The 144,179-nt window shown below is 49.6% G+C and overlaps 1 protein-coding gene across 1 annotated transcript; it reads left to right on the top strand.

The window, feature by feature from the left end:
- Window positions 1–23,215: 23,215 nt before the first annotated feature.
- Window positions 23,216–112,927, top strand: LOC140395981 (TBC1 domain family member 10B-like). Its single transcript, XM_072484012.1, has 9 exons — window positions 23,216–25,634; window positions 49,562–49,661; window positions 51,811–51,918; window positions 56,513–56,619; window positions 57,465–57,579; window positions 89,994–90,059; window positions 91,743–91,932; window positions 107,405–107,559; window positions 110,624–112,927. Exons 1-9 carry the CDS (start codon window positions 24,547–24,549, stop codon window positions 111,395–111,397), a joined length of 2,703 nt encoding a protein of 900 aa, XP_072340113.1. The 5' UTR covers window positions 23,216–24,546; the 3' UTR covers window positions 111,398–112,927.
- Window positions 112,928–144,179: the final 31,252 nt, after the last annotated feature.

Genomic DNA, 144,179 nt, shown 5'->3' with positions numbered 1-144,179 from the left:
GAAAAGGGGAGAGAGAAATGGAGGGTCCTACAGAGAGAGAGGGATCGTAACAGAGATGGATAGAGAAGTGGAGCGTCCTACAGAGAGAGAGGGATCGTAACAGAAATGGATAGAGGAAGAGAAATGGAGGATCGTACAGAGATAGAGGGATCGTAACACAGACGGATAGAGAGAGAGAGAAGTGGAGAGTCCTACAGAGAGAGAGGGATCGTAACACAGACGGATGGAGAGAGAGAGAAGTGGAGCGTCCTACAGAGAGAGATGGATCGTAACACAGACGGATAGGGAGAGAAAAATGGCGGGTCCTACAGCGAGAGAGAGGGATCATAGCACAGACAGAGAGATAGAGAGAAATGGAGGGTCTGACAGAGAGAGAGGGATCGTAACACAATCGGAGAGAGAGGAAAATGGAGTCTTACAGTGAGGGATTGTAACAGAGATGGAGAGAGAGAGAGAGAGAAGTGGAGAGTCCGACAGAGAGGGAGGGATTGCAACACAGATGGAGAGAGAGCGAGAGAGGGGAGAACTGGGAAAGTTACTGATCAGAGAAAGGGGGGGGAGGTTGTAAGAACAAAGGGAGAGGTGGGAGAAAGTGAAGGAATAGAGAGAGTGAGAGATTGATGTAAGAGGAGATAGAAAGTGAGAGACCCTGTCGATATATACAGAAAGTCAAAGAAGGAGAGACAGATAGAGAGAGAGAAAGAGAGAGCTGGAGAGAACGATCCAGAGAGAGGTGTAAAGAGGGATCTACAGAGAGAGAGAGGGAGAGAGAAAAACAGAAAATAGAGGAATGCACAGAAATAGCGAGGGCACAGAGAGAAAATGGACAGGGCCGAGAGAGCCTGTGAGAGTTCAGAGAGGGAACAATAGCGAGAGTCGTGAGGGAGAAAGTGGACCTGTGCAGAGAGAGGGTATTCACAGAGAGTGGAGAGCAGAAAGAGCAAGGGAGATGGGGTGAGTGTGAGAGCATTCACAGACAGATAGGGGGCGTGATTCTGTGGCAGCCTCCGCTGGAATCGCGGGAATGGGCGGCAAATCGATTTCGGGGGCAGCACGGTGGCGCAGGGGTTAGCACTGGGCCGCTGAGGTCCCGGGTTCGAATCCCGGCCCTGTGTCACCCCGTGTGGAGTCTGCACATTCTCCCCGTGTCTGCGTGGGTCACCCGTAACCCAAAGAGATGCGCAGGCGCGAGTTGGCGCATGCGCGGGAGCGCCAGCGAGTGCTGACGTCATCTCCGCGGAGGACCACAGCGGCCGACACGGAAGAATAGAGTGCCCCCGCGGCACAGGCCCGCCCGCGGATCGGCGGGCCCCGATCGCGGGCCAGGCCACCGTGGGGGCACCCCCCGGGGCCAGATACCCTTGCGCCCCCACCCCCCCCCTCCCCGAGGACCCCAGAGGCTGCCCACTCGACCCATCGCGGGCCGAAGAATCCCCCCCGCTCCCCCCGCCAGATCCCCGGCGCGGAGAATTCGGCAGCCGGCAGGGGCGGGATTCACGCCGCCCCCCCGGCGATTGTCCGGCCCGGCGGGGGGGGGGGGTTCGGAGAATCCCGCCCTCTAAATTTATAAATGAAAGTGAATCGGTTTTGACGCGGTCGGTTTCACGTCAAATCGCGATTCTCCGTCGCTCCGACAGCGGCGTCAATGCGTCCACTCCGCACGGACAGTAAACGGCGTTTGCATATCGTTAGCGGGCCCGACCCGGTATTCTCCGGGGCCTCCGCCATTCTCCGCCTCCGCTGGGCGAGTTCCCGCCGGCGCGGTTCAACCTGTGCGTTTGAACATCGTGAAACCGGCTTCTGCCAGGGGTGGGGGGAGTAGCGGGGGAGGGGGGGGATGGACAGGAGGTGGGCTGTGGGGTTAGGGTGGGCGGGCACGGACCACCTTTGCCGCAGCCGGCAAGGTGACTGACTGCTCGCTGTGAACATAGGGCCAGAGTTGTATGGGTGTTTCCCCCCCCCCCCCCGCCCCCCCATGGGTGCCCTCTGACACCAGCCGACCCAACAGCAGTATGGGCGTGCTCCAGCACAACTTGTGCCATCCTGTTGTCTTGGATGGTGTGTGTGTGTGTGTGTGTGTGTGTGTGTGTGTGTGTGGGAGGGGGGGGTGATGTGTATCTGCGGCTGCAGCTTGTCAGCCTCCCGAGTGTCGGTCCCGACCCCGGCGAATCCGGCGCCGCTTCTCATTGGGATCGATTGTGTTCCACGTGGTGTCGGGGTGAGACGCTCAACGGAATCGGTCCGGGACACCGCCGGTTTTGCTGTCCTGGAACTCCACGAATCTCGTCCCGGCGTCAACACTTAGTCTCAGGAACGGACAATCCTGCTGAAGGTGTACGGAGAGAGAGACAGTGAGGAAGCGAGAGAGGCACAAAGAGAGAAAGACAAGGAGAGAGGGAGGGAGGCAGAGGGAGAGAGACAGACAGACAGGCAGAAAGGGAGAAAGAGAGACAGAAAGATAGAGGAAGGGACAGAGAAAAAGAGACAGAGCGAGACAGAGAGATAAGGGGCGAAATTCTCCCCCAACGGCGCGATGTCCGCCGACTGGCGCCAAAAACGGCGCCAATCAGACGGGCATCGCGCCGGCCCAAAGGTGCGGAATGCTCCGCATCTTTGGGGGCCGAGCCCCAACATTGAGGGGCTAGGCCGACGCCGGAGGGATTTCCGCCCCGCCAGCTGGCGGAAATGGCGTTTGTTGCCCCGCCAGCTGGCGCGGAAATGCGGCGCATGCGCGGGAGCGTCAGCGGCCGCCGACAGTTTCCCGCGCATGCGCAGTGGAGGGAGTCTCTTCCGCCTCCGCCATGGTGGAGGCCGTGGCGGAGGCGGAAGGGAAAGAGTGCTTCCACGGCACAGGCCCGCCCGCGGATCGGTGGGCCCCGATCGCGGGCCAGGCCACCGTGGGGGCACCCCCCGGGGTCAGATCGCCCCGCCCCCCCCCCAGGACCCCGGAGCCCGCCCGCGCCGCCTGGTCCCGCCGGTAAATACCAGCTTTGATTTACGCAGGCGGGGCAGGCAATTTCTGGGCGGGACTTCGGCCCATTCGGGCCGGAGAATCCAGCGGGGGGTCCCGCCAACCGGCGCGGCCCGATTCCCGCCCCCGCCCAATCTCCGGTACCGGAGACTTCGGCGGGGGCAGGGGCGGGATTCACGGCGGCCAACGACCATTCTCCGACCCGGCGGGGGGGGGGGTCGGAGAATGACGCCCAAGAATTGCAAAGCGAGAGAGAGGGGGACAGATGCCGAAGTTCTTTGAAGGAGTGAGAGAGATCATTCCCAGAGAGGGAGAGAGAGAAGCGTGTCGATGAGGGGATTGAAGAAAAGGTCTCAGTTACAGGAATTGAATAAAGGAGAGGTCAGAGAGAGAGGGAGGGAGATAGAGATAGAGAGAGAGAGACAGACAGACAGAGAAATAGAGAGCGAGACAGATAGAGACAGAGAGAGAGGCAGAGATAGACAAGAGAAAGAGAATGAGAGAGAGACAGAGCGAGAGAGAGAGAGAGACAGTGTGAGAGAGAGACAGACAGAGAGAGAGACAGAGAGAGCGAGAGAGATAGATACAGAGAGAGAGAGAGAGACAGATGTGGTAGTCACCACTGTTTGTACATAGTACACATATGAGATGTAATACGGTAAGGCTCCTCCTGTACTACAGGTACGGGGGTAGATCCCTGCCTGCTGGCTCCGCCCAGTAGGTGGAGTATAAATGTGTGTGCTCACTGAGCTGCAGCCATTTCGTCAGCAGCTGTAGGAGGCCACACGTCTCTGTAATAAAGCATCGATTACTCTCTACTCTCGTCTCGTCGTAATTGATAGTGCATCAACAGAGAGAGAGAGAGTGAGAGACAGAGAGAGAGAGAGACAGAGAGAGAGAGACAGAGAGAGAGAGAGTGAGAGACAGAGAGAGAGAGAGACAGAGAGAGAGAGACAGAGAGAGACAGAGAGAGAGAGAGAGACAGAGAGAGAGAGAGACAGAGACAGAGAGAGAGAGACACAGAGAGAGTGAGAGAGAGAGAGTGAGAGACAGAGACAGAGAGAGAGAGACAGAGAGAGAGAGACAGAGAGAGAGACAGAGAGAGAGACAGAGAGAGAGAGAGAGACAGAGAGACAGAGAGAGAGTGAGAGACAGTATAAGAATTGGCAAGTCATGTTGCAGCTGTATAGAACCTTAGTTAGGCCACACTTGGAGTATAGTGTTCAATTCTGGTCGCCACACTACCAGAAGGATGTGGAGGCTTTAGAGAGGGTGCATAAGAGAATTACCAGGATGTTGCCTGGTATGGAGGGCATTAGCTATGAGGAGCGGTTGAATAAACTCGGTTTGTTCTCACTGGAACGAAGGAGGTTGAGGGGCGACCTGATAGAGGTCTACAAAATTATGAGGGGCATAGAAAGAGTGGATAGTCAGAAGCTTTTCCCCAGGGTATAGGGGTCAATTACTAGGGGGCATAGGTTTAAGGTGCAAGGGGCAAGGTTTAGAGGAGATGTACGAGGCAAGTTTTTTACGCAGAGGGTAGTGGGTGCCTGGAACTCGCTGCCGGAGGAGGTGATGGAAGCAGGGACGATAGTGACGTTTCTGGGGCATCTTGTCAAATCCATGAATAGGATGGGAATAGAGGGATACGGACCCAGGAAGTGTAGACGATTGTAGTTTAGTCGGGCAGTATGGTCAGCACGGGCTTGGAGGGCCGAAGGGCCTGTTCCTGTGCTGTACATTTCTTTGTTCTTTGTTCTTTGCGTCTAGTGAAATAATGGATGCGATTCTCTGTCAGCCGATACCGGGGAATGGGAAAACCACGATATGGAGGAGAATTTGGCGTCAGCTGCAAATCGAGGTTGGCGTCGGGCGCCCGACCCGGTAGCAGCGTGAATGCGTTCCTCACCGTACGCCGCCGTGGGCACGCACGTGGCGCAGTAACGGCCGTTCCGGGCTGGCTCTGCCTCCACCAAGAGGAATTACCGAGGGCGAGGTTCACTTTGTGGCACCTCAAATCGGTAAGCAGTGACCGTGGCTGCTGAGGGTACAGGAGCGGGCAGAGAAAGCGCCCAACAGGGCGAGGGTGTGCTGACTGTTCTGCTGCTGGCTGGGGGGGGGGGGGGGGGGGGGGGGCGCGTCTGTCACCGGCGGGCATGCATTGGGATTGCGCGAGTGCTACGTGGCACCGGTAACGTGGCTAACCCAATAACGGGACCTGGATCGCTCCAGGACTGGCGCCGCTTTCATCCACGTGGCGTACCCGCAGTTCAGTCCCCAACTATCTTTCCTTAAATAGGGGGATCAAACTGCTCCCAGTGCCCCAGATGTGGTCTCACCAACCGCTCTCCGGGGTAAGACTTCCCGACTCTCACACTCCAGCCCCCTTCCTGAGTGCCTGCTGCTCCTGTGTGCCAGCTTTCTGTGTTTCGTGCACAAGTGCCCCCCAAGTCCCTTTCTGTTGCAGCTTTCTGCAGTTTCTCTCCATTTAAATAAGACTCTGGGCGGGATTCTCCGACCCCCCCGCACCAGGTCAGAGAATCGCCGGGGGCGGGGGGGGGGGGGGGGGGGGGGGGAGCGTGAATCACGCTCCGCCGCTCCGACGCAGGTCCGCCGATTCTCCGGCGACTGGAGAATTGACGCTAATGGCGCTGGCGCGGCCGCTTCGGCGACGGTTGGGGCCTCTCGAAGCGGCCCCTCCCCGGAGATTCTCTCTTTTTAAAAAATTTTAGTGTACCCAATTCATTTTTTCCATTGGGGGGGGTGGCCTCCACGGAGACCAGGCCCGCGATCGGGGCCTACCGATCGGCGGGCAGGCTCATCCCGTGGGGGGGGGGCCTATGTTCCGCCGCGCCAGGCCCCTGTCGGGCTCCGCCATGTTGCCCGGGGGCAAGCGCGGAGAAGGCAACGCACGTGCTGGCGCCCTTATCGGCAGCTGGTGCTGCGTAAAGTGCTGCAACGCACGTGCTGGCCCCCTGGGCGGCGCAGAGTCACTGCTCCCAGCGGCCCGCTGACGGCATCGTAAAACGCTCCGGCGTTTCATCGATCATAGAATTTACAGTGTAGAAGGAGGTCATTCGGCCCATCGAGTCTGCACCGGCTCTTGGAAAGAGCACCCTACCCAAGGTCAACACCTCCACCCTATCCCCATAACCCAGTAACCCCACCCAACACTCAGGGCAATTTTGGACACTAAGGGCAATTTATCACGGCCAATCCACCCAAACTGCACATCTTTGGGACTGTGGGAGGAAACCGGAGCACCCGGAGGAAACCCCACGCAGACACGGGGAGGACGTGCAGACTCCGCACAGACAGTGACCCAAGCCGGAATCGAACCTGGGACCCTGGAGCTACCCACAATGCTACCGTTGCCGCCGTGCTACGGCGTCAACACTCTGCCGCTGGATCGGAGAATCTCCCCCCCTGTTCTTTTATTCTCCCTTCCAAAATGGACAACTTCACACTTTCCCACACTGTACTCCATCTGCCAATTTTTTTCCCCACTTCCATCATCCGTTAATATCTCTTTGCAAACTGTTTTGTGTCCCTCTCACAACTTGCCTTCCATCTATTTCTGTGTGGTCTGTGAGTTTGGCTACAGTACATTCACTTCCTTCCTCTGAGCCATTAATATATGTTGTAGACAGTAGCAGTCCCAGCACTGATCCTCCTGGAACCCCACTGGTCACAGGCCACCAAAGAGAGAGAGAGAGAGCGAGACAGAGAGAGGGGGAGAGAGACAGCGAGAAGGAGAGAGACAGTGAGAGAGAGAGGCGAAAGATGGAGATAAAGAGCGCGGCAGAGAGAGAGAGGGAGATAGACAGAGAGGCAGAGACAGAGAATGAGATGAAATGAAAAATGAAAATGAAAATCGCTTATTGTCACAAGTAGGCTTCAAGTGAAGTTACTGTGAAAAGCCCCTAGTCGCCACATTCCGGCGCCTGTTCGGGGAGGCCGGTACGGGAGGTGGGGAGAGAGAGAGAAAGAGAGAGGGAGACAGAGAGGGGAAGAGACCGAAAGAGGGAAATAGCCAGAGAGAGAGAGCGAGACAGAGAGAGAGGCAAAGACAGAGAGAGGTAGAGAGAGAGCGGGGGGGGGGGGGGGGGGGGGGAGAGAGAAAGAGAGTGAGACCGAGACACAGAGGAAGAGACAGAGAGGGATAAAGACAGTGAGAGAGACAAAGAGAGAGAGAGTAAGAGAGAGAGAGAGAGAGACACAGAGACAGAGAGAGTCAGGGAGAGAGAGACAAAGAGACAGAGAGAGTCAGGGAGAGAGACAGAGACAGAGATAGAGAGAGAGGCAGAGAGAGGGGGAGAGAGATGGAGATAGAGAAAGCGGCAGAGAGAGGGGGAGATAAGCCAAAGAGTGAGGGAGAGAGACAGAGAGAGGGAGAAAGATAGAGAGAGGGGGAGCGAGTGTGGTAGTCACCACTAGTAGTATATTACATGTATTACGGCACTGCCTCAGCATGGATTTCAAAGGCCCCCCTCCCCTCCACCGGCCGCAACACGTACTTTCTGAACGTGATTGACGAGTACTCCCGGTTCCCCTTCGCCATCCCATACCCCGATATGACATCTGCCACAGCCATCAAAAGCCCTCCACAGCATCTTCATCCTGTTCGGTTTCCCCACCTACATCCACAGCGATCGGGGGTCCTTCTTCATGAGCGGTGAGCTGCGTCAGGTCCTGCTCAGCAAGGGCATCGCCTCGAGCAGGACGACCAGCTACAAACCCCCGGGGAAACGGGCAGGTGGAGAGGGAGAACGGGACGGTCTGGAGGGGCCGTCCTCCTGGCCCTGCCGTCTAAAAATCTCCCGGCCTCCCGCTGGCTGGAGGTCCTCCCCGACGCGCTCCACTCCATCCGATCGCTCCTCTCCACCGCGACCAACGAGACCCCCCTCACGAACGTGTGTTTGCCTTCCCCAGGAAGTCCACCTCCGGGGTCTCGCTCCCAACATGGCTGACAGTTCCTGGGACCCGTCCTCCTCCGGAAGCCTGTGCGGACCCATAAGTCGGACCCCTTGGTCGGAAAAGTCCACGTCCTACACGCGAACGCGCAGTACGCCTACGCGGCGCACCCCGACGGGCGCCAAGACACAGTCTCCCTCCGGGACCCGGCACCCGCTGGATCCCCCCGCACGGCCCCGACCCGACACCGCCCCCCCCCCCCCCCAAGTTGCATCATTCACCCCTGAGGACATCCACCCTCCCTCCAGCGAACCTCACCGCAGCCCCCACCCCAGCAGGATCCGTCCTCCCACCGGTTCCACTCAGGGGTGACGAAGACGAGGACAACACGCTCCCGGAGTCGCAGGTGACCAAGTCGGCGCCCACATCACCACCGGGACTGAGGCGATCGCAGAGGAGGGTCAAGGCCCCCGACAGACTGAACTTGTAATGTTTTCCACCGCCGGACTCTTTTTTAACAGGGGGTGAATGTGGTAGTCATCACTAGTAGTATTACATGTATTACGGACACTGCCCGTATAACAGAGGTAACATGGGTAAATCCCTGCCCGCTGGCTCCGCCCAGTAGGCGGAGTATAAATGTGTGTGCTCACCGTGCTGCAGCCACTCTGATTCCAGCTACAGGAGGCACAACATCTTTGCTCAATAAAGCCTCGATTATTCCACTACTCTCGTCTTTGTGGTAATTGATAGTACATCAGCGAGACAAAGAGAGAAAGGCAGAGAGGAAGAGAGAGGGACAGAGAGAGAGAGAGACAGAGAGAGAGAGAGAGACGGAGACAGAGAGAGAGAGAGAGACAGAGAGAGACAGAGAGAGAGAGAGACAGAGAGACAGAGAGAGAAAGAGAGAGAGAGGGAGACGGAGGACAGAAAGAGGCAGGGGAGGAAGAGAGATAGAGAGTGAGGCAGAAAGAGGGGGAGATAGAGAGAGGTCAAGAGAGAAAGCGAGAGAGAGAGAGCGAGAGACAGAGAGAGTGCGCTCAAGAGAGACAAAGAGAAAGAGAGAGAGAGAGGCACAGAGAGAGTGGGAGAGAGCACAAGAGATAGAGAGAGAGGAGGAGATAAGACAGAGAGAGAGGGAGAGTGAGACAGAGAGTGGGAGAAGATAGACAAAGATAGAGGGGGACAAAGAGAGGGGGGGGCGAGATGGAGGGAGCTGGAAAGATAGAGAGAGGGGAGAGAGACAAAGAGAGAAAGATAGCAAGGAAAAGAGAGGGACGAGTGAGAGAGAGAGAGAGACAGAGAGAGACGGAGACAGAAAGAGGCAGGGGAGGAGAGAGATAGAGAGCATGGCAGAGAGAGGGGGAGATAGACAAAGAGAGAGAGGGAGAGGGGGACAGAGAGAGGGAGAGAGACAGAGAGAGAGGGAGAGAGAGAGGGGGGGGAGAGAGACAAAGAGAGCGAGACAGCGAGAGAGAGGCAGAGAGAGAGAGAGACGGGAAGAGAGACAGAGAGAGACGGGGAGAGAGAGAGAGGTAGGAAGAAAGGGAGAGAGACCGAGAGAGAGGCAGAGAGACAGAGACATAGAGAGAGAGAGAGACAGTGATAGAGAGAGGCAGACATAGAAAGAGGGGGGGGAGAGATGGAGATAGGGCAGCAGAGAGAGAGTGAGAGAGAGAGAGACGGAGATAGAGAGAGAGAGACCGTGAAAGCGAGAAAGACAGAGGGTATACCCAGGGCACTGTTCAGGCAGGAGTTTGAGGTTTCTGACCTGGCGACGGTGAAGGAACGGCCAATATATTTCAAGTCAGGATGGTCATTGAAGTCAGAGAATCCCTACGGTACAAAACAAGGCCATTCAGCCCATCAAATCTGCACCAAACCTCCAAAAGAGCACCCTACCTAGGCCACTGCCCCGCCCTGATCCCGTAACCCCACCTAACCTGCACATCCCTGGACCTTACGGGGCAATTTTTATCATGGCCAATCCACCTAACCTGCACATCTTTGGACTGTGGGAGGAAACCGGAGCACCCGGAGGAAACCCACGCAGACACGGGGAGGACGTGCAGACTCCGCACAGACAGTGACCCAAGCCGGAATCGAACCTGGGACCATGACATTATGAGGCAGCAGTGCTGACCACTGTGCCGCCTTGCCGGCCCTACTCACATAGTGTCTCTGTGTGTGTGGGGGGGGGGGGCTCGGAGGGGGGAGCTTGCAGGCGGTGGGTGTTCCCGGGCCCCTGCTGCCCCTTGTCCCTCTGGGTGGGAGAGGTGGCGGGTTTGGAAGGTGCTGTCGAAGGAGCCTCGGCGAGCGGCTGCCGTGCATCTTGTAGACGGTACACACGGCTGCCGCGGTGCGTCGGTGGGGGGGGGGGCGGTGTGGAAGGTGGGGGTCAGCGTGTCGATCGAGCGGGAGCTGCTTTGTCCTGGATGGTGTCGAGCTTCTCCAGTGTTGTTGGGAGCCGCACTCATCCAGGCAACTGGAGAGGGTCCCATCGCACTCCTGACTTGTGTCCTTGTAGATGGTGGACAGGCTTTGGGGGGGTCAGGAGGTGAGTTACTCTCCGCAGGATTCCCAGCCTCTGACCTGCTCTGGGAGCCGCAGTGTTTATGTGGCTGGGTCCAGTTTCTGGTCAATGGGAACCCCCAGGATGTTGATTGTGGGAGATTCAGCGATGGGAATGCCATTGAATAAGGGGCGGGTGGTTAGATCCTCTCTTGGAGGAGATGGTCATTGCCGGGCACTTGTGTGGCGCGAATGTAACTTGCCCCTTGTCAGCCCCGAGCCTGGATATTGTCCGGGTCTTGCTGCATTTGGACAGGGACGGTTCATTATCTGAGGAGTCGCGAATGGTGAACACGGTGCAGTCACCCGCAAACCTCCCCACTTCTGACCTTATGATGGAGGGAAGGTCGCTGATGAAGCAGCTGAAGGTGGTTGGGGCTGAGGACACGACCCTGAGGAACCCCCGCAGTGATGTCCTGGAGATGAGATGATTGACCTCCGACCACCACAACCACCTTCCTCTGTGCCAGGTATTCAAGATGCAGCCGCTCGCCGAGGCTCCTTCGACAGCACCTTCCACAGTCGCTCCCCCCCCCCCCCACCGACGCACCGCGGCAGCCGTGTGTACCGAATACAAGATGCACGGCAGCCGCTCGCCGAGGCTCCTTCGACAGCACCTTCCAAACCCGCCACCTCTCCCACCCAGAGGGACAAGGGGCAGCAGAGGCCCGGGGAACACCCTCCGCCTGCAAGACCCCCCTCCGTCCAAGGGCGTTGGCTGGAATCGTTGCCCAATAAATGGCCGTGTGATATACTAACCCCTTCATCCGGTGCTAGCCGGCGATATTCTTCGATAGGCCCAGCCTTGTGTGTTTTGGAGTCAGCTACAACTGTCCCTTGCGCCTGTCGGTCACCTGTCAACGTGCGAGGGACTCTTTATGCCTGTCAGTTACCAGGCCCCAGCCTAAATTTAGCCCCCTCTTTCTTCAAAGATGCTGCCAGGTTCCCCTGCGCCTGTGTAACCTGAGCATCCTCAGGGCACAGCTGAGGCAGCTGAATCCTTAAGGAGCCAGGGATACATCTCCCGACCTGCAGGCCCATGACCAAAATAGGAAGAAAGTGAGAGTGTCGCGAGGGACTGAGTCTCAAGGCGCGGGGGAGGGCAGAGGCGAGCAGGAGGGAGAGAGAGAGAGAGAGAGGGAGGGGAGACAAGGAGAGGGAGGCAGGGAGAGAGAGAGAGGGGAGGTGGAGAGGGGGAGAAGGAGATGGAGAGAGAGAGGGGAAGACAAGGAGCAGAAGTGAGAGAGAGTGAGGTGGAGACAGGGAATGAGAAAGGGGGGGGGACAGAGAGAGAGAGACAGGCAGATGGAGGGGGGACAGGGGAAGACAGAGGGAGAGAGGGGGAGACAAAGAGGTGAGGGGGATTCAGAGAGATAGAGAGAGGGGGACACAGGGAGTGGAAGGGAGAGAGAGAGGGGGGGGGGAGAGACATGGAACAGGAGAGACAGCGAGAAAGGTAGACATATGAGAGAAAGAGAGAGACGGTGAGAGAGAGAGGGAGGGAGGCAGGGAGACGGAGAGGGAGAGAGACAGAGAGAGAAAGAGGCAGGGAGAGGGAGGGGGAGAGAGACAGAGAGAGAAAGAGGCAGGGAGGGGGAGAGAGACAGAGAGAGAAAGAGGCAGAGAGACGGAGAGGAGAGACGGACACAGACAGAGAGAGGCAGGGAGAGAGACAGAGAGAGAAAGAGGCAGGGAGAGGGAGGGGGGAGAGAGGGAGAGAGATAGAGAGAGAAAAAGAGGCAGGGAGAGGGAGGGGGAGAGAGGGAGAGAGACAGAGAGAGAGAGAGACAGAGAGGCAGAGAGACGGAGAGGAGAGACGGACACAGCCAGAGAGAGGGAGAGAGAGAGGTGAAGTGTTGGGTACTCTGACACACAGACGGACCAACACGGTTGCGTATGGTACAACGCAGTTTTATTTAATTGATCTATAAACATAGTAAACTCTGGTATTCAGCACATGGTGAACCTCTGAGTGGCTGGGCAATGAGGTCTGTGCCCTGAGCCCTCGCCTGCTCGAGTGCCCAGGAAGGGTCCTGTTCCCTGCTTTGTACTGTGTCTGCTCTTGTCCGTGATTGGCTGTCGTGTTGTGTGTGTTGATTGGTCCGTTGATCTGGCCATCATTATGTGTGTGTGTCTGTGCTGTGATGTTCACCTGAATATCATGACAAGAGGGAGAGAGACAGAGAGAGAGAGAGAGGGAGAGAGGCAGAGAGAGAGAGAGGCAGAGAGAGAGAGAGAGGCAGGGAGAGAGGGAGAGAGACAGAGAGAGAGAGAGGGAGAAAGGCAGAGAGAGAGAGAGGAAGAGAGAGAGAGAGCGGCAGGGAGAGAGGGAGAGAGACAGAGAGAGAGAGAGAGGGAGAGAGGCAGAGAGAGAGAGAGGCAGGGAGAGGGAGAGAGGCAGAGAGAGAGAGAGGCAGAGATAGAGAAAGGCAGGGAGAGAGGGAGAGAGACAGAGAGAGAGAGAGGCAGAGAGAAAGAGAGGCAGGGAGAGAGGGAGAGAGACAGAGAGAGGCAGGGAGAGGGAGGGGGAGAGAGGGAGAGCGACAGAGAGAGTGATGTTCACCTGAATATCATGACAAGAGGGAGAGAGACAGAGAGAGGGAGAGGCAGGGAGAGGGAGAGAGGCAGAGAGAGAGAGGCAGGGAGAGGAGCGAGACAGAGGGAGAAAGTGGCAGGGAGAGGGAGAGAGGCAGAGAGTGAAAGAGGCAGGGAGAGGGAGGGGGAGAGAGACAGAGAGAGGCAGGGAGAGGGAGAGAGGCAGAGAGTGAAAGAGGCAGGGAGAGGGAGGGGGAGAGAGACAGAGAGAGGCAGGGAGAGGGAGAGAGGCAGAGAGAGAAAGAGGCAGGGAGAGGGAGAGAGACAGAGAGAGGCAGGGAGAGGGAGGGGAGAGAGGGAGAGCGACAGAGAGAGGCAGGGAGAGAGGGAGAGCGACAGAGAGGCAGGGAGAGGGAGAGAGGCAGAGAGAGAGAGAGGCAGGAGAGGGAGAGAGACAGAGAGAGGCAGGTAGAGAGATAGTGGCAGAGAGAGAGGCAGGGAGAGAGACAGAGAGAGAGAGAGAGAGCGAGAGGGAGAGAGACAGAGAGAGGCAGGGAGAGGGAGGGGGAGAGAGGGAGAGTGACAGAGAGAGAGAGGCAGGGAGAGAGGGAGAGAGACAGAGAGAGAGAGAGGCAGAGAGAGAGAGGCAGGGAGAGGGAGAGAGGCAGGGAGAGGGAGAGAGGCAGAGAGAGAGAGAGAGAGGCAGGGAGAGAGGGAGAGAGGGAGAGAGACAGAGAGAGAGAGAGAGGCAGAGAGAGAGAGAGGCAGGGAGAGAGACAGAGAGAGAGAGAGAGGGAGAGAGGCAGAGAGAGAGAGAGGCAGAGAGAGAGAGAGAGGCAGGGAGAGAGGGAGAGAGACAGAGAGAGAGAGAGAGGGAGAGAGGCAGAGAGAGAGAGAGGCAGAGAGAGAGAGAGAGGCAGGGAGAGAGGGAGAGAGACAGAGAGAGAGAGAGAGGGAGAGAGGCAGAGAGAGAGAGAGAGGCAGAGAGAGGGAGAGAGGCAGAGAGAGAGAGAGGCAGAGATAGAGAAAGGCAGGGAGAGAGACAGAGAGAGAGAGAGGCAGAGAGAAAGAGAGGCAGGGAGAGAGGGAGAGAGACAGAGAGAGGCAGGGAGAGGGAGGGGGAGAGAGGGAGAGCGACAGAGAGAGTGATGTTCACCTGAATATCATGACAAGAGGGAGAGAGACAGAGAGAGGGAGAGGCAGGGAGAGGGAGAGAGGCAGAGAGAGAGAGGCAGAGAGAGAGAGAGGCAGGGAGAGGGAGAGAGACAGAGAGAGAGAGGCAGGGAGAGGGAGCGAGACAGAGGGAGAAAGTGGCAGGGAGAGGGAGAGAGGCAGAGAGTGAAAGAGGCAGGGAGAGGGAGGGGGAGAGACAGAGAGAGGCAGGGAGAGGGAGAGAGGCAGAGAGAGAAAGAGGCAGGGAGAGGGAGAGAGACAGAGAGAGGCAGGGAGAGGGAGCGAGACAGAGGGAGAAAGTGGCAGGGAGAGGGAGAGAGGCAGAGAGTGAAAGAGGCAGGGAGAGGGAGGGGGAGAGAGGGAGAGAGACAGAGAGAGGCAGGGAGAGGGAGAGAGGGAGAGAGAGAGAGAGGCAGGGAGAGGGAGAGAGACAGAGAGAGGCAGGGAGAGGGAGGGGGAGAGAGGGAGAGCGACAGAGAGAGGCAGGGAGAGGGAGAGAGGGAGAGCGACAGAGAGAGGCAGGGAGAGGGAGAGAGCAGAGAGAGAGAGAGGCAGGGAGAGGGAGAGAGACAGAGAGAGGCAGGTAGAGAGAGAGTGGCAGAGAGAGAGAGAGGCAGGGAGAGAGGGAGAGAGACAGAGAGAGAGAGAGAGGGAGAGAGACAGAGAGAGGCAGGGAGAGGGAGGGGGAGAGAGGGAGAGTGACAGAGAGAGAGAGGCAGGGAGAGGGAGGGGGAGAGAGGGAGAGCGACAGAGAGAGAAAAAGAGGCAGGGAGAGGGAGGGGGAGAGAGGCAGAGAGGCAGAGAGAGAGAGAGGCAGAGAGAGAGAGGCAGGGAGAGAGGGAGAGGGACAGAGAGAGAGAGAGGCAGGGAGAGGGAGGGGGAGAGACAGAGAGAGGCAGGGAGAGGGAGAGAGGCAGAGAGGCAGAGAGAGAGAGAGGCAGAGAGAGAGAGGCAGGGAGAGAGGGAGAGGGACAGAGAGAGAGAGAGGCAGGGAGAGGGAGGGGGAGAGACAGAGAGAGGCAGGGAGAGGGAGGGGGAGAGAGAGAGAGAGGCAGGGAGAGGGAGGGGGAGAGACAGAGAGAGGCAGGGAGAGGGAGGGGGAGAGACAGAGAGAGGCAGGGAGAGGGAGGGGGAGAGACAGACACAGACAGAGAGACGGAGGGAGAGAGAGAGAGGCAGAGAGAGAGAGTGGCAGAGAGAGAGAGACAGAGAGAGAGAGAGGCAGGGAGAGGGAGGGGAGAGACAGAGAGAGGCAGGGAGAGGGAGGGCGAGCGACAGAGAGAGGCAGGGAGAGGGAGGGGGAGAGACAGAGAGAGGCAGGGAGAGGGAGGGGGAGAGAGGGAGAGTGACAGAGAGAGAGAGGCAGGGAGAGGGAGGGGGAGAGAGGGAGAGCGACAGAGAGAGACAGAGAGAGAGGCAGGGAGAGGGAGGGGGAGAGAGGGAGAGCGACAGAGAGAGACAGAGAGAGAGAGGCAGAGAGAGAGAGAGGCAGAGAGAGAGAGGCAGGGAGAGGGAGGGGGAGAGACAGAGAGAGGCAGGGAGAGGGAGGGGGAGAGACAGAGAGAGGCAGGGAGAGGGAGGGGGAGAGACAGACACAGACAGAGAGAGGGAGGGAGAGAGAGAGAGACAGAGAGAGAGAGAGGCAGGGAGAGGGAGGGGGAGAGACAGAGAGAGGCAGGGAGAGGGAGGGGGAGAGACAGAGAGAGGCAGGGAGAGGGAGGGGGAGAGACAGAGAGAGGCAGGGAGAGGGAGGGGGAGAGACAGACACAGACAGAGAGAGGGAGGGAGAGAGAGAGAGACAGAGAGAGAGAGAGGCAGGGAGAGGGAGGGGGAGAGACAGAGAGAGGCAGGGAGAGGGAGGGGGAGAGACAGAGAGAGGCAGGGAGAGGGAGGGGGAGAGAGGGAGAGCGACAGATTGAGGGAGGGAGAGGGAGAGAGGGTGGAGATTGTGGGAGATAGGGGACGAGAGTATCTCAGCCCGGGGCCGGGCCGGAGAATCCCCGCGACCGCCGTGAATCGGGACACGCTGCCCCGACACCAGCACGCCGTCCTCCGCAGAGCGGGGAATCAGCGCCATTGCCGCCGGCGTGGTGCCGGTTGGGGGCCGCTCTACGCGGCCGGCCGGTGCCCAGCTCACGCCGGGATCGGCAGCGGAGCAGCGGGAACCGCTCCAGTGCCGTGCTGGCCCCCTGTAGGGGCCGGAATTGCCGATGCTGAGGCTGCGTTGCCGTTTCCGACGGCATCAACACTCAACCTCAGGATCACACAATCCCGCCCAGAGTGGGAGAGAGCAAGAGGGAGAGAGAGAGAGAGAAAGGTGTGGGAGAGGGAGACAGAAAGGAAGAGCAATAGGGGGATAGAGAAAGAGCGAGAGAAACGGAGCAAGGGGGGGGGTGGCGAGAGACGAAGATAGCGAGGGGCAGAGGGAGAGAGGGGTGGGTAAGAGGGAGGGACTGGGAAAGCGGGGGAAAGAAGGGGAAATACAGGGAAAGGGGGATAGGAGGCCCAGGGAGGAGGGTGGTTGCGGGGAGAATGAGAGACAGTGATGGAACAGAGAGGAGCGGGGGACCGAGGAAAGAGGCAGATAGCGAGGAGGGGAGGGAGAGTGGGGCAGTGAGAGAATGAGAAGGGGGAGAAAAATATTGAGGGAGCGAGATGGAGGGGAAAATACGTGAGGGGGAGAGGAAGAGGGGGGGTAGCGGGAGAGGGTAAAGGGAGGCGGCACGTTGGAGTGACGAGAGACAGAGAGAGGGGAGGAGGAATGGAGAAGGGAAGGGTGTTAGTAAGGGAGAGCAGATTGGGAGTGGATGAGGCAAAGCTCAAAGACACAGGAGTGGAGGATGGGGCCGAGCAAGAGGCGAGGGAGAGTTGAGACTGAGGTGGAGGGAAGAGGAGGGTGAGATCGAGAGCGGGAGGGAGGCAGGATGCACCATCGTCTAATCATGTCTAGCAGGCAGCACAGTAGCATTGTGGATAGCACAATTGCTTCACAGCTCCAGGGTCCCAGGTTCGATTCCCCGCTGGGTCACTGTCTGTGCGGAGTCTGCACGTTCTCCCCGTGTGTGCGTGGGTTGCCTCCGGGTGCTCCGGTTTCCTCCCACAATCCAAAGATGTGCAGTTTGGGTGGATTGGCCGTGCTAAATTGCCCTTAGTGTCCAAAGTTGCCCTTAGTGTTGGGTGGGGTTGCTGGGTTAGGGTGGAGGTGTTGACCTTGGGTAGGGTGCTCTTTCCAGGAGCCGGTGCAGACTCGATGGGCCGAATGGCCTCCTTCTGCACTGTAAATTCTATGATAATCGATGATAACCTCCACAGTCTCCTCCCCCACCCCCAACGCAAGCCTCAGGCCTGAAATAAAACCAGGGGGAATGTTCTCCGAACCAGTCCGCTCCCTTTCCCGAGGCTGACAGCCGAGATATCGGATTCCGAACAACCCACAGACACGCTGCAGGAGGTGACAGATCGGGGAGCCCGGGCGAGGGGCTGGCAAGGTGATTCAGTGCTGAGCCTGTCCTGCTAACATTTCAAGGGGTGAGAAACAGCCACCAGAGATAAACATACCTCTGTACGACAGGGGGAGCTGTGAATCAATCAACTCCGAGTGGGTTAAAGAGCATCAAACACTCCCAGGACAGGTACAGCACAGGGTTAGATACAGAGTAAAGCTCCCTCTACACTGTCCCCATCAATCACTCCCAGGACAGGTACAGCACGGGGTTAGAAACAGAGTAAAGCTCCCTCTACACTGTCCCCATCAAACACTCCCAGGACAGGTACAGCACGGGGTTAGATACAGAGTAAAGCTCCCTCTACACTGTCCCCATCAAACACTCCCAGGACAGGTGCAGCACGGGGTTAGATACAGAGTAAAGCTCCCTCTACACTGTCCCCATCAAACACTCCCAGGACAGGTACAGCACGGGGTTAGATACAGAGTAAAGCTCCCTCTACACTGTCCCCATCAAACACTCCCAGGGCAGGTACAGCACAGGGTTGGATACAGAGTAAAGCTCCCTCTACACTGTCCCCACCAAACACTCCCAGGACAGGTACAGCACAGGGTTAGATACAGAGTAAAGCTCCCTCTACACTGTCCCCATCAAACACTCCCAGGACAGGTACAGCACGGGGTTAGATACAGAGTAAAGCTCCCGCTACACTGTCCCCATCAAACACTCCCAGGACAGGTACAGCACGGGGTTAGATACAGAGTAAAGCTCCCTCTACACTGTCCCCATCAAACACTCCCAGGACAGGTACAGCACGGGGTTAGATACAGAATAAAGCTCCCTCTACACTGTCCCCATCAAACACTCCCAGGACAGGTACAGCACAGGGTTAGATACAGAGTAAAGCTCCCTCTGCACTGTCCCCATCAAACACTCCCAGGACAGGTACAGCACGGGATTAGACACAGAGTAAAGCTCCCTCTACACTGTCCCCATCAAACACTCCCAGGACAGGTACAGCATTGGGGTTAGATACAGAGTAAAGCTCCCTCTGCACTGTCCCCATCAAACACTCCCAGGACAGGTACAGCACAGGGTTGGATACAGAGTAAAGCACCCGCTACACTGTCCCCATCAAACACTCCCAGGACAGGTACAGCACGGGGTTAGATACAGAGTAAAGCTCCCACTACACTCTCCCCATCAAACACTCCCAGGACAGGTACAGCACGGGGTTAGATACAGAGTAAAGCTCCCTCTACACTGTCCCAATTAAACAGTCCCAGGACAGGTACAGCACAGGGTTGGATACAGAGTAAAGCTCCCTCTACACTGTCCCCATCAAACACTCCCAGGACAGGTACAGCACGGGTTAGATACAGAGTAAAGCTCCCGCTACACTGTCCCCATCAAACACTCCCAGGACAGGTACAGCACGGGGTTAGATACAGAGTAATGCTCCCTCTACACTGTCCCCATCAAACACTCCCAGGACAGGTACAGCACGGGGTTAGATACAGAGTAAAGCTCCCTCTACACTCTCCCCATCAAACACTCCCAGGACAGGTACAGCACGGGGTTAGATACAAAGTAAAGCTCCCTCTACACTGTCCCCATCAAACACTCCCAGGACAGGTACAGCACGGGGATAGATACAGAGTAAAGCTCCCTCTGCACTGTCCCCATCAAACACTCCCAGGACAGGTACAGCACGGGGTTAGATACAGAGTAAAGCTCCCTCTGCACTGTCCCCATCAAACACTCCCAGGACAGGTACAGCACGGGGTTAGATACAGAGTAAAGCTCCTTCTACACTCTCCCCATCAAACACTCCCAGGACAGGTACAGCACGGGGTTAGATACAGAGTAAAGCTCTCTCTACACTGTCCCCATCAATCACTCCCAGGACAGGTACAGCACGGGGTTAGATACAGAGTAAAGCTCTCTCTACACTGTCCCCATCAAACACTCCCAGGACAGGGACAGCACGGGGTTAGATACAGAGTAAAGCACTGCCCACAGTCACAGCTGAATTATCGCGTGACCATGTCCGGGCTCTGCAGTTTGGGAAGGAGGGTGTGAAGGGGGCGGATTTACCATCACCGCTCCAGGGGTGTGAGGACTTGTGTTAATGTACAGGGGCTGCACGCTCATCCGTGTCCCCATTGGCTCTCGTTCCGATCGCCCTTCAATTGTTGCCACTCCCAATTGTTGCCCGCCTCCAATGGGAACGGTTTCTCTCAGACCCCCACTCGTGATTTTGATCACCTCTCTCCAAATCTTCTCTCCACCTTCTCTTCCATAAGGGGAACTCTCGTGCAAGGGGCGGGGGAGTGGGACGGCTTGGGCTGCTCCTTTGGAGGGTCGGCGCATACACGATTGGCTGAATGGCCTCCCTTTTGCACTGAATGGAACCTATAATGTCTCCACATTATGTTATGTCATAATAGGGAGATATTAGGAACTTGGGTCCAGAAATGGGGTCCATAAGACCATAAGACAAAGGAGCAGAATTAGGCCACTCGGCCCATCGAGTCTGCTCCGCCATTCAATCATGGCTGATATTTTCTCATCCCCATTCTCCTGCCTTCTCCCCATAACCACTGATCCCCTTATTGATCAAGAACCTATCTATCTCTGTCTTAAAGACACTCAGTGAATTGGTCTCCACAGCCTTCTGCGGCAAAGAGTTCCACAGATTCACCACCCTCTGGCTGAAGAAATTCCTCCTCATCTCTGTTTTAAAGGATCGTCCCTTTAGTCTGAGATGGTGTCCTCTGGTTCTAGTTTTTCCTACAAGTGGAAACACCCTCTCCACGTCCACTCTATCCAGGCCTCGCAATATCCTGTAAGTTTCAATGAGATCCCCCCTCATCCTTCTAAACTCCGAGTACAGACCCAGAGTCCTCAACTGTTCCTCATACGACAAGTTCTTCATTCCAGGGATCATTCTTGTGAACCTCCTCTGGGCTCTTTCCAAGGCCAGCACATCCTTCCTTAGATATGGGGCCCAAAACTGCTCACAATACTCCAAATGGTGTCTGACCAGAGCCTTCTTCAGTCTCAAAAGTACATCCCTGGTCCTGTATTCTACCCTCTTGACATGAATGCTCACATTGCATTTGCCTTCCTAACTGCCGACTGAACCTGCACATTAACCTTAAGAGGGCCCATTATGTAGCAGGCAACCTAGGGGTTAAAAAGACTCGCAGCACACTCAGAGGGATACATCCACATTCTGAGTTACCTTGTCCTACTCAGACTTAACATCAGCCAGGAAGATCAACTCAAGTTCCATTGTCATTCGGGACAACATTTAATGACCAGCCATTACCACGTCACAGAGTCTGATGACCGATTTGTCCGTCAATGCAAGGGTGTTGCCCATGAATGCAACGCTCTGTTCTTTTGTGAAACCGGGAGTGGGCAATCAGCTAAGATAACAATAAGGGATTCAGGTCTGGCCACCTCAGGGGAGAACCTTTGTTTGAGGAGGTGGTTAGAGCTTAGAGAGTGGGGGGAAGGAATGCTTTTTTTGAACAGTTACAGGAGAAGGCTGTGGAATCCGACCAGGGAGGTCATGAAAGTTGCCATTGAGGTAGGCTTTGGAAAAAGGGTTCAGAACGAATGTCCCTCTCAGGTGGAAAATTGCTTCATAAATGCATGTATTGCCTTTATCTGCCAGTGAAAGTGGCACGAGAGCTGCATGCCATATGTTACAGATTGTTTAACGGGAACTAGTGTGTTAAGGTTAAGAAACTGTCTGTAATTTGTTAGTGTTAGAGCTGAAGTAAAAGTTTAAATATTATTTTCTTTTCTTTTAACAAACTTTGTTTTGTAGAATAACCAAGCCCTATTTCTTATATTGTCACTCCCGGAACGAATAGATCTTTTCGCACCGCATAAAAACTTGACAGTTACGACACCCTGGGCTAGTATGTGGTCAATTCCAGCCCCATTTGGACCGGAGTCACAACACAAATGAATTGTGTTGCCCAATAATTACAGTTACCACCTTTGTAAATGTAAACACAATTACTGCTTATTTATAACAAGAACTTTAATGAAATATGCAGCAAACACAAATGGTTAACTATTATCTAGTTTATTTCTTTTAATAAATTTTAGAGTACCCAATTATTTCTTTTTGCAATTAAGGGGCAATTTAGCGTGGCCAATCCACCGACCCTGCATATGCTTTTGGGTTGTGGGGGTTTGACCCAAGCAGACACGGGGAACTATTATCTAATTTCTAATGACTGTGTTAACTTGCTCCCACCCTCCACACACACACAAGACAGAGAGACACAGAGGGGAAGAAAAGTGTGTGTGTGGGGGGAGGGGGTACAAAATGTAAGAAAAGGACTCATTGTTTCACACGGGTATTTACATCTCTTTACTCCTGTTTAAACTTTACTTTCAGCTTGAGGCTTTTACTGTCGATTCATTCAGGCCTCTGTCGTGTCAGGAATACAGCACTCACAGCCTTTCTAAGAGAGCGAGAGTGAGAGAGTGCCGGTCTTTGTCTGCAGCCTGCAATGGTTTTCCTGTACATTCACCCAGAGTTCCTGCAGCCCCAGGCCCTCGCAGCCTTTCTGGGCAAGGAGAGTAGGGCCAGATGGCCGACTCCTTATGTTCTTATAGCTGCAACCGGACACGGGTCTCCACGCCGGGTCCCTCCGCAAGGGTGGATGGGGGCGTGTGGGGTCATGGGGAAGGGGGAAAGGAGCGGCGGTCCCCCCCCCCCCACCCCGTCCGGGACGTTTGCAGCCCAGAAAGAGGGCCACCGCCGTTCCTCGGCGTGGTGTCCTGCTCCACGCCGTGCCCACCCTGTCCCCCACACGAGGAGGAGGAGGGGGCAGTAAGTAGGTGGGGGGGGGGGGGAGCGGGATCACGTGGCGGGCCACTGGCGCACAGCAGGATCCCACGGTCTGGTGAGGGGGTGGGGGCGGTATGGTGTGTGGCACCCTCTTCCTTACCCTCCCTCCAGGGGGTGGGGTGGTTTGGTGAGGATGCCTTTACCCCCCCTCCTCCCTCCCCAATCAGGACCCTGAGGGTTGGCAATGGGGTGGAATAAGAGGGCCAGGTTTCCCCCTGGTGTTGGTGTGGTTGTGGCGCACTGCGCATGTCCGAGGGTGCCGGGGCGTGGACCCGCTGGGGAACGTCGTTACGTCATGACGTCGCCCTGCCACCTTGGCTCCGCCCTGACGGGGGGGGGGGCTGGCGGCGGCGGCGGCGTGGAGGGGCAGCGCGCTGGCGTCATGACGCCGCCCACGGTGGGCGCCCCACCCACGCTTCCTCTCTCTCTCTCTGTCACCGCCGCTCGGGCGCGGCGACGTCCCCCTGTCCCCGCCAATGGCGCGGCGACGTCATGACTTTGCGACGTCCGCTGTCCCCCCGAACGGCGAGGCGACGTCATGACGTCGCGCCGCCTGGCCTCTCAGGAAGGTCGGGTCGGATCGGAGACGTGTTTTGCCCGCCGTGTGCGCGCACGCACGCACGCACGCTGACCCCCCTCTCTCGGCTGCAGGCGGCTCTGTGTGCGCGCGCGCTCTGGCCAGCGGGGGCGCGCACGCAGGCGCGGCGGGGCGGGGCGGGGCGGGGCTGATCGCGAGCTGGGCCAGCGGCGCGAGCGGGCGAGGAGCCGGAGCGGCCGTTAGACGGAGGCTGGGCGGCGGCGGCGGGACGGCCAGAGGGGGGGGCTCCGACTGACCCCCTCCCCGGACAACAGACCGGCCAGACTGACCACCTGACAGGCCAGAGAGGCTCCGAGTGACCACCCCCCTGGCCCCAGACTGACCACCCCCCCCCCCCCGCCTCGAGTGACCACCCCCTCTGGCCTCAGAGTGACCACCCCCCTGGCCTCAGAGTGACCACCCCCCTGGCCTCAGAGTGACCCCCCCTCTGGCCTCAGAGTGACCACCCCTCTGGCCTCAGAGTGACCACCCCCCTGGCCTCAGAGTGACCCCCCCTCTGGCCTCAGAGTGACCACCCCCCTGGCCTCAGAGTGACCCCCCCTCTGGCCTCAGAGTGACCACCCCCCTGGCCTCAGAGTGACCACACCCTCTGGCCTCAGAGTGACCACCCCCTGGCCTCAGAGTGACCACCCCCTCTGGCCTCAGAGTGACCACCCCTCTGGCCTCAGAGTGACCACCCCTCTGGCCTCAGAGTGACCACCCCCCTGGCCTCAGAGTGACCACCCCCCTGGCCTCAGAGTGACCACCCCCCTGGCCTCAGAGTGACCACCCCCTGGCCTCAGAGTGACCACCCCTCTGGCCTCAGTGATCATCCCCCTGGCCAAAGAGGCTCAGACTGACCAGCCCCCTGGCCTCCAGGTCAGTGACCATCCCCTGGCCTCAGAGTGACCATTCTCCTGGTCACATGCTCAGGATGACCACCCTCCTGGTGACAGGCTCAGAGTGAACATTTGCCCGATCAACGAGGTACAGAACGATCATCTGCCTGACCAGAATAATCCTGTGTTCAGCCATAGGGAGCACAGTGACCAACATTCACACCAGGTTGGCCCTGGCACCAGCCAGAGAGAAAGGAGTGACCATCACTCCCTCCTCGAGTGACCCTGGGTCCAACTAGAGGGAGAGAAAGTGACCCTGCATCACGGCTCGAGTGACCCTCCTCCCCCCTCTGACCAGAGGGAGGGTGGGAGAGAACCGTTGCCCAGCCAGGTGTGACTGGAAAGAGTGACCAAGGAGGGACGGAGGGAGAGAGAGGTCATCTCTGGAGAGAGGCCTTGTCTGGACAGAGGCACCCTATGTCCGGCCAGAGGAAGGAAGGGAGAGAGCGAGTGACCATCTCTGGCTGGGGGGAGAGAGAGAGACTCTCTACGGCCAAGGAGATCCTGTGCTCAGCCAGAGAGTGACCCTCTCCAGCTAGAGTGACTCTCTCTCTCTCCCTCCTGCCCACACTCCCATCACCATGGCCCAGATACCACCGCATCCCAGCCTGGGAGACCAGATACCAGCTGACCGGTATCCTGGACTACCCACTGACCAGTCCGCAGGGGCCCCTGCTGACCAGCCTCAGGATGTGACTGCTGCTCGATCTGTGGGGAAGCCTGCTGAACAGCTACTGATCACGACGCCTGCTGACCAGTCTCAACCTTTGCCTGCTGCTGAGCCCCCGGCCGTGATGCCAGCTGACCGGAATCGACCATTGCCTGCTGCTGAGCCCCCGGCCGTGATGCCAGCTGACCGGAATCGACCATTGCCTGCTGCTGAGCCCCCGGCCGTGATGCCAGCTGACCAGCCTCGACCGGTGCCCACTGCCGAGTCTCCGGCCGTGATGCCAGCTGACCGGCCTCGACCAGTGCCCGCTGCTGAGCCCCTGACCACGATGCCTGCTGACCAGCCTCGACCAGTGCCCGCTGCTGAGCCCCCAGCCGCAATGCCAGCTGACCAGTCTCAGCCGGTGCTCGCTGGTGAGCCCCCAGCCGCGATGCCAGCTGACCAATCTAGGCTGGTGCTCGCTGGCGAGCCTCCGGCCATGATGCCAGCTGACCGGTCTCGGCCGGTGCTCGCTGCTAAGTCCCTGGCCGCGATGCCAGCTGACCGGTCTTTGCCGGTGCTCGCTGCTAAGCCCCCGGCTGCGATGCCAGCTGACCAGCCAGTGGGGCATGTACACCCGGCATCCGGTGCCGGTCCTCCGCCCCTGACCACTAACCCGTCTCCGGCCACGCCTTCCGCCTACGCCCGGCCTCCGGCCTCACCCACTGGGCTGGCCGACCGGCCCCGGCACCCGTCCGCCGAACACCCGCGGCCGGCCGCCCTACCAGCCTCCCCGCACGGCTCCTGTGGCCCGCCGCCTGCTGATGCGGTGTCGGTGGCCGACACGGTCTCGCTCTACGGCCATGTGGACTCGGTCTCCATGTACGGCACCGCCGAATCACTGCTGCAAGACGACGGCAGCTCGCTGGGGTCGGACTCCGAGCTCAACGGCAGCACCACCTCGTCACAACGCACGGACAAGTACGGCTTCCTGGGGGGGACGCAGTTCTGCGGCAGACAGTGAGTATGAGCCCGGATCGTGGTGCTGGAACGGGGTGCATTGTGTGTGGGGGAGAGGGGGGTGCGGTGTGTAGTGAGAGGAGTGGGGGAAGAATGTACCAGTTATGAGCAGGAGTAGGCCATTTGGCCCCCTGAGTCCCTGCTCTCCACCCAACCCCCCCGCCCCGGCTGGAAACATCCTCTCAGCATCTGCTCTGTCGAGCCCCCCCTCCCCTCTCCTCAAAATATAATACCTTTCAATGAGAACAGCTCTCATTCTTCCAAACTCCACCCTGCTGAAACCTCCCCTCTTGAGAGAAACCTCTTTCCGATCCCAGTCCGCCCACCCATTCATCTCAGGATTCAGCCCGGGGAACCTTCTCTGAACTGCCTCCAACGTGAGTCTCTCCCTCCGTGAGTACGGAGACTAAAACCGTACGCAGTACTCCAGCTGCGGAAAAGCCCCACAGAGTTGTGGTAAGACATTTCGACTTTTATACTCCATCCTCTTCCCTCGCGATAAAAGACAATATTCCACTTGCCTCTCTCATCACTTGCTGCATCTGCACACTAATGTTTTCCGATTGATGCACCAGGATGTCCAGATCCCTCTGTACCACAGCAACACCCAGATCCCTCTGTACCACAGCAACACCCAGATCCCTCTGTACCGCAGCAACACCCAGATCCCTCTGTACCGCAGCAACACCCAGATCCCTCTGTACCGCAGCGACACCCAGATCCCTCTGTACCGCAGCAACACCCAGATCCCTCTGTACCGCAGCAACACCCAGATCCCTCTGTACCGCAGCGACACCCAGATCCCTCTGTACCACAGCAACACCCAGATCCCTCTGTACCACAGCAATACCCAGATCCCTCTGTACCGCAGCAACACCCAGATCCCTCTGTACCACAGTAACACCCAGATCCCTCTGTACCGCAGCAACACCCAGATCCCTCTGTACCGCAGCAACACCCAGATCCCTCTGTACCGCAGCAACACCCAGATCCCTCTGGACCACAGCAACACCCAGATCCCTCTGTACCACAGCAACACCCAGGTCCCTCTGTACCACAGCAACACCCGGGTCCCTCTGTACCACAGCAACACCCAGATCCCTCTGTACCACAGCAACACCCAGATCCCTCTGTACCGCAGCAACGCTCAGACCCCTCTGTACCGCAGCAACACCCAGATCCCTCTGTACCGCAGTAACACCCAGATCCCTCTGTACCACAGCAACACCCAGATCCTTCTGTACCACAGCAACACCCAGATCCCTCTGTACCGCAGCAACACCCTGATCCCTCTGTACCACAGCAACACCCACATCCCTCTGTACCGCAGCGACACCCAGATCCCTCTGTCCCACGGCAACACCCAGATCCCTCTGTACCGCAGCAACGCCCAGATCCCTCTGTACCGCAGCAACACCCAAATCCCTCTGTACCGCAGCAACACCCAGATCCCTCTGTACCGCAGCAACACCCAGATCCCTCTGTACCGCAGCAACACCCAGATCCCTCTGTACCGCAGCAACACCCAGATCCCTCTGTACCACAGCAACACCCAAATCCCTCTGTACCTCAGCAACACCCAGATCCCTCTGTACCGCAGCAACACCCAGATCCCTCTGTACCGCAGCAACACCCAAATCCCTCTGTACCTCAGCAACGCCCAGACCCCTCTGTACCGCAGCAACACCCAGACCCCTCTGTACCACAGCAGCACCCAGACCCCTCTGTACCACAGCAACACCCAGATCCTTCTGTACCGCAGCAACACCCTGATCCCTCTGTACCACAGCAACACCCAGATTCTTCTGTACCACAGCAACACCCAGATCCCTCTGTACCGCAGCGACACCCAGATCCCTCTGTACCACAGCAACACCCAGATCCTTCTGTACCACAGCAACACCCAGATCCCTCTGTACCGCAGCGACACCCAGATCCCTCTGTACCACAGCAACACCCAGATCCCTCTGTACCGCAGCAACACCCAGATCCCTCTGTACCGCAGCAACACCCTGATCCCTCTGTACCGCAGCAACACCCAGATCCCTCTGTACAGCTGCAACACCCAGATCCCTCTGTACCGCAGCAACACCCAGATCCCTCTGTACAGCTGCAACACCCAGATCCCTCTGTACCACAGCGACACCCAGATCCCTCTGTACCACAGCAACACCCTGATCCCTCTGTACCACAGCAACACCCAGATCCTTCTGTACCACAGCAACACCCAGATCCCTCTGTACCGCAGCGACACCCAGATCCCTCTGTACCACAGCAACATCCAGATCCCTCTGTACCGCAGCAACACCCAGATCCCTCTGTACCGCAGCAACACCCAGATCCCTCTGTACCGCAGCAACACCCAGATCCCTCTGTACCGCAGCAACATCCTGATCCCTCTGTACAGCTGCAACACCCAGATCCCTCTGTACCGCAGCAACACCCTGATCCCTCTGTACCGCAGCAACACCCAGATCCCTCTGTACAGCTGCAACACCCAGATCCCTCTGTACCGCAGCAACACCCAGATCCCTCTGTACAGCTGCAACACCCAGATCCCTCTGTACCACAGCGACACCCAGATCCCTCTGTACCACAGCAACACCCTGATCCCTCTGTACCACAGCAACACCCAGATCCCTCTGTACCGCAGCGACACCCAGATCCCTCTGTACCACAGCAACACCCAGATCCCTCTGTACCGCAGCAACACCCAGATCCTTCTGTACCGCAGCGTCACCCAGATCCTTCTGTACCACAGCGACACCCAGATCCCTCTGTACCGCAGCGACACCCAGATCCCTCTGTACCGCAGCGACACACAGATCCCTCTGTACCGCAGCAACATCCAGATCCCTCTGTACCACAGCAACACCCAGCTCCCCCTGAACCACAGCAACACCCAAATCCCTCTGTACCGCAGCAACACCCAGATCCCTCTGTACCGCAGCAACACCCAGATCCCTCTGTACCGCAGCAACACCCAGATCCCTCTGTACCGCAGCAACACCCAGATCCCTCTGTACCGCAGCGACACCCAGATCCCTCTGTACCGCAGCAACACCCAGATCCCTCTGTACCACAGCAACACCCAGATCCCTCTGTACCGCAGCAACATCCTGATCCCTCTGTCCAGCTGCAGCACCCAGATCCCTCTGTACCGCAGCAACACCCTGATCCCTCTGTACCGCAGCAACACCCAGATCCCTTTGTACAGCTGCAACACCCAGATCCCTCTGTACCGCAGCAACACCCAGATCCCTCTGTACAGCTGCAACACCCAGATCCCTATGTAGCACAGCAACACCCTAATCCCTCTATCGTAGGGTTCTGCAAGCTCTCTCCGTTTACGTGCTACTTCTTTGTTCTTTCTACCAAAGTGGACAAGTACCTGCTGGGTCTGCATGCTGACTGTGCGAGCATTGTCGTAAGGCATTTATTTGTGATTGCCTTACTTTGGGAGCCCCCTAATTCTGGTCTCACCAACACCACTCTCACGAGGGGAAACAACTCCAGAATGTTCAAGCACATTATAGAGGATGTGATAGCTGAGCCTTTAGATATACACAATAGAATCAAGCAGAGTCAACATGACTTCATGATGGGGCAATCCTGCCCGGCCAATATATTAGAATTGCTTTGAGGTGGTAATGAAAATCAGGATAGATCAAGGGGAACTAGTAGATGTAATATACTTGGATTTCCAAAAAACGTTCGATATGGTACCACACAAAAGGTCATAAGATACGAGTCTATGGTATCGGGGGTAGTATATTAGCATGGATAGAGGATTGGCTAACTGATAGAAAACAGAGATTTGAAATAAGAGGGGCATTTGTGGGGTGGCAACTTATAACTAGTGGAGTGCCACAGGGATCAGTGCTGAGGCCACAATTATCCACTATATATTAATGAGGGAAGTCAATGTGCTTTGGCCAAGTTTGCAGATGACACAAAAATAGGTGGGAAGGTAAGTGCCAAGGGTGACACAGTCTACAGACGGACATACACAGGGTTAGGTGAGTGGGCAAAACGTAGATGGAATATAATTGAAGAAAATGTGAGGTGACCACTTTGGTAGGAAGGATAAAGGAGGTGATAGTATTTAAATGGAGAGAGATTGTAGAAAGCGGGAGCGCGGAGGGATTTGGGGATCCTCGAGCATGAAATGTTAGCGTGCAACTTCCGCAGGTCGTCGGGAAGGACAATTGGCCTTTATTTCCAAGGGAATGAAGCAGAGAAATAGGGAAGTCGTGCTCAAACTGTACCAGACATTAGTTAGACCACACCTGGAATAGTGTCAACAGTTTCGGTCCCCTTGCTGAAGGAAATTGGAGGCAGTCAGAGAAGGTTCACTCAGTTGATTCTGGGGAGGGAGGGATTTTCTCATGAGGGGAGGTTGAGTAGGTTGGACCAATAGTGGGGATAAAGGGGTCTTTTTCAGGATGGCAGCCGGTGTGCCTTTTTAAAAATAATCTTTATTGTCACAAGTAGGCTTGCATTAACATTGCAGTGACGTTACTGTGAAAATCCCCTGGTCGCCACATTCCGGCACCTGTTTGGGTACACAGGGAGAATTCAGAATGTCCAAACTACTTAGGGGGTCGGTGTTGGGACCACAACTTTTCACAATGTGCATTAATGATCTGGAAGAAGGAACTTAAGGCACTGTTGCTAAGTCTGCAGATGATACAAAGATCTGTAGAGGGGCAGGTAATACAAGACCAGGGATGGACTTCTGAGGCTGTCTAAGGCTCTGGTCAGACCCCGTTATGGAGTATTGTGAGCAGTTTGGGCCCTGTATCTAAGGAAGGATGTGCTGGCCTTGGAAAGAGCCCAGAGGAGGTTCACAAGAAAGATCCCTGGAATGAAGAGCTTGTCGTATGAGGAACGTTTGTGGACTCTGGGTCTGTACTCGTTGGAGTTTAGAAGGATGAGAGGGGATCTTATTGAAACTTACAGGATACTGTGTGGCCTGGGTAGAGTGGACGTGGAGAGGCTGTTTCCACTTGTAGGAAAAACTAGAACCCGAAGGCACAGCCTCCGAGTGAAGGGACAATCCTTTAAAACAGAGGCGAGGAGGAATTTCTTCAGCCGGAGGCTGGTGAATCTGTGGAACTCTTTGCCGCAGAAGGCTGTGGAGGCCAAATCACTGAGTGTCTTTGAGACAGAGATAGATAGGTTCTTGATTAATAAGGGGATCAGGAGTTATGGGGAGAAGGCAGGAGAATGGGGATGAGAAACATATCAGCCATGATTGAATGGCGGGACAGACTCGATGGGCCGAGTGGCCTAATTCTGCTCCTATGTCTTATGGGCCTGTACATTGGAGGGAGTCCAGAGAAGATTCACTCGGTTGACCTCAGGTAGGGAGGGAGTTCCTCATGAGGGGAGGTTTGAGTGGGCCGGGGCCTGTACATTGGAGGGAGTCCAGAGAAGGTTCACTCGGTGACCCCGGGTAGGGAGGGAGTTTCTCATGAGGGGAGGTTTGAGTAGGCCGGGGCCTGTACATTGGAGGGAGTCCAGAGAAGGTTCACTCGGTCGATCCCGGGTAGGGAGGGAGTTCCTCATGAGGGGAGGTTTGAGTAGGCCGGAGCCTGTACATTGGAGGGAGTCCAGAGAAGGTTCACTCAGTGACCCCGGGTAGGGAGGGAGTTCCTCATGAGGGGAGGTTTGAGTGGGCCGGGGCCTGTACATTGGAGGGAGTCCAGAGAAGATTCACTCGGTTGACCTCAGGTAGGGAGGGAGTTCCTCATGAGGGGAGGTTTGAGTGGGCCGGGGCCTGTACATTGGAGGGAGTCCAGAGAAGGTTCACTCGGTGACCCCGGGTAGGGAGGGAGTTTCTCATGAGGGGAGGTTTGAGTAGGCCGGGGCCTGTACATTGGAGGGAGTCCAGAGAAGGTTCACTCGGTCGATCCCGGGTAGGGAGGGAGTTCCTCATGAGGGGAGGTTTGAGTAGGCCGGAGCCTGTACATTGGAGGGAGTCCAGAGAAGGTTCACTCGGTGACCCCGGGTAGGGAGGGAGTTCCTCATGAGGGGAGGTTTGAGTGGGCCGGGGCCTGTACATTGGGAGTTTAGCAGAATGAGAGGTGACCTTATTGAGACCTATCGGATTCTCAGGGGGGCTTTGACAGGGTCGATGCTGAGAGGATGTTTCCTCCTGTGGGAGACTCGAGGACCAGAGGGCAGAGTCTCAGAGTCAGGGGGCCGCCCATTTCACACAGGGATGAGGAGGAATTTCTTCCCTCAGAGAGCAGTGAATCTGTGGAATTCGTCACCGCAGAGAGCTGTAGAGGCTGGGGTGTTAAGTATGTTCAAGGCTGAGAGAGAGAGAGAGACAGATTTATAATCAGTGCGGGGATCGAGGGTGATGGGGGCAAGGCGGGAACTGGGGAGGATGATCAAACATTTAAGGCAAATAAGGTGGATACTGAGGGATGTTTCCCCCCTTGTGGGGTGAGGGGGATCTCGAACCTGGGGGGGGGGGGGGGGCGGTGAGGAGCTGAGTTTCAGGATAAAGGCATCTCCCATTCGAGAAGAGATGAGGGATTTGTTCTCTCGAGGGGCGGGGTCAGTCTGTCGAATTTCCCCCCCCCCCATAAAGGGGGGAGTCGAGGGTGATGGGGAAAGCGAGAGGGAGAGAGAATGAGACAGGAGAGTGGAGTTTGAGGCTGCAATCAGATCAGACAGGATCTCCTGAAATGGGGGTAGCAGGGTTGGAGGGGCCGAACCCGCTGCTTGGATTTGTTGTGTGTGTGTTATCGTGTCTTTGTGCTCTTGGATGTGAGCTAGACAGCAGGATTGTACGCATTGTGGTTACAACAGGACAAAACAGACTGCGTGGTTTCCGCATCCTCCAGTTTTGGTCTGGCTCACGCCTTGCTTGCAGCAGCAGGAGGATGCGCAGGGGCTGGATGTGTGGTTGAACGTTCGAGTGCCTGTGTATTTAGTGCTAATGTTGAGTATCACTCAGGGTGTGGGCCGCTTATTTCCTTCACTGCATCTCTCTCACTCGGGGCTATGAGTCAGGCAGGGAAGGGGAGAGGTGCTTCAGGAATGTGTCGGGGCCTGGTTGCCTGGCAGTGAAGTTTGCAGCCCCAGACAGGCATCGGTGTGCTTCAAGACTGCCTGATTTAAACCGGTTGTGCAATTCTCTGTGCAACTCGAAAACAATAATTATCGGAGCTGTTGACTGCGATAGGGGCGGCATTTCGAGATGGGTTAGATTCCAGTCTGTAACTCACTCCCGGGTATCTGTTATTCTATATATCAACCACCCGGAACCCCTCGATTAGATTCCAGTCTGTAACTCACTCCCGGGTATCTGTTATTCCATATATAAACCACCCTGAACCCCTCGATTAGATTCCAGTCTGTAACTCACTCCCGGGTATCTGTTAATCTATATATAACCCACCCCGAACCCCTCGATTAGATTCCAGTCTGTAACTCACTCCCGGGTATCTGTTATTCTATATATGAACCACCCGAACCCCTCGATTAGATTCCAGTCTGTAACTCACTCCCGGGTATCTGTTATTCCATATATAAACCACCCTGAACCCCTCGATTAGATTCCAGTCTGTAACACACTCCAGGGTATCTGTTATTCTATATATAAATCACCCAAACCCCTCGATTAGATTCCAGGCTGTAACTCACTCCCGGGTATCTGTTATTCTATATATAAACCACCCTGAACCCCTCGATTAGATTCCAGTCTGTAACACACTCCAGGGTATCTGTTATTCTATATATAAATCACCCAAACCCCTCGATTAGATTCCAGGCTGTAACTCACTCCCGGGTATCTGTTATTCTATATATAAACCACCCTGAACCCCTCGATTAGATTCCAGTCTGTAACTCCCTCCCGGGTATCTGTTATTCTATATATAACCCACCCCGAACCCCTCGATTAGATTCCAGTCTGTAACTCACTCCCGGGTATCTGTTCTATGTATAAACCACCCCGAACCTCTCGATTAGATTCCAGTCTGTAACTCACTCCCGGGTATCTGTTATTCTATATATAAACCATCCCGAACCCCTCGATTAGATTCCAGTCTGTAATTCCCTCCCGGGTATCTGTTATTCTACATATAAACCACCCTGAACCCCTCGATTAGATTCCAGTCTGGAACTCACTCCCTGGTATCTGTTATTCTATATATAAACCATCCCGAACCCCTCGATTAGATTCCAGTCTGTAACTCACTCCCGGGTATCCGTTATTCTATATATAAACCACCCGAATCCCTCGATTAGATTCCAGTCTGTAACTCACTCCCGGGTATCTGTTATTCTATATATAAACCATCCCGAACCCCTCGATTAGATTCCAGAAATTCCCTCCCGGGTATCTGTTATTCTACATATAAACCACCCTGAACCCCTCGATTAGATTCCAGTCTGTAACTCACTCCCTGGTATCTGTTATTCTATATATAAACCATCCCGAACCCCTCGATTAGATTCCAGTCTGTAACTCACTCCCGGGTATCTGTTATTCTATATATAAACCATCCCGAACCCCTCGATTAGATTCCAGTCTGTAACTCACTCCCGGGTATCTGTTATTCTATATATAAACCACCCCAAACCCATCGATTAGATTCCAGTCTGTCTCTCACTCCCGGGTATCTGTTAATCTATATATAAACCACCCCAAACCCATCGATTAGATTCCAGTCTGTCTCTCACTCCCGGGTATCTGTCATTCTATATATAAACCACCCCGAACCCATCGATTAGATTCCAGTCTGTAACTCACTCCCGAGTATCTGTTATCCTATATCTAAATCACCTCAAACCCCTTGACAGGATTCCAGTCAATAACTCACTCCCGGGTATCTGTTATTCTATATATAAAACACCCCAAACCCATCGATTAGATTCCAGTCTGTAACTCACCCCCGGTTATCTGTAATTCTATATATAAAGTACTCCAAACCCCTCGATTAGATACCAGTCTGTCGCCTCCACTCGCTTCCACACCGACCCCTCCTCCACTATCCACTTCCTAACCATCGATATGTTAGCCGCCCAGTAATAATTAATAAAGTTCGGAGGGCCAACCCCTCCCCTCCCTGCGCCCCAACTCAAGTCGGGCCTTCTTCACCCGCGGGGCTTTCCCGGCCCAAATAAAACCCGAGATCGCCACATTCATCTTCCTACAAAAGGAATGAAAATTGGAAGACACTGATACACGAACAGCAGTCTTGGGAGGACTATCATTTTCACAGTCTGTACCCTCCCCGCCAATGACAGCGGGAGCACATTCCACCTGCGGAAGTCCCCTTTCATTTCCTCAATCAGCCTGCCCAAATTTAACTTGTGAAGCTGACCCCACTTGAATCCCCAGGTCCCTAAAACTCCCTCCCGCCACTTTGAACGGCATCTCCCTCAGTCTCCCCTCCTGCCCCCTTGCCTGGATCGCAGACACCTCACTCTTGGCCCTATTCAGTTTGTAACCTGAGAATCAGCCAAATTCCTCCAGTATCCCCATAATTCCGACAATTCCTCCCCCAACGGGTCTGTTATGTAAAGGAGCAGATCGTCCACATAGAGGAGACCCTATGTTCCACCCCCCCCCCACTATCCTCCGCCAAATGTTCGATGCTCTCAGCGCCTTTGCCAAATGCTCTATGGCCAGGGCAAACAGTAGTGGGGAGAGTGGACACCCCTGTCTCGTTCCCCCGACACCTTAGTGTTGGGTGGGGTTACTGGGTTATGGGGATAGGGTGGAGGTGTTGACCTTGGGTAGGGTGCTCTCTGCAAGAGCCGGTGCAGACTCGATGGGCCGAATGGCCTCCTTCTGCACTGTAAATTCTATGATAATCGATGACACAGGCTAAAATATTCCGATCAAACCCGGTTTGTCCTTACATATGCCACCGGTGCCGGATATAGCAACCGGACCTAATCCACAAATCCCTGCCCAAACCCAAACTTTCCCACGACCTCCCACATAAATTTCCACTCCACCCGATCAAAGACCTTTTCTGCATCCGTGGCCACCTCGAACTCGCGACCCTCCGCAGGCATCATTATTACGTTAAGGAGCCGCCTAATGTTGGATGTCAGGTGTCTTCCCTAACAAATCCTGACCGGTCCTCCCCTATTACCCCCGGAACGCAATCCTTTATGCGTGTGGCCAAGGTATTTGCCAGCCCCTGCTACAGAGACAGAGGCAGCAGAGGGGGTTGGCGTTGCCAAACATGCTTCATTATTATTGGGCGGCGAATTTGGACAAGGTGCGGCGGTGGTGGGAAGGAGAAGACGTCGCGTGGGTTAGGACGGAGGTGGAATCTTGTAAGGGGTCTAGTTTGATGACTATGATGACGGCAGCATTGCCAATGGCTGTGAGTAGGTATTCAGGGAGCCCAGTGGTGCAGTCCACGGTGAAGATATGGAATCAGTTGAGGAGGCATTTTAGGGTGGAAGGGATGTCGGTGCTAACGCCGCTGTGCGAGAATCATGGGTTTGAGCCGGGGGGGTGGATAGTGTGTACAGGAGGTGGAGGAAAGTGGGGCTGGTCAAGGTGAGGGATTTGTATTTGGAGGAAGGGTTCGCCAGTCTGGAGGAGCTAAGGGAGAGGGTAGAGCTGCCGAGGGGGAGTGAGTTCAGGTATCTACAGGTAGGGACTTTGTGTGTAAGGTCTGGAAGGGGTTCCCTAGATTACCTGGATACACCCTGCTGGGGCGACCACTGCTTCCGAATGGGGAAGAGGAGGGAAGAATTGGGGATATATATAAGTGGCTGGGGGAGCGGGGAGGCGAGCGGGTGGTGAAGATCAAGGAGAAATGGGAAGCGGAGTTGGGACTGGAGATCAATGGGGAGTATATAGTGAGGCACTGCGAAGGGTAAACGGGACCTCCTCTTGTGCAAGGATGAGCCTGATACAGTTTAAGGTGATGCACAGGGTGCATATGACTCGGGCGAGAATGAGTGGGTTCTTTCAGGGGGTAGCAGATGAGTGTGAGAGGTGTGGGCGGGTCCCAGCGAATCATGCGCACATGTCTTGGGGTTGTGAAAAATTGGGAAGATTCTGGGCGGGAGTGTTCGTGGTCTTAGCCAGGATAGTGGAGGAGGGAGTGGACCCGGACCCTTTGGTGGTGATATTTGGGGTTTCAGAGAAGATGGAGTTCATGGAGAAGAGAAAGGCCGATGTCTTGGCCTTCGCCCCTCTGATTGCACGGCGACGAATTTTGCTGGAGTGGCGGTCGGCATCGCCACCGGGGGTAGCGGCTTGGTTGGGTGACCTGTACGAGTTCCAGCGGTTAGAGAAGATAAAGTATGAGTTAAGGGGCTCAGCAGGGGAGTTTGAGAAAAGGTGGGGGATGTTTGTGACCGTGTTTGAGGAGCTGTTCGTCGCAGGGTGGTGTGGTGTGGGGGGGTGGGGGGCGGTGATGGGGAGGGGGGGGGGGGTGAAAAAGGAGAAAAATTTGTACAAACTGTATCGTTGATTGTTGGGAAGAATGTTTCCCGGGGTGTTGATTTGCTGTAACCTACTTTGATACAAGTTTGAATAAAATGCGTTTAAAAAGAAAAAAGATCTTTGCCAGCAACTTCACATCCACATTTAGAAAATACAGAACAGGCCCTTCGGCCCACGATGTTGTGCTGAACTTTTGTCCTAGACACCCCATCTACACCCCATCATTCTACCGTAATCCATGTACCTATCCAATAGCCGCTTGAAGGTCCCTCATGTTGCCGACTCAACTACTTCCACAGGCAGTGCATTCCATGCCCCCACTACTCTCTGGGTAAAGAACCTACCTCTGACTTCCCCTCTATATCTTCCACCATTCACCTTAAATTTATGTCCCCTTGTAATGAGTTGTTCTACCCGGGGGAAAAAGTCTCTGACTGTCTATCTATTCCCCTGATCATCTTATAAACATCTATCAAGTCTCCCCTCATCCTTCTCCGTTAGAACATAGAACATAGAACGATACAGCGCAGTACAGGCCCTTCGGCCCATGATGTTGCACCGAAACAAAAGTCATCTAACCTACACTATGCCATTATCATCCATATGTTTACCCGATAAACTTTTAAATGCCCTCAATGTTGGCGAATTCACTACTGTTGCAGGTAGGGCATTCCACGGCCTCACTACTCTTTGCGTAAAGAACCTACCTCTGACCTCTGTCCTATATCTATTACCCCTCAGTTTAAAGCTATGTCCCCTCGTGCCAGCCATTTCCACCCACGGGAGAAGGCTCTCACTGTCCACCCTATCTAACCCCCTGATCATTTTGTATGCCTCTATTAAGTCTCCTCTTAACCTTCTCTCCAACGAAAACAACCTCAAGTCCATCAGCCTTTCCTCATAAGATTTCCCTCCATACCAGGCAACATCCTGGTAAATCTCCTCTGCACCCGCTCCAAAGCCTCCACGTCCTTCCTATAATGCGGTGACCAGAACTGTACGCAATACTCCAAATGCGGCCGAACCAGAGTTTTGTACAGCTGCAACATGACCTCCTGACTCCGGAACTCAATCCCTCTGCCAATAAAGGCCAACACTCCATAGGCCTTCTTCACAACCCTATCGACCTGGGTGGCAACTTTCAGGGATCTATGTACATGGACACCTAGATCCCTCTGTTCATCCACACTTCCAAGAACTTTACCATTAGCCAAATATTCCGCATTCCTGTTATTCCTTCCAAAGTGAATCACCTCACACTTCTCTACATTAAACTCCATTTGCCACCTCTCAGCCCAGCTCTGCAGCTTATCTATATCCCTCTGTAACCTGCTACATCCTTCCACACTGTTGACACCACCACCGACTTTAGTGTCGTCTGCAAATTTACTCACCCACCCTTCTGCGCCTTCCTCTAGGTCATTGATAAAAATGACAAACAGCAACGGCCCCAGAACAGATCCTTGTGGTACTCCACTTGTGACAGAACTCCATTCTGAACATTTCCCATCAACCACCACCCTCTGTCTTCTTTCAGCTAGCCAATTTCTGATCCACATCTCTATATCACCCTCAATCCCCAGCCTCCGTATTTTCTGCAATAGCCTACCGTGGGGAACCTTATCAAACGCTTTGCTGAAATTCATATACACCACATCAACTGCTCTACCCTCATCTACCTGTTCAGTCACCTTCTCAAAGAACTCGATAAGGTTTGTGAGGCATGACCTACCCTTCACAAAGCCATGCTGACTATCCCTGATCATATTATTCCTATCTAGATGATTATAAATCTTGTCTCTTAAAATCCCCTCCAAGACATTACCCACTACAGACGTGAGGCTCACCGGTCTATAGTTGCCGGGGTTGTCTCTGCTCCCCTTTTTGAACAGAGGGACCACATTTGCTATCCTCCTGTCCTCTGGCACTATTCCTGTAGCCAATGATGACATAAAAATCAAAGCCAAAGGTCCAGCAATCTCTTCCCTGGCCTCCCAGAGAATCCTAGGATAAATCCCATCAGGCCCTGGGGACTTATCTATTTTCAGCCTGTCCAGAATTGCCAACACCTCTTCCCTACGTACCTCAATGCCATCTATTCTAATAGCCTGGGTCTCAGCATTCTCCTCCACAACATTATCTTTTTCCTGAGTGAATACTGACGAAAAATATTCATTTAGTATCTCGCCTATCTCTTCAGACTCCACACACAACTTCCCATCCCTGTCCTTGACTGGTCGTACTCTTTCCCTAGTCATTCGCTTATTCCTGACATACCTATAGAAAGCTTTTGGGTTTTCCTTGATCCTACCTGCCAAATACTTCTCATGTCCCTCTCACGTTCTAATGAGAAAAGGCCTAGCACCCTCAACCTTTCCTCGTAAAACCTACTCTCCATTCCAGGCAACATCCTGGTAAATCTCCTTTGCACCTTTTCCAAAGATTCCACATCTTCCGAAAATGAAGCAACCAGAACTGCACACAGTACTCCAAATGTGGCCGTACCAAGGTTTTGTACAGCTGCATCATCACCTTACTGCTCTTAAATTCAATCCCTCTGCTAATGAACGCTAGCACACCATAGGCCTTCTTCACAGCTCTATCCACTTGAGTGGCAACTTTCAAAGATCTATGAACATAGACCTCAAGATCTCTCTGCTCCTCTACATTGCCAAGAACTCTACTGTAACCCTGTATTCTGCATTCATATTTGTCCTTCCAAAATGGACAACCTCACACTTTTCAGAGTTAAACTCCATCTGCCACTTCTCAGCCCAGCTCTGCATCTATCTATGTCTCTTTATAGCCGACAACAGCCCTCCTCACTATCCACAACTCCACCAATCTTTGTATCGTCTGCAAATTTACTAATCCACCTTCAACGAAAGGATATCACGGACCATAGCAGAGTACACAGAGAACAACCAGAACGGGCAGGTCTCACCCTCCAGCTTCTGGGAAGCGCTAAAGGCCGTGCTAGAGGGGAAATCATCGCTTTCAAAGCGCAAAGGGATAGGGAGGAAATGGCGGCTAGGCAGCAGCTGGTCGACTCCATACTGGAGGTAGACCGTAAACACTCCAAGGCCCCGACCGTAGAGCTCCTAGCGGAGAGGAAAGCGCTACAAAGGAACTTTGACCTGCTCTCCACCAGGAAAGCAGTGCACCAACTCTGCCAGGCACGTGGGACCCTATACGAACACGGAGACAAAGCCAGCCACCTGTTGGCACACCAGCTGAGAAAGCAGGCAGCCACCAGAGAAATTGCACAAATCAGGGATGCCAGAGGCACGTTAGAATCAGAACCAGAAAAGATCAGCAAAACCTTCAAGGCCTTCTACCAAGGGCGGTACACCTCAGAACCCCCAATGGGAGAGTCCAGGATGAAACGGTTCCTTGATGGACTGGACATTCCAGTCGTGGGGGAGTGCAGAAAACGGGGCTTGGAAGCACCACTAGCACTGGCAGAGATCATGGACAGCATTAGCTCCATGCAGGCGGGGAAGGCGCCGGGACCGGACGGGTTCCCAGTGGACTACTACAAAACATTTGCGACAGCACTGGCCCCGCACCTGCGGGAGATGTTCACAGACTCGCTAGCTCGGGGCACACTGCCACCCATGCTAGCAACAGGCCACAATCTCGCTGATACCTAAGAAAGACAAAGACCCAACGGAATGTGGGTCCTATAGATCCATCTCACTGCTGAATGCAGGCGCAAAAATACTGGCCAGAATCCTAGCCAAAAGGCTAGAAGACTGTGTACCTGAGGTGGTCGCAGAGGGCCAGGCGGGCTTTGTCAAAGGTAGACAGCTTACCTCGAACATCAGGCGCCTTACTTCTGTTGTGGGCAAAATCTTGGAAAGGTTTATAAGAGATAGGATGTATAATCATCTGGAAAGGAATAATTTGATTAGAGATAGTCAACACGGTTTTGTGAAGGGTAGGTCGTGCCTCACAAACCTTATTGAGTTCTTTGAGAAGGTGACCAAACAGGTGGATGAGGGTAAAGCAGTTGATGTGGTGTATATGGATTTCAGTAAAGCGTTTGATAATGTTCCCCACGGTAGGCTGCTGCAGAAAATACAGAAGCATGGGATTCAGGGAGATTTAGCAGTTTGGATCAGAAATTGGCTAGCTGGAAGAAGACAAAGGGTGGTGGTTGATGGGAAATGTTCAGACTTGAGTCCAGTCCAGTGGTGTACCACAAGGATCTGTTTTGGGGCCGCTGCTGTTTGTCATTTTTATAAATGACCTGGAGGAGGGCGTAGAAGGATGGGTGAGTAAATTTGCAGATGACACTAAAGTCGGTGGAGTTGTGGACAGTGCGGAAGGATGTTACAAGTTACAGAGGGACATAAATAAGCTGCAGCGCTGGGCTGAGAGGTGGCAAATGGAGTTTAATGCAGAAACGTGCGAGGTGATTCATTTTGGAAGGAATAACAGGAAGACAGAGTACTGGGCTAATGGTAAGATTCTTGGCAGTGTGGATGAGCAGAGAGATCTCGGTGTCCATGTACACAGATCCCTGAAAGTTGCCACTCAGGTTGAGAGGGTTGTTAAGAAAGCGTACGGTGTGTTAGCTTTTATTGGTAGAGGGATTGAGTTTCGGAGCCGTGAGGTCATGTTGCAGCTGTACAAAACTCTGGTGCGGCCGCATTTGGAGTATTGCGTGCAATTCTGGTCGCCGCATTATAGGAAGGATGTGGAAGCATTGGAAAGGGTGCAGAGGAGATTTACCAGAATGTTGCCTGGTATGGAGGGAAGATCTTATGAGGAAAGGCTGAGGGACTTGAGGCTGTTTTCGTTAGAGAGAAGAAGGTTAAGAGGTGACTTAATTGAGGCATACAAGATGATCAGAGGATTGGATAGGGTGGACAGTGAGAGCCTTTTTCCTCGGATGGTGATGTCTCGCACGAGGGGACATAGCTTTAAATTGAGGGGAGATAGATATAAGACAGATGTCAGAGGTAGGTTCTTTACTCAGAGAGTAGTAAGGGCGTGGAATGCCCTGCCTGCAACAGTCGTGGACTCACCAACACTAAGGGCATTCAACTGGTCATTGGATAGACATATGGACGATAAGGGAATAGTGTAGATGGGCTTTAGAGTGGTTTCACAGGTCGGCACAACATCGAGGGCCGAAGGGCCTGTACTGCGCTGTAATGTTTTATGTTCTATGTTCTATACTGAACGTGATAATGACGCCCTCCGGGGAGAGAACACCAGAGGTGATTGTTTCCCTAGATGCAGAAAAGGCCTTCGACAGAGTCGAAAGGAAATACTTCATAGAGGTACTGGAGCGGTTTGGGCTTGGAACAGGGTTCACCTCCTGGGTAAAGCTCCTATACAACACTCCCATGGCGAGCGTACGGACCAACAACACCAACTCCCGATACTTCCAGCTGCACAGGGGCAGCAGACAAGGATGCCCACTGTCCCCGCTGCTGTTCGCTCCAGCGATCGAACCACTAGCAATCGCGCTCAGAGCAGCAAAAAGCTGGAAGGGGATCCGAAGGGGAGGCAGAGAGCACAGAGTCTCACTCTATGCAGATGACCGGCTCCTCTACATTTCGGACCCACAGAGCAGCATGGACGGAATCATCGCGCTCCTGAAAGAGCTTGGCGCCGTCTCGGGCTACAAACTCAACATGAGCAAAAGTGAGATCTTCCCGGTACACCCACAAGTAGGTGGGGCAGCCCTAACGGGACTGCCGTTTAAACAAGCACGACACAAATTCCGCTACCTGGGGATCCAAATAGCCCATGACTGGAAAGGGATCCACAAATGGAACCTCACCAGTCTGACAGAGGAAGTAAAAAAGGACCTGCAAAGATGGAACACACTCCCACTCTCCCTCGTGGGGAGAGTCCAGACGATCAAAATGAACGTACTGCCCAGGTACTTCTTCCTACTTCGATCCATTCCGATCTACATCCCCAAGGCCTTTTTCAAAGTGCTGGACAAACTAATCATGGTGTTCGTATGGGGGGGAAAAATGCTAGGATCCCAAACAAGGTCCTACAAAAAACAAAATCCAGGGGGGATCCAAACCGACAATTCTACCACTGGGCGGCGACGGCCGAGCGAATAAGGGGATGGATCAAGGAGCCAGAAGCCGAGTGGGTGCGCGCATGGGACTGTGGGACATTGTGTATTGTGAGGGGAATGAGACATAGAACATAGAAAAATACAGCTCAGAACAGGCCCTTTGGCCCACGATGTTGTGCCGAACCTTTGTCCTAGATTAATCACAGATTATCATTGAATTTACAGTGCAGAAGGAGTCCATTCGGCCCATTGAGTCTGCACCGGCTCCCGGAAAGAGCACCCCACCCAAAGCCAACACCTCCACCCAACACTAAGGGCAATTTTGGCACTAAGGGCAATTTATCATGGCCAATCCACCTAACCTGCACATCTTTGGACTGTGGGAGGAAAGCGGAGCACCCGGAGGAAACCCACGCAGACACGGGGAGGATGTGCAGACTCCGCACAGACAGTGACCCAAGCCGGAATCGAACCTGGGACCCTGGAGTTGTGAAGCAATTGTGCTATCCATAATGCTACCGCGCTGCCCTGAAGAACAAATAAATCTACACTATATCATTTTACCGTAATCCATGTACCTATCCAATAGCTGCTTGAAGGTCCCTAATGTTTCCGACTCAACTACTTCCACAGGCAGTGCATTCCATGCCCCCACTACTCTCTGGGTAAAGAACCTACCTCTGACATCCCCCCTATATCTTCCACCATTCACCTTAAATTTATGTCCCCTTGTAATGGTTTGTTCCACCCGGAGAAAAAGTCTCTGACTGTTTACTCTATCTATTCCCCTGATCATCTTATAAACCTCTATCAAGTCTCCCTTCATCCTTTTCCGTTCTAATGAGAAAAGGCCTAGCACCCTCAACCTTCCCTCGTAAGACCTACTCTCCATTCCAGGCAACATCCTGGTAAATCCCCTTTGCACCTTTTTCAAAGCTTCCACATCCTTCCTAAAATGAGGCAACCAGAACTGTACACAGTACTCCAAATGTGGCCTTACCAAAGTTTTGTACAGCTGCATCATTACCTCACGGCTCTTAAATTCAATCCCTCTGTTAATGAACGCTAGCACACCATAGGCCTTCTTCACAGCAACTTTCAAAGATGTATGAACATAGACCCCAAGATTTCTCTGCTCCTCCACATTGCCAAGAACTCTACCGTTAACCCTGTATTCCGCATTCATATTTGTCCTTCCAAAATGGACAACCTCACACTTTTCAGGGTTAGACTCCATCTGCCACTTCTCAGCCCAGCTCTGCATCCTATCTATGTCCCTTTGCAGCCGAGAACAGCCCTCCTCACTATCCACAACTCCACAGTAGAGGGTTCCATCTCTGCTACTCCACTACTGGGCCGATATCTGGGGTTTGAGTATCTGTGTGTGTCTCTCTCCAGCTGGCACTGAAACTTCAGAGGCCAGGGGATGCCGCACTGGGACACCACGGAAGAGAGCACTGAATCAAGCCTGCTGTTTATCCCTAATCGGAAGCCTGAGGCTTGTATCACACAGATATCCAAACCCCCACCAATGCCCAGGTGATTCTCTCTCTTGCCGGTGGTGCAACACCCACCCGGTTCCTACTTCGCTGGAGTAGCTTTCCCAAGAGAGAGAATAGGACACTGCTGTTTATTACCTAACCAGCAGCCTGTCCTGAGTGAATCGTTCAAGATGACCCTAGATTCTCGACCCCGGAATTAAGGTGAGGAATATCTTAACAATGACTTGGTCAGAGATCGCTGGTGAGAGATTGAAGAATTGAAATAACTCCAATTATCAGCAAATCGAGGTTTATTGCAAAACCCAGGTCAAAATCATCAAACAGAAGAAATTATAATAAAATCTTAAACTCTTAACACAAACTAAGTCTATTCAGGAAGTACTATAACGGACACAACGTAAAATCTTATTGTTACACAGTTTTAGCAAGGGCACAAAACACAAATCAAGTCCCCTTCCCCAAAGCCTCAACCACTATCAAAGTCAAGGGAGTTTCGCAAGCTGCTGCAGGGTACTTACAGTCACAGGCTGCGAGAGGTCAAGTCGAAGGCGGAGAGGTCAAGCCAAGAGACCCTCAATCGCAACACAGCCCCTTTTATATCCATTTTACCTGGCTTTTTCCTGTGTTCGGCCAGCCCCTTTTGCATTGAATCCATAAGGTTTAAAGTTCCCGCTGGTCCTGCCCCCTTTGAGCCGGTCAGACCTGTCAAGATGGGAGTACCTCCCCTAGGTCCGCCTCCAGTCTGCTTTTTGAGATAACGAGGTTGAGCTCCCTTGTGAAGATTTTCAAAGTCTTCCATCTGCTCCGGAGATCGCTGCTATGTTGATGGGGTGTTGATTGGATTCTGCTCTGGTGGAGGCCAAGTCATTTACATCTGCATGGGGCTATGACCATCCCATTGTCCTGCTTGCAGGCAGGCCCCTGACAGCATTACCATTCCCCTTTGTTTCTGTTTTTAATCCTATTTCGTTGTCTGGCTTCTTCTTCCTTGTAGCTCCGGGGGTGGGGGGGGGGTTTGTAAATACCTATGCCCCTACTCAGCTCAGCGGACCAAGCCTGCTGGGAAATTTGGTTACGTTCCTTTGGCTGAAAAGTGTCCAGTTTACAGTCTCTGGGTTTTATTCTTGGGCAGTCCAAAAAGGGCCAAATTGCCCGAAAACCTTACACCACCAATCTTCGTATCGTCTGCAAATTTACTGACCCACCCTTCAACTCCCTCATCCAAGTCATTAATGAAAATCGCAAACAGCAGAGGACCCGGAACTGATCCCTGTGGTACGCCACTGGTAACTGGGATCCAGGCTGAATATTTGCCATCCAACACCACACTCTGACTTCTATCGGTTAGCCAGTTCATTATCCAACTGGCCAAATTTCCCACTATCCCATGCCTCCTTACTTTCTGCAGAAGCCTACCATGGGGAACCTTTTCAAATGCCTTACTAAAATCCATGTACACTACATCCACTGCTTTACCTTCATCCACATGCTTGGTCACCTCCTCAAAGAATTCAATAAGACTTGTAAGGCAAGACCTACCCCTCACAAATCCGTGCTGACTATCCCTAATCAAGCAGTGTCTTTCCAGATGCTCAGAAATCCTATCCTTCAGTACCCTTTCCATGACTTTGCCTACCACTGAAGTAAGACTAACTGGCCTGTAATTCCCAGGGTTATCCCTAGTCCCTTTTTTGAACAGGGGCACAACAGTCGCCACTCTCCAATCCCCTGGTACCACCCCTGTTGACAGTGAGGACGAAAAGATCATTGCCAACGGCTCTGCAATTTCATCTCTTGCTTCCCATAGAATCCTTGGATATATCCCGTCAGGCCCGGGGGACTTGTCTATCCTCAAGTTTTTCAAAATGCACAACACATCTTCCTTCCTAACAAGTATTTCCTCGAGCTTACCAGTCTGTTTCACACTGTCCTCTCCAACAATATGGCCCCTCTCATTTGTAAATACAGAAGAAAAGTACTCGTTCAAGTCCTCTCCTATCTCTTCAGGCTCAATACACAATCTCCCGCTACTGTTCTTGATCGGACCTACCCTCGCTCTAGTCATTCTCATATTTCTCACATATGTGTAAAAGGCCTTGGGGTTTTCCTTGATCCTACCCGCCAAAGATTATTCATGCCCCCTCTTAGCTCTCCTAATCCCTTTCTTCAGTTCCCTCCTGGCTATCTTGTATCCCTCCAACGCCCTGTCTGAACCTTGTTTCCTCAGCCTTACACAAGTCTCCTTTTTCCTCTTAACAAGACATTCAACCTCTCTTGTCAACCATGGTTCCCTCACTCGACCATCTCTTCCCTGCCTGACAGGGACATAAATATCAAGGACATGTAGTACCTGTTCCTTGAACAAGTTCCACATTTCACTTGTGTCCTTCCCTGATAGCCTATGTTCCCAACTTATGCACTTCAATTCTTGTCTGACAAAAACGTATTTACCCTTGCCCCAATTGTAAACCTTGCCCTGTTGCACGCACCTATCTCTCTCCATTACTAAAGTGAAAGTCACAGAATTGTGGTCACTATCTCCAAAATGCTCCCCCACTAACAAATCTATCACTTGCCCTGGTTCATTACCCAGTACTAAATCCAATATGGCCTCCCCTCTGGTCGGACAATCTACATACTGTGTTAGAAAAGCTTCCTGGACACACTGCACAAACACCACCCCATCCAAACTATTTGATCTAAAAAGTTTCCACTCAATGTTTGGGAAGTTGAAGTCACCCATGACTACTACCCTGTGACTTCTGCACCTTTCCAAAATCTGTTTCCCAATCTGTTCCTCCACATCTCTGCTACTATTGGGGGGCCTATAGAAAACTCCTAACAAGGTGACTGCTCCTTTCCTATTTCTGACTTCAACCCATACTACCTCAGTAGGCTGATACTCCTCGAACTGCCTTTCTGCAGCTGTTATACTGTCTCTAATTAACAATGCCACCCCCCCCACCTCTTTTACCACCCTCCCTAATCTTATTGAAACATCTATAACCAGGGACCTCCAACAACCATTTCTGCCCCTCTTCTATCCAAGTTTCCGTGATGGCCACCACATCGTAGTCCCAAGTACCGATCCATGCCTTAAGTTCACCCACCTTATTCCTGATGCTTCTTGCGTTGAAGCATACACACTTCAACCCATCTCCGTGCCTGCAAATACTCTCCTTTGTCAGTGTTCCCTTCCCCATTGCCTCATTACACGCTTTGGCGTCCTGAATATCGGCTATATTAGTTGCTGGACTACAAATCCGGTTCCCATTCCCCTGCCAAATTAGTTTAAACCCTCCCGAAGAGTACTAGAAAACCTCTCTCCCAGGATATTGGTGCCCCTCTGGTTCAGATGCAACCCGTCCTGCTTGTACTGGTCCCACCTTCCCCAGAATGCGCTCCAATTATCCAGATACCTGAAGCCCTCCCTCCAACACCATTCCTGCAGCCACGTGTTCAGCTGCACTCTCTCCCTATTCCTAGCCTCGCTATCTCGTGGCACCGGCAACAAACCAGAGATGACAACTCTGTCTGTCCTGGCTTTTAACTTCCAGCCTAACTCCCTAAACTCATTTATTACCTCCACACCCCTTTTCCTACCTACGTCGTTGGTACCAATGTGCACCACAACTTCTGGCTGCTCCCCCTCCCCCTTAAGGATCCTGGAGACACGATCCGAGACATCCCTGGCCCTGGCACCCGGGAGGCAACATACCTTCCGGGAGTCTAGCTCGCGACCACAGAATCTCCTATCTATTCCCCTAACCATTGAATCTCCTACAACTATTGCTTTTCTATTCTCCCCTCTTCCTTTCTGAGCCCCAGAGCCAGACTCAGTGCCAGAGACCTGGCCGCTAGGGCCTTCCCCCGGTAGGTCATCCCCCCCAACAGCATCCAAAACGGTATACTTGTTTTGAAGGGGAACGTCCACGAGGGATCCCTGCACTGTCTGCCTGTTTGTTTTTTCCCTTGACTGTAACCCAGCTATTCTTGTCCTGTACCTTGGGTGTGGTTACCTCCCTGTAACTCTTCTCAATCACCCCCTCTGCCTCCCGGATGATCCTAAGTTCATTCAGCTTCAGCTCCGGTTCCCTAACACGGTCTTTGAGGAGCTGGAGTTGGGTGCACTTCCCGCAGTTATAGTCAGCGGGGACACCGGTGGTATCCCTCACCACCCACATCCTACAGGAGAAGCATGCAACTGGCCTAGCCTCCATCCCCTCTTACCTGACAGAATATAGCAGCCCTGTGGACCAACTGGATCTCCGCCCTCCGACTCTGCTCCCAGTCAGCTGCACTCTCTGTAAACTCCTGGCTCTCTTCTCACACTTTGCGGAAATGTAGGAAACAAAATGATAGGAACACCTTACTCCCTCCTCACCTAACTCCCTCAGTCACCACTCTCACTTTAGCAATCAAATGCACCAAATTCAGCACTCAGTGCAAACCTATCCGTATCTAAGTACATTGTCGAAATCAATCACTCCCAGGACAGGTACAGCACGGGGTTAGATACAGAGTAAAGCTCCCTCTACACTGTCCACATCAAACACTCCCAGGACAGGTACAGCACGGGGTTAGACACAGAGTAAAGCTCCCTCAACACTGTCCCCATCAAACACTCCCAGGACTGGTACAGCACGGGGTTAGATACAGAGTAAAGCTCCCGCTACACTGTCCCCATCAAACACTCCCAGGACAGATACAGCACGGGGTTAGATACAGAGTAAAGCCCCCTCTACACTGTCCCCATCAAACACTCCCAGGACAGGTACAGCACGGGGTTAGATACAGAGTAAAGCTCCCTCTACACTGTCCCCATCAAACACTCCCAGGACAGGTACAGCACGAGGTTAGATACAGAGTAAAGCTATCTGGATACTGGGATGTGTGTTACAGAGAGTGAATTGTTTGTTCTCCTTCTCTGGTGCAGGGAGAGTGGGATTACAGTGGATGTGGCGCGGCAGCGTGAGATGAAGTGGTTGGAAATGTTGCGCCGCTGGGACAAGTGGGTTGCCCGGCGTTTCGAGAAGGTGAGTGGTGACTCTAGCTATCTTGCTCGGTTCAGCTCCATCTCTTGATGTCTGCATCTCGCTGTGTCCCTCGCTGATGCCCAATGTGTCTCCTCCGCTCGCGCCCCGTCCCCTGTGCCCCCCTCCCCCGCCCGGGCCCCCCTGCTCCGCCCGGGCACCCTCCTCACGCTCCTCGGGGCTCCCCCTCCCCTGCTCGGGCCCCCTCCCTCGCATCTCGGGGCCACCCGTCCCAGCTCGGGGCCCCCCGTCCCAGCTCGGGGCCCCCCGTCCCAGCTCGGGGCCCCCCGTCCCAGCTCGGGGCCCCCCGTCCCAGCTCGGGGCCCCCCGTCCCAGCTCGGGGCCCCCCGTCCCAGCTCGGGGCCCCCCGTCCCAGCTCGGGGCCCCCCGTCCCAGCGCGGGGCCCCCCGTCCCAGCGCGGGGCCCCCCGTCCCAGCGCGGGGCCCCCCGTCCCAGCTCGGGGCCCCCCGTCCCAGCTCGGGGCCCCCCGTCCCAGCTCGGGGCCCCCCGTCCCAGCTCGGGGCCCCCCGTCCCAGCTCGGGGCCCCCCGTCCCAGCTCGGGGCCCCCCGTCCCAGCTCGGGGCCCCCCGTCCCAGCTCGGGGCCCCCCGTCCCAGCTCGGGGCCCCCCGTCCCAGCTCGGGGCCACCCGTCCCAGCTCGGGGCCACCCGTCCCAGCTCGGGGCCACCCGTCCCAGCTCGGGGCCACCCGTCCCAGCTCGGGGCCACCCGTCCCAGCTCGGGGCCACCCGTCCCAGCTCGGGGCCACCCGTCCCAGCTCGGGGCCACCCGTCCCAGCTCGGGGCCACCCGTCCCAGCTCGGGGCCACCCGTCCCAGCTCGGGGCCACCCGTCCCAGCTCGGGGCCACCCGTCCCAGCTCGGGGCCACCCGTCCCAGCTCGGGGCCACCCGTCCCAGCTCGGGGCCACCCGTCCCAGCTCGGGGCCACCCGTCCCAGCTCGGGCCCCCCCCCCCCCGTCCCAGCTCGGGGCCACCCGTCCCAGCTCGGGGCCCCCCGTCCCAGCTCGGGGCCCCCCCCCCCCGTCCCAGCTCGGGGCCCCCCCCCCCCCGTCCCAGCTCGGGGCCCCCCCCCCCCCGTCCCAGCTCGGGGCACCCCCCGTCCCAGCTCGGGGGCCCCCCGTCCCAGCTCGGGGGCCCCCCGTCCCAGCTCGGGGGCCCCCACCCCGCCCGGGCCACCCTCCCCGCCCGGGCTCCCCCGCCCCTGCCCGGGAACCCCTCCCCCGCCTCTCTGGCCTCCTCCACGCCCGACCCCCCGACCGGGACCCCCCTCCCCCGCCTCTCTGGCCTCCTCCACGCCCGACCCCTCGACCGGGACCCCCCTCCCCCGCCTCTCAGGCCTCCTCCCCGCCCGTCCCCCCTCCCCGCCCGGGCTCCCCCGCCCGGGCCCCCCCTCCCCCGCCCGGGACTCCCTCCCCCGCCTCTCTGGCCTCCTCCACGCCCGACCCCCCGACCGGGACCCCCCTCCCCCGCCTCTCAGGCCTCCTCCCCGCCCGGGCCCCCCTCCCCGCCCGGGCTCCCCCGCCCAGGCCCCCCCTCCCCCGCCCGGGACCCCCTCCCCCGCCTCTCTGGCCTCCTCCACGCCCGACCCCCCGACCGGGACCCCCCTCCCCGCCTCTCAGGCCTCCTCCCCGCCCGGCCCCCCTCCCCGCCCGCGACCCCCTCCCCCGCCCGCGACCCCCTCCCCCGCCCGCGACCCCCTCCCCCGCCCGCGACCCCCTCCCCCGCCCGCGACCCCCTCCCCCGCCCGCGACCCCCTCCCCCGCCCGCGACCCCCTCCCCCGCCCGCGACCCCCTCCCCCGCCCGCGACCCCCTCCCCCGCCCGCGACCCCCTCCCCCGCCCGCGACCCCCTCCCCCGCCCGCGACCCCCTCCCCCCGCCCGCGACCCCCTCCCCCGCCCGCGACCCCCCTCCCCCGCCCGCGACCCCCTCCCCCGCCCGCGACCCCCTCCCCCGCCCGCGACCCCCTCCCCCGCCCGCGACCCCCTGCCCCGCCCGCGACCCCCTGCCCCGCCCGCGACCCCCTGCCCCACCCAGCACCCCCTCCCCCTCTCAGGCCCTCCTCCCCCCGGAGCTCTGGATTCTTGATGTGCTTGTGCCTTGCTGATGGATGCTCCTCTCTCTCTGTCCATTAGGTGAAGCTGCGATGTCGGAAGGGGATTCCATCCTCACTGAGAGGTCAGGCTTGGCAGCAGCTTTCCCACAGCAAACAGCTCATGGAGCAGAATCCCGGCAAATTCCAGGTAGCAACACAGACTGAGTAATGGCAGCTGGTCATCTCCACATACACTCCCCTCTCCCTCCCTCTCCCTCCCTCTCCCTCCCTCTCCCTCCCTCTCCCTCCCTCTCCCTCCCTCTCCCTCCCTCTCCCTCCCTCTCCCTCCCTCTCCCTCCCTCTCCCTCCCTCTCCCTCCCTCTCCCTCCCTCCCCCTCCCTCTCCCTCACTCTCCCTCCCCTGCCCTCCCCCTCCCCCTCCCCCTCCCCCTGCCCTCCCCCTCCCTCCCTCCCACCCCCCTCTCACTCCCCTCCCTCCCCCTCCCTCCCCAACCCTCCCCCTCCCCCTCCCTCCCCCTCCCTCCCCTCCCCTCCCCCCTCCCTCCCCTCCCGTCCCCCCCACCCTCCCCACCCCCCCCTCCCTCCCCCACCCTCCCTCTCCCTCCCCCTCCCTCCCACCCCATCCCCCTCCCTCCCACCCCATCCCCCTCTCCCCCCTCTCCCCCTCCCCTCCCCATCCCCTTCCCCTCCTCCCTCCCCCTCCCTCCCCACCCTCCCCCTCCCCCCTCCCTCCCCCTCCCTCCCCCACCCTCCCACCCCCCTCCCTCCCACCCCCCTCCCTCCCCACCCTCCCCCCTCCCACCCCCTTCCCTCTCCCCCCTCTCCCCCTCCCCTCTCCCCCTCCCCTCCCCATCCCCTTCCCCTCCTCCCTCACCCCGTCCTCCCTCCCACCCCGTCCTCCCTGCTGCCTCCCACCTCATCCTCCCACCCACCTCCCTCTGCCTCCCCTACCCCTCCCCTCCCCCTCCACCCTTTCCATCCCCCCTCTCTCCCCCCCCCTCCCTTCCCCTCTCCAGTCCCCCCTCCCCATCCCCTTCCCCTCCTCCCTCACCCCGTCCTCCTACCCACCTCCTGCCTCCCTTCCCCCTCCCCTCCCTCACTCCCTCCTCCAACACACCCTCCCCCCTCACCCTCTCCTCCCTAGCTCCCACTTCACTCCTCCCCCTCCCCTACTCCCCCGTCCCCACTTCACCCCTCCCGTCCCCCTCCCTCCCCAACCTCTCCCCTCCCTCACTCTCCCTCCCCCTCCATCCTCTCCCGCCCCCTTCCCTCCCCCGCCCCCCTCCCTCCCCCGCCCCCCTCCCTCCTCCCTCCCTCCCTCCCTCCCTCCTCCCTCCGTCTCTCTCTCTGTCCGTCCCTCTCTCCGTCCGTCCCTCTCTCCGTCCGTCCCTCTCTCCGTCCGTCCCTCTCTCCGTCCGTCCCTCTCTCCGTCCGTCCCTCTCTCTGTCCGTCCCTCTCTCTGTCCGTCCCTCTCTCTGTCCGTCCCTCTCTCTGGCCGTCCCTCTCTGTGTCCGTCCCTCTCTGTGTCCGTCCCTCTCTGTGTCCGTCCCTCTCTGTGTCCGTCCCTCTCTGTGTCCGTCCCTCTCTGTGTCCGTCCCTCTCTGTGTCCGTCCCTCTCTGTGTCCGTCCCTCTCTGTGTCCGTCCCTCTCTGTGTCCGTCCCTCTCTCTGTCCGTCCCTCTCTCTGTCCGTCCCTCTCTCTGTCCGTCCCTCTCTCTGTCCGTCCCCCTCTCTGTCCGTCCCCCTCTCTGTCCGTCCCCTCTCTGTCCGTCCCTCTCTCTGTCCGTCCCTCTCTCTGTCCGTCCCTCTCTCTGTCCGTCCCTCTCTCTGTCCGTCCCTCTCTCTGTCCGTCCCTCTCTCTGTCCGTCCCTCTCTCTGTCCGTCCCTCTCTCTGTCCGTCCCTCTCTCTGTCCGTCCCTCTCTCTGTCCGTCCCTCTCTCTGTCCGTCCCTCTCTCTGTCCGTCCCTCTCTCTGTCCGTCCCTCTCTCTGTCCGTCCCTCTCTCTGTCCGTCCCTCTCTCTGTCCGTCCCTCTCTCTGTCCGTCCCTCTCTCTGTCCGTCCCTCTCTCTGTCCGTCCCTCTCTCTGTCCGTCCCTCTCTCTGTCCGTCCCTCTCTCTGTCCGTCCCTCTCTCTGTCCGTCCCTCTCTCTGTCCGTCCCTCTCTCTGTCCGTCCCTCTCTCTGTCCGTCCCTCTCTCTGTCCGTCCCTCTCTCTGTCCGTCCCTCTCTCTGTCCGTCCCTCTCTCTGTCCGTCCCTCTCTCTGTCCGTCCCTCTCTCTGTCCGTCCCTCTCTCTGTCCGTCCCTCTCTCTGTCCGTCCCTCTCTCTGTCCGTCCCTCTCTCTGTCCGTCCCTCTCTCTGTCCGTCCCTCTCTCTGTCCGTCCTCTCTCTGTCCGTCCCTCTCTCTGTCCGTCCCTCTCTCTGTCCGTCCCTCTCTCTGTCCGTCCCTCTCTCTGTCCGTCCCTCTCTCTGTCCGTCCCTCTCTCTGTCCGTCCCTCTCTCTGTCCGTCCCTCTCTCTGTCCGTCCCTCTCTCTGTCCGTCCCTCTCTCTGTCCGTCCCCCTCTCTGTCCGTCCCCCCTCTCTGTCCGTCCCCCTCTCTGTCCGTCCCCCTCTCTGTCCGTCCCCCTCTCTGTCCGTCCCCCTCTCTGTCCGTCCCCCTCTCTGTCCGTCCCCCTCTCTGTCCGTCCCCCTCTCTGTCCGTCCCCCTCTCTGTCCGTCCCCCTCTCTGTCCGTCCCCCTCTCTGTCCGTCCCCCTCTCTGTCCGTCCCCCTCTCTGTCCGTCCCCCTCTCTGTCCGTCCCCCTCTCTGTCCGTCCCCCTCTCTGTCCGTCCCCCTCTCTGTCCGTCCCCCTCTCTGTCCGTCCCCCTCTCTGTCCGTCCCCCTCTCTGTCCGTCCCCCTCTCTGTCCGTCCCCCTCTCTGTCCGTCCCCCTCTCTGTCCGTCCCCCTCTCTGTCCGTCCCCCTCTCTGTCCGTCCCCCTCTCTGTCCGTCCCCCTCTCTGTCCGTCCCCCTCTCTGTCCGTCCCCCTCTCTGTCCGTCCCCCTCTCTGTCCGTCCCCCTCTCTGTCCGTCCCCCTCTCTGTCCGTCCCCCTCTCTGTCCGTCCCCCTCTCTGTCCGTCCCCCTCTCTGTCCGTCCCCCTCTCTGTCCGTCCCCCTCTCTGTCCGTCCCCCTCTCTGTCCGTCCCCCTCTCTGTCCGTCCCCCTCTCTCTCTGTGCGTCTCTCTCTCTCTGTGCGTCTCTCTCTCTGTCCATCTCTCTCTCTCTGTCCGTCTCTCTCTGCGTCTCTCTCTCTCTCTCTCTCTCTGCGTCTCTCTCTCTCTCTCTCTCTCTGCGTCTCTCTCTCTCTCTCTCTCTCTGCGTCTCTCTCTCTCTCTCTGTGCGTCTCTCTCTCGCTCTCTGTCCGTCTCTCTATCTGTCTATCTCACTTTCTCTCTCTCTCTCTTTCTCTCTCTATCCGTCTCTCTCTCTGTCCATCTGTCTACCTGTCCGTCTCTCTCTCTCTTTCCTCTCTGTCCGTCTCTCTCTCTATCTGTCCGTCTTTCTCTCTCTCTCTCTTTCTCTCTCTGTCCGTCCCTCTCTCTGTCCGTCCCTCTCTCTGTCCGTCCCTCTCTCTGTCCGTCCCTCTCTCTGTCCGTCCCTCTCTCTGTCCGTCCCTCTCTCTGTCCGTCCCTCTCTCTGTCCGTCCCTCTCTCTGTCCGTCCCTCTCTCTGTCCGTCCCTCTCTCTGTCCGTCCCTCTCTCTGTCCGTCCCTCTCTCTGTCCGTCCCTCTCTCTGTCCGTCCCTCTCTCTGTCCGTCCCTCTCTCTGTCCGTCCCTCTCTCTGTCCGTCCCTCTCTCTGTCCGTCCCTCTCTCTGTCCGTCCTCTCTCTGTCCGTCCCTCTCTCTGTCCGTCCCTCTCTCTGTCCGTCCCTCTCTCTGTCCGTCCCTCTCTCTGTCCGTCCCTCTCTCTGTCCGTCCCTCTCTCTGTCCGTCCCTCTCTCTGTCCGTCCCTCTCTCTGTCCGTCCCTCTCTCTGTCCGTCCCTCTCTCTGTCCGTCCCTCTCTCTGTCCGTCCCTCTCTCTGTCCGTCCCTCTCTCTGTCCGTCCCTCTCTCTGTCCGTCCCTCTCTCTGTCCGTCCCTCTCTCTGTCCGTCTCTCTCTCTCTCTATCTGTCCGTCTCTCTCTCTCTCTCTCTTTGTTCGCCCCTCTCTCTGTCCGTCTCTGTGTTTCTCTATCTTTAGCTCCCCCTCTCCCATGCTTTTGTCTTTGGAGCCTGGCCATTGTGTTGAAATATCTGCTTGTCCTAGGGCTGGGTGTGTGTTTGTTTAGTGTGTGTATGGGCAGCCGCGAAAGCAGTGAGTGCCTTTGCTCTCTCTGTCCCATACACTCCTCCCTCCCTCTGAGGAAGCACTCTTACGCAGTTTCATTGCAACACGCTTGCTCTGGAACCTCCTGGGAAGTGAAACTGGCAAAGCCGTGGGTGTCTCCGCGTGCGATGACCATGCCGCCCATCCTGAACTGCTTCCTGTCTGCCTGAAGTTCCTCACGCCCTGTGCTCTGACAGCCTCTTGTACCCCATCACCTCGGTCAACACCCTCTCCTACCCCACCCCCATATCAGACGGACCCCTGCTCACGCTGTCGTCTTTCAGCACCTCCCGAAAAAACCCAGGTGTCTGACATGTCCACTCCCCCCGACTGTGCAGCTGGCCCCTCCTGCCTTTGCACACCCTCCTCGCCCCTCCCGTGATCCTCTCCACCTCTCCTGCGACCCTCCTAACCTCTGCTCTCTCGTCTTTCTCTTCTACAGGATTTGGATCGACAGCAGGGCGACCCCAAGTGGCTGGACATTATCGAGAAGGATTTGCACAGACAGTTTCCATTCCATGAAATGTTTGCCTCGCGCGGGGGTCATGGGTAGGTCAGCTATGGGATTCGGCCAAGCGGACAGGTTAAAGAGACCTGGCGCAGTGCCCTCAAAAGCCACTGCAACAACCTTTATTTAAGTGTAGCCCAGTTGATTCTGAACCAAGTTTCTCACTCTCAAATTGAATAGTCAATTCTACCTCCTGGGACACTCGCTCCCGCCGCCACCTTGGACAAGTAGCAAGATTCCACACAATGACCATCTTCAACAAGAGAGGATCAAACCATCTCTACCTTGACCTTCAATGGCATCACCATCGCTGAATCCTCCCCAGTATCACCACTCAATGGGGGTTACCATTGACCAGAAACTGAACTGGACCCAGCCATATAAATACTGTTGCTCCCAGAGCAGGTCAGAAGCTGGGAATCCTGCGGAGAGTCACTCACCTCCTGATTCTCTTCCCCGCCCCCCCAAAAAAAAGCCCATCCACCATCTACAAGGACACAAGTCAGGAGTGTGATGGGACCCTCTCCAGTTGCCTGGATGAGTGCAGCTCCCAACAACACTCGAGAAGCTCGACACCATCCAGGACAAAGCTGCTCCCGCTCGATCGATACGCTAACCCCGCCTTCCACATCCGCTCCCCCCGCCCCCCCCCCCCCCCCCCCACCGACGCACCACGGCAGCCATGTGTACCGTCTACAAGATGCACGGCAGCCACTCGCTGAGGCTCCTTCAACAGCACCTTCCAAACGCGCCACCTTTCCCACTGAGAAGGACAAGGGGCTTCGCGGGTTGGGGGTGGGAACTGGGGCCCCTCGCTGAGGGCTGATTCACGCCCCCGATACTGGAGCTAACGGTATCTCTCACCTTGCCCGTTTTCTCTTTGCAGGCAGCAGGATCTGTATCGCATCCTCAAGGCGTACACCATCTACAGACCCGAGGAGGGATACTGTCAAGCACAAGCCCCTGTTGCAGCTGTACTGCTCATGCATATGCCGGCAGAGGTGAGAGATGGCAACACATCCTGGATGTCATTCGCAATTATCCATTATCCTTACACTCTGAATACACTGCGCAGTTTGATTATTCTGCCTGAATACACTGCACAGTTTGATTATTACGGTCTGAATACACTGCACAGTTTGATTATTACTGTCTGAATACACTGCACAGTTTGATTATTACTGTCTGAATACACTGCACAGTTTGATTATTACGGTCTGAATACACTGCACAGTTTGATTATTACTGTCTGACTACACTGCACAGTTTGATTATTACGGTCTGAACAGTGCGCATTTTGATTATTACTGTCTGAATACACTGCACAGTTTGATTATTACTGTCTGAATACACTGCACAGTTTGATTATTACTGTCTGAATACACTGCACAGTTTGATTATTACTGTCTGAATACACTGCACAGTTTGATTATTACTGTCTGAACACACTGCACAGTTTGATTATTACTGTCTGAATACACTGCACAGTTTGATTTTTACTGTCTGAATACACTGCACAGTTTGATTATTTCTGTCTGAATACACTGCACAGTTTGATTATTACTGTCTGAATACTGCACAGTTTGATTATTACTGTCTGAATACACTGCACAGTTTGATTATTACTGTCTGAACACTGCACAGTTTCATTATTACGGTCTGAATACACTGCACAGTTTGATTATTACTGTCTGACTACACTGCACAGTTTGATTATTACGGTCTGAACAGTGCGCATTTTGATTATTACTGTCTGTATACACTGCACAATTTGATTATTACTGTCTGAATACACGGCACAGTTTGATTATTACTGTCTGAACACTGCACAGTTTGATTATTACTGTCTGAATACACTGCACAGTTTGATTATTACTGTCTGAATACACTGCACAGTTTGATTATTACTGTCTGAATACACTGCACAGTTTGATTATTACAATCTGAATACTGCACAGTTTGATTATTACTGTCTGAACACTGCACAGTTTGATTATTACTGTCTGACTACACTGCACAGTTTGATTATTACTGTCTGAATACACTGCACAGTTTGATTATTACTGTCTGAACACACTGCACAGTTTGATTATTACTGTCTGAACAGTGCGCATTTTGATTATTACTGTCTGAATACACTGCACAGTTTGATTATTACTGTCTGAATACACTGCACAGTTTGATTATTACTGTCTGAATACACTGCACAGTTTGATTATTACTGTCTGAATACACTGCACAGTTTGATTATTACTGTCTGAACACACTGCACAGTTTGATTATTACTGTCTGACTACACTGCACAGTTTGATTATTACTGTCTGAATACACTGCACAGTTTGATTATTACTGTCTGAATACACTGCACAGTTTGATTATTACTGTCTGAATACACTGCACAGTTTGATTATTACTGTCTGAACAGTGCGCATTTTGATTATTACTGTCTGAATACACTGCACAGTTTGATTATTACTGTCTGAATACACTGCACAGTTTGATTATAACTGTCTGAATACACTGCACAGTTTGATTATTACTGTCTGAACAGTGCACATTTTGATTATTACTGTCTGAATACACTGCACAGTTTGATTATTACTGTCTGAATACACTGCACAGTTTGATTATTACTGTCTGAATACACTGCACAGTTTGATTATTACTGTCTGAACACACTGCACAGTTTGATTATTACTCTCTGAATACACTGCACAGTTTGATTATTACACTCTGAATACACTGCACAGTTTGATTATTACTGTCTAAATACACTGCACAGTTTGATTATTGCTGTCTGAATACACTGCACAGTTTGATTATTACTGTCTGAATACACTGCACAGTTTGATTATTACTGTCTGAATACACTGCACAGTTTGATTATTACTGTCTGAATACACTGCACAGTTTGATTATTACTGTCTGAATACACTGCACAGTTTGATTATTACTGTTTGAATACACTGCACAGTTTGATTATTACTGTCTGAATACACTGCACAGTTTGATTATTACTGTCTGAATACACTGCACAGTTTGATTATTACTGTCTGAATACACTGCACAGTTTGATTATTACTGTCTGAATACACTGCACAGTTTGATTATTACTATCTGAATACACTGCACAGTTTGATTATTACGGTCTGAATACACTGCACAGTTTGATTATTACACTCTGAATACACTGCACAGTTTGATTATTACTGTCTGAATACACTGCACAGTTTGATTATTACTGTCTGAATACACTGCACAGTTTGATTATTACTGTCTGAATACACTGCACAGTTTGATTATTACACTCTGAATACACTGCGCAGTTTGATTATTACTGTCTGAATACACTGCACAGTTTGATTATTACTGTCTGAATACACTGCACAGTTTGATTATTACTGTCTGAATACACTGCACAGTTTGATTATTACTGTCTGAATACACTGCACAGTTTGATTATTACTGTCTGAATACACTGCACAGTTTGATTATTACTGTCTGAACACACTGCACAGTTTGATTATTACTCTCTGAATACACTGCACAGTTTGATTATTACACTCTGAATACACTGCACAGTTTGATTATTACTGTCTAAATACACTGCACAGTTTGATTATTGCTGTCTGAATACACTGCACAGTTTGATTATTACTGTCTGAATACACTGCACAGTTTGATTATTACTGTCTGAATACACTGCACAGTTTGATTATTACTGTCTGAATACACTGCACAGTTTGATTATTACTGTCTGAATACACTGCACAGTTTGATTATTACTGTTTGAATACACTGCACAGTTTGATTATTACTGTCTGAATACACTGCACAGTTTGATTATTACTGTCTGAATACACTGCACAGTTTGATTATTACTGTCTGAATACACTGCACAGTTTGATTATTACTGTCTGAATACACTGCACAGTTTGATTATTACTATCTGAATACACTGCACAGTTTGATTATTACGGTCTGAATACACTGCACAGTTTGATTATTACACTCTGAATACACTGCACAGTTTGATTATTACTGTCTGAATACACTGCACAGTTTGATTATTACTGTCTGAATACACTGCACAGTTTGATTATTACTGTCTGAATACACTGCACAGTTTGATTATTACACTCTGAATACACTGCGCAGTTTGATTATTACTGTCTGAATACACTGCACAGTTTGATTATTACTGTCTGAATACACTGCACAGTTTGATTATTACTGTCTGAATACACTGCACAGTTTGATTATTACTGTATGAATACACTGCACAGTTTGATTATTACGGGCTGAATACACTGCACAATTTGATTATTACTGTCTGAATACACTGCACAGTTTGATTATTACTGTCTGAATACACTGCACAGTTTGATTATTACTGTCTGAATACACTGCACAGTTTGATTATTACTGTCTGAATACACTGCACAGTTTGATTATTACGGTCTGAATACACTGCACAGTTTGATTATTACTGTCTGTATACACTGCACAGTTTGATTATTACTGTCTGAATACACTGCACAGTTTGATTATTACTGTCTGAATACACTGCACAGTTTGATTATTACTGTCTGAATACACTGCACAGTTTGATTATTACTGTCTGAACACACTGCACAGTTTGATTATTACTGTCTGACTACACTGCACAGTTTGATTATTACTGTCTGAATAAACTGCACAGTTTGATTATTACTGTCTGAATACACTGCACAGTTTGATTATAACTGTCTGAATACACTGCACAGTTTGATTATTACTGTCTGAACAGTGCGCATTTTGATTATTACTGTCTGAATACACTGCACAGTTTGATTATTACTGTCTGAATACACTGCACAGTTTGATTATTACTGTCTGAATACACTGCACAGTTTGATTATTACTGTCTGAACACACTGCACAGTTTGATTATTACTCTCTGAATACACTGCACAGTTTGATTATTACACTCTGAATACACTGCACAGTTTGATTATTACTGTCTAAATACACTGCACAGTTTGATTATTGCTGTCTGAATACACTGCACAGTTTGATTATTACTGTCTGAATACACTGCACAGTTTGATTATTACTGTCTGAATACACTGCACAGTTTGATTATTACTGTCTGAATACACTGCACAGTTTGATTATTACTGTCTGAATACACTGCACAGTTTGATTATTACTGTTTGAATACACTGCACAGTTTGATTATTACTGTCTGAATACACTGCACAGTTTGATTATTACTGTCTGAATACACTGCACAGTTTGATTATTACTGTCTGAATACACTGCACAGTTTGATTATTACTGTCTGAATACACTGCACAGTTTGATTATTACTATCTGAATACACTGCACAGTTTGATTATTACGGTCTGAATACACTGCACAGTTTGATTATTACACTCTGAATACACTGCACAGTTTGATTATTACTGTCTGAATACACTGCACAGTTTGATTATTACTGTCTGAATACACTGCACAGTTTGATTATTACTGTCTGAATACACTGCACAGTTTGATTATTACACTCTGAATACACTGCGCAGTTTGATTATTACTGTCTGAATACACTGCACAGTTTGATTATTACTGTCTGAATACACTGCACAGTTTGATTATTACTGTCTGAATACACTGCACAGTTTGATTATTACTGTATGAATACACTGCACAGTTTGATTATTACGGGCTGAATACACTGCACAATTTGATTATTACTGTCTGAATACACTGCACAGTTTGATTATTACTGTCTGAATACACTGCACAGTTTGATTATTACTGTCTGAATACACTGCACAGTTTGATTATTACTGTCTGAATACACTGCACAGTTTGATTATTACGGTCTGAATACACTGCACAGTTTGATTATTACTGTCTGTATACACTGCACAGTTTGATTATTACTGTCTGAATACACTGCACAGTTTGATTATTACTGTCTGAATACACTGCACAGTTTGATTATTACTGTCTGAATACACTGCACAGTTTGATTATTACTGTCTGAATACACTGCACAGTTTGATTATTACTGTCTGAATACACTGCACAGTTTGATTATTACTGTCTGAATACACTGCACAGTTTGATTATTACTGTCTGAATACACTGCACAGTTTGATTATTACTGTCTGAATACACTGCACAGTTTGATTATTACTGTCTGAATACACTGCACAGTTTGATTATTATTGTCTGAATACACTGCACAGTTTGATTATTACTGTCTGAATATACTGCACAGTTTGATTATTACACTCTGAATACACTGCACAGTTTGATTATTACTGTCTGAATACACTGCACAGTTTGATTATTACTGTCTGAATACACTGCACAGTTTGATTATTACTGTCTGAACACACTGCACAGTTTGATTATTACTCTCTGAATACACTGCACAGTTTGATTATTACACTCTGAATACACTGCACAGTTTGATTATTACTGTCTAAATACACTGCACAGTTTGATTATTGCTGTCTGAATACACTGCACAGTTTGATTATTACTGTCTGAATACACTGCACAGTTTGATTATTACTGTCTGAATACACTGCACAGTTTGATTATTACTGTCTGAATACACTGCACAGTTTGATTATTACTGTCTGAATACACTGCACAGTTTGATTATTACTGTTTGAATACACTGCACAGTTTGATTATTACTGTCTGAATACACTGCACAGTTTGATTATTACTGTCTGAATACACTGCACAGTTTGATTATTACTGTCTGAATACACTGCACAGTTTGCTTATTACTGTCTGAATACACTGCACAGTTTGATTATTACTATCTGAATACACTGCACAGTTTGATTATTACGGTCTGAATACACTGCACAGTTTGATTATTACACTCTGAATACACTGCACAGTTTGATTATTACACTCTGAATACACTGCGCAGTTTGATTATTACTGTCTGAATACACTGCACAGTTTGATTATTACTGTCTGAATACACTGCACAGTTTGATTATTACGGGCTGAATACACTGCACAATTTGATTATTACTGTCTGAATACACTGCACAGTTTGATTATTACACTCTGAATACACTGCGCAGTTTGATTATTACTGTCTGAATGCACTGCACAGTTTGATTATTACTGTCTGAATACACTGCACAGTTTGATTATTACTGTCTGAATACACTGCACAGTTTGATTATTACTGTCTGAATACACTGCACAGTTTGATTATTACGGTCTGAATACACTGCACAGTTTGATTATTACTGTCTGAATACACTGCACAGTTTGATTATTACTGTCTGAATACACTGCACAGTTTGATTATTACTGTCTGAATACACTGCACAGTTTGATTATTACTGTCTGAATACACTGCACAGTTTGATTATTACTGTCTGAATACACTGCACAGTTTGATTATTACTGTCTGAATACACTGCACAGTTTGATTATTACTGTCTGAATACACTGCACAGTTTGATTATTACTGTCTGAATACACTGCACAGTTTGATTATTACTGTCTGAATACACTGCACAGTTTGATTATTACTGTCTAAATACACTGCACAGTTTGATTATTATTGTCTGAATACACTGCACAGTTTGATTATTACTGTCTGAATATACTGCACAGTTTGATTATTACACTCTGAATACACTGCACAGTTTGATTATTACTGTCTGAATACACTGCACAATTTGATTATTACTGTCTGAATACGCTGCACAGTTTGATTATTACTGTCTGAATACACTGCACAGTTTGATTATTACTGTCTGAATACACTGCACAGTTTGATTATTACTGTCTGAATACACTGCACAGTTTGATTATTACTGTCTGAACACACTGCACAGTTTGATTATTATTGTCTGAATACACTGCACAGTTTGATTATTACTGTCTGAATACACTGCACAGTTTTATTATTACTGTCTGAATACACTGCACAGTTTGATTATTACTGTCTGAACACACTGCACAGTTTGATTATTACGGTCTGAATACACTGCACAGTTTGATTATTACTGTCTGAATACACTGCACAGTTTGATTATTACTGTCTGAATACACTGCACAGTTTGATTATTACTGTCCGAATACACTGCACAGTTTGATTATTACTGTCTGAATACACTGCACAGTTTGATTATTACGGTCTGTGTACACTGCACAGTTTGATTATTACGGTCTGAATACACTGCACAGTTTGATTATTACGGTCTGAATACACTGCACAGTTTGATTATTACTGTCTGAATACACTGCACAGTTTGATTATTACTGTCTGAATACACTGCACAGTATGATTATTACTGTCTGAAGACACTGCACAGTTTGATTATTACTGTCTGAAGACACTGCACAGTTTGATTATTACTGTCTGACTACACTGCACAGTTTGATTATTACTGTCTGAATACACTGCACAGTTTGATTATTATTGTCTGAATACACTGCACAGTTTGATTATTACTGTCTGAATATACTGCACAGTTTGATTATTACACTCTGAATACACTGCACAGTTTGATTATTACTGTCTGAATACACTGCACAATTTGATTATTACTGTCTGAATACGCTGCACAGTTTGATTATTACTGTCTGAATACACTGCACAGTTTGATTATTACTGTCTGAATACACTGCACAGTTTGATTATTACTGTCTGAATACACTGCACAGTTTGATTATTACTGTCTGAATACACTGCACAGTTCGATTATTACTGTTTGAATACACTGCACAGTTTGATTATTACTGTCTGAATACACTGCACAGTTTGATTATTACTGTCTGAATACACTGCACAGTTTGATTATTACTGTCTGAATACACTGCACAGTTTGATTATTTCTGTCTGAATACACTGCACAGTTTGATTATTACTGTCTGAATACACTGCACAGTTTGATTATTACTGTCTGAATACACTGCACAGTTTGATTATTACTGTCTGAATACACTGCACAGTTTGATTATTACTGTCTGAATACACTGCACAGTTTGATTATTACTGTCTGAATACACTGCACAGTTTGATTATTACGGTCTGAATACACTGCACAGTTTGATTATTACTGTCTGTATACACTGCACAGTTTGATTATTACTGTCTGAATACACTGCACAGTTTGATTATTACTGTCTGAATACACTGCACAGTTTGATTATTACTGTCTGAATACACTGCACAGTTTGATTATTTCTGTCTGAATACACTGCACAGTTTGATTATTACTGTCTGAATACACTGCACAGTTTGATTATTACTGTCTGAATACACTGCACAGTTTGATTATTACTGTCTGAATACACTGCACAGTTTGATTATTACTGTCTGAATACACTGCACAGTTTGATTATTACTGTCTGAATACACTGCACAGTTTGATTATTATTGTCTGAATACACTGCACAGTTTGATTATTACTGTCTGAATATACTGCACAGTTTGATTATTACACTCTGAATACACTGCACAGTTTGATTATTACTGTCTGAATACACTGCACAATTTGATTATTACTGTCTGAATACGCTGCACAGTTTGATTATTACTGTCTGAATACACTGCACAGTTTGATTATTACTGTCTGAACACACTGCACAGTTTGATTATTACTGTCTGACTACACTGCACAGTTTGATTATTACTGTCTGAATAAACTGCACAGTTTGATTATTACTGTCTGAATACACTGCACAGTTTGATTATAACTGTCTAAATACACTGCACAGTTTGATTATTACTGTCTGAACAGTGCGCATTTTGATTATTACTGTCTGAATACACTGCAAAGTTTGATTATTACTGTCTGAATACACTGCACAGTTTGATTATTACTGTCTGAATACACTGCACAGTTTGATTATTACTGTCTGAACACACTGCACAGTTTGATTATTACTCTCTGAATACACTGCACAGTTTGATTATTACACTCTGAATACACTGCACAGTTTGATTATTACTGTCTAAATACACTGCACAGTTTGATTATTGCTGTCTGAATACACTGCACAGTTTGATTATTACTGTCTGAATACACTGCACAGTTTGATTATTACTGTCTGAATACACTGCACAGTTTGATTATTACTGTCTGAATACACTGCACAGTTTGATTATTACTGTCTGAATACACTGCACAGTTTGATTATTACTGTCTGAATACACTGCACAGTTTGATTATTACTGTCTGAATACACTGCACAGTTTGCTTATTACTGTCTGAATACACTGCACAGTTTGATTATTACTATCTGAATACACTGCACAGTTTGATTATTACGGTCTGAATACACTGCACAGTTTGATTATTACACTCTGAATACACTGCACAGTTTGATTATTACTGTCTGAATACACTGCACAGTTTGATTATTACTGTCTGAATACACTGCACAGTTTGATTATTACTGTCTGAATACACTGCACAGTTTGATTATTACACTCTGAATACACTGCGCAGTTTGATTATTACTGTCTGAATACACTGCACAGTTTGATTATTACTGTCTGAATACACTGCACAGTTTGATTATTACTGTCTGAATACACTGCACAGTTTGATTATTACTGTATGAATACACTGCACAGTTTGATTATTACGGGCTGAATACACTGCACAATTTGATTATTACTGTCTGAATACACTGCACAGTTTGATTATTACACTCTGAATACACTGCGCAGTTTGATTATTACTGTCTGAATGCACTGCACAGTTTGATTATTACTGTCTGAATACACTGCACAGTTTGATTATTACTGTCTGAATACACTGCACAGTTTGATTATTACTGTCTGAATACACTGCACAGTTTGATTATTACGGTCTGAATACACTGCACAGTTTGATTATTACTGTCTGAATACACTGCACAGTTTGATTATTACTGTCTGAATACACTGCACAGTTTGATTATTACTGTCTGAATACACTGCACAGTTTGATTATTACTGTCTGAATACACTGCACAGTTTGATTATTACTGTCTGAATACACTGCACAGTTTGATTATTACTGTCTGAATACACTGCACAGTTTGATTATTACTGTCTGAATACACTGCACAGTTTGATTATTACTGTCTGAATACACTGCACAGTTTGATTATTACTGTCTTAATACACTGCACAGTTTGATTATTACTGTCTAAATACACTGCACAGTTTGATTATTATTGTCTGAATACACTGCACAGTTTGATTATTACTGTCTGAATATACTGCACAGTTTGATTATTACACTCTGAATACACTGCACAGTTTGATTATTACTGTCTGAATACACTGCACAATTTGATTATTACTGTCTGAATACGCTGCACAGTTTGATTATTACTGTCTGAATACACTGCACAGTTTGATTATTACTGTCTGAATACACTGCACAGTTTGATTATTACTGTCTGAATACACTGCACAGTTTGATTATTACTGTCTGAACACACTGCACAGTTTGATTATTATTGTCTGAATACACTGCACAGTTTGATTATTACTGTCTGAATACACTGCACAGTTTTATTATTACTGTCTGAATACACTGCACAGTTTGATTATTACTGTCTGAACACACTGCACAGTTTGATTATTACGGTCTGAATACACTGCACAGTTTGATTATTACTGTCTGAATACACTGCACAGTTTGATTATTACTGTCTGAATACACTGCACAGTTTGATTATTACTGTCTGAATACACTGCACAGTTTGATTATTACTGTCTGAATACACTGCACAGTTTGATTATTACGGTCTGTGTACACTGCACAGTTTGATTATTACTGTCTGAATACACTGCACAGTTTGATTATTACGGTCTGAATACACTGCACAGTTTGATTATTACTGTCTGAATACACTGCACAGTTTGATTATTACTGTCTGAACACACTGCACAGTTTGATTATTACTGTCTGAATACACTGCACAGTTTGATTATTACTGTCTGAATACACTGCACAGTTTGATTATTACGGTCTGAATACACTGCACAGTTTGATTATTACTGTCTGAATACACTGCACAGTTTGATTATTACTGTCTGAATACACTGCACAGTTTGATTATTACTGTCTGAATACACTGCACAGTTTGATTATTACTGTCTGAATACACTGCACAGTTTGATTATTACTGTCTGAATACACTGCACAGTTTGATTATTACTGTCTGAATACACTGCACAGTTTGATTATTACTGTCTGAATACACTGCACAGTTTGATTATTACTGTCTGAATACACTGCACAGTTTGATTATTACTGTCTGAATACACTGCACAGTTTGATTATTACTGTCTAAATACACTGCACAGTTTGATTATTATTGTCTGAATACACTGCACAGTTTGATTATTACTGTCTGAATATACTGCACAGTTTGATTATTACACTCTGAATACACTGCACAGTTTGATTATTACTGTCTGAATACACTGCACAATTTGATTATTACTGTCTGAATACGCTGCACAGTTTGATTATTACTGTCTGAATACACTGCACAGTTTGATTATTACTGTCTGAATACACTGCACAGTTTGATTATTACTGTCTGAATACACTGCACAGTTTGATTATTACTGTCTGAACACACTGCACAGTTTGATTATTATTGTCTGAATACACTGCACAGTTTGATTATTACTGTCTGAATACACTGCACAGTTTTATTATTACTGTCTGAATACACTGCACAGTTTGATTATTACTGTCTGAACACACTGCACAGTTTGATTATTACGGTCTGAATACACTGCACAGTTTGATTATTACTGTCTGAATACACTGCACAGTTTGATTATTACTGTCTGAATACACTGCACAGTTTGATTATTACTGTCCGAATACACTGCACAGTTTGATTATTACTGTCTGAATACACTGCACAGTTTGATTATTACGGTCTGTGTACACTGCACAGTTTGATTATTACTGTCTGAATACACTGCACAGTTTGATTATTACGGTCTGAATACACTGCACAGTTTGATTATTACTGTCTGAATACACTGCACAGTTTGATTATTACTGTCTGAATACACTGCACAGTTTGATTATTACTGTCTGAATACACTGCACAGTTTGATTATTACTGTCTGAAGACACTGCACAGTTTGATTATTACTGTCTGACTACACTGCACAGTTTGATTATTACTGTCTGAATACACTGCACAGTTTGATTATTATTGTCTGAATACACTGCACAGTTTGATTATTACTGTCTGAATATACTGCACAGTTTGATTATTACACTCTGAATACACTGCACAGTTTGATTATTACTGTCTGAATACACTGCACAATTTGATTATTACTGTCTGAATACGCTGCACAGTTTGATTATTACTGTCTGAATACACTGCACAGTTTGATTATTACTGTCTGAATACACTGCACAGTTTGATTATTACTGTCTGAATACACTGCACAGTTTGATTATTACTGTCTGAATACACTGCACAGTTCGATTATTACTGTTTGAATACACTGCACAGTTTGATTATTACTGTCTGAATACACTGCACAGTTTGATTATTACTGTCTGAATACACTGCACAGTTTGATTATTACTGTCTGAATACACTGCACAGTTTGATTATTACTGTCTGAATACACTGCACAGTTTGATTATTACTGTCTGAATACACTGCACAGTTTGATTATTACTGTCTGAATACACTGCACAGTTTGATTATTACTGTCTGAATACACTGCACAGTTTGATTATTACTGTCTGAATACACTGCACAGTTTGATTATTACTGTCTGAATACACTGCACAGTTTGATTATTACGGTCTGAATACACTGCACAGTTTGATTATTACTGTCTGTATACACTGCACAGTTTGATTATTACTGTCTGAATACACTGCACAGTTTGATTATTACTGTCTGAATACACTGCACAGTTTGATTATTACTGTCTGAATACACTGCACAGTTTGATTATTACTGTCTGAATACACTGCACAGTTTGATTATTACTGTCTGAATACACTGCACAGTTTGATTATTACTGTCTGAATACACTGCACAGTTTGATTATTACTGTCTGAATACACTGCACAGTTTGATTATTACTGTCTGAATACACTGCACAGTTTGATTATTACTGTCTGAATACACTGCACAGTTTGATTATTATTGTCTGAATACACTGCACAGTTTGATTATTACTGTCTGAATATACTGCACAGTTTGATTATTACACTCTGAATACACTGCACAGTTTGATTATTACTGTCTGAATACACTGCACAATTTGATTATTACTGTCTGAATACGCTGCACAGTTTGATTATTACTGTCTGAATACACTGCACAGTTTGATTATTACTGTCTGAACACTGCACAGTTTGATTATTACTGTCTGACTACACTGCACAGTTTGATTATTACTGTCTGAATAAACTGCACAGTTTGATTATTACTGTCTGAATACACTGCACAGTTTGATTATAACTGTCTGAATACACTGCACAGTTTGATTATTACTGTCTGAACAGTGCGCATTTTGATTATTACTGTCTGAATACACTGCAAAGTTTGATTATTACTGTCTGAATACACTGCACAGTTTGATTATTACTGTCTGAATACACTGCACAGTTTGATTATTACTGTCTGAACACACTGCACAGTTTGATTATTACTCTCTGAATACACTGCACAGTTTGATTATTACACTCTGAATACACTGCACAGTTTGATTATTACTGTCTAAATACACTGCACAGTTTGATTATTGCTGTCTGAATACACTGCACAGTTTGATTATTACTGTCTGAATACACTGCACAGTTTGATTATTACTGTCTGAATACACTGCACAGTTTGATTATTACTGTCTGAATACACTGCACAGTTTGATTATTACTGTCTGAATACACTGCACAGTTTGATTATTACTGTTTGAATACACTGCACAGTTTGATTATTACTGTCTGAATACACTGCACAGTTTGATTATTACTGTCTGAATACACTGCACAGTTTGATTATTACTGTCTGAATACACTGCACAGTTTGCTTATTACTGTCTGAATACACTGCACAGTTTGATTATTACTATCTGAATACACTGCACAGTTTGATTATTACGGTCTGAATACACTGCACAGTTTTATTATTACTGTCTGAATACACTGCACAGTTTGATTATTACTGTCTGAACACACTGCACAGTTTGATTATTACGGTCTGAATACACTGCACAGTTTGATTATTACTGTCTGAATACACTGCACAGTTTGATTATTACTGTCTGAATACACTGCACAGTTTGATTATTACTGTCTGAATACACTGCACAGTTTGATTATTACTGTCTGAATACACTGCACAGTTTGATTATTACGGTCTGTGTACACTGCACAGTTTGATTATTACTGTCTGAATACACTGCACAGTTTGATTATTACGGTCTGAATACACTGCACAGTTTGATTATTACTGTCTGAATACACTGCACAGTTTGATTATTACTGTCTGAACACACTGCACAGTTTGATTATTACTGTCTGAATACACTGCACAGTTTGATTATTACTGTCTGAATACACTGCACAGTTTGATTATTACGGTCTGAATACACTGCACAGTTTGATTATTACTGTCTGAATACACTGCACAGTTTGATTATTACTGTCTGAATACACTGCACAGTTTGATTATTACTGTCTGAATACACTGCACAGTTTGATTATTACTGTCTGAATACACTGCACAGTTTGATTATTACTGTCTGAATACACTGCACAGTTTGATTATTACTGTCTGAATACACTGCACAGTTTGATTATTACTGTCTGAATACACTGCACAGTTTGATTATTACTGTCTGAATACACTGCACAGTTTGATTATTACTGTCTGAATACACTGCACAGTTTGATTATTACTGTCTAAATACACTGCACAGTTTGATTATTATTGTCTGAATACACTGCACAGTTTGATTATTACTGTCTGAATATACTGCACAGTTTGATTATTACACTCTGAATACACTGCACAGTTTGATTATTACTGTCTGAATACACTGCACAATTTGATTATTACTGTCTGAATACGCTGCACAGTTTGATTATTACTGTCTGAATACACTGCACAGTTTGATTATTACTGTCTGAATACACTGCACAGTTTGATTATTACTGTCTGAATACACTGCACAGTTTGATTATTACTGTCTGAACACACTGCACAGTTTGATTATTATTGTCTGAATACACTGCACAGTTTGATTATTACTGTCTGAATACACTGCACAGTTTTATTATTACTGTCTGAATACACTGCACAGTTTGATTATTACTGTCTGAACACACTGCACAGTTTGATTATTACGGTCTGAATACACTGCACAGTTTGATTATTACTGTCTGAATACACTGCACAGTTTGATTATTACTGTCTGAATACACTGCACAGTTTGATTATTACTGTCCGAATACACTGCACAGTTTGATTATTACTGTCTGAATACACTGCACAGTTTGATTATTACGGTCTGTGTACACTGCACAGTTTGATTATTACTGTCTGAATACACTGCACAGTTTGATTATTACGGTCTGAATACACTGCACAGTTTGATTATTACTGTCTGAATACACTGCACAGTTTGATTATTACTGTCTGAATACACTGCACAGTTTGATTATTACTGTCTGAATACACTGCACAGTTTGATTATTACTGTCTGAAGACACTGCACAGTTTGATTATTACTGTCTGACTACACTGCACAGTTTGATTATTACTGTCTGAATACACTGCACAGTTTGATTATTATTGTCTGAATACACTGCACAGTTTGATTATTACTGTCTGAATATACTGCACAGTTTGATTATTACACTCTGAATACACTGCACAGTTTGATTATTACTGTCTGAATACACTGCACAATTTGATTATTACTGTCTGAATACGCTGCACAGTTTGATTATTACTGTCTGAATACACTGCACAGTTTGATTATTACTGTCTGAATACACTGCACAGTTTGATTATTACTGTCTGAATACACTGCACAGTTTGATTATTACTGTCTGAATACACTGCACAGTTCGATTATTACTGTTTGAATACACTGCACAGTTTGATTATTACTGTCTGAATACACTGCACAGTTTGATTATTACTGTCTGAATACACTGCACAGTTTGATTATTACTGTCTGAATACACTGCACAGTTTGATTATTACTGTCTGAATACACTGCACAGTTTGATTATTACTGTCTGAATACACTGCACAGTTTGATTATTACTGTCTGAATACACTGCACAGTTTGATTATTACTGTCTGAATACACTGCACAGTTTGATTATTACTGTCTGAATACACTGCACAGTTTGATTATTACTGTCTGAATACACTGCACAGTTTGATTATTACGGTCTGAATACACTGCACAGTTTGATTATTACTGTCTGTATACACTGCACAGTTTGATTATTACTGTCTGAATACACTGCACAGTTTGATTATTACTGTCTGAATACACTGCACAGTTTGATTATTACTGTCTGAATACACTGCACAGTTTGATTATTACTGTCTGAATACACTGCACAGTTTGATTATTACTGTCTGAATACACTGCACAGTTTGATTATTACTGTCTGAATACACTGCACAGTTTGATTATTACTGTCTGAATACACTGCACAGTTTGATTATTACTGTCTGAATACACTGCACAGTTTGATTATTACTGTCTGAATACACTGCACAGTTTGATTATTATTGTCTGAATACACTGCACAGTTTGATTATTACTGTCTGAATATACTGCACAGTTTGATTATTACACTCTGAATACACTGCACAGTTTGATTATTACTGTCTGAATACACTGCACAATTTGATTATTACTGTCTGAATACGCTGCACAGTTTGATTATTACTGTCTGAATACACTGCACAGTTTGATTATTACTGTCTGAACACTGCACAGTTTGATTATTACTGTCTGACTACACTGCACAGTTTGATTATTACTGTCTGAATAAACTGCACAGTTTGATTATTACTGTCTGAATACACTGCACAGTTTGATTATAACTGTCTGAATACACTGCACAGTTTGATTATTACTGTCTGAACAGTGCGCATTTTGATTATTACTGTCTGAATACACTGCAAAGTTTGATTATTACTGTCTGAATACACTGCACAGTTTGATTATTACTGTCTGAATACACTGCACAGTTTGATTATTACTGTCTGAACACACTGCACAGTTTGATTATTACTCTCTGAATACACTGCACAGTTTGATTATTACACTCTGAATACACTGCACAGTTTGATTATTACTGTCTAAATACACTGCACAGTTTGATTATTGCTGTCTGAATACACTGCACAGTTTGATTATTACTGTCTGAATACACTGCACAGTTTGATTATTACTGTCTGAATACACTGCACAGTTTGATTATTACTGTCTGAATACACTGCACAGTTTGATTATTACTGTCTGAATACACTGCACAGTTTGATTATTACTGTTTGAATACACTGCACAGTTTGATTATTACTGTCTGAATACACTGCACAGTTTGATTATTACTGTCTGAATACACTGCACAGTTTGATTATTACTGTCTGAATACACTGCACAGTTTGCTTATTACTGTCTGAATACACTGCACAGTTTGATTATTACTATCTGAATACACTGCACAGTTTGATTATTACGGTCTGAATACACTGCACAGTTTTATTATTACACTCTGAATACACTGCACAGTTTGATTATTACTGTCTGAATACACTGCACAGTTTGATTATTACTGTCTGAATACACTGCACAGTTTGATTATTACTGTCTGAATACACTGCACAGTTTGATTATTACACTCTGAATACACTGCGCAGTTTGATTATTACTGTCTGAATACACTGCACAGTTTGATTATTACTGTCTGAATACACTGCACAGTTTGATTATTACTGTCTGAATACACTGCACAGTTTGATTATTACTGTATGAATACACTGCACAGTTTGATTATTACGGGCTGAATACACTGCACAATTTGATTATTACTGTCTGAATACACTGCACAGTTTGATTATTACACTCTGAATACACTGCGCAGTTTGATTATTACTGTCTGAATGCACTGCACAGTTTGATTATTACTGTCTGAATACACTGCACAGTTTGATTATTACTGTCTGAATACACTGCACAGTTTGATTATTACTGTCTGAATACACTGCACAGTTTGATTATTACGGTCTGAATACACTGCACAGTTTGATTATTACTGTCTGAATACACTGCACAGTTTGATTATTACTGTCTGAATACACTGCACAGTTTGATTATTACTGTCTGAATACACTGCACAGTTTGATTATTACTGTCTGAATACACTGCACAGTTTGATTATTACTGTCTGAATACACTGCACAGTTTGATTATTACTGTCTGAATACACTGCACAGTTTGATTATTACTGTCTGAATACACTGCACAGTTTGATTATTACTGTCTGAATACACTGCACAGTTTGATTATTACTGTCTGAATACACTGCACAGTTTGATTATTACTGTCTAAATACACTGCACAGTTTGATTATTATTGTCTGAATACACTGCACAGTTTGATTATTACTGTCTGAATATACTGCACAGTTTGATTATTACACTCTGAATACACTGCACAGTTTGATTATTACTGTCTGAATACACTGCACAATTTGATTATTACTGTCTGAATACGCTGCACAGTTTGATTATTACTGTCTGAATACACTGCACAGTTTGATTATTACTGTCTGAATACACTGCACAGTTTGATTATTACTGTCTGAATACACTGCACAGTTTGATTATTACTGTCTGAACACACTGCACAGTTTGATTATTATTGTCTGAATACACTGCACAGTTTGATTATTACTGTCTGAATACACTGCACAGTTTTATTATTACTGTCTGAATACACTGCACAGTTTGATTATTACTGTCTGAACACACTGCACAGTTTGATTATTACGGTCTGAATACACTGCACAGTTTGATTATTACTGTCTGAATACACTGCACAGTTTGATTATTACTGTCTGAATACACTGCACAGTTTGATTATTACTGTCTGAATACACTGCACAGTTTGATTATTACTGTCTGAATACACTGCACAGTTTGATTATTACGGTCTGTGTACACTGCACAGTTTGATTATTACTGTCTGAATACACTGCACAGTTTGATTATTACGGTCTGAATACACTGCACAGTTTGATTATTACTGTCTGAATACACTGCACAGTTTGATTATTACTGTCTGAACACACTGCACAGTTTGATTATTACTGTCTGAATACACTGCACAGTTTGATTATTACTGTCTGAATACACTGCACAGTTTGATTATTACTGTCTGAATACACTGCACAGTTTGATTATTACTGTCTGAATACACTGCACAGTTTGATTATTACTGTCTGAAGACACTGCACAGTTTGATTATTACTGTCTGACTACACTGCACAGTTTGATTATTACTGTCTGAATACACTGCACAGTTTGATTATTATTGTCTGAATACACTGCACAGTTTGATTATTACTGTCTGAATATACTGCACAGTTTGATTATTACACTCTGAATACACTGCACAGTTTGATTATTACTGTCTGAATACACTGCACAATTTGATTATTACTGTCTGAATACGCTGCACAGTTTGATTATTACTGTCTGAATACACTGCACAGTTTGATTATTACTGTCTGAATACACTGCACAGTTTGATTATTACTGTCTGAATACACTGCACAGTTTGATTATTACTGTCTGAATACACTGCACAGTTCGATTATTACTGTTTGAATACACTGCACAGTTTGATTATTACTGTCTGAATACACTGCACAGTTTGATTATTACTGTCTGAATACACTGCACAGTTTGATTATTACTGTCTGAATACACTGCACAGTTTGATTATTACTGTCTGAATACACTGCACAGTTTGATTATTACTGTCTGAATACACTGCACAGTTTGATTATTACTGTCTGAACACACTGCACAGTTTGATTATTATTGTCTGAATACACTGCACAGTTTGATTATTACTGTCTGAATACACTGCACAGTTTTATTATTACTGTCTGAATACACTGCACAGTTTGATTATTACTGTCTGAACACACTGCACAGTTTGATTATTACTGTATGAATACACTGCACAGTTTGATTATTACGGGCTGAATACACTGCACAATTTGATTATTACTGTCTGAATACACTGCACAGTTTGATTATTACACTCTGAATACACTGCGCAGTTTGATTATTACTGTCTGAATACACTGCACAGTTTGATTATTACTGTCTGAATACACTGCACAGTTTGATTATTACTGTCTGAACACACTGCACAGTTTGATTATTATTGTCTGAATACACTGCACAGTTTGATTATTACTGTCTGAATACACTGCACAGTTTTATTATTACTGTCTGAATACACTGCACAGTTTGATTATTACTGTCTGAACACACTGCACAGTTTGATTATTACGGTCTGAATACACTGCACAGTTTGATTATTACTGTCTGAATACACTGCACAGTTTGATTATTACTGTCTGAATACACTGCACAGTTTGATTATTACTGTCTGAATACACTGCACAGTTTGATTATTACTGTCTGAATACACTGCACAGTTTGATTATTACGGTCTGTGTACACTGCACAGTTTGATTATTACTGTCTGAATACACTGCACAGTTTGATTATTACGGTCTGAATACACTGCACAGTTTGATTATTACTGTCTGAATACACTGCACAGTTTGATTATTACTGTCTGAACACACTGCACAGTTTGATTATTACTGTCTGAATACACTGCACAGTTTGATTATTACTGTCTGAATACACTGCACAGTTTGATTATTACTGTCTGAATACACTGCACAGTTTGATTATTACTGTCTGAATACACTGCACAGTTTGATTATTACTGTCTGAAGACACTGCACAGTTTGATTATTACTGTCTGACTACACTGCACAGTTTGATTATTACTGTCTGAATACACTGCACAGTTTGATTATTATTGTCTGAATACACTGCACAGTTTGATTATTACTGTCTGAATATACTGCACAGTTTGATTATTACACTCTGAATACACTGCACAGTTTGATTATTACTGTCTGAATACACTGCACAATTTGATTATTACTGTCTGAATACGCTGCACAGTTTGATTATTACTGTCTGAATACACTGCACAGTTTGATTATTACTGTCTGAATACACTGCACAGTTTGATTATTACTGTCTGAATACACTGCACAGTTTGATTATTACTGTCTGAATACACTGCACAGTTCGATTATTACTGTTTGAATACACTGCACAGTTTGATTATTACTGTCTGAATACACTGCACAGTTTGATTATTACTGTCTGAATACACTGCACAGTTTGATTATTACTGTCTGAATACACTGCACAGTTTGATTATTACTGTCTGAATACACTGCACAGTTTGATTATTACTGTCTGAATACACTGCACAGTTTGATTATTACTGTCTGAACACACTGCACAGTTTGATTATTATTGTCTGAATACACTGCACAGTTTGATTATTACTGTCTGAATACACTGCACAGTTTTATTATTACTGTCTGAATACACTGCACAGTTTGATTATTACTGTCTGAACACACTGCACAGTTTGATTATTACGGTCTGAATACACTGCACAGTTTGATTATTACTGTCTGAATACACTGCACAGTTTGATTATTACTGTCTGAATACACTGCACAGTTTGATTATTACTGTCTGAATACACTGCACAGTTTGATTATTACTGTCTGAATACACTGCACAGTTTGATTATTACGGTCTGTGTACACTGCACAGTTTGATTATTACTGTCTGAATACACTGCACAGTTTGATTATTACGGTCTGAATACACTGCACAGTTTGATTATTACTGTCTGAATACACTGCACAGTTTGATTATTACTGTCTGAACACACTGCACAGTTTGATTATTACTGTCTGAATACACTGCACAGTTTGATTTTTACTGTCTGAATACACTGCACAGTTTGATTATTACTGTCTGAATACACTGCACAGTTTGATTATTACTGTCTGAAGACACTGCACAGTTTGATTATTACTGTCTGACTACACTGCACAGTTTGATTATTATTGTCTGAATACACTGCACAGTTTGATTATTACTGTCTGAATACACTGCACAGTTTGATTATTACTGTCTGAATACTGCACAGTTTGATTATTACTGTCTGACTACACTGCACAATTTGATTATTACTGTCTGAATACGCTGCACAGTTTGATTATTACTGTCTGAATACACTGCACAGTTTGATTATTACTGTCTGAATACACTGCACAGTTTGATTATTACTGTCTGAATACACTGCACAGTTTGATTATTACTGTCTGAATACACTGCACAGTTCGATTATTACTGTTTGAATACACTGCACAGTTTGATTATTACTGTCTGAATACACTGCACAGTTTGATTATTACTGTCTGAATACACTGCACAGTTTGATTATTACTGTCTGAATACACTGCACAGTTTGATTATTACTGTCTGAATACACTGCACAGTTTGATTATTACTGTCTGAATACGCTGCACAGTTTGATTATTACTGTCTGAACACACTGCACAGTTTGATTATTATTGTCTGAATACACTGCACAGTTTGATTATTACTGTCTGAATACACTGCACAGTTTTATTATTACTGTCTGAATACACTGCACAGTTTGATTATTACTGTCTGAACACACTGCACAGTTTGATTATTACGGTCTGAATACACTGCACAGTTTGATTATTACTGTCTGAATACACTGCACAGTTTGATTATTACTGTCTGAATACACTGCACAGTTTGATTATTACTGTCTGAATACACTGCACAGTTTGATTATTACTGTCTGAATACACTGCACAGTTTGATTATTACGGTCTGTGTACACTGCACAGTTTGATTATTACTGTCTGAATACACTGCACAGTTTGATTATTACGGTCTGAATACACTGCACAGTTTGATTATTACTGTCTGAATACACTGCACAGTTTGATTATTACTGTCTGAACACACTGCACAGTTTGATTATTACTGTCTGAATACACTGCACAGTTTGATTATTACTGTCTGAATACACTGCACAGTTTGATTATTACTGTCTGAATACACTGCACAGTTTGATTATTACTGTCTGAAGACACTGCACAGTTTGATTATTACTGTCTGACTACACTGCACAGTTTGATTATTATTGTCTGAATACACTGCACAGTTTGATTATTACTGTCTGAATACACTGCACAGTTTGATTATTACTGTCTGAATACTGCACAGTTTGATTATTACTGTCTGACTACACTGCACAGTTTGATTATTACTGTCTGAATACACTGCACAGTTTGATTATTACTGTCTGAATACACTGCACAGTTTGATTATTACTGTCAATACACTGCACAGTTTGATTATTACTGTCTGAATACACTGCACAGTTTGATTATTACTGTCTGAATACACTGCACAGTTTGATTATTACTGTCTGAATACTGCACAGTTTGATTATTACTGTCTGAATACACTGCGCAGTTTGATTATTACTGTCTGAATACACTGCACAGTTTGATTATTACTGTCTGAATACACTGCACAGTTTGATTATTACTGTCTGAATACACTGCACAGTTTGATTATTACTGTCTGAATACACTGCACAGTTTGATTATTACTGTCTGAATACACTGCACAGTTTGATTATTACTGTCTGAATACACTGCACAGTTTGATTATTACGGTCTGAATACACTGCACAGTTTGATTATTACACTCTGAATACACTGCACAGTTTGATTATTACTGTCTGAATACACTGCACAGTTTGATTATTACTGTCTGAATACACTGCACAGTTTGATTATTACACTCTGAATACACTGCACAGTTTGATTATTACTGTCTGAATACACTGCACAGTTTGATTATTACTGTCTGAATACACTGCACAGTTTGATTATTACTGTCTGAATACACTGCACAGTTTGATTATTACTGTCTGAGCACTGCACAGTTTGATTATTACTGTCTGAATACACTGCACAGTTTGATTATTACTGTCTGAATACACTGCACAGTTTGATTATTACTGTCTGAATACACTGCACAGTTTGATTATTACTGTCTGAGCACTGCACAGTTTGATTATTACTGTCTGAATACACTGCACAGTTTGATTATTATTGTCTGAATACACTGCACAGTTTGATTATTACTGTCTGAATACACTGCACAGTTTTATTATTACGTTTTGAATACACTGCACAGTTTTATTATTACTGTCTGAATACACTGCACAGTTTGATTATTACTGTCTGAATACACTGCACAGTTTAATTATTACTGTCTGAATACACTGCACAGTTTGATTATTACTGTCTGAATACACTGCACAGTTTGATTATTACTGTCTGAATACACTGCACAGTTTGATTATTACTGTCTGAATACACTGCACAGTTTGATTATTACTGTCTGAATACACTGCACAGTTTGATTATTACTGTCTGAATACACTGCACAGTTTGATTATTACACTCTGAATACACTGCACAGTTTGATTATTACTGTCTGAATACACTGCACAGTTTGATTATTACTGTCTGAATACACTGCACAGTTTGATTATTACACTCTGAATACACTGCACAATTTGATTATTACTGTCTGAATACACTGCACAGTTTGATTATTACACTCTGAATACACTGCGCAGTTTGATTATTACTGTCTGAATACACTGCACAGTTTGATTATTACTGTCTGAATACACTGCACAGTTTGATTATTACTGTCTGAATACACTGCACAGTTTGATTATTACTGTCTGAATACACTGCACAGTTTGATTATTACTGTCTGAATACACTGCACAGTTTGATTATTACTGTCTGAATACACTGCACAGTTTGATTATTACTGTCTGAATACACTGCACAGTTTGATTATTACTGTCTGAATACACTGCACAGTTTGATTATTACTGTCTGAATACACTGCACAGTTTGATTATTACTGTCTGAATACACTGCACAGTTTGATTATTACTGTCTGAATACACTGCACAGTTTGATTATTACTGTCTGAATACACTGCACAGTTTGATTATTACTGTCTGAATACACTGCACAGTTTGATTATTACTGTCTGAATACACTGCACAGTTTGATTATTACTGTCTGAATACACTGCACAGTTTGATTATTACTGTCTGAATACACTGCACAGTTTGATTATTACTGCCTGAATACACTGCACAGTTTGATTATTACTGTCTGAATACACTGCACAGTTTGATTATTACTGTCTGAATATACTGCGCAGTTTGATTATTACTGTCTGAATACACTGCACAGTTTGATTATTACTGTCTGAATACACTGCACAGTTTGATTATTACTGTCTGAATACACTGCACAGTTTGATTATTACTGTCTGAATACACTGCACAGTTGATTATTACTGTCTGAATACACTGCACAGTTTGATTATTACTGTCTGAATACACTGCACAGTTTGATTATTACACTCTGAATACACTGCGCAGTTTGATTATTACTGTCTGAATACACTGCACAGTTTGATTATTACTGTCTGAATACACTGCACAGTTTGATTATTACTGTCTGAATACACTGCACAGTTTGATTATTACTGTCTGAATACACTGCACAGTTTGATTATTATGGTCTGAATACACTGCACAGTTTGATTATTACTGTCTGAATACACTGCACAGTTTGATTATTACTGTCTGAATACACTGCACAGTTTGATTATTATTGTCTGAATACACTGCACAGTTTGATTATTACTGTCTGAATATACTGCACAGTTTGATTATTACACTCTGAATACACTGCACAGTTTGATTATTACTGTCTGAATACACTGCACAGTTTGATTATTACTGTCTGAATACACTGCACAGTTTGATTATTACTGTCTGAATACACTGCACAGTTTGATTATTACTGTCTGAATACACTGCACAGATTGATTATTACTGTCTGAATACACTGCACAGTTTGATTATTACTGTCTGAATACACTGCACAGTTTGATTATTACTGTCTGAGCACTGCACAGTTTGATTATTACTGTCTGAATACACTGCACAGTTTGATTATTACTGTCTGAATACACTGCACAGTTTGATTATTACTGTCTGAATACACTGCACAGTTTGATTATTACTGTCTGAGCACTGCACAGTTTGATTATTACTGTCTGAATACACTGCACAGTTTGATTATTACTGTCTGAATACACTGCACAGTTTGATTATTACTGTCTGAATACACTGCACAGTTTGATTATTACTGTCTGAGCACTGCACAGTTTGATTATTACTGTCTGAATACACTGCACAGTTTGATTATTACTGTCTAAATACACTGCACAGTTTGATTATTACTGTCTGAATACACTGCACAGTTTGATTATTACTGTCTGAGCACTGCACAGTTTGATTATTACTGTCTGAATACACTGCACAGTTTGATTATTACTGTCTGAATACACTGCACAGTTTGATTATTACTGTCTGAATACACTGCACAGTTTGATTATTACTGTCTGAGCACTGCACAGTTTGATTATTACTGTCTGAATACACTGCACAGTTTGATTATTACTGTCTGAATACACTGCACAGTTTGATTATTACTGTCTGAATACACTGCACAGTTTGATTATTACTGTCTGAGCACTGCACAGTTTGATTATTACTGTCTGAACACACTGCACAGTTTGATTATTACTGTCTGAATACACTGCACAGTTTGATTATTACTGTCTGAATACACTGCACAGTTTGATTATTACTGTCTGAATACACTGCACAGTTTGATTATTACGTTTTGAATACACTGCACAGTTTGATTATTACTGTCTGAATACACTGCACAGTTTGATTATTACTGTCTGAATACACTGCACAGTTTGATTATTACTGTCTGAATACACTGCACAGTTTGATTATTACTGTCTGAATACACTGCACAGTTTGATTATTACTGTCTGAATACACTGCACAGTTTTATTATTACTGTCTGAATACACTGCACAGTTTGATTATTACTGTCTGAATACACTGCACAGTTTGATTATTACTGTCTGAATACACTGCACAGTTTGATTATTATGGTCTGAATACACTGCACAGTTTGATTATTACACTCTGAATACACTGCACAGTTTGATTATTACTGTCTGAATACACTGCACAGTTTGATTATTACACTCTGAATACACTGCACAGTTTGATTATTACACTCTGAATACACTGCACAGTTTGATTATTACTGTCTGAATACACGGCACAGTTTGATTATTTCACTCTGAATACACTGCACAGTTTGATTATTACTGTCTGAATACACTGCACAGTTTGATTATTACTGTCTGAGCACTGCACAGTTTGATTATTACTGTCTGAACACACTGCACAGTTTGATGATTACTGTCTGAATACACTGCACAGTTTGATTATTACTGTCTGAATACACTGCACAGTTTGATTATTACTGTCTGAATACACTGCACAGTTTGATTATTACTGTCTGAGCACTGCACAGTTTGATTATTACTGTCTGAGCACTGCACAGTTTGATTATTACTGTCTGAACACACTGCACAGTTTGATTATTACTGTCTTAATACACTGCACAGTTTGATTATTACTGTCTGAATACACTGCACAGTTTGATTATTACTGTCTGAATACACTGCACAGTTTGATTATTCAGCCCGAATACACTGCACAGTTTGATTATTACTGTCTGACTACACTGCACAGTTTGATTATTACTGTCTGAACACTGCACAGTTTGATTATTACTGTCTGAACACACTGCACAGTTTGATTATTACTGTCTGACTACACTGCACAGTTTGATTATTACGGTCTGAATACACTGCACAGTTTGATTATTACTGTCTGAATACTGCACAGTTTGATTATTACTGTCTGAATACACTGCACAGTTTGATTATTACTGTCTGAATACACTGCACAGTTTAATTATTACTGTCTGAATACACTGCACAGTTTGATTATTACTGTCTGAATGCACTGCACAGTTTGATTATTACTGTCTGAATACACTGCACAGTTTGATTTTTACTGTCTGAATACTGCACAGTTTGATTATTACTGTCTGAATACACTGCACAGTTTGATTATTACTGTCTGAATACACTGCACAGTTTGATTATTACTGTCTGACTACACTGCACAGTTTGATTATTACTGTCTGAACACTGCACAGTTTGATTATTACTGTCTGAACACACTGCACAGTTTGATTATTACTGTCTGAATACACTGCACAGTTTGATTATTACTGTCTGAATACACTGCACAGTTTGATTATTACTGTCTGAATACACTGCACAGTTTGATTATTACTGTCTGACTACACTGCACAGTTTGATTATTACTGTCTGAACACACTGCACAGTTTGAATATTACTGTCTGAATACACTGCACAGCTTGATTATTACTGTCTGAATACACTGCACAGTTTGATTATTACTGTCTGAATACACTGCACAGTTTGATTATTACTGTCTGAACACTGCACAGTTTGATTATTACTGTCTGAACACACTGCACAGTTTGATTATTGCTGTCTGAATACACTGCACAGTTTGATTATTACTGTCTGAATACACTGCACAGTTTGATTATTACTGTCTGAATACACTGCACAGTTTGATTATTACTGTCTGAATACACTGCACAGTTTGATTATTACTGTCTGAATACACTGCACAGTTTGATTATTACTGTCTGAATACACTGCACAGTTTGATTATTACTGTCTGAATACACTGCACAGTTTGATTATTACTGTCTGAATACACTGCACAGTTTGATTATTACTGTCTGAATACACTGCACAGTTTGATTATTACTGTCTGAATACACTGCACAGTTTGATTATTACTGTCTGAATACACTGCACAGTTTGATTATTACTGTCTGACTACACTGCACAGTTTGATTATTACTGTCTGAATACACTGCACAGTTTGATTATTACTGTCTGAATACACTGCACAATTTGATTATTACTGTCTGAATACACTGCACAGTTTGATTATTACTGTCTGAATACACTGCACAGTTTGATTATTACTGTCTGAATACACTGCACAGTTTGATTATTACTGTCTGAATACACGGCACAATTTGATTATTACTGTCTGAATACACTGCACAGTTTGATTATTACTGTCTGAATACACTGCACAGTTTGATTATTACTGTCTGAATACACTGCACAGTTTGATTATTACTGTCTGAATACTGCACAGTTTGATTATTACTGTCTGAATACACTGCACAGTTTGATTATTACTGTCTGAATACACTGCACAGTTTGATTATTACTCTCTGACTACACTGCACAGTTTGATTATTACTGTCTGAATACACTGCACAGTTTGATTATTACTGTCTGAATACACTGCACAGTTTGATTGTTACTGTCTGAATACACTGCACAGTTTGATTATTACTGTCTGAATACACTGCACAGTTTGATTATTACTGTCTGAATACACTGCACAGTTTGATTATTACTGTCTGAATACACTGCACAGTTTGATTATTACTGTCTGAATACACTGCACAGTTTGATTATTACGGTCTGAATACTGCACAGTTTGATTATTACTGTCTGAATACACTGCACAGTTTGATTATTACTGTCTGACTACACTGCACAGTTTGATTATTACTGTCTGAATACACTGCACAGTTTGATTATTACTGTCTGAATACACTGCACAGTTTGATTATTACTGTCTGAATACACTGCACAGTTTGATTATTACTGTCTGAATACACTGCACAGTTTGATTATTACTGTCTGAGCAGTGCGCAGTTTGATTATTACTGTCTGAACACACTGCACAGTTTGATTATTACTGTCTGAATACACTGCACAGTTTGATTATTACTGTCTGAACAGTGCACAGTTTGATTATTACTGTCTGAACACTGCACAGTTTGATTATTACTGTCTGAACACACTGCACAGTTTGATTATTACTGTCTGAATACACTGCACAGTTTGATTATTACTGTCTGAATACACTGCACAGTTTGATTATTACTGTCTGAGCACCGCACAGTTTGATTATTACTGTGAATAGAGAGCGCAGTTTGATTATTACTGTCTGAATACACTGCACAGTTTGATTATTACTGTCTGAATACACTGCACAGTTTGATTATTACTGTCTGAATACACTGCACAGTTTGATTATTACTGTCTGAATACACTGCACGCTTTAATTTTTACTGTCTGAATACACTGCACAGTTTGATTATTACTGCTTGATTACAGTGCGGTGTGATTATTACAGTCTGATGACAGTGCGGTGTGATTATTACAGTCTGATGACAGTGCGGTGTGATTATTACAGTCTGATGACAGTGCGGTGTGATTATTACAGTCTGATGACAGTGCGGTGTGATTATTACAGCCTGATCACAGTGCGGTGTGATTATTACAATCTGATGACAGTGCGGTGTGATTATTACAGTCTGATGACAGTGCGGTGTGATTATTACAGTCTGATCACAGTGCGGTGTGATTATTGCAGTCTGGTCACAGTGCGTTGTGATTATTACTGTCTTGAGTACAGTGTGCTGTTTGAATAATACAGGCTGATCACAATGCTGTGTGTTTGTTGCAGTCTGATCACTGCAGTGAGATTATTACGGTGAATACAGTGCTGTTTCATTATTACAGTCTGATCACAGTGCGGTGTAATTAATGTCTGAATACAGTGTGCTGTTTGTTTATTACTGTGTGGATACCATGCACTGTTTGATTTTTATACTCTGATCACAGTGCGGTGTGATTATTACAGTCTGATCACAGTGCGGTGTGATTATTACTGTCTGATGACAGTGCGGTGTGATTATTACAGTCTGATCACAGTGCGGTGTGATTATTACAGCCTGATCACAGTGCGGTGTGATTATTACAGTCTGATGACAGTGCGGTGTGATTATTACAGTCTGATCACAGTGCGGTGTGATTATTACAGTCTGATCACAGTGCAGTGTAATTAATGTCTGAATACAGTGTGCTGTTTGTTTATTACTGTGTGGATACCATGCACTGTTTGATTTTTACACTGATCACAGTGCGGTGTGATTATTACAGTCTGATCACAGTGCGGTGTGATTATTACTGTCTGATGACAGTGCGGTGTGATTATTACAGTCTGATCACAGTGCGGTGTGATTATTACAGTCTGATCACAGTGCGGTGTGATTATTACAGCCTGATCACAGTGCGGTTTGATTATTACAGTCTGATGACAGTGCTGTGTGATTATTACAGCCTGATCACAGTGCGGTGTGATTATTACAGTCTGATGACAGTGCGGTGTGATTATTACAGTCTAATGACAGTGCGGTGTGATTATTACAGTCTGATGACAGTGCGGTGTGATTATTACAGTCTAATGACAGTGCGGTGTGATTATTACAGTCTGATGACAGTGCGGTGTGATTATTACAGCCTGATCACAGTGCGGTGTGATTATTACAGCCTGATCACAGTGCGGTGTGATTATTACAGTCTGAGGACAGTGCGGTGTGATTATTACAGTCTAATGACAGTGCGGTGTGATTATTACAGCCTGATCACAGTGCGGTGTGATTATTACAGCCTGATCACAGTGCGGTGTGATTATTGCAGTCTGATCACAGTGCGGTGTGATTATTACAGTCTGATCACAGTGTGGTGTGATTATTACTGTCTTGAGTACAGTGTGCTGTTTGAATAATACAGGCTGATCACAATGCTGTGTGTTTGTTGCAGTCTGATCACTGCAGTGAGATTATTACGGTGAATACAGTGCTGTTTCATTATTACAGTCTGATCACAGTGCGGTGTAATTAATGTCTGAATACAGTGTGCTGTTTGTTTATTACTGTGTGGATACCATGCACTGTTTGATTTTTACACTCTGATCACAGTGCAGGTGTGATTATTATGGTCTGAATCCAGTGCACTGTTTCATTGCAGTGTGTTAAAGATGATTCCAATCTGAAGGTGGGACATTTCTGTTGTGATGGAATACATTGTGTCAGAATGTAGTCACGAGGCGAGCACAAGGATTGTGACAGAGATCTTTATTGGTCGAAATGGTGTAGAATTTACTATGAGTTAACACCTACTACCTCTCTCTCTCTCTCCCTTCTAGCAAGCCTTCTGGTGTCTTGTTCAGATCTGTGAGAAATATCTGCCTGGATACTACAGCGCCGGCCTGGTGAGTAGTGCCACCTACACTAATCGAGGTCCGACTGCGCGCACATGAGCTAGAACATGCGCACATGAGATAGAGCGTGCGCCCGATGGGGAGCGTGCACCCGAGAGGGTGTGTGTAATACGTCCTTCTAATTTCCAGTGAATAGAGGCCCAGTCAAACCAATACCTCCTCCGAGGACAGTTCGGCCAACCCTGGTATCAGCCTAGTGAACGTCTGCTGCAACAATATCCTTTCGTTAATAGGGAGACCAACACTGCACACAGCACGCTAGGTGTGGGCTCACCAAGTCCCTGTATAACTGCAGTAAGACGTCTATACAGAACTCAAATCTCTCTTGCAATGAAGTATTATGACCCCAGATTACAGCCCAGCAGTAGCCAATATACTGGACAGAAACCCCAATATTTTATTTTAATTCTGTAAGACTGAGGAAAGAATTCCTCATTCTGGGCGTGATTTCACTCGGAAATAGGGATATGGTCGATTGAACCAAACTTTATCCCTAACACAGTGTTAAAATATCTTGAACACCACACCAGAAAATAGCTTACAATTACCCCTTAAACAATGCTAATCAATGCAGTGACACAAAAAGCCTTAACTGCTATCTTTACTTCCACTCAAGCAAGAAGAGAAACCATCTCACCTCTCAATCCACCTTAAATACCACTGGAACATAGGAATACTAGCTTAACAGAGATGCTCTTTGATACTGCTTTATGGAAAAGATCTGACCCCCGTCAGACCCATGCAGAAACTCTGGCTGTATATCTTCAGAAGGGCGGCATGGTGGCACAGTGGTTAGCACTGCTCCCTCACAGCTCCAGGCTCCTGGTTTCAATTCCGGCCTCGGGTGACTGCCTGTGTGGAGTTTTCACTTTCTCCCTGTGTCTGCGTGGGTTTCCTCCGGGTGCTCTGGTTTCCTCCCACAGTCTAAAGTGCAAGTTAGGTGGATTGGCTATGCTAAATTTTCCTTTAGTGTCCAAAAGGTTAGTGGGGTTACGGGGATAGGGTGGCGGGGTGGGTTTGAGTCGGACGCCCTTTCCAAGGGCCGGTGCAGACTCGATGGGCCGAATGGCCTCCTTCTGCATTGCAAATTCTATGATGCTATGCTTCTCAGTGTGTTTCAGCTCCCCCTTGTTCTCAGACAAGTCTACACTGCTTTAAAGACTGTTAGTCTTTATTAACTAACTGCATTGAGAAAAAAAAACTGCTTGTCATCTGGACACAACTTCATTCGGCTCGTAACTGACCTGCAAAAGTGCCCGTCGCCTTAGCTCCACTCAGCAACGACATCATCTTACTGAGCTGAAATCTAATGAACTCCACAGGGAATTCCCTTAATCAAATTAAAAACATGACTACAGCAGTCAAACACACACACTAACCCAGGCTTTGAACCCTTCCTGCACCGAGTACCTACAGTGCAATACAGTGAAATCCCTACAGTCATCACAGGTGGCCAACCTGCCATCTCCTTGATGAGGCCAAAGAGTTGAACTTCAGGGTTGCTGGCGCTGTTGAAATTCAGGGGAGCGGTGCTCGGGGTGGATTCTGTATTAGGAGGAGGTCTGTACCATCTCCAGTGGATTGTGGGTGCTTCTGTTTGAAGGAACTATAACCTCCGCATCTCGCATTCCGCCATGACTTTGTGCTCTTTCTTCCCCCCCCCCCGATTAATAGGAGGCCATTCAACTAGACGGGGAGATCTTCTTCGCTTTGTTACGTCGAGTCTCACCCCTTGCCTATCGGCACCTTCAGAAGTTCAAGATCGACCCCATCCTGTATATGACGGAGTGGTTCATGTGCATCTACTCACGGACCCTGCCCTGGTCAACAGTGCTCCGCGTGTGGGACATGTTCTTCTGTGACGGTAGGTATGCCCGCACCTGGAGGACACCTGTGCCTTAGCGAACACATCCCGAAATACTACATCACCCCACCCCAAAATACTACATCACACATTATCCCGAAATACTACATCACCCATTATCCCGAAATACTACATCACCCAATATCCCGAGATACTACATCACCCAATATCCCAAAATACTGCATCACCCCACCCCAAAATACTACATCACACATTATCCCGAAATACTACATCACCCAATATCCCAAAATACTGCATCACCCATTATCCCGAAATACTACATCACCCAATATCCCGAGATACTACATCACCCAATATCCCAAAATACTGCATCACCCCACCCCAAAATACTACATCACACATTATCCCGAAATACTACATCACCCCACCCCAAAATACTACATCACACATTATCCCGAAATACTACATCATCCATTATCCCGAAATACTGCATCACCCCATCCCGAAATACTACATCACCCAATATCCCGAAATACTGCATCACCCCACCCCAAAATACTACATCACCCATTATCCCGAAATACTACATCACCCATTATCCTGAAACACTGCATCACCCCATCCCGAAATACTACATCACCCAATATCCCGAAATACTGCATCACCCCACCCCAAAATACTACATCACCCATTATCCTGAAATACTATATCACCCAATAACCTGAGATACTACATCACCCCATTCCGAAATACTACATCACCCCATCCCGAATTACTGCATCACCCAATATCCCGAGATACTCCATCACCCCATCCTGAAAAACTCCATCACCCATTATCCCGAAATACTACACCATCGATTATCCCGAAATACTACATCATCGATTATCCCGAAATACTACATCACCCATTATCCCGAAATACTACATCACCCCCGTCCCAAAATACTACACCACCCATTATCCCAAAATACTACACCATCGATTATCCCGAAATACTACATCACCCCATCCCGAAATACTGCATCACCCATTATCCCGAAATACTACACCATCGATTATCCCAAAATACTACATCACCCCATCCCGAAATACTACATCACCCCATCCCGAAATACTACATCACCCATTATCCCGAAATACTACACCATCGATTATCCCGAAATACTACACCATCGATTATCCCGAAATACTACATCACCCATTATCCCGAAATACTACATCACCCCCCATCCCGAAATACTGCATCACCCATTATCCCGAAATACTGCATCACCCATTATCCCAAAATACTACACCATCGATTATTCCGAAATACTACATCACCCCATCCCAAAATACTACATCACCCCATCCCGAAATACTGCATCACCCATTATCCCAAAATACTACATCACCCCATCCCGAAATACTACATCACCGATTATCCCGAAATACTACATCACCCCATCCCGAAATACTACATCATCGATTACCCCAAAATACTACATCACCCATTATCCCAAAAAAGTACACCATCGATTAAATAGATAAGTCACCTGGGCCAGATGGGATTTATCCTTGGATTCTCTGGGAAGCTAGGGAGGAGATTGCCGAACCTTTGGCCTTGATCTTTAAGTCATCTTTGTCTACAGGAATAGTGCCAGAAGACTGGAGGATAGCAAATGTTGTCCCCTTGTTCAAGAAGGGGAGTAGAGATAACCCCGGTAACTATAGACCAGTGAGCCTTACTTCTGTTGTGGGAAAAATCTTGGAAAGGTTTATAAGAGATAGGATGTATAATCATCTGGAAAGGAATAATTTGATTAGAGATAGTCAACACGGTTTTGTGAAGGGTAGGTCGTGCCTCACAAACCTTATAGAGTTCTTTGAGAAGGTGACCAAACAGGTGGATGAGGGTAAAGCAGTTGATGTGGTGTATATGGATTTCAGTAAAGCGTTGGATAAGGTTCCCCATGGTAGGCTACTGCAGAAAATACGGAGGCATGGTATTCAGGGTGATTTAGCAGTTTGGATCAGAAATTGGCTAGCTGGAAGAAGACAAAGGGTGGTGGTTGATGGGAAATGTTCAGACTGGAGTCCAGTTACTAGTGGTGGACCACAAGGATCTGTTTTGGGGCCACTGCTGTTTGTCATTTTTATAAATGACCTGGAGGAGGGCGTAGAAGGATGGGTGAGTAAATTTGCAGATGACACTAAAGTCGGTGGAGTTGTGAACAGTGCGGAAGGATGTTACAAGTTACAGAGGGACATAGATAAGCTGCAGCGCTGGGCTGAGAGGTGGCAAATGGAGTTTAATGCAGAAAAATGTGAGGTGATTAATTTTGGAAGGAATAACAGGAAGACAGAGTACTGGGCTAATGGTAAGATTCTTGGCAGTGTGGATGAGCAGAGAGATCTCGGTGTCCATGTACATAGATCCCTGAAAGTTGCCACCCAGGTTGAGAGGGTTGTTAAGAAGGCGTACGATGTGTTAGCTTTTATTGGTAGAGGGATTGAGTTTAGGAGCCATGAGGTCATGTTGCAGCTATACAACACTCTGGTGCGGCTGCATTTGGAGTATTGCGTGCAATTCTGGTCGCCGCATTATAGGAAGGATGTGGAAGCATTGGAAAGGGTGCAGAGGAGATTTACCAGAATGTTGCCTGGTATGGAGGGAAGATCTTATGAGGAAAGGCTGAGGGACTTGAGGCTGTTTTCATTAGAGAGAAGAAGGTTAAGAGGTGACTTAATTGAGGCATACAAGATGATCAGAGGATTGGATAGGGGGGACAGTGAGAGCCTTTTTCCTCGGATGGTGATGTCGAGCACGAGGGGACATACCTTTAAATTGAGGGGAGATAGATATAAGACAGATGTCAGAGGTAGGTTCTTTACTCAGAGAGTGGGAGGGGCGTGGAATGCCCTGCCTGCAACAGTAGTGGACTCGCCAACACTAAGGACATTCAAATGGTCATTGGATAGACATATGGACAATAAGGGAATAGTGTAGATGGGCTTTAGAGTGGTTTCACAGGTCGGCGCAACATCGAGGGCCGAAGGGCCTGTACTGCGCTGTAATGTTCTATGTACTACATCACCCATTATCCCGAAATACTACATCACCCATTATCCCGAAATACTACATCACCCATTATGCCGAAATACTACATCACCCATTATGCCGAAATACTACATCACCCATTATCCCGAAATACTACATCACCCCATCCCGAAATACTACATCACCCCATCCCGAAATACTACATCACCCATTGCCCCGAAATACTACATCATCGATTATCCCGAAATACTACATCACGCAATATCCCAAAATACTGCATCACCCAATATCCCGAATTACTGCATCACCCATTATCCCGAAATACTACATCACCCAATATCCCGAAATACTACATCACCCAATATCCCGAAATACAACATCACCTAATACCCTTAATTACACCACCCCCACCCCGAAAAACTACATCAACCCATCCCGAATTACTACATCACCCAATATCCCGTGATTCTACATCACCCATTATCTCAAAATACTACATCATCGAGTATCCCAAAACACTGCATTATCCATTATCCCAAAATACTACATCACCCATTATCCCAAGACAATATATCACCCCATCCCGAATTACTACATCGTCCAATATCCCAAAATACTGCATCACCCAATATCCTTAATTGCTACATCACCCCACCCCGAAATACTACATCACCCAATATCCCGAGATTCTACTTCACCCCATCCTGAGATACTACATCACCCCATCCCGAAATATTACATCACCTTAACCCCGAAATACTACATCACCCATTATCCAAAACACTACATCATCCAATATCCCAAAATACTGCATCACCCATTATCCCGAAATTCGACATCACCCATTATCCCAAAATACTACATCACCCATTATCCCGAGATACTACATCACCCAATATCCTGAAATATTACATCATCCAATATTCTGAAATACTATAACACCCCATTCCGAAATACTACATCATCGATTATCCCGAAATACTGCATCAAGCAATATCCCGAAAGAGTACATCACCCATTATCCCGAAATACTACATAACCCCATCCCGAAATACTACATCACCCATTATCCCGAAATACTACATCATCGATTATCCCGAAATACTACATCACGCAAAATACCGAAATACTACATCACATATTATCCCGAAATACAACATCACCCATTATCCCGAAATACTACATCACCCAATATCCCGAATACAACATCATCGATTATCCCAAAATACTACATCACCCATTATCCCGAAATACTACATCACCCAATATCCCGAAATACTACATCACACATTATCCCGAAATACTACATCACCTCCATCCAGAAATACAACATCAGCCCATCCTGAAATACGACATCACTCCATCCAGAAATACTACATCACCCCATCCTGAAATACTGCATCACCCAATATCCTGAAATACTGCATCACCCATTATCCCGAAATATTACATCACCTTAACCCCGAAATACTACATCACCCATTATCCCGAAATACTACATCACCCATTATCCCGAAATACTACATCAACCATTATCCCGAAATACTATATCACCCATTATCCCGAAATACTACATCACCCCCATCCAGAAATACAACATCAGCCCATCCTGAAATACTACATCACCCTATCCTGAAATACTGCATCACCCATTATCCCGAAATACTACATCATCCATTATCCCGAAATACTGCACCACCCATTATCCCGAAATATTTCATCACCCCATCCCGAATTACTGCATCACCCAATATCCCAAAATACGACATCACTCCCATCCTGAAATACTGCATCACTCACACACACACTTGCACTCACGCTATCGCATGCTCATACGCACTCTCGCCCACAGTCTGCTTCTTACTCTGACTCTCACTCTAACTCACGCGCACACATATTCCCACTCGCGCACGCGCGCACACACATTCTCACTCATGCAAACACGTATTCTCACTCGCGCGCACACGTATTCTCACTCAGGCAAGCACATATTCTCACTCACGCACACACAAATTCTCACTCGCGCACACATTCTCACTCGCGCACACATTCTCACTCACGCGCGCACATTCTCACTCACGCGCACACATTCTCACTCGCGAGCACATATTCTCACTCGCGCGCACACATCAGGCAAGCACATATTCTCACTCACGCACACACACATTCTCACTCGCGCAGACATTCTCACGCACACATTCTCTCTCGCACACACATTCTCTCTCCGCGTACACATTCTCACTCACGCGTACACATTCTCACTCACGTGCACACATTCTCACGCGCACACATTCTCACGCGCACACATTCTCACGCGCACACATTCTCACGCGCACACATTCTCACTCGCGCGCACACATTCTCACTCGCGCGCACACATATTCTCACTCACGCACACACGCATTCTCACTCGCGCACACATTCTCACGCACACATTCTCTCTCGCACACACATTCTCTCTCGCACACACATTCTCTCTCGCGTACACATTCTCACTCACGCGTACACATTCTCACTCACGCGCACACATTCTCACTCACGCGCACACATTCTCACTCACGCGCACACATTCTCACTCACGCGCACACATACTCACGCGCACACATTCTCACTCACGCGCACACATTCTCGCGCACATTCTCACTCGCGAGCACATATTCTCACTCGCACGCACATATTCTCACTCGCGTGCACATATTCTCACTCGCGCGCACACACGCATTCTTGCTCATGCGCGCGCACACTCACTCACGAGCATATTCTCACACGCGCACACACACACTCAGGCACCCGCCTGTTCTCACTCGCGCATATATTCTCACTCACGCGCACACAAATTCTCACTCACGCGCACATGCTCACGCGCGCGCCACACATTCTCACTCGCGCGCCACACATTCTCACTCGCGCGCCACACATTCTCACTCGCGCGCACACATTCTCACTCGCGCGCACACATTCTCACTCGCGCGCACACATTCTCACTCGCGCGCACATTCTCATGCGCGCACATTCTCATGCGCGCACACTCTCATGCGCGCACATTCTCATGCGCGCACATTCTCATGCGCGCACATTCTCACTCGCGAGCACATATTCTCATTCGCACGCACACATATTCTCATTCGCACGCACACATATTTTCACCCAGGCGCACACATTCTCACGTGCGCACATATTCTCGCTCCCGCGCGCGCGCACATTCTCACTCCCGCGCGCACGCACATTCTCGCTCCCGCGCACGCACACATTCTCGCTCACGTTCCCACATTCTCAATCACGCGCTCACATATTCTCACTCGCACACACATTCTGACGTGCGCGCACACTCGCTCACGCACACACACACACTCGCGCACCTGCATGTTCTCACTCGCGCATGCATTCTCACTCACGCATATATTGTCACTCACAAGCACACATATTCTCACTCACGCGCACATTCTCACGCACGCACACATTCTCACTCGCGCGCCACACATTCTCACTCGCGCGCCACACATTCTCACTCGCGCGCACACATTCTCATGCACATATTCTCACTCGCGTGCACATTCTCATGCGCGCACATTCTCATGCGCGCACATTCTCACTCGCGAGCACATATTCTCATTCTCGAGCACATATTCTCATTCGCACGCACACATATTCTCATTCGCACGCACACATATTCTCATTCGCACGCACACATATTTTCACTCAGGCACACACATTCTCATTGGCGCACACATTCTCCCGCGCGCGCGCACATTCTCGCTCCCGCGCGCGCACACATTCTCGCTCACGCGCACACACATTCTCGCTCACGTGCCCACATTCTCAATCACGCGCTCACATATTCTCACTCGCACACACATTCTGACGTGCGCGCACATTCTCGCTCACGCGCACACACACACACTCACGCACCTGCATGTTCTCACTCGCGCACGCATTCTCACTCACGCATATATTGTCACTCACACGCACACATATTCTCACTCGCGCACATTCTCACGCACGCACACATTCTCACTCAGGCGCCACACATTCTCACTCGCGCGCACACATTCTCATGCCCTTCCTGCCTGCCGGTACACTCCTGCAACTTTGAAACCCTACTCATGACTTCACTACGCTCAACCTCCTGTATACTGGAGCTACAATTCAGGTTCCCAAGCCCCTGCTGAACTAGTTTAAACCCTCCCGAAGAGCATTAGCAAATTTCCCCCCCAGAATATTGGTACCCCTCTGGTCCAGGTGCAGACCATCCCGTTTGTAGAGGTCCCACCCACCCCAGAATGAGCCCCAATTATCCAGAAATCTGAAACCCTCCCTCCTGCACCATCCCTGTAGCCACATGTTCAACTTCTCTCTCTCCCTACTCCTCGTCTCGCTATCACGTGGCACGGGTAACAACCCAGAGATAATAACTCTGTTTGTCCTAGATCTAAGTTTCCACCCTAGCTCCCTGAATTCCGTACGAAGTCTTACAACACCAGGTTACCTGAATTCCTGCCTTACATCCCCATCCCTTTTCCTACCTATGTCGTTGGTACCTATGTGGACCACGACTTGGGGCTGCTCCCCCTCCCCCTTAAGGATCCCGAAAACACGATCCGAGACATCACGCACCCTGGCACCTGGGAGGCAACACACCAACCGTGAGTCTCCCTCGTTCCCACAGAATCTCCTATCTATCCCCCTAACTATGGAGTATCCAATGACTAATGCTCTACTCCTCACCCCCCTTCCCTTCTGAGCAACAGGGACAGACTCTGTGCCAGAGACCTGTACCGCATGGCTTAACCCTGGCAACTCGTCCCCCCCAACAGTATCCAAAGCGGTATACTTGTTACCAAGGGGAACGGCCACAGGGGATCCCTGTACTGACTGACACACGCGCACACATTCTCACTCCCGCGCTCACATTCTCATGCACATATTCTCACTCGCGCGCACACATTCTCACTCCCCGTGCGCGCACATTCTCGTTCACGCGCACACACATTCTCGCTCACGCGCACATTCTTGCTAACGCGCGCACACATTCTCGCTCACGCGCACACATATTCTTACTCGCGCGCACATATTCTCACTCGCGCGCGCACATATTCTCACTCGTGCACACATATTCTCACTCACGCGCATTCTCACGCGCGCACACATTCTCGCTCACGCACACACACACACTCACGCACCCGCATGTTCTCACTCGCGCACGCATTCTCACTCACGAGCACACATATTCTCACTCACGTGCACATTCTCACGCGCGCATACATTCTCTCATGCGCGCACATATTCTCACTCGCGCGCACATTCTCATGCGCGCACATTCTCACTCGCACGCACACATATTCTCACTCGCACGCGCACATATTCTCACTCGCACGCGCACATTCTCACTCAGGCACACAGACATTCTCACTCCCCCGTGCGCTCATTCTCGCTCATGCGCGCACACATTCTCGCTCATTCTCACTCAAGCACGCACATATTCTCACTCGCGCGCACTCATTCTCAATGGCAGGCACAGATTCTCACTCACGAATGCACATATTGTTGCTCACACACCCGCATATTCTCACTTATATGCACATATATTCTCACTCACGCACACACACACTCTCACGCACCCGTATGTTCTCACTCGCGCACACATTCGCACTCAGACATTCACACACACTCTTGGTCTCACACCCTTTCCCACATGCTCACACATCGTGTCTCTTGCATATACCAACATGTTTGCTCTCTCGCACACGTTCTCTCACACGTTCTTTCACTCGTTCCCTCACACGTTCTCTCGCACGTTCCCTCGCACGTTCCCTCGCTCGTTCCCTCGCACGTTCCCTCGCACGTTCCCTCGCACGTTCTCTCACGTTCGCACGCTCTCTCATTCACTCATTCTCTCTCTCTCTCTCTTTCTCCCTCATTCTTAACAATTCATTTACAGGGTGTGAGCATTGTAGGTTCGGGCAGCATTTATTGCCCATCTCCAGTTGCCCTTCAGAAGGTGGTGGTGAGCTACCTTCTTGAACCTGAGGTGTAGGTACACCCGATGTGCTGTTAGGGAGGGAATTCCAGGATGTTGCCTCAGTGACAGTGAAGGAACGGCGATATATTTCCCAGTCAGGGTGGTGAGTGACTTGGAGGGGGACCTACATGTGGTGGGGTTCCCAGGTATCTGCTGCTCTTGTCCTTCTAGTGGTCGTGGGTTTGGAAGGTGTTGCCTAAGGAATCTTGGTGAGTTCCTGCAGTGCATCTTGGAGATGGTACACACGGCTGCCGCTGTGCGTCGGCGGGGGAGGGTTTGAATGCTTGTGGAACGGGGAGCAATCAAGCAGCTGCTTTGTCCTGGATGATGTTGAGCTTCTTGAGTGTTGTTGGAGCTGCACTCATCCAGGTAAGCGGAGAGAGTATCCCATTACACTCCTGACTTGAGCGTTGGAGATGGTGGACGGGTGGGGGGGGGGGGGGGGTGCTGTCAGGAGGTGAGTTGCTCGCCGTAGGATTCCTAGCCTTTGACCTGTCCTGGTAGCCACGTGTGCAGCACGGTAGCCCAGTGGTTAGCACGGTTGCTTCACAGCTCCAGGGTCCCAGGCTTGATTCCCGGCTTGGGTCACTGTCTGTGTGGAGTCTGCAATTTCTCCCCGTGCCTGCGTGGGTTTCCTCCGGGTGCTCCGGTTTCACAGTCCAAAGATGTGCAGGTTAGGTGGATTGGCCAGGCCAATTGCCCTTGGGTTAGGTGGGGTCGCTGGGTTGTGGGATAGGGTGGAGGTGTGGACTTGAGTATGGTGCTCTTGCCAAGAGCAGGTGCAGACTCGATTTGCCGAATGGCATCCTTCTGCATTGTAGATATGGCTAGTCCAGTTCAGTTTCTGACCAATGGTAACTCCAGGGATGTTGATGTGGGCGATTCAGCGATGGTAATGCCATTGAATGTCAAAAGTAATGCCATTGAATGTCAAAAGGCGATGCTTAGATCCTCTCTTGAAGGAGATGGTCATTGCCGGCACTTGTGTGGCGTGAATGTAACTTGTTACATGTCAGCCCGAGCCTGGATATTGTCCAGATCTTGATGCACTTGCTGCATACGCATAGTGTCTCTCTCTTATACACACAGTGTCTCTCATTTATACGCCCAGTGTCTCTCTCTTATACACGCAGTGTCTCTCTCTTATACACACAGTGTCTCTATCTTATACGCACAGCGTCTCTCTCTTATACGCACAGTGTCTCTCTTATACGCACAGTGTCTCTCTCTTATACGCACAGTGTCTCTCTCTTATACGCACAGTGTCTCTCTCTTATACGCACAGTGTCTCTCTTATACGCACAGTGTCTCTCTCTTATACGCACAGTGTCTCTCTCTTATACACACAGTGTCTCTCATTTATACGCCCAGTGTCTCTCTCTTATACACACAGTGTCTCTATCTTATACGCACAGTGTCTCTCTCTTATACGCACAGTGTCTCTCTTATACGCACAGTGTCTCTCTTATACGCACAGTGTCTCTCTCTTATACGCACAGTGTCTCTTTCTTATACGCACAGTGTCTCTCTCTTATACGCACAGTGTCTTTCTTATATGCACAATGTCTCTCTCTTTTACGCACAGTGTCTCATACGCACAGTATCTCTCTCTTATACACACAGTGTCTCTTTCTTATACGCACAGTGTCTCTCTCTTGTACGCAGTGTCTTTCCCTTATACGCACAGTGTCACTCTCTTATACGCACAGCCTCTTATACACAGTGTCTCTCTTATACGCAGTGTCTCTCATACACACAGTCTCTCTCTTATACGCACAGTGTCTCTCCATTATACGCACAGTATCTCTCTCATACACGCAGTGTCTCTCTCTTATACACGCAGTGTCTCTCTCTTATACACACTCTCTCTCTTATACGCACAGTGTCTCTCTCTTATACGCACAGTGTCTCTCTCTTATACGCACAGTGTCTATCTCTTATATGCACAGTGTCTCTCTTATACGCAGTGTCTCTCTCATACACAGTGTCTCTCTCTTATATACAGTGTCTCATACGCACAGTGTCTCTCTTATACGCACAGTGTCTCTTATACGCACAGTGTCTCTCTCTCATACGCACAGTATCTCTCTCTTATACGCAGTGTCTCTCTCATACGCAGTGTCTCTCTTATACGCAGTGTCTCTCTTATGCGCACAGTGTCTCTCCCTTATACGCACAGTGTGTCTCTCTTATACGCACAATGTCTCTCTCTTATACGCACAGTGTCTCTCTCTTATAAACACAGTGTCTCTCTCTTATACACACTGTCTATCTCTTATACGCAGTGTCTCTCTCTTATACGCCCAGTGTCTCTCTCTCTTATAACCACAGTGTCTCTCTCTTATACACACAGTGTCTCTTATACGCACAGTGTCTATCTCTTATACGCAGTGTCTCTCTCTTATACACAGTGTCTCTTATAGAGTTTCTTATACGCAGTGTCTCTCTTATACACAGTGTCTCTGTTATACACAGTGTCTCTCTTATTCGCAGTGTCTCTCTTATACGCAGTGTCTCTCTTATACGCAGTGTCTCTCTTATACGCAGTGTCTCTCTTATACGTGTGTCTCTCTTATACGTGTGTCTCTCTTATACCCAGTGTCTCTCTTATACCCAGTGTCTCTCTTATACCCAGTGTCTCTCTCATACGCAGTGTCTCTCTCATACGCAGTGTCTCTATTATGCGCACAGTGTCTCTCCCTTATACGCACAGTGTGTCTCTCTTATACGCACAATGTCTCTCTCTTATACGCACAGTGTCTCTCTCTTATAAACAGTGTCTCTCTCTTATACGCAGTGTCTCTCTCTTATACGCCCAGTGTCTCTCTCTCTTATAACCACAGTGTCTCTATCTTATACATAGTGTCTCTTATGCGCACAGTGTCTCTCTCTTATACGCAGTGTCTATCTCTTATACGCAGTATCTCTCTCTTATACACAGTGTCTCTTATAGAGTTTCTTATACGCAGTGTCTCTCTTATACGCAGTGTCTCTCTTATACACAGTGTCTCTCTTATTCACAGTGTCTCTCTTATTCACAGTGTCTCTCTTATTCACAGTGTCTCTCTTATACGCAGTGTCTCTCTTATACGCAGTGTCTCTCTTATACACAATGTCTCTTATACACAGTGTCTCTCTTATACACAGTGTCTCTCTTATACGCAGTGTCTCTCTTATACGCAGTGTCTCTCTTATACGCAGTGTCTCTCTTATACGCAGTGTCTCTCTTATACGCAGTGTCTCTCTTATACACAGTGTCTCTCTTATACACAGTGTCTCTCTTATACGCAGTGTCTCTCTTATACGCAGTGTCTCTCTTATACGCAGTGTCTCTCTTATACGCAGTGTCTCTCTTATACGCAGTGTCTCTCTTATACGCAGTGTCTCTCTTATACACAGTGTCGCTCTTATACACAGTGTCGCTCTTATACACAGTGTCGCTCTTATACACAGTGTCGCTCTTATACACAGTGTCGCTCTTATACACAGTGTCGCTCTTATACACAGTGTCTCATACGCACAGTGTCTCTCTTATACGCACAGTGTCTCTCTCTTATACGCACAGTGTCTCTCTCATACGCACAGTATCTCTCTCTTATACGCACAGTGTCTCTCTCATACGCACAGTATCTCTCTCTTATACACAGTGTCTCATACGCACAGTGTCTCTCTCTTATACATAGTGTCTCTCTCTTATACACAGTGTCTCTCTCATACGCAGTGTCTCTCTTATACGCACAGTGTCTCTCTCTTATACACGCAGTATCTCTCTCTTATACGTACAGTGTCTCCCTCTTATACACAGTGTCTCTCTCTTATACACAGTGTCTCATACGCACAGTGTCTCTCTCATACGCACAGTTTCTCTCTCTCATACGCACAGTATCTTTCTCTTATACACACAGTGTCTCTCTTATACACACAGTGTCTCTCTTATACGCACAGTGTCTCTCTTTTACGCACTGTGTCTCTCTCATACGCACAGTATCTCTCTCTTAAACACACAGTGTCTCTCTCTTATACACAGTGTCTCTCTCTTATACACAGTGTCTCTCTCTTATACACAGTGTCTCTCTCTTATACACAGTGTCTCTCTCTTATACACAGTGTCTCTCTCTCATACGCACAGTATCTCTCTCTTATACGCACAGTATCTCTCTCTTATACGCACAGTGTCTACCTTATACGCACAGTGTCTCTCTTATACACAGTGTCTCTCTCATACGCACAGTTTCTCTCTCTCATACGCACAGTATCTCTCTCTTATACGCACAGTGTCTCTCTTATACGCACAGTGTCTCTCTCATACGTACAGCCTCTCTCTTATACACAGTGTCTCTCATACGCACAGTATCTTTCTCTTATACACACAGTGTCTCTCTTATACGCACAGTGTCTCTCTTTTACGCACTGTGTCTCTCTCATACGCACAGTATCTCTCTCTTAAACACACAGTGTCTCTCTCTTATACACAGTGTCTCTCTCTTATACACAGTGTCTCTCTCATACGCACAGTGTCTCTCTCATACGCACAGTATCTCTCTCTTATACGCACAGTATCTCTCTCTTATACGCACAGTGTCTACCTTATACGCACAGTGTCTCTCTTATACACAGTGTCTCTCACTTATACACAGTGTCTCTCTCATACGCACAGTATCTCTCTCTCATACGCACAGTGTCTCTCTTATACGCACAGTGTCTCTCTCATACGCACAGCCTCTCTCTTATACACAGTGTCTCTCATACGCACAGTATCTCTCTCTCATAAACAGTGTCTATCTCTTATACACACAGTGTCTATCTCTTATACACACAGTGTCTATCTCTTATACACACAGTGTCTATCTCTTATACGCAGTGTCTATCTCTTATACGCAGTCTCTCTCTCTTATTTGCAGTTTCTTATACGCACAGTGTCTCTCTTATACGCACAGTGTCTCTCTTATACACAGTGTCTCTCACTTATACACAGTGTCTCTCTCATACGCACAGTATCTCTCTCTTATACGCACAGTGTCTCTTTTATACGCACAGTGTCTCTCTCATACGCACAGCCTCTCTCTTATACACAGTGTCTCTCATACGCACAGTATCTCTCTCTCATAAACAGTGTCTATCTCTTATACACACAGTGTCTATCTCTTATACACACAGTGTCTATCTCTTATACACACAGTATCTCTCTCTTATACGCACAGTGTCTACCTTATACGCACAGTGTCTCTCTTATACACAGTGTCTCTCACTTATACACAGTGTCTCTCTCATACGCACAGTTTCTCTCTCTCATACGCACAGTATCTCTCTCTTATACGCACAGTGTCTCTCTTATACGCACAGTGTCTCTCTCATACGCACAGCCTCTCTCTTATACACAGTGTCTCTCATAAACAGTGTCTATCTCTTATACACACAGTGTCTATCTCTTATACACACAGTGTCTATCTCTTATACACACAGTGTCTATCTCTTATACGCAGTGTCTATCTCTTATACGCAGTCTCTCTCTCTTATTTGCAGTTTCTTATACGCAGTGTCTCTTATACGCACAGTGTCTCTCTTATACGCACAGTGTCTCTCTTATACACAGTGTCTCTCACTTATACACAGTGTCTCTCTCATACGCACAGTATCTCTCTCTTATACGCACAGTGTCTCTCTTATACGCACAGTGTCTCTCTCATACGCACAGCCTCTCTCTTATACACAGTGTCTCTCATACGCACAGTATCTCTCTCTCATAAACAGTGTCTATCTCTTATACACACAGTGTCTATCTCTTATACACACAGTGTCTATCTCTTATACGCAGTCTCTCTCTCTTATTTGCAGTTTCTTATACGCAGTGTCTCTTATACGCACAGTGTCTCTCTTATACGCACAGTCTCTTGTACGCAATGTCTCTGTTATACGCACAGTATCTCTGTAATACGCACAGTGTCTATCTCTTATACTCAGTGTCTCTCTCTTATACGCAGTGTCTCTCTCTTATACACAGTGTCTTATACGCAGTGTCTCTCTTATACGCACAGTGTCTCTCTTATACGCACAGTCTCTTGTACGCAATGTCTCTGTTATACGCACAGTATCTCTTATACGCACAGTGTTTCTCTCTTACACGAACAGTGACTCTTACACACTTGTCGCTCTCTTGTGCGCAGTGTCTCTCTCTCTCGCTAATACATGTGTCTCTCTCATGCACAAGTGTCTCGCTCATGCACATGTGTCTCGCTCTTATACACGGGTGTCTCGCTGTCACACACGTGTCTCTCTCTCTGTCTCTCTCTTATATTCACACGCACTGTGTGTTTCTCTTTTCCACACACACACACATACATGCGCGCTCTCCCTCTCTCTGTGTCTTCTCCAGTCCTGGTACCTGTCCCTCTTCCCCACGAGATGGGACCTTGTTCTGTGCTGACCAGCCCACTCTGCTTGTCTTTGCAGGGGTGAAGGTGATATTCAAGGTGGGCCTGGTGTTGCTGCGATACACGTTGGGCAGCACGGACAAGCTGCGCGACTGCCAGGGGATGTATGAGACCATGGAGAAACTGCGCAGTATCCCTGCCCAGTACCTTCAGGAAGACTTCCTCGTGCAGGAGGTAAGATATCTGGTGGAGGAACACTGATCCAACTCTGGGCGAGGGCTGGGCAGGACACGGATGTAATTATACCCCCCTGGGATGGGCGGTATTCCTGAGACAGGGTGATAGTGGGGGCGTGGGGGGAGGGAGCGAGGGAAAGAGTTGGAAATGGGAAAGGCGCCACCACTGCTGAGGGTTCAACTGATTGGGACAGGAAGAGGCCATTCAGGCCCCAGGGCAGTTCCAGCATTCACCAAGCCCGTGTCCAATCCCATCACCCACCGATCCCAATCCCGTCGCTCACCGAGCGCGATCCCGTCGCTCACCGAGCCCGAGCCCGTCGCTCACCGAGCCCGATCCCGTCGCTCACCGAGCCCGATCCCGTCGCTCACCGAGCCCGATCCCGTCGCTCACCGAGCCCGATCCCGTCGCTCACCGATCCCGATCCCGTCGCTCACCGAGCCCGATCCCGTCGCTCACCGATCCCGATCAGGTCGCTCACCGATCCCGATCCCGTCGCTCACCGAGCCCGATCCCGTCGCTCACCGAGCCCGATCCCGTCGCTCACCGAGCCCGATCCCGTCGCTCACCGAGCCCGATCCCGTCGCTCACCGAGCCCGATCCCGTCGCTCACCGAGCCCGATCCCGTCGCTCACCGAGCCCGATCCCGTCGCTCACCGAGCCCGATCCCGTCGCTCACCGAGCCCGATCCCGTCTCTCACCGAGCCCGATCCCGTCACTCACCGAGCCCGACCCCATCGCTCACCGAGCCCGATCCCGTCGCTCACCGAGCCCGATCCCGTCGCTCACCGAGCCCGATCCCGATCCCGTCGCTCACCGAGCCCGATCCCGTCGCTCACCGAGCCCGATCCCGATCCCGTCGCTCACCGAGCCCGATGCCGTCGCTCACCGAGCCCGATGCCGTCGCTCACCGAGCCCGATGCCGCGCTCACCGAGCCCGATCCCGTCGCTCACCGAGCCCGATCCCGTCGCTCACCGAGCCCGATCCCGTCGCTCACCGAGCCCGATCCCGTCGCTCACCGAGCCCGATCCCGTCGCTCACCGAGCCCGATCCCGTCGCTCACCGAGCCCGATCCCGTCGCTCACCGAGCCCGATCCCGTCGCTCACCGAGCCCGATCCCGTCGCTCACCGAGCCCGATCCCGTCGCTCACCGAGCCCGATCCCGTCGCTCACCGAGCCCGATCCCGTCGCTCACCGAGCCCGATCCCGTCGCTCACCGAGCCCGATCCCGTCGCTCACCGAGCCCGATCCCGTCGCTCACCGAGCCCGATCCCGTCGCTCACCGAGCCCGATCCAGCCGTCGCTCACCGAGCCCGATCCCGTCTCTCACCGAGCCCGGTCCCGTCGCTCACCGAGCCCGGTCCCGTCGCTCACCGAGCCCGATCCCGTCGCTCACCGATCCCGATCCCGTCGCTCACCGAGCCCGATCCCGTCGCTCACCGAGCCCGATCCCGTCGCTCACCGAGCCCGATCCCGTCGCTCACCGAGCCCGATCCCGTCGCTCACCGAGCCCGATCCCGTCGCTCACCGAGCCCGATCCCGTCGCTCACCGAGCCCGATCCCGTCGCTCACCGAGCCCGATCCCGTCGCTCACCGAGCCCGATCCCGTCGCTCACCGAGCCCGATCCCGTCGCTCACCGAGCCCGATCCCGTCGCTCACCGAGCCCGATCCCTTCGCTCACCGAGCCCGATCCCGTCGCTCACCCAGCCCGATCCCGTCGCTCACCGAGCCCGATCCCGTCGCTCACCGAGCCCGATCCCGTCGCTCACCGAGCCCGATGCCGTCGCTCACCGAGCCCGATGCCGCGCTCACCGAGCCCGATCCCGTCGCTCACCGAGCCCGATCCCGTCGCTCACCGAGCCCGATCCCGTCGCTCACCGAGCCCGATCCCGTCGCTCACCGAGCCCGATCCCGTCGCTCACCGAGCCCGATCCCGTCGCTCACCGAGCCCGATCCCGTCGCTCACCGAGCCCGATCCCGTCGCTCACCGAGCCCGATCCCGTCGCTCACCGAGCCCGATCCCGTCGCTCACCGAGCCCGATCCCGTCGCTCACCGAGCCCGATCCCGTCGCTCACCGAGCCCGAGCCCGTCGCTCACCGAGCCCGAGCCCGTCGCTCACCGAGCCCGAGCCCGTCGCTCACCGAGCCCGAGCCCGTCGCTCACCGAGCCCGATCCCGTCGCTCACCGAGCCCGATCCCGTCGCTCACCGAGCCCGATCCCGTCGCTCACCGAGCCCGATCCCGTCGCTCACCGAGCCCGATCCCGTCGCTCACCGAGCCCGATCCCGTCGCTCACCGAGCCCGATCCCGTCGCTCACCGAGCCCGATCCCGTCGCTCACCGAGCCCGATCCCGTCGCTCACCGAGCCCGATCCCGTCGCTCACCGAGCCCGATGCCGTCGCTCACCGAGCCCGATCCCGTCGCTCACCGAGCCCGATCCCGTCGCTCACCGAGCCCGATGCCGTCGCTCACCGAGCCCGATCCCGTCGCTCACCGAGCCCGATCCCGTCGCTCACCGAGCCCGATCCCGTCGCTCACCGAGCCCGATCCCTTCGCTCACCGAGCCCGATCCCGTCGCTCACCCAGCCCGATCCCGTCGCTCACCGAGCCCGATCCCGTCGCTCACCGAGCCCGATCCTGATTCCGTCACTCACCGAGCCCGATCCCGTCGCTCACCGAGCCCGATCCCGTCGCTCACCGAGCCCGATCCCTTCGCTCACCCAGCCCGATCCCGTCGCTCACCCAGCCCGATCCCGTCGCTCACCCAGCCCGATCCCGTCGCTCACCGAGCCCGATCCTGATTCCGTCACTCACCGAGCCGGCGGTCTGTGCCATTCAGGTAGTTGGTGATGGGGTGCTGACTGTGGCAATGGGCCTCGGCAATGTGGAGATTGGCGGGATGTGGGGCGATGTGAGGGCTGTGCTGGGCAGCGAGGAGGGGAGAGTGCCGTGTGCTGGCTGGGGTGGGGGGGTGGGGGTACACAGGCCCACTGGGTTCAACCACCTAACTGCTGCCTCTCTCTCTTGATGCTTCCCCCGCCGGCCTCCCCCTGACCCAGGTGACATCGCTGAAGGTGACAGAAGCGCTGATCGAGCGTGAGAACCAGAGACAGCGGCGTCGCTGGACAGAAAACCGCGGGGAGCTGCAGCACCGGCCCTCGCGGCGACTGTACGGCGCCCGGGCTATCGGTGAGGAGCTGAGCCGCCTGAATCCACCGCTGTCCAGCAGCCCCAGCCTGCTCAGCCTGACCGCCAGCCTGGCCAGCCTGCGGAGGGGCGGCCGTGAGGACCGCCAGCTGCACCAGCGGCTATTCCGGGCCCCCTCGCCCACCCACTCGGTCAGCAGCCTGGTGCTGGGGTCGATGGTGGCAGCGCCGCCACCCACCGGCCCGGCCGTCTCCTCGCCCGCCCTGTGCCGGCCCCTGCCCCTGCCCCAGCCCGGGCCCGTGGTGTCGGAGGGCCTGAGGCCCTCGCTGCCCTCGCCCACCTCCAGCGTGGCCACGTTTGGTGAGTCCGGGCGGGAGGAGATGAAGAGTGACAAGGAGCGGGAGAAGGAGCGGGCACGTGCCGTGAAGGAGCGGGCGCGCGCCGAAAAGGAGCAGGCGCGCGCCGTGAAGGAGCGGGCGCGCGCCGCGAAGGAGCGGGCACATGCCGACAAGGAACGGGCGCGGCGGGAGGCCAAAGAGCGGGAGCGGGAGCACCGCTTGATCAAAACCCAGCACCGCAAGGGCGCCAAGAAGGAGAATGGGGCAAAGGATGGCTCGGCCACGCCTGGCAGCACCCCCGCCGAGCCCAATAGCAGCAGCACCATCCTGAAGGACGGATACTTCTGAGAAAGGAGGAGACACGTCCGCCGCACTCGTTACCCCCTCTGCAAATGGACTTCTCGGTGACAGTGGGAGGGGTGGGTGCAAAGAGAAGACGCTCAAACCATCGCCCCCCCCCCCCCACCCCTCTTCCCCTTGCCAGCCCCTCAGCTACAGTGGAAAGCAGAGCGTGTTTTTTTTCTCCGTTAACGGTTGTGCCACGGAGGGGCAATGTGCGAGAGGGGGCACGGAGCTGACGGAACGGCCCCCTCGCCCCAGCTCCATTGAGATGAGTGGGTGTGAGAAGACAGTGGTGGGGGCAGGTGGCTGCGGAGCCCCTCTCCATCTCCCCAGTTTGCTCGTATTTATCGCGGACCCAGAGATGGGTGCACCGGTTCCCTTCCCCTCATCCCAAAAGGGGGGATGGCATGAACTTCAGTGTGCCATCCACCCACCCCAACCCGTAGGCCAGCAACACCCCCTCCCCCCCCACCCCGGGGCTCGCTCACAAATCCAGTTGTTCGTATTCCTCCCAACCTCCCCACCTCAGTGCACCTAATGTTTCAAAGACAGGAGGTGCCTCCCCAGCCAATCTGCCTTCCCGCCCATGTCGCTGTTCCTGTACCTCCCTCTCTGCCTTCATCTCTCTACGTCTATCTCTCTCTACCTCTCTCTCTCTCCCTGTCCCTCCTCCCTCCCTCTCTTTCCCTCTGTGTGTGACATTCCTCCGTCACCTTCCTCCGCCCCGTTCGTCTTCGCTATATCGTTCTGCCCCAGCGCTCGGTGGCCTCGACTCAAAGGGAGGGGTTGTGGGTCGTCAGCGGCGAGCAAGGGAAGAGGGGGGAGTTGGTGCCGAGCTGGCACAGGGCATCCTTCTCCCCCCCCCCCCCCCCCCCCCCCCCCCCCCCAACCCACGGGCTGAGAGGCGCACCCTGGGCCACTAACTGAACCTGCTCGCCACGGCGGGTGAGGGGGGGGGGAGCGCACCCTCTGCCCCATTCCCTCCCTCACGGTGTCTGTCAGGGTGGCACCCCTCTCCCTCTCTGTGACAGCACTTCAACGGGAAACCGCAAACGCAGTAGCTCCTCTACTCAATACCCCCACCCCGTCCCATAGACTCACCCACCCCGGCCGCCCGCATCCTTTACTGCTTCAACTAAAAGCTGCACATCCCCCCCCCACCGACCCTGGTGTGGACCAACACTCGAGCTGAACTAATGCTTGCGCACTGAGAAGGCAAGAGGGACTAAAACTGGAATTAACTTCACCTCGGTCACAAAGTGCCGAGGTATGATTAATATATATATATATATTGTAATTAATGTTCTCTGTTTTACTCTGCGATATTGAAAGTAACATTATTTAAAACGGACTGATGCTGGAATCATAACGGGCAGTGAGCAAGATGCCTGAAGGGGAATGGGACTTGCCTTGCTTTCTGAATTGTTTACATCTGTTTGTCTTGTGCCGAAATGATGTTGTCTCTCGGACTGGCGAGGGCACAAGAGAACAGGGAAGTGTTGTGTGAACTTAATTAATAGAAACCGCTAATCACTACCGCCTGCGTCCACTCATTTTGTCAGCGAGCGAGATCCGTCTCCTGTGTGGGAGGCATGGAGAGTGTCAGTGTGTGTGTGTGATGGTGCGAGATTGACTGCGAGTGTGAGATTGACTGCGAGTGTGTGTGAGATTGACTGCGAGTGTGTGTGAGATTGACTGCGAGTGTGTGTGAGATTGACTGCGAGTGTGTGTGAGATTGATTCTGCGAGTGTGTGTGAGATTGACTGCAAGTGTGTGTGAGATTGCGAGTGTGTGAGAGATTGATTCTGCGAGTGTGTGTGAGATTGACTGTGAGTGTGAGATTGACTGCGAGTGTGAGATTGACTGCGAGTGTGAGATTGACTGCGAGTGTGAGATTGACTGCGAGTGTGAGATTGACTGCGAGTGTGAGATTGACTGCGAGTGTGAGATTGACTGCGAGTGTGAGGTTGACTGCGAGTGTGAGATTGACTGCGAGTGTGAGATTGACTGCGAGTGTGAGATTGACTGCGAGTGTGAGATTGACTGCGAGTGTGAGATTGACTGCGAGTGTGAGATTGACTGCGAGTGTGAGATTGACTGCGAGTGTGAGATTGACTGCGAGTGTGAGATTGACTGCGAGTGTGAGATTGACTGCGAGTGTGAGATTGACTGCGAGTGTGAGATTGACTGCGAGTGTGAGATTGACTGCGAGTGTGAGATTGACTGCGAGTGTGAGATTGACTGCGAGTGTGAGATTGACTGCGAGTGTGAGATTGACTGCGAGTGTGAGATTGACTGCGAGTGTGAGATTGACTGCGAGTGTGAGATTGACTGCGAGTGTGAGATTGACTGCGAGTGTGAGATTGACTGCGAGTGTGAGATTGACTGCGAGTGTGAGATTGACTGCGAGTGTGAGATTGACTGCGAGTGTGAGATTGACTGCGAGTGTGAGATTGACTGCGAGTGTGAGATTGACTGCGAGTGTGAGATTGACTGCGAGTGTGAGATTGACTGCGAGTGTGAGATTGACTGCGAGTGTGAGATTGACTGCGAGTGTGAGATTGACTGCGAGTGTGAGATTGACTGCGTGTGAGATTGACTGCGTGTGAGATTGACTGCGTGTGAGATTGACTGCGTGTGAGATTGACTGCGTGTGAGATTGACTGTGTGTGTGAGATTGACTGTGTGTGTGAGATTGACTGTGTGTGTGAGATTGACTGTGTGTGTGAGATTGACTGTGTGTGTGAGATTGACTGAGTGTGTGCGCGAGGGACTGCGACTGAGTGATTGCGAGTGTGTGTGAGATTGCCTGCAAGTGTGAGATTGACTGCGACTGTGGGTGTGAGATTGATTCTGCGAGTGTGTGAGATTGACTGAGTGTGTGAGATTGACTGAGTGTGTGAGATTGACTGAGTGTGTGAGATTGACTGAGTGTGTGAGATTGACTGAGTGTGTGAGATTGACTGAGTGTGTGAGATTGACTGAGTGTGTGAGATTGACTGAGTGTGTGAGATTGACTGAGTGTGTGAGATTGACTGAGTGTGTGAGATTGACTGAGTGTGTGAGATTGACTGAGTGTGTGAGATTGACTGAGTGTGTGAGATTGACTGAGTGTGTGAGATTGACTGAGTGTGTGAGATTGACTGAGTGTGTGAGATTGACTGAGTGTGTGAGATTGACTGAGTGTGTGAGATTGACTGAGTGTGTGAGATTGACTGAGTGTGTGAGATTGACTGTGTGTGAGATTGACTGAGTGTGTGAGATTGACTGAGTGTGTGAGATTGACTGAGTGTGTGAGATTGACTGAGTGTGTGAGATTGACTGAGTGTGAGATTGACTGAGTGTGAGATTGACTGAGTGTGAGATTGACTGAGTGTGAGATTGACTGAGTGTGAGATTGACTGAGTGTGAGATTGACTGAGTGTGAGATTGACTGAGTGTGTGAGATTGACTGAGTGTGTGAGATTGACTGAGTGTGTGAGATTGACTGAGTGTGTGAGATTGACTGAGTGTGTGAGATTGACTGAGTGTGTGAGATTGACTGAGTGTGTGAGATTGACTGAGTGTGAGATTGACTGAGTGTGTGAGATTGACTGAGTGTGTGAGATTGACTGAGTGTGTGAGATTGACTGAGTGTGTGAGATTGACTGAGTGTGTGAGATTGACTGAGTGTGTGAGATTGACTGAGTGTGTGAGATTGACTGAGTGTGTGAGATTGACTGAGTGTGCGAGATTGACTGAGTGTGCGAGATTGACCGAGTGTGTGCGCGAGGGACTGCAACTGAGTGATTGCGAGTGTGTGTGAGATTGCGTGAATGTGCGCGAGTATGCGAGATTGACTGCAAGTGTGCGTGAGATTGACTGCGAGTGTGAGTGCGCGAGAGGGACTGCGAGTGTGTGTGAGATTGCCTGCGAGAATGTGTGCGAGATTGACTCTGCAAGGGTGGGTGTGTGATTAAGTGTGTGCGTGAGATTGACTGCGAGTGTGGTGTGAGATTGATTCTGCGCGCATGTGTGTGAGATTGCGAGTGTGTGTGCGCGAGATTGCGAGTGTGTGTGAGATTGACTGCGAGTGTGCGAGATTGACTGCGAGTGTGTGCGAGATTGACTGCGAGTGTGCGAGATTGACTGCGAGTGTGTGTGAGATTGACTGCGATTGTGTGAGATTGACTGCGAGTGTGCGAGATTGACTGCGAGTGTGCGAGATTGCGAGTGTGTGTGAGATTGACTGCGAGTGTGAGATTGACTGCGAGTGTGTGAGATTGACTGCGAGTGTGTGAGATTGACTGCGAGTGTGAGATTGACTGCGAGTGTGAGATTGACTGCGAGTGTGAGATTGACTGCGAGTGTGAGATTGACTGAGTGTGTGAGATTGACTGCGAGTGTGCGAGATTGACTGCGAGTGTGCGAGATTGACTGCGAGTGTGCGAGATTGACTGCGAGTGTGCGAGATTGACTGCGAGTGTGCGAGATTGACTGAGTGCGAGATTGACTGCGAGTGTGCGAGATTGACTGCGAGTGTGCGAGATTGACTGCGAGTGTGTGCGCGAGATTGACTGCGAGTGTGTGCGCGAGATTGACTGCGAGTGTGTGCGCGAGATTGACTGCGAGTGTGCGCGAGATTGACTGCGAGTGTGTGAGATTGACTGCGAATGTGTGCGAGATTGACTGCGAGTGTGTGAGATTGACTGCGAGTGTGCGAGATTGACTGCGAGTGTGTGCGAGATTGATTCTGCGAGTGTTTGAGATTGACTGCGAATGTGTGCGAGATTGATTCTGCGAGTGTGTGAGATTGACTGCGAGTGTGTGAGATTGACTGCGAATGTGTGCGAGATTGATTCTGCGAGTGTGTGAGATTGACTGCGAGTGTGTGAGATTGACTGCGAATGTGTGCGAGATTGATTCTGCGAGTGTGTGAGATTGACTGCGAGTGTGTGAGATTGACTGCGAATGTGTGCGCGAGATTGACTGTGAGTGTGTGCGCGAGATTGACTGCGAGTGTGTGCGCGAGATTGACTGCGAGTGTGTGAGATTGACTGCGAGTGTGTGCGAGATTGACTGCGAGTGTGTGCGCGAGATTGACTGCGAGTGTGTGAGATTGACTGCGAGTGTGCGCGAGATTGACTGCGAGTGTGTGCGCGAGATTGACTGCGAGTGTGTGAGATTGACTGCGAATGTGTGCGAGATTGATTCTGCGAGTGTGTGAGATTGACTGCGAGTGTGAGATTGACTGCGAGTGTGAGATTGACTGCGAGTGTGAGATTGACTGCGAGTGTGTGCGCGAGATTGACTGCGAGTGTGCGAGATTGACTGCGAGTGTGTGCGCGAGATTGACTGCGAGTGTGTGAGATTGACTGCGAGTGTGCGAGATTGATTCTGCGAGTGTGTGAGATTGACTGCGAATGTGTGTGCGCGAGATTGCGAGTGTGTGAGATTGACTGCGAGTGTGTGAGATTGACTGCGAGTGTGTGAGATTGACTGCGAGTGTGTGAGATTGACTGCGAGTGTGTGAGATTGACTGCGAATGTGTGCGCGAGATTGACTGCGAGTGTGTGCGCGAGATTGCGAGTGTGTGAGATTGACTGCGAGTGTGTGCGAGATTGATTCTGCGAGTGTGTGAGATTGACTGCGAATGTGTGTGCGCGAGATTGACTGCGAGTGTGTGAGATTGACCGAGTGTGTGCGAGATTGATTCTGCGAGTGTGAGATTGCGAGTGTGTGCGAGATTGATTCTGCGAGTGTGTGAGATTGACTGCGAATGTGTGTGCGCGAGATTGACTGCGAGTGTGTGCGAGATTGACTGCGAGTGTGTGCGCGAGATTGACTGCGAGATTGCGAGTGTGCGTGAGATTGACTGCGAGTGTGTGAGATTGACTGCGAATGTGTGCGCGAGATTGACTGCGAGTGTGTGCGAGATTGCGAGTGTGTGAGATTGACTGCGAGTGTGTGCGAGATTGATTCTGCGAGTGTGTGTGCGCGAGATTGACTGCGAGTGTGTGCGCGAGATTGCGAGTGTGTGAGATTGACTGCGAATGTGTGCGTGAGATTGACTGCGAGTGTGTGCGCGAGATTGCGAGTGTGTGAGATTGACTGCGAGTGTGTGCGAGATTGATTCTGCGAGTGTGTGAGATTGACTGCGAATGTGTGTGCGCGAGATTGACTGCGAGTGTGTGATATTGATTCTGCGAGTGTGAGATTGCGAGTGTGTGCGAGATTGATTCTGCGAGTGTGTGAGATTGACTGCGAATGTGTGTGCGCGAGATTGACTGCGAGTGTGCGCGAGATTGACTGCGAGTGTGTGCGCGAGATTGATTGCGAGTGTGCGTGAGATTGACTGCGAGTGAGTGCGCGAGAGGGACTGCGAGTGAGATTAACTGAGCGATTGCGAATGTGTGAGATTGCCTGCGAGAATGTGCGCGAGATTGCGAGTGTGTGCGAGATTGAATCTGCAAGTGTGGGTGTAAGATTAAGTGTGTGCGTGAGATTGACTGTGAGTGTGGGGGTGAGATTGTTTCTGCGCGCATGTGTGTGAGATTGACTGCGAGTGTGTGAGATTGACCGAGTGTGTGTGCGAGATTGATTCTGCGAGCGTGTGCGAGATTGATTCTGCGAGTGTGTGTGAGATTGCGAGTGTGTGTGAGAGATTGCGAGTGTGTGTGAGATTGATTCTGCGAGTGTGTGTGAGATTGTGAGTGTGTGAGATTGACTGCGAATGTGTGCAAGATTGATTCTGCGAGTGTGAGATTGACTGCGAATGTGTGCGCGAGATTCACTGCGAGTGTGTGAGATTGACTGCGAATGGGTGCGCGAGATTGACTGCGAGTGTGTGCGCGAGATTGCGAGTGTGAGATTGACTGCGAGTGTGTGCGAGATTGATTCTGCGAGTGTGTGAGATTGACTGCGAATGTGTGTGCGCGAGATTGACTGCGAGTGTGTGAGATTGACTGCGAGTGTGTGCGAGATTGATTCTGCGAGTGTGAGATTGCGAGTGTGTGCGAGATTGATTCTGCGAGTGTGTGAGATTGCGAATGTGTGTGCGCGAGATTGACTGCGAGTGTGCGCGAGATTGACTGCGAGTGTGTGAGATTGACTGCGAATGTGTGCGCGAGATTGACTGCGAGTGTGTGCGCGAGATTGACTGCGAGTGTGCGTGAGATTGACTGCGAGTGAGTGCGCGAGAGGGACTGCGAGTGAGATTAACTGTGAGCGATTGCGAATGTGTGAGATTGCCTGCGAGAATGTGCGCGAGATTGCGAGTGTGTGCGAGATTGAATCTGCAAGTGTGGGTGTAAGATTAAGTGTGTGCGTGAGATTGACTGTGAGTGTGGGGGTGAGATTGTTTCTGCGCGCATGTGTGTGAGATTGCGAGTGTGTGAGATTGACCGAGTGTGTGTGCGAGATTGATTCTGCGAGTGTGTGTGAGATTGATTCTGCGAGTGTGTGTGAGATTGCGAGTGTGTGTGAGAGATTGCGAGTGTGTGTGAGATTGATTCTGCGAGTGTGTGTGAGATTGCGAGTGTGTGTGAGAGATTGCAAGTGTGTGAGATTGACTGCGAGTGGGTGTGAGATTGATTATGGGAGTGTATGAGATTGTGAGTGCGTGAGATTGACTGCGAGTGTGAATGCGCGAGAGGGACTGCGAGTGTGTGAGAGATTGAGTGATTGCAAGTGTGTGAGATTGCCTGCGAGAATGTGTGCGAGTGTGCGAGATTGACTGCAAGGGTGGGTGTGTGATTAAGTGTGTGCGTGAGATTGACTGCGAGTGTGGGTGTGAGATTGATTCTGCGTGCATGTGTGTGAGATTGACTGTGTGTGCGCGAGATTGCGAGTGTGTGTGAGATTGACTGCGAGTGTGTGTGAGATTGACTGCAAGGGTGGGTGTGATTAAGTGTGCGTGAGATTGACTGCGAGTGTGGGTGTGAGATTGATTCTGCGCGCATGTGTGTGAGATTGACTCTGCGAGTGTGTGTGCGCGAGATTGATTCTGCGAGTGTGTGAGATTGACTGAGTGTGTGTGAGATTGATTCTGCGAGTGTGTGTGTGAGATTGATTGCGAGTGTGTGAGATTGACTGCGAGTGTGTGTGCGCGAGATTGACCGAGTGTGCGTGCGAGATTGATTCTGCGAGTGTGTGTGAGATTGACTGAGTGTGTGAGATTGATTCTGCGAGTGTGTGTGTGAGATTGCGAGTGTGTGAGATTGACTGCGAGTGTGTGTGAGATTGATTCTGCGAGTGTGTGAGAGATTTACTGAGTGATTGCAAGTGTGTGAGATTGCCTGCGAGAATGTGTGCGAGATTGCGAGTGTGCGAGATTGACTCTGCAAGGGTGGGTGTGTGATTAAGTGTGTGTGTGAGATTGACCGAGTGTGTGTGCGAGATTGATTCTGCGAGTGTGTGTGAGATTGATTCTGCGAGTGTGTGTGTGAGATTGATTCTGCGAGAGTGTGTGTGAGATTGACTGCGAGTGTGTGAGATTGCGAGTGTGTGTGAGATTGCGAGTGTGTGTGAGATTGATTCTGCGAGTGTGTGAGAGATTGACTGCAAGTGTGTGAGATTGCGAGTGTGGGTGTGAGATTGATTATGAGAGTATGAGATTGTGAGTGTGCGCGAGATTGACTGCGAGTGTGAGTGCGCGAGAGGGACTGCGAGTGTGTGTGAGAGATTGAGTGATTGCAAGTGTGTGAGATTGCCTGCGAGAATGTGCGAGATTGCGAGTGTGCGAGATTGACTGTGCAAGGTGGGTGTGTGATTAAGTGTGTGCGTGAGATTGACTGCGAGTGTGGGTGTGAGATTGATTCTGCGCGCATGTGTGTGAGATTGCGAGTGTGTGCGCGAGATTGCGAGTGTGTGCGCGAGATTGCGAGTGTGTGTGAGATTGACTGCGAGTGTGTGTGAGATTGACTGCGAGTGTGTGCGAGATTGACTGCGAGTGTGCGAGGTTGATTCTGCGAGTGTGTGAGATTGACTGCGAATGTGTGCGCGAGATTGACTGCGAGTGTGAGAGATTGCGAGTGTGCGTGAGATTGCCTGCGAGAATGTGCGCGAGATTGACTCTGCAAGTGTGGGTGTAAGATTAAGTGTGTGCGTGAGATTGACTGAGTGTGGGTGTGAGATTGTTTCTGCGCGCATGTGTGTGAGATTGACCGAGTGTGTGTGCGAGATTGATTCTGCGAGTGTGGGTGAGATTGATTCTGCGAGTGTGTGAGAGATTGCGAGTGTGTGTGAGAGATTGACTGCAAGTGTGTGAGATTGACTGCGAGTGTGGGTGTGAGATTGATTATGGGAGTGTATGAGATTGTGAGTGTGCGTGAGATTGACTGCGAGTGTGAATGCGCGAGAGGGACTGCGAGTGTGAGAGATTGACTGAGTGATTGCAAGTGTGCGTGAGATTGACTGCGAGTGTGGGTGTGAGATTGATTCTGCGTGCATGTGTGTGAGATTGACTCTGCGAGTGTGTGTGCGCGAGATTGACCGAGTGTGCGTGCGAGATTGATTCTGCGAGTGTGTGAGATTGACTGTGTGTGTGAGATTGATTCTGCGAGTGTGTGTAAGATTGCGAGTGTGTGAGATTGACTGCGAGTGTGTGTGAGATTGATTCTGCGAGTGTGGGTGTGAAATTGATTATGGGAGTGTATGAGATTGTGAGTGTGCGTGAGATTGACTGCGAGTGTGAGTGCGCGAGAGGGACTGCGAGTGTGTGAGATTGCCTGCGAGAATGTGCGAGTGTGCGAGATTAACTCTGCAAGGGTGGGTGTGTGATTAAGTGTGTGCGTGAGATTGACTGCGAGTGTGGGTGTGAGATTGATTCTGCGCGCATGTGTGTGAGATTGCGAGTGTGTGTGCACGAGATTGCGAGTGTGTGTGAGATTGCGAGTGTGTGCGCGAGATTGACTGCGAGTGTGTGAGATTGCGAGTGTGTGCGAGATTGTGAGTGTGCGTGAGATTGACTGCGAGTGAGTGTGCGAGTATGAGATTGACTGCGACTGTGAGCGATTGCGAATGTGTGAGATTGCCTGCGAGAATGTGCGCGAGATTGCGAGTGTGTGCGAGATTGACTGCGAGTGTGTGTGAGATTGACTGCGAGTGTGCGAGATTGACTGCGAGTGTGTGCGAGATTGATTCTGCGAGTGTGAGATTGACTGCGAATGTGTGCGCGAGATTGACTGCGAGTGTGTGAGATTGCGAGTGTGTGCGAGATTGTGAGTGTGCGTGAGATTGACTGCGAGTGAGTGTGCGAGTATGAGATTGACTGCGACTGTGAGCGATTGTGAATGTGTGAGATTGCCTGCGAGAATGTGCGCGAGATTGACTCTGCAAGTGTGGGTGAGATTGACTGTGAGTGTGGGTGTGAGATTGTTTCTGCGCGCATGTGTGTGCGATTGACTGCGAGTGTGTGTGTGTGAGATTGACCGAGTGTGTGTGCGAGATTGATTCTGCGAGTGTGTGTGTGAGATTGATTCTGCGAGTGTGTGTGTGAGATTGATTCTGCGAGTGTGTGTGTGAGATTGACTGCGAGTGTGTGTGAGATTGCGAGTGTGTGTGAGATTGCGAGTGTGAGATTGCGAGTGTGTGTGAGATTGATTCTGCGAGTGTGTGTGAGAGATTGACTGCAAGTGTGTGAGATTGCGAGTGTGGGTGTGAGATTGATTATGAGAGTGTATGAGATTGTGAGTGTGCATGAGATTGACTGCGAGTGTGAGTGCGCGAGAGGGACTGCGAGTGTGTGTGAGAGATTGACTGAGTGATTGCAAGTGTGTGTGAGATTGCCTGCGAGAATGTGTGTGAGATTGCGAGTGTGCGAGATTGACTCTGCAAGGGTGGGTGTGTGATTAAGTGTGTGCGTGAGATTGACTGCGAGTGTGGGTGTGAGATTGATTCTGCGCGCATGTGTGTGAGATTGCAAGTGTGTGTGCGCAGATTGCGAGTGTGTGTGAGATTGACTGCGAGTGTGTGTGAGATTGACTGTGAGTGTGGGTGTGAGATTGCGAGTGTGTGTGCGCGAGATTGACCGAGATTGCGAGTGTGTGTGAGATTGACTGCGAGTGTGTGTGCGCGATATTGACTGCGAGTGTGCGAGATTGATTCTGCGAGTGTGTGAGATTGACTGCGAATGTGTGCACGAGATTGACTGCGAGTGTGTGAGATTGCGATGTGTGCGAGATTGTGAGTGTGCGTGAGATTGACTGCGAGTGAGTGCGCGAGAGGGACTGCGAGTGTGAGATTGACTGCGACTGTGAGCGATTGCGAATGTGAGAGATTGCGAGAATGTGCGCGAGATTGCGAGTGTGTGCGAGATTGACTCTGCAAGTGTGGGTGTAAGATTAAATGTGTGCGTGAGATTGACTGAGTGTGGGTGTGAGATTGTTTCTGCGCGCATGTGTGTGAGATTGACTGCGAGTGTGTGCGTGAGTGTGTGTGAGATTGACTGCGAGTGTGTGCGAGATTGACTGCGAGTGTGTGCGAGATTGATTCTGCGAGTGTGTGTGCGCGAGATTGACTGCGAGTGTGTGCGCGAGATTGCGAGTGTGTGAGATTGACTGCGAATGTGTGCGTGAGATTGACTGCGAGTGTGTGCGCGAGATTGCGAGTGTGTGAGATTGACTGCGAGTGTGTGCGAGATTGATTCTGCGAGTGTGTGAGATTGACTGCGAATGTGTGTGCGCGAGATTGACTGCGAGTGTGTGAGATTGACTGCGAATGTGTGCGCGAGATTGACTGCGAGTGTGTGCGAGATTGCGAGTGTGTGAGATTGACTGCGAGTGTGTGCGAGATTGATTCTGCGAGTGTGTGTGCGCGAGATTGACTGCGAGTGTGTGCGCGAGATTGCGAGTGTGTGAGATTGACTGCGAATGTGTGCGTGAGATTGACTGCGAGTGTGTGCGCGAGATTGCGAGTGTGTGAGATTGACTGCGAGTGTGTGCGAGATTGATTCTGCGAGTGTGTGAGATTGACTGCGAATGTGTGTGCGCGAGATTGACTGCGAGTGTGTGAGATTGACCGAGTGTGTGCGATATTGATTCTGCGAGTGTGAGATTGCGAGTGTGTGCGAGATTGATTCTGCGAGTGTGTGAGATTGACTGCGAATGTGTGTGCGCGAGATTGACTGCGAGTGTGCGCGAGATTGACTGCGAGTGTGTGCGCGAGATTGATTGCGAGTGTGCGTGAGATTGACTGCGAGTGAGTGCGCGAGAGGGACTGCGAGTGAGATTAACTGAGCGATTGCGAATGTGTGAGATTGCCTGCGAGAATGTGCGCGAGATTGCGAGTGTGTGCGAGATTGAATCTGCAAGTGTGGGTGTAAGATTAAGTGTGTGCGTGAGATTGACTGTGAGTGTGGGGGTGAGATTGTTTCTGCGCGCATGTGTGTGAGATTGACTGCGAGTGTGTGAGATTGACCGAGTGTGTGCGAGATTGATTCTGCGAGCGTGTGCGAGATTGATTCTGCGAGTGTGTGTGAGATTGCGAGTGTGTGTGAGAGATTGCGAGTGTGTGTGAGATTGATTCTGCGAGTGTGTGTGAGATTGTGAGTGTGTGAGATTGACTGCGAATGTGTGCAAGATTGATTCTGCGAGTGTGAGATTGACTGCGAATGTGTGCGCGAGATTCACTGCGAGTGTGTGAGATTGACTGCGAATGGGTGCGCGAGATTGACTGCGAGTGTGTGCGCGAGATTGCGAGTGTGAGATTGACTGCGAGTGTGTGCGAGATTGATTCTGCGAGTGTGTGAGATTGACTGCGAATGTGTGTGCGCGAGATTGACTGCGAGTGTGTGAGATTGACTGCGAGTGTGTGCGAGATTGATTCTGCGAGTGTGAGATTGCGAGTGTGTGCGAGATTGATTCTGCGAGTGTGTGAGATTGCGAATGTGTGTGCGCGAGATTGACTGCGAGTGTGCGCGAGATTGACTGCGAGTGTGTGAGATTGACTGCGAATGTGTGCGCGAGATTGACTGCGAGTGTGTGCGCGAGATTGACTGTGAGTGTGTGCGCGAGATTGACTGCGAGTGTGCGTGAGATTGACTGCGAGTGAGTGCGCGAGAGGGACTGCGAGTGAGATTAACTGTGAGCGATTGCGAATGTGTGAGATTGCCTGCGAGAATGTGCGCGAGATTGCGAGTGTGTGCGAGATTGAATCTGCAAGTGTGGGTGTAAGATTAAGTGTGTGCGTGAGATTGACTGTGAGTGTGGGGGTGAGATTGTTTCTGCGCGCATGTGTGTGAGATTGCGAGTGTGTGAGATTGACCGAGTGTGTGTGCGAGATTGATTCTGCGAGTGTGTGAGATTGATTCTGCGAGTGTGTGTGAGATTGCGAGTGTGTGTGAGAGATTGCGAGTGTGTGTGAGATTGATTCTGCGAGTGTGTGTGAGATTGCGAGTGTGTGTGAGAGATTGCAAGTGTGTGAGATTGACTGCGAGTGTGGGTGTGAGATTGATTATGGGAGTGTATGAGATTGTGAGTGCGTGAGATTGACTGCGAGTGTGAATGCGCGAGAGGGACTGCGAGTGTGTGAGAGATTGAGTGATTGCAAGTGTGTGAGATTGCCTGCGAGAATGTGTGCGAGTGTGCGAGATTGACTGCAAGGGTGGGTGTGTGATTAAGTGTGTGCGTGAGATTGACTGCGAGTGTGGGTGTGAGATTGATTCTGCGTGCATGTGTGTGAGATTGACTGTGTGTGCGCGAGATTGCGAGTGTGTGTGAGATTGACTGCGAGTGTGTGTGAGATTGACTGCAAGGGTGGGTGTGATTAAGTGTGCGTGAGATTGACTGCGAGTGTGGGTGTGAGATTGATTCTGCGCGCATGTGTGTGAGATTGACTCTGCGAGTGTGTGTGCGCGAGATTGACCAAGTGTGCGTGCGAGATTGATTCTGCGAGTGTGTGAGATTGACTGAGTGTGTGTGAGATTGATTCTGCGAGTGTGTGTGTGAGATTGATTGCGAGTGTGTGAGATTGACTGCGAGTGTGTGTGCGCGAGATTGACCGAGTGTGCGTGCGAGATTGATTCTGCGAGTGTGTGTGAGATTGACTGAGTGTGTGAGATTGATTCTGCGAGTGTGTGTGTGAGATTGCGAGTGTGTGAGATTGACTGCGAGTGTGTGTGAGATTGATTCTGCGAGTGTGTGAGAGATTTACTGAGTGATTGCAAGTGTGTGAGATTGCCTGCGAGAATGTGTGCGAGATTGCGAGTGTGCGAGATTGACTCTGCAAGGGTGGGTGTGTGATTAAGTGTGTGTGTGAGATTGACCGAGTGTGTGTGCGAGATTGATTCTGCGAGTGTGTGTGAGATTGATTCTGCGAGTGTGTGTGTGAGATTGATTCTGCGAGAGTGTGTGTGAGATTGACTGCGAGTGTGTGAGATTGCGAGTGTGTGTGAGATTGATTCTGCGAGTGTGTGAGAGATTGACTGCAAGTGTGTGAGATTGCGAGTGTGGGTGTGAGATTGATTATGAGAGTATGAGATTGTGAGTGTGCGCGAGATTGACTGCGAGTGTGAGTGCGCGAGAGGGACTGCGAGTGTGTGTGAGAGATTGAGTGATTGCAAGTGTGTGAGATTGCCTGCGAGAATGTGCGAGATTGCGAGTGTGCGAGATTGACTGTGCAAGGTGGGTGTGTGATTAAGTGTGTGCGTGAGATTGACTGCGAGTGTGGGTGTGAGATTGATTCTGCGCGCATGTGTGTGAGATTGCGAGTGTGTGCGCGAGATTGCGAGTGTGTGCGCGAGATTGCGAGTGTGTGTGAGATTGACTGCGAGTGTGTGTGAGATTGACTGCGAGTGTGTGCGAGATTGACTGCGAGTGTGCGAGGTTGATTCTGCGAGTGTGTGAGATTGACTGCGAATGTGTGCGCGAGATTGACTGCGAGTGTGAGAGATTGCGAGTGTGCGTGAGATTGACTGCGAGTGAGTGCGCGAGAGGGACTGCGACTGTGAGCGATTGCGAATGTGTGAGATTGCCTGCGAGAATGTGCGCGAGATTGACTCTGCAAGTGTGGGTGTAAGATTAAGTGTGTGCGTGAGATTGACTGAGTGTGGGTGTGAGATTGTTTCTGCGCGCATGTGTGTGAGATTGACCGAGTGTGTGTGCGAGATTGATTCTGCGAGTGTGGGTGAGATTGATTCTGCGAGTGTGTGAGAGATTGCGAGTGTGTGTGAGAGATTGACTGCAAGTGTGTGAGATTGACTGCGAGTGTGGGTGTGAGATTGATTATGGGAGTGTATGAGATTGTGAGTGTGCGTGAGATTGACTGCGAGTGTGAATGCGCGAGAGGGACTGCGAGTGTGAGAGATTGACTGAGTGATTGCAAGTGTGCGTGAGATTGACTGCGAGTGTGGGTGTGAGATTGATTCTGCGTGCATGTGTGTGAGATTGACTCTGCGAGTGTGTGTGCGCGAGATTGACCGAGTGTGCGTGCGAGATTGATTCTGCGAGTGTGTGAGATTGACTGTGTGTGTGAGATTGATTCTGCGAGTGTGTGTAAGATTGCGAGTGTGTGAGATTGACTGCGAGTGTGTGTGAGATTGATTCTGCGAGTGTGGGTGTGAAATTGATTATGGGAGTGTATGAGATTGTGAGTGTGCGTGAGATTGACTGCGAGTGTGAGTGCGCGAGAGGGACTGCGAGTGTGTGAGATTGCCTGCGAGAATGTGCGAGTGTGCGAGATTAACTCTGCAAGGGTGGGTGTGTGATTAAGTGTGTGCGTGAGATTGACTGCGAGTGTGGGTGTGAGATTGATTCTGCGCGCATGTGTGTGAGATTGCGAGTGTGTGCACACGAGATTGCGAGTGTGTGTGAGATTGCGAGTGTGTGCGCGAGATTGACTGCGAGTGTGTGAGATTGCGAGTGTGTGCGAGATTGTGAGTGTGCGTGAGATTGACTGCGAGTGAGTGTGCGAGTATGAGATTGACTGCGACTGTGAGCGATTGCGAATGTGTGAGATTGCCTGCGAGAATGTGCGCGAGATTGCGAGTGTGTGCGAGATTGACTGCGAGTGTGTGTGAGATTGACTGCGAGTGTGCGAGATTGACTGCGAGTGTGTGCGAGATTGATTCTGCGAGTGTGTGAGATTGACTGCGAATGTGTGCGCGAGATTGACTGCGAGTGTGTGAGATTGCGAGTGTGTGCGAGATTGTGAGTGTGCGTGAGATTGACTGCGAGTGAGTGTGCGAGTATGAGATTGACTGCGACTGTGAGCGATTGTGAATGTGTGAGATTGCCTGCGAGAATGTGCGCGAGATTGACTCTGCAAGTGTGGGTGAGATTGACTGTGAGTGTGGGTGTGAGATTGTTTCTGCGCGCATGTGTGTGCGATTGACTGCGAGTGTGTGTGTGTGAGATTGACCGAGTGTGTGTGCGAGATTGATTCTGCGAGTGTGTGTGTGAGATTGATTCTGCGAGTGTGTGTGTGAGATTGATTCTGCGAGTGTGTGTGTGAGATTGACTGCGAGTGTGTGTGAGATTGCGAGTGTGTGTGAGATTGCGAGTGTGAGATTGCGAGTGTGTGTGAGATTGATTCTGCGAGTGTGTGTGAGAGATTGACTGCAAGTGTGTGAGATTGCGAGTGTGGGTGTGAGATTGATTATGAGAGTGTATGAGATTGTGAGTGTGCATGAGATTGACTGCGAGTGTGAGTGCGCGAGAGGGACTGCGAGTGTGTGTGAGAGATTGACTGAGTGATTGCAAGTGTGTGTGAGATTGCCTGCGAGAATGTGTGTGAGATTGCGAGATTGACTGCAAGGGTGGGTGTGTGATTAAGTGTGTGCGTGAGATTGACTGCGAGTGTGGGTGTGAGATTGATTCTGCGTGCATGTGTGTGAGATTGACTGTGTGTGCGCGAGATTGCGAGTGTGTGTGAGATTGACTGCGAGTGTGTGTGAGATTGACTGCAAGGGTGGGTGTGATTAAGTGCGTGAGATTGACTGCGAGTGTGGGTGTGAGATTGATTCTGCGCGCATGTGTGTGAGATTGACTCTGCGAGTGTGTGTGCGCGAGATTGACCAAGTGTGCGTGCGAGATTGATTCTGCGAGTGTGTGAGATTGACTGAGTGTGTGTGAGATTGATTCTGCGAGTGTGTGTGTGAGATTGATTGCGAGTGTGTGAGATTGACTGCGAGTGTGTGTGCGCGAGATTGACCGAGTGTGCGTGCGAGATTGATTCTGCGAGTGTGTGTGAGATTGACTGAGTGTGTGAGATTGATTCTGCGAGTGTGTGTGTGAGATTGCGAGTGTGTGAGATTGACTGCGAGTGTGTGTGAGATTGATTCTGCGAGTGTGTGAGAGATTTACTGAGTGATTGCAAGTGTGTGAGATTGCCTGCGAGAATGTGTGCGAGATTGCGAGTGTGCGAGATTGACTCTGCAAGGGTGGGTGTGTGATTAAGTGTGTGTGAGAGATTGACCGAGTGTGTGTGCGAGATTGATTCTGCGAGTGTGTGTGAGATTGATTCTGCGAGTGTGTGTGTGAGATTGATTCTGCGAGAGTGTGTGTGAGATTGACTGCGAGTGTGTGAGATTGCGAGTGTGTGTGAGATTGCGAGTGTGTGTGAGATTGATTCTGCGAGTGTGTGAGAGATTGACTGCAAGTGTGTGAGATTGCGAGTGTGGGTGTGAGATTGATTATGAGAGTATGAGATTGTGAGTGTGCGCGAGATTGACTGCGAGTGTGAGTGCGCGAGAGGGACTGCGAGTGTGTGTGAGAGATTGAGTGATTGCAAGTGTGTGAGATTGCCTGCGAGAATGTGCGAGATTGCGAGTGTGCGAGATTGACTGTGCAAGGTGGGTGTGTGATTAAGTGTGTGCGTGAGATTGACTGCGAGTGTGGGTGTGAGATTGATTCTGCGCGCATGTGTGTGAGATTGCGAGTGTGTGCGCGAGATTGCGAGTGTGTGCGCGAGATTGCGAGTGTGTGTGAGATTGACTGCGAGTGTGTGTGAGATTGACTGCGAGTGTGTGCGAGATTGACTGCGAGTGTGCGAGGTTGATTCTGCGAGTGTGTGAGATTGACTGCGAATGTGTGCGCGAGATTGACTGCGAGTGTGAGAGATTGCGAGTGTGCGTGAGATTGACTGCGAGTGAGTGCGCGAGAGGGACTGCGACTGTGAGCGATTGCGAATGTGTGAGATTGCCTGCGAGAATGTGCGCGAGATTGACTCTGCAAGTGTGGGTGTAAGATTAAGTGTGTGCGTGAGATTGACTGAGTGTGGGTGTGAGATTGTTTCTGCGCGCATGTGTGTGAGATTGACCGAGTGTGTGTGCGAGATTGATTCTGCGAGTGTGGGTGAGATTGATTCTGCGAGTGTGTGAGAGATTGCGAGTGTGTGTGAGAGATTGACTGCAAGTGTGTGAGATTGACTGCGAGTGTGGGTGTGAGATTGATTATGGGAGTGTATGAGATTGTGAGTGTGCGTGAGATTGACTGCGAGTGTGAATGCGCGAGAGGGACTGCGAGTGTGAGAGATTGACTGAGTGATTGCAAGTGTGCGTGAGATTGACTGCGAGTGTGGGTGTGAGATTGATTCTGCGTGCATGTGTGTGAGATTGACTCTGCGAGTGTGTGTGCGCGAGATTGACCGAGTGTGCGTGCGAGATTGATTCTGCGAGTGTGTGAGATTGACTGTGTGTGTGAGATTGATTCTGCGAGTGTGTGTAAGATTGCGAGTGTGTGAGATTGACTGCGAGTGTGTGTGAGATTGATTCTGCGAGTGTGGGTGTGAAATTGATTATGGGAGTGTATGAGATTGTGAGTGTGCGTGAGATTGACTGCGAGTGTGAGTGCGCGAGAGGGACTGCGAGTGTGTGAGATTGCCTGCGAGAATGTGCGAGTGTGCGAGATTAACTCTGCAAGGGTGGGTGTGTGATTAAGTGTGTGCGTGAGATTGACTGCGAGTGTGGGTGTGAGATTGATTCTGCGCGCATGTGTGTGAGATTGCGAGTGTGTGTGCACGAGATTGCGAGTGTGTGTGAGATTGCGAGTGTGTGCGCGAGATTGACTGCGAGTGTGTGAGATTGCGAGTGTGTGCGAGATTGTGAGTGTGCGTGAGATTGACTGCGAGTGAGTGTGCGAGTATGAGATTGACTGCGACTGTGAGCGATTGTGAATGTGTGAGATTGCCTGCGAGAATGTGCGCGAGATTGCGAGTGTGTGCGAGATTGACTGCGAGTGTGTGTGAGATTGACTGCGAGTGTGCGAGATTGACTGCGAGTGTGTGCGAGATTGATTCTGCGAGTGTGTGAGATTGACTGCGAATGTGTGCGCGAGATTGACTGCGAGTGTGTGAGATTGCGAGTGTGTGCGAGATTGTGAGTGTGCGTGAGATTGACTGCGAGTGAGTGTGCGAGTATGAGATTGACTGCGACTGTGAGCGATTGTGAATGTGTGAGATTGCCTGCGAGAATGTGCGCGAGATTGACTCTGCAAGTGTGGGTGAGATTGACTGTGAGTGTGGGTGTGAGATTGTTTCTGCGCGCATGTGTGTGCGATTGACTGCGAGTGTGTGTGTGTGAGATTGACCGAGTGTGTGTGCGAGATTGATTCTGCGAGTGTGTGTGTGAGATTGATTCTGCGAGTGTGTGTGTGAGATTGATTCTGCGAGTGTGTGTGTGAGATTGACTGCGAGTGTGTGTGAGATTGCGAGTGTGTGTGAGATTGCGAGTGTGAGATTGCGAGTGTGTGTGAGATTGATTCTGCGAGTGTGTGTGAGAGATTGACTGCAAGTGTGTGAGATTGCGAGTGTGGGTGTGAGATTGATTATGAGAGTGTATGAGATTGTGAGTGTGCATGAGATTGACTGCGAGTGTGAGTGCGCGAGAGGGACTGCGAGTGTGTGTGAGAGATTGACTGAGTGATTGCAAGTGTGTGTGAGATTGCCTGCGAGAATGTGTGTGAGATTGCGAGATTGACTGCAAGGGTGGGTGTGTGATTAAGTGTGTGCGTGAGATTGACTGCGAGTGTGGGTGTGAGATTGATTCTGCGTGCATGTGTGTGAGATTGACTGTGTGTGCGCGAGATTGCGAGTGTGTGTGAGATTGACTGCAAGGGTGGGTGTGATTAAGTGTGCGTGAGATTGACTGCGAGTGTGGGTGTGAGATTGATTCTGCGCGCATGTGTGTGAGATTGACTCTGCGAGTGTGTGTGCGCGAGATTGACCAAGTGTGCGTGCGAGATTGATTCTGCGAGTGTGTGAGATTGACTGAGTGTGTGTGAGATTGATTCTGCGAGTGTGTGTGTGAGATTGATTGCGAGTGTGTGAGATTGACTGCGAGTGTGTGTGCGCGAGATTGACCGAGTGTGCGTGCGAGATTGATTCTGCGAGTGTGTGTGAGATTGACTGAGTGTGTGAGATTGATTCTGCGAGTGTGTGTGTGAGATTGCGAGTGTGTGAGATTGACTGCGAGTGTGTGTGAGATTGATTCTGCGAGTGTGTGAGAGATTTACTGAGTGATTGCAAGTGTGTGAGATTGCCTGCGAGAATGTGTGCGAGATTGCGAGTGTGCGAGATTGACTCTGCAAGGGTGGGTGTGTGATTAAGTGTGTGTGTGAGATTGACCGAGTGTGTGTGCGAGATTGATTCTGCGAGTGTGTGTGAGATTGATTCTGCGAGTGTGTGTGTGAGATTGATTCTGCGAGAGTGTGTGTGAGATTGACTGCGAGTGTGTGAGATTGCGAGTGTGTGTGAGATTGCGAGTGTGTGTGAGATTGATTCTGCGAGTGTGTGAGAGATTGACTGCAAGTGTGTGAGATTGCGAGTGTGGGTGTGAGATTGATTATGAGAGTATGAGATTGTGAGTGTGCGCGAGATTGACTGCGAGTGTGAGTGCGCGAGAGGGACTGCGAGTGTGTGTGAGAGATTGAGTGATTGCAAGTGTGTGAGATTGCCTGCGAGAATGTGCGAGATTGCGAGTGTGCGAGATTGACTGTGCAAGGTGGGTGTGTGATTAAGTGTGTGCGTGAGATTGACTGCGAGTGTGGGTGTGAGATTGATTCTGCGCGCATGTGTGTGAGATTGCGAGTGTGTGCGCGAGATTGCGAGTGTGTGCGCGAGATTGCGAGTGTGTGCGCGAGATTGCGAGTGTGTGTGAGATTGACTGCGAGTGTGTGTGAGATTGACTGCGAGTGTGTGCGAGATTGACTGCGAGTGTGCGAGGTTGATTCTGCGAGTGTGTGAGATTGACTGCGAATGTGTGCGCGAGATTGACTGCGAGTGTGAGAGATTGCGAGTGTGCGTGAGATTGACTGCGAGTGAGTGCGCGAGAGGGACTGCGAGTGAGATTGACTGCGACTGTGAGCGATTGCGAATGTGTGAGATTGCCTGCGAGAATGTGCGCGAGATTGACTCTGCAAGTGTGGGTGTAAGATTAAGTGTGTGCGTGAGATTGACTGAGTGTGGGTGTGAGATTGTTTCTGCGCGCATGTGTGTGAGATTGACCGAGTGTGTGTGCGAGATTGATTCTGCGAGTGTGGGTGAGATTGATTCTGCGAGTGTGTGAGAGATTGCGAGTGTGTGTGAGAGATTGACTGCAAGTGTGTGAGATTGACTGCGAGTGTGGGTGTGAGATTGATTATGGGAGTGTATGAGATTGTGAGTGTGCGTGAGATTGACTGCGAGTGTGAATGCGCGAGAGGGACTGCGAGTGTGAGAGATTGACTGAGTGATTGCAAGTGTGCGTGAGATTGACTGCGAGTGTGGGTGTGAGATTGATTCTGCGTGCATGTGTGTGAGATTGACTCTGCGAGTGTGTGTGCGCGAGATTGACCGAGTGTGCGTGCGAGATTGATTCTGCGAGTGTGTGAGATTGACTGTGTGTGTGAGATTGATTCTGCGAGTGTGTGTAAGATTGCGAGTGTGTGAGATTGACTGCGAGTGTGTGTGAGATTGATTCTGCGAGTGTGGGTGTGAAATTGATTATGGGAGTGTATGAGATTGTGAGTGTGCGTGAGATTGACTGCGAGTGTGAGTGCGCGAGAGGGACTGCGAGTGTGTGAGATTGCCTGCGAGAATGTGCGAGTGTGCGAGATTAACTCTGCAAGGGTGGGTGTGTGATTAAGTGTGTGCGTGAGATTGACTGCGAGTGTGGGTGTGAGATTGATTCTGCGCGCATGTGTGTGAGATTGCGAGTGTGTGTGCACGAGATTGCGAGTGTGTGTGAGATTGCGAGTGTGTGCGCGAGATTGACTGCGAGTGTGTGAGATTGCGAGTGTGTGCGAGATTGTGAGTGTGCGTGAGATTGACTGCGAGTGAGTGTGCGAGTATGAGATTGACTGCGACTGTGAGCGATTGCGAATGTGTGAGATTGCCTGCGAGAATGTGCGCGAGATTGCGAGTGTGTGCGAGATTGACTGCGAGTGTGTGTGAGATTGACTGCGAGTGTGCGAGATTGACTGCGAGTGTGTGCGAGATTGATTCTGCGAGTGTGTGAGATTGACTGCGAATGTGTGCGCGAGATTGACTGCGAGTGTGTGAGATTGCGAGTGTGTGCGAGATTGTGAGTGTGCGTGAGATTGACTGCGAGTGAGTGTGCGAGTATGAGATTGACTGCGACTGTGAGCGATTGTGAATGTGTGAGATTGCCTGCGAGAATGTGCGCGAGATTGACTCTGCAAGTGTGGGTGAGATTGACTGTGAGTGTGGGTGTGAGATTGTTTCTGCGCGCATGTGTGTGCGATTGACTGCGAGTGTGTGTGTGTGAGATTGACCGAGTGTGTGTGCGAGATTGATTCTGCGAGTGTGTGTGTGAGATTGATTCTGCGAGTGTGTGTGTGAGATTGATTCTGCGAGTGTGTGTGTGAGATTGACTGCGAGTGTGTGTGAGATTGCGAGTGTGTGTGAGATTGCGAGTGTGAGATTGCGAGTGTGTGTGAGATTGATTCTGCGAGTGTGTGTGAGAGATTGACTGCAAGTGTGTGAGATTGCGAGTGTGGGTGTGAGATTGATTATGAGAGTGTATGAGATTGTGAGTGTGCATGAGATTGACTGCGAGTGTGAGTGCGCGAGAGGGACTGCGAGTGTGTGTGAGAGATTGACTGAGTGATTGCAAGTGTGTGTGAGATTGCCTGCGAGAATGTGTGTGAGATTGCGAGTGTGCGAGATTGACTCTGCAAGGGTGGGTGTGTGATTAAGTGTGTGCGTGAGATTGACTGCGAGTGTGGGTGTGAGATTGATTCTGCGCGCATGTGTGTGAGATTGCAAGTGTGTGTGCGCAGATTGCGAGTGTGTGTGAGATTGACTGCGAGTGTGTGTGAGATTGACTGTGAGTGTGGGTGTGAGATTGCGAGTGTGTGTGCGCGAGATTGACCGAGATTGCGAGTGTGTGTGAGATTGACTGCGAGTGTGTGTGCGCGATATTGACTGCGAGTGTGCGAGATTGATTCTGCGAGTGTGTGAGATTGACTGCGAATGTGTGCACGAGATTGACTGCGAGTGTGTGAGATTGCGATGTGTGCGAGATTGTGAGTGTGCGTGAGATTGACTGCGAGTGAGTGCGCGAGAGGGACTGCGAGTGTGAGATTGACTGCGACTGTGAGCGATTGCGAATGTGAGAGATTGCGAGAATGTGCGCGAGATTGCGAGTGTGTGCGAGATTGACTCTGCAAGTGTGGGTGTAAGATTAAATGTGTGCGTGAGATTGACTGAGTGTGGGTGTGAGATTGTTTCTGCGCGCATGTGTGTGAGATTGACTGCGAGTGTGTGCGTGTGAGTGTGTGTGAGATTGACTGCGAGTGTGTGCGAGATTGACTGCGAGTGTGCACGCGATATTGACTGCGAGTGTGCGCGAGATTGATTCTGCTAGTGTGTGCGAGATTGACTGCGAATGTGTGCGCGAGATTGACTGAGTGTGTGCGTGAGATTGACTGCGAGTGTGCGAGATTGCGAGTGAGATTGACTGCGAGTGTGAGTGCGAGAGTATGAGATTTTGAAAGTGTGCAAGATTGAGTATGTGAGATTGACTGCGAATGCGAGATTGAGTGAGATTGGCTGAGTATGTGTGTGGGATTGGCTCTTTGTGTGTGCGAGATTGAATCTGGGAGTGTGTGAGATTGCGAGTGTGCGTGAGATTGACTGCGAGTGAGTGCGCGAGAGGGACTGCGAGTGAGATTGACTGTGAGCGATTGCGAATGTGTGAGATTGCCTGCGAGAATGTGCGCGTGATTGCGGGTGTGTGCGAGATTGACTCTGCAAGTGTGGGTGTAAGATTAAGTGTGTGCGTGAGATTGACTGAGTGTGGGGGTGAGATTGTTTCTGCGCGCATGTGTGTGAGATTGACTGCGAGTGTGTGAGATTGACCGAGTGTGTGTGCGAGATTGATTCTGCGAGTGTGTGTGAGATTGATTCTGCGAGTGTGTGTGAGATTGCGAGTGTGTGTGAGAGATTGACTGCAAGTGTGTGAGATTGACTGCGAGTGTGGGTGTGAGATTGATTATGGGAGTGTATGAGATTGTGAGTGCGTGAGATTGACTGCGAGTGTGTGAGAGATTGACTGAGTGATTGCAAGTGTGTGTGAGATTGCCTGCGAGAATGTGTGCGAGTGTGCGAGATTGACTCTGCAAGGGTGGGTGTGTGATTAAGTGTGTGCGTGAGATTGACTGCGAGTGTGGGTGTGAGATTGATTCTGCGTGCATGTGTGTGAGATTGACTGTGAGTGTGTGTGCGCGAGATTGACCGAGATTGCGAGTGTGTGTGAGATTGACTGCGAGTGTGTGTGAGATTGACTCTGCAAGGGTGGGTGTGTGATTAAGTATGCGTGAGATTGACTGCGAGTGTGGGTGTGAGATTGATTCTGCGCGCATGTGTGTGAGATTGATTCTGCGAGTGTGTGTGCGCGAGATTGACCAAGTGTGCGTGCGAGATTGATTCTGCGAGTGTGTGAGATTGACTGAGTGTGTGTGAGATTGATTCTGCGAGTGTGTGTGTGAGATTGCGAGTGTGTGAGATTGACTGCGAGTGTGTGTGCGCGAGATTGACCGAGTGTGCGTGCGAGATTGATTCTGCGAGTGTGTGTGAGATTGATTCTGCGAGTGTGTGAGATTGACTGCGAGTGTGTGTGAGATTGCGAGTGTGTGTGAGATTGCGAGTGTGTGAGATTGACTGCGAGTGTGTGTGAGATTGATTCTGCGAGTGTGTGAGAGATTGACTGCAAGTGTGTGAGATTGACTGCGAGTGTGGGTGTGAGATTGATTCTGGGAGTGTATGAGATTGTGAGTGTGCGTGAGATTGACTGCAAGTGTGAGTGCGCGAGAGGGACTGCGAGTGTGTGTGAGAGATTGACTGAGTGATTGCAAGTGTGTGAGATTGCCTGCGAGAATGTGTGCGAGATTGCGAGTGTGCGAGATTGACTCTGCAAGGGTGGGTGTGTGTGAGAGATTGACCGAGTGTGTGTGCGAGATTGATTCTGCGAGTGTGTGTGTGAGATTGATTCTGCGAGTGTGTGTGTGAGAGTGATTCTGCGAGTGTGTGTGTGAGATTGACTGCGAGTGTGTGTGAGATTGCGAGTGTGTGTGAGATTGCGAGTGTGTGAGATTGACTGCGAGTGTGTGTGAGATTGATTCTGCGAGTGTGTGAGAGATTGACTGCAAGTGTGTGAGATTGACTGCGAGTGTGGGTGTGAGATTGATTCTGGGAGTGTATGAGATTGTGAGTGTGCGTGAGATTGACTGCGAGTGTGAGTGCGCGAGAGGGACTGCGAGTGTGTGTGAGAGATTGACTGAGTGATTGCAAGTGTGTGAGATTGCCTGCGAGAATGTGTGCGAGATTGCGAGTGTGCGAGATTGACTCTGCAAGGGTGGGTGTGTGTGAGAGATTGACCGAGTGTGTGTGCGAGATTGATTCTGCGAGTGTGTGTGTGAGATTGATTCTGCGAGTGTGTGTGTGAGATTGATTCTGCGAGTGTGTGTGTGAGATTGACTGCGAGTGTGTGTGAGATTGCGAGTGTGTGTGAGATTGCGAGTGTGAGATTGCGAGTGTGTGAGATTGATTCTGCGAGTGTGTGTGAGAGATTGACTGCAAGTGTGTGAGATTGCGAGTGTGGGTGTGAGATTGATTATGAGAGTGTATGAGATTGTGAGTGTGCGTGAGATTGACTGCGAGTGTGAGTGCGCGAGAGGGACTGCGAGTGTGTGTGAGAGATTGACTGAGTGATTGCAAGTGTGTGAGATTGCCTGCGAGAATGTGTGTGAGATTGCGAGTGTGCGAGATTGACTCTGCAAGGTGGGTGTGTGATTAAGTGTGTGCGTGAGATTGACTGCGAGTGTGGGTGTGAGATTGATTCTGCGCGCATGTCTGTGAGATTGCGAGTGTGTGTGCGCGAGATTGCGTGTGTGTGTGAGATTGACTGCGAGTGTGTGCGAGATTGACTGCGAGTGTGCGAGGTTGATTCTGCGAGTGTGAGATTGACTGCGAATGTGTGCGCGAGATTGACTGCGAGTGTGTGAGATTGCGAGTGTGCGTGAGATTGACTGCGAGTGAGTGCGCGAGAGGGACTGCGAGTGAGATTGACTGCGACTGTGAGCGATTGCAAATGTGTGAGATTGCCTGCGAGAATGTGCGCGAGATTGCGAGTGTGTGCGAGATTGACTCTGCAAGTGTGGGTGTAAGATTAAGTGTGTGCGTGAGATTGACTGTGAGTGTGGGTGTGAGATTGTTTCTGCGCGCATGTGTGTGAGATTGACTGCGAGTGTGTGAGATTGACCGAGTGTGTGTGCGAGATTGATTCTGCGAGTGTGTGTGAGATTGATTCTGCGAGTGTGTGTGAGAGATTGCAAGTGTGTGTGAGAGATTGACTGCAAGTGTGTGAGATTGACTGCGAGTGTGGGTGTGAGATTGATTATGGGAGTGTATGAGATTGTGAGTGTGCGTGAGATTGACTGCGAGTGTGAATGCGCGAGAGGGACTGCGAGTGTGTGAGAGATTGACTGAGTGATTGCAAGTGTGTGTGAGATTGCCTGCGAGAATGTGTGCGAGTGTGCGAGATTGACTGCAAGGGTGGGTGTGTGATTAAGTGTGTGCGTGATATTGACTGCGAGTGTGGGTGTGAGATTGATTCTGCGCGCATGTGTGTGAGATTGCGAGTGTGTGTGCGCGAGATTGCGAGTGTGTGTGAGATTGACTGCGAGTGTGTGTGAGATTGACTGCGAGTGTGTGAGATTGACTGCGAGTGTGGGTGTGAGATTGATTATGGGAGTGTATGAGATTGTGAGTGTGCGTGAGATTGACTGCGAGTGTGAATGCGCGAGAGGGACTGCGAGTGTGTGAGAGATTGACTGAGTGATTGCAAGTGTGTGTGAGATTGCCTGCGAGAATGTGTGCGAGTGTGCGAGATTGACTGCAAGGGTGGGTGTGTGATTAAGTGTGTGCGTGATATTGACTGCGAGTGTGGGTGTGAGATTGATTCTGCGCGCATGTGTGTGAGATTGCGAGTGTGTGTGCGCGAGATTGCGAGTGTGTGTGAGATTGACTGCGAGTGTGCGAGATTGACCGAGTGTGTGCGAGATTGATTCTGTGAGTGTGTGAGATTGACTGCGAGTGTGTGCGCGAGATTGACTGCGAGTGTGAGATTGCGAGTGTGTGCGAGATTGAGTGTGTGCGTGAGATTGACTGAGTGTGGGTGTGAGATTGTTTCTGCGCGCATGTGTGTGCGTGCGAGTGTGTGAGATTGACTGCGAGTGTGTGTGCGAGATTGACTGCGAGTGTGTGCGCGCGATATTGACTGCGAGTGTGCGCGAGATTGATTCTGCTAGTGTGATTCTCTGAGTGTGTGCGAGATTGATTCTGCGAGTGTGTGCGAGATTGACTGCGAATGTGTGCGCGAGATTGACTGAGTGTGCGCGAGATTGACTGCGAGTGTGCGAGATTGCGAGTGAGATTGACTGCGAGTGAGTGCGAGAGTATGAGATTTTGAAAGTGTGCAAGTTTGAGTATGTGAGATTGACTGCGAATGCGAGATTGAGTGTTTGAGATTGGCTGAGTATGTGTGTGGGATTGGCTCTTTGTGTGTGCGAGATTGAATCTGGGAGTGTGTGAGATTGCGAGTGTGCGTGAGATTGACTGCGAGTGAGTGCGCGAGAGGGACTGCGAGTGAGATTGACTGTGAGCGATTGCGAATGTGTGAGATTGCCTGCGAGAATGTGCGCGTGATTGCGGGTGTGTGCGAGATTGACTGCAAGTGTGGGTGTAAGATTAAGTGTGTGCGTGAGATTGACTGTGAGTGTGGGGGTGAGATTGTTTCTGCGCGCATGTGTGTGAGATTGACTGCGAGTGTGTGAGATTGACCGAGTGTGTGTGCGAGATTGATTCTGCGAGTGTGTGTGAGATTGATTCTGCGAGTGTGTGTGAGATTGCGAGTGTGTGTGAGAGATTGACTGCAAGTGTGTGAGATTGACTGCGAGTGTGTGTGTGATTGCGAGTGTGTGAGATTGACTGCGAGTGTGTGTGAGATTGATTCTGCGAGTGTGTGAGAGATTGACTGAGTGATTGCAAGTGTGTGAGATTGCCTGCGAGAATGTGTGCGAGATTGCGAGTGTGCGAGATTGACTCTGCAAGGGTGGGTGTGTGATTAAGTGTGTGTGTGAGATTGACCGAGTGTGTGTGCGAGATTGATTCTGCGAGTGTGTGTGAGATTGATTCTGCGAGTGTGTGTGTGAGATTGATTCTGCGAGAGTGTGTGTGAGATTGACTGCGAGTGTGTGTGAGATTGACCGAGTGTGTGTGCGAGATTGATTCTGCGAGTGTGTGTGAGATTGATTCTGCGAGTGTGTGTGTGAGATTGATTCTGCGAGAGTGTGTGTGAGATTGACTGCGAGTGTGTGTGAGATTGACCGAGTGTGTGTGCGAGATTGATTCTGCGAGTGTGTGTGAGATTGATTCTGCGAGTGTGTGTGTGAGATTGATTCTGCGAGAGTGTGTGTGAGATTGACTGCGAGTGTGTGTGAGATTGACCGAGTGTGTGTGCGAGATTGATTCTGCGAGTGTGTGAGATTGATTCTGCGAGTGTGTGAGATTGATTCTGCGAGTGTGTGTGAGAGATTGACTGCAAGTGTGTGAGATTGACTGCGAGTGTGGGTGTGAGATTGATTATGGGAGTGTATGAGATTGTGAGTGCGTGAGATTGACTGCGAGTGTGTGAGAGATTGACTGAGTGATTGCAAGTGTGTGTGAGATTGCCTGCGAGAATGTGTGCGAGATTGACTCTGCAAGGGTGGGTGTGTGATTAAGTGTGTGCATGAGATTGACTGCGAGTGTGGGTGTGAGATTGATTCTGCGTGCATGTGTGTGAGATTGACTGTGAGCGTGTGTGCGCGAGATTGACCGAGATTGCGAGTGTGTGTGAGATTGACTGCGAGTGTGTGAGATTGACTCTGCAAGGGTGGGTGTGTGATTAAGTGTGTGCGTGAGATTGACTGCGAGTGTGGGTGCGAGATTGATTCTGCGTGCATGTGTGTGAGATTGACTGTGAGCGTGTGTGCGCGAGATTGACCGAGATTGCGAGTGTGTGTGAGATTGACTGCGAGTGTGTGTGAGATTGACTCTGCAAGGGTGGGTGTGAGATTGACTCTGCGAGTGTGTGTGCACGAGATTGACCAAGTGTGCGTGTGAGATTGATTCTGCGAGTGTGTGAGATTGACTGAGTGTGTGTGAGATTGATTCTGCGAGTGTGTGTGTGAGATTGACTGCGAGTGTGTGTGAGATTGCGAGTGTGTGAGATTGACTGCGAGTGTTTGCGAGATTGACTGCGAGCGTTTGCGAGATTGACTGCGAGCGTTTGCGAGATTGACTGTGAGCGTGTGCGAGATTGACTGCGAGCGTGTGCGAGATTGACTGCGGGCATGTGCGGAGTGTGTGCGAGATTGACTGCGAGTGTGTGCGTGATTGACTGAGTGTTTGCGAGATTGACTGCGAGCGTGTGTGGAGTGTGTGCGAGATTGACTGCGAGCGTGTGCGTGATTGACTGAGTGTTTGCGAGATTGACTGCGGGCATGTGCGGAGTGTGTGCGAGATTGACTGCGAGCGTGTGCGAGATTGACAGTGTTTGCGAGATTGACTGCGGGCATGTGCGGAGTGTGTGCGAGATTGACTGCGAGCGTGTGCGAGATTGACTGAGTGCGAGATTGACTGCGGGCATGTGAGGAGTGTGTGCGAGATTGACTGCGAGTGTGCGAGATTGACTGCGAGCGTGTGCGAGATTGACTGCGGGCATGTGCGGAGTGTGTGCGAGATTGACTGCGAGCGTGTGCGAGATTGACTGCGAGTGTGTGCGAGATTGACTGCGAGTGTGTGCGAGATTGACTGCGAGTGTGTGCGAGATTGACTGCGAGCGTGTGCGAGATTGACTGCGGGCATGTGCGGAGTGTGTGCGAGATTGACTGCGAGTGTTTGCGAGATTGACTGCGGGCATGTGCGGAGTGTGTGCGAGATTGACTGCGGGTGTGCGAGATTGACTGCGAGCGTGTGCGAGATTGACTGCGGGCATGTGCGAGATTGACTGCGGGCATGTGCGGAGTGTGTGCGAGATTGACTGCGAGCGTGTGCGAGATTGACTGCGAGTGTGTGCGAGATTGACTGCGAGCGTGTGCGAGATTGACTGCGGGCATGTGCGGAGTGTGTGCGAGATTGACTGCGAGTGTTTGCGAGATTGACTGCGAGCATGTGCGGAGTGTGTGCGAGATTGACTGCGAGCGTGTGTGAGATTGACTGCGAGTGTGTGCGTGATTGACTGAGTGTTTGCGAGATTGACTGCGGGCATGTGCGGAGTGTGTGCGAGATTGACTGCGAGCGTGTGCGAGATTGACTGCGGGCATGTGCGGAGTGTGTGCGAGATTGACTGCGAGCGTTTGCGAGATTGACTGCGAGCGTGTGCGAGATTGACTGCGGGCATGTGCGGAGTGTGTGCGAGATTGACTGCGAGCGTGTGCGAGATTGACTGCGGGCATGTGCGGAGTGTGTGCGAGATTGACTGCGAGCGTGTGCGAGATTGACTGCGGGCATGTGCGGAGTGTGTGCGAGATTGACTGCGAGCGTGTGCGAGATTGACTGCGGGCATGTGCGGAGTGTGTGCGAGATTGACTGCGAGCGTTTGCGAGATTGACTGCGAGCGTTTGCGAGATTGACTGCGGGCATGTGCGGAGTGTGTGCGAGATTGACTGCGAGTGTGTGCGAGATTGACTGCGAGTGTTTGCGAGATTGACTGCGAGCGTTTGCGAGATTGACTGCGGGCAAGTACGGAGTGTGTGCGAGATTGACTGCGAGTGTTTGCGAGATTGACTGCGAGCGTTTGCGAGATTGACTGCGAGCGTGTGCGAGATTGACTCCGGGCATGTGCGGAGTGTGTGCGAGATTGACTGCGAGCGTTTGCGAGATTGACTGCGGGCATGTGCGGAGTGTGTGCGAGATTGACTGCGAGCGTGTGCGAGATTGACTGCGGGCATGTGAGGAGTGTGTGCGAGATTGACTGCGAGCGTGTGCGAGATTGACTGCGAGCGTTTGCGAGATTGACTGCGGGCATGTGCGGAGTGTGTGTGAGATTGACTGCGAGCGTTTGCGAGATTGACTGCGAGTGTGTGCGAGATTGACTGCGAGCGTTTGCGAGATTGACTGCGGGCATGTGCGGAGTGTGTGTGAGATTGACTGCGAGTGTTTGCGAGATTGACTGCGGGCATGTGCGGAGTGTGTGTGAGATTGACTGCGAGCGTTTGCGAGATTGACTGCGGGCGTGTGCGGAGTGTGTGCGAGATTGACTGCGAATGTGTGAGATTGACTGCGAGCGTGTGCGAGATTGACTGCGTGTGTGTGAGATTGACTGCGAGCGTGTGCGAGATTGACTGCGAGTGTTTGCGAGATTGACTGCGAGCGTTTGCGAGATTGACTGCGGGCATGTGCGGAGTGTGTGCGAGATTGACTGCGAGCGTGTGCGAGATTGACTGCGGGCATGTGCGGAGTGTGTGCGAGATTGACTGCGAGCGTGTGCGAGATTGACTGCGAGCGTGTGCGAGATTGACTGCGAGCGTGTGCGTGATTGACTGAGTGTTTGCGAGATTGACTGCGAGCGTGTGCGTGATTGACTGCGGGCATGTGTGGAGTGTGTGCGAGATTGACTGCGAGCGTGTGCGTGATTGGCTGAGTGTGTGCGAGATTGACTGCGAGTGTGTGCGGAGTGTGTGCGTGATTGACTGCGAGCGTTTGCGAGATTGACTGCGGGCATGTGCGAGATTGACTGCGGGCATGTGCGTGATTGACTGCGAGCGTCTGCGAGATTGACTGCGGGCATGTGCGAGATTGACTGCGAGCGTGTGCGAGATTGACTGCGAGCGTGTGCGAGATTGACTGCGGGCATGTGCGGAGTGTGTGCGAGATTGACTGCGAGCGTGTGCGTGATTGACTGAGTGTTTGCGAGATTGACTGCGAGCGTGTGCGTGATTGACTGCGAGCGTTTGCGAGATTGACTGCGGGCATGTGCGGAGTGTGTGCGAGATTGACTGCGAGCGTGTGCGAGATTGACTGCGAGCGTGTGCGAGATTGACTGCGGGCATGTGCGGAGTGTGTGCGAGATTGACTGCGAGCGTGTGCGAGATTGACTGCGAGCGTGTGCGAGATTGACTGCGGGCATGTGCGGAGTGTGTGCGAGATTGACTGCGAGCGTGTGCGAGATTGACTGCGAGCGTGTGCGAGATTGACTGCGGGCATGTGCGGAGTGTGTGCGAGATTGACTGCGAGCGTGTGCGAGATTGACTGCGAGCGTGTGCGAGATTGACTGCGAGCGTGTGCGAGATTGACTGCGGGCATGTGCGGAGTGTGTGCGAGATTGACTGCG

This window comes from Scyliorhinus torazame, chromosome 19 (genome assembly GCF_047496885.1).
Source record: "Scyliorhinus torazame isolate Kashiwa2021f chromosome 19, sScyTor2.1, whole genome shotgun sequence".
NCBI classification, from domain to species: domain Eukaryota; kingdom Metazoa; phylum Chordata; class Chondrichthyes; order Carcharhiniformes; family Scyliorhinidae; genus Scyliorhinus; species Scyliorhinus torazame.
This window is presented reverse-complemented; position numbering and strand designations above follow the sequence as displayed.

What these genes read in the sequence shown, in the direction of transcription:
- LOC140395981 (XM_072484012.1), top strand. Translation starts at nt 24,547, where the DNA reads ATGGCCCAGATACCACCGCATCCCAGCCTGGGAGACCAGATACCAGCT. An exon ending in GATACTACAGCGCCGGCCTG is followed by an intron (nt 90,060 to 91,742) that starts GTGAGTAGTGCC and finishes CCCGATTAATAG; the next exon opens with GAGGCCATTCAACTAGACGG. An exon ending in AAGACTTCCTCGTGCAGGAG is followed by an intron (nt 107,560 to 110,623) that starts GTAAGATATCTG and finishes CCCCTGACCCAG; the next exon opens with GTGACATCGCTGAAGGTGAC.